General features: G+C 39.1%; 1 long non-coding RNA gene and 1 pseudogene across 1 annotated transcript; both read right to left on the reverse strand.

Moving 5' to 3' along the window:
* Window positions 1-47,053: 47,053 nt before the first annotated feature.
* On the reverse strand, window positions 47,054-121,262 carry LOC116466321 (uncharacterized). The gene is made up of 5 exons (XR_004247496.1): window positions 121,095-121,262; window positions 113,120-113,279; window positions 82,511-82,556; window positions 65,429-65,468; window positions 47,054-48,096 (listed from the first exon to the last, which is right to left on the reverse strand). It is a non-coding gene; the product is annotated as an uncharacterized LOC116466321 (long non-coding RNA).
* Window positions 121,263-133,369: 12,107 nt separating this feature from the next.
* On the reverse strand, window positions 133,370-134,556 carry LOC116467422 (RNA ligase 1-like; annotated as a pseudogene).
* Between the last annotated feature and the right edge of the window lie 3,292 nt (window positions 134,557-137,848).

Here is a 137,848-nt window from a genome sequence, read left to right on the forward strand (position 1 = left end):
GTGATCATCTCTTTTCCAAAACTACCCATTGCACTTTGGCAGATACTTATGTTTTTCTCAAACAGGAGAATGCCCAGAAGCACAGCCATGAATCTAAATGCATAGGACTTTTAGCAGAAATCTTAGGGGGGAACTTTACAAGTGCCTGAAATAATGACCAGAGCAATTTTTAAAATGTGTTCAAATAATAGTTGTGAACACAGTCAAATTGTTCCACCTAAGATGCAAAGGAAAGGTAATTACCTGTAAAACACATAAAATATATATTGTTTACTCATCATTAACTCTGAACACCTTTATGCTAACGGATAGAATAAGACATGCTCTCAACAATAAGGTGACATAAACAGCCAGAGTAAGTTGGGGGCACACAAAGACCTCCCAGATGAGTGAATGACATCGCAGTAACCTTGCAGAATCCCTGTTACCAGCCGCAGACTTCAATCACCTGTGGAAGCAATAAATTATGCGAGAAAACCCAAATAGGCACTGCAGATTGCTTTACAAACATGATCTTATCTTTACACACCCTCTAGCAAGGTGACAGAAAACCACCTTGTAAGTGAAGAAATAAGAGCATCAAGGAAGAAGACAAACGACAAGACCCAATAGAACAAAGCCCCAGTTCTCTGAAGCCCAAAAATATTTTGCCATTATTGATACTTCTCCAAAGTTTCTATCATGTGGGGTTCCTTTAAGTTCTTCATTTTTAATGTTAAGAAAGCATTTCTGGAAAAGTTTTAAATTATTGAACTACAGTCTTGCTTTTACCTTCTATTCATTTTTCCTCCTCCACATTGTTAGGGAAGCACAGAAGTTAACTAATGTTTATGAGTTCCTGCACTGTGCCAGGCAACTTATATGAATTATAAATAGAAACACGTGTTCTCAATAAATCTTTTAGTACTTTTCCTCTTTTATAATCCACTGTTCCCTCCTGGAAGCAGAAATTATCAAAGGAACTGTTGTATAACTGTAAGCAGAGTAAAAGGGCAGTACCAGTCACTCCTGATCCTGATAGTTTTCTTTTTAATGTGGTGGCTTTACTCAATTCTGAAAAGAATTTTGAGAATAAAAGAGTCTGTGATTTGTATCACGGACTTCTACTCAGCTCATGGTAACTTCAGTAATGGAGAAAGAACTAGTCTGCCAACAGCACAATGTCAATGGAGTAATTATAGATGATGGATGAATAGATGAATAGACAGATAAACATAGATGATAGACAGATATGATAGATGATAGATAGATAATAAATAATTTCCACTTTCAATCCTCTTTTTTCCTATCTAAACATTTCTATCTAAATGTTAATGTAGGAAACATTAAAGTGAGGCAAAGGTTTTCTCTTTCAAAGGTACCAATGGAAGGTTAAACTTGAAATTAAAATACATTTCTCTAGCAGAGTGAAGAAATTAGAACACTTTTCCAAGTGTCCAGTGTAAGCTCAAGTGAGAACTGGACTTAATTCCCAATTTCTGATCCATAGCTAAAATGTTTCGTATGTATGCCCAAAAACATTTCTTGCTAAATCAGCAAACTACCTTTGATTTTAGTAGCTGGTATGAGAGAAAATATACAAAAATGTTTATGAGCACAAATGCTTGAATTAACTGCCTGGGGTTCAACTCTTGACTCTACCACTAGGTAGCTATGTGATTTAACACAATATTTAACCTTTTACGCCTCAAACTCTTTATCTATAAAATGTGGGTAATGGGAGTATCTACCTCATGAGTTGTTGTAAGGATAAATAAATTTTAAAAGAAAGAACCTTCAAACACTTCCTGGTACATTTTATGCACTCAGTAGATGTTAGCTAATATGAGTATCACCAAATTTCAAGACGTTAAAACTGTAGTAGGATATTAGTCTATGTTTTGTTTTTCTCTCTGATGCAACTGAAAGCTATTATATTTTTCTTTCCTTTCTCAAGAAAAGACCCAAGATTTGGGTCCTAGGGTGGAAGTATGAGAGAAATTAGAATCAACAACCTCTGTTTTCCAAATATTTTCATTAAGGAACATGGCTAAATTTCATTAAGAAAGGTGGGGGAAGGGGGGCAAAAAGATGAAAGATGAGAATGTGGCCTGGAAGAAATGAGAGGGTGAGCATCCCGCAGACTGTATAGGGTTGAATTTTCAGCAAGTGAAGGAGACCCATGTCTCAGCCGCACACAGCACCCCAGATGGACGATGGAGAGGAGTATCTGATGTTGGCCTCTAAGAACCTAGGCCTTGAGAGCAGCATCAGGGGCCTCTGTGGACTAATGAGTAGGACCACTCAGAGATATCTGAGATGGCCCAGTACAACAACTCTACCAGAAAAATAATAGAAGACAAGTCTGTGCAAAGTATTGTGCAGCAGAATAAACTGTGGTAATGATCAAGACATGCTGGGCTATGGATCAGATCACTTACTCATCACAACTTGCCCCAACTCAAGTCTTATAGAACCATATGGAGGAGCCCCAAATAAAAACTAATATTGTTTTCCTTACTGCCCTGTTAATTGAAGACTAGACCTACAATTAATTTGTTTTAAAACGGTGAAACTTTATCTCAGGCAATGCAGGGCACAAGTATAGGTTCTGAAATTATTTTGATCTCAGTTTAAATACTAGCTATGTCTGTGACCATGAGTAAATGACTACTTCACTAAACTTTAGTTACCACATTTGTAAAATTATAGCATATTTATCTGGAAGACTGTGTGTAAAAATTAGTAAAGTTAGTAAATCATTAATTAATAGACACATTATGTAGTATATAGTAGGTTCTCAGTAAAGGGAAACTATGATTATTATAATATAAATGTGCTCCTTTATGCAGAAAAATAATGATCAATGAAAGATGACCCTCATATAAAAGAGAGCCTGTAGCAGGTCCTGTGACATGCAGCTCAGATCCCCTTCAGGACCAAGGCACTCTTGAACTAGGTTGCCTAGAATACAGGTTATATGACACATTCAATAGCAGGAGCATGGAGAGTATATGTAGAACTGGATCTAAAGGGGCTAGAACAAGGAGTGTTGGAACATACAGTTGGGTAAGAGAGAGTTTATCAATATGGGAGTACTATCCTGTGAAGCAGGATTTAACATCCTGCAAGAACACTGGGAGATGGTGGTCTAACATGCCACTCAGATGGCCTGAGATGCACAAGAAAATGATACATCAGATGAATTAGAAATACTAAAAATTCTTCATTCATGAACAGACTCAGTAGGTGAGTACAAGTTGAAAATTGACAGCTGCTACATCTCACTCATAGATGACTTTGGAAAAAAAAAAAAGCAAAAAAGAAAATTTCTCACAATGGGCAGAGCTTCAGCAGGTGTACCCAGCCATTTGCTTTGTGTGGAATGAAAAGTGGCCCATATACATATATATATAGTTTCATGAGCAATGGCAAAGGACTTTACTGGTTAATCAACACACAGAAGGAAAAAACCCCTGGAGGTCTGGTACAGGGAAGTCTGGAAAAGAGGCATGTGGATTGACATAGAGGAATGAACATAATGTGTGAAACTCTTTGTATTGCATGGTAATATGCTTGTGAATCATTCTGTAATCTGACACACAGATGATCCCCTGAAGCATCCTTCATCCTGGCCTGCTCAATGTGAAAAACAGTCCTACTCTCCTCAGACTCACTCACATATTTTGTTGCTTAGGGTACTTCCCTATAAATCTCCTGTATGCAAATCTCTCTGAGTCTGTTTCTCAAAAAACCCAGTCCAAGAAAGGGCCCAACAAAACATGTATAACTTAAAAGGAAAGACAATGAAAATTTTATATGACAGATAATTAACACTTTCATCATAAAATGTATATTTTAAGACCTTGAGCATGAACATTTTAAAGAAGATCAAAGCAAGTGGCTAAAATTATCACCACCACCCACCCCACACCTGCCAACCATACAGACATACACTCACAGACATACCCACACACATATACTACTCATTCCTTGGAACACAAAAGGACAGAACATTGGGCTTTCTTACAAAATCAGATTTAAGACTGAAAAAAAAATCAGAATAGAAAGAATCTAGAATATGTATATCAGCAAATAAATGATTAATTAAATACATTATTTGTATCTATATGATAAAATACTATGTCACAAATGAAAACTAACTTGTTTAGAAAAGTTAAATAACCTGTAATTATAAAGTTTGACATATTAAAAAGTGAATAAAATATAAAACAAATGTGGTACCACCTTACACTCATTAGGATGGCTATTATCAAAAAACAGAAAACAATAAGTGTTAGCAAAGATGTGCAGAAATTAGAATTTTTATGCATTGCTGTTAGAAATGTAAAATGATGCAGCTGCTGCAGAAAATGATGTTCTCTCAAAAATTAAACATAGATTTGTAATATGATCCAGTAATTCTACTTCTGGGTATATATATCATGAAACTGAAAGCAGGGACTCAAACAGATCTTTATGCAGCAATGTTCATAGCAGCATTATTCACAATAGCCAAAGGACAAAAACATCCCAAATTGTACCAGATGAATAAACAAAATATGGCATGGCATATATATATGTATATGTATGTATACACACACACACACACACACACACACACACACACACACACAATATAATCTTACTGTAGAAAAGATAAAAAGTGAAATTTAGGTCAGGCATGGTGGCTTACACCTGTAATCCCAGCACTTTGGGAGGCCAAGGCAGGAGGATTGCTTGAGCCCAGGAGTTCAAGACCAGCCTGGGCAACACAGCGAGACCCTGTCTCTTAAAAAAAGAAAAAAGAAAGTGAAATTTACATACATGCAACAAGGATGAACCTTGAAGACATTAAGTGAAGTGAAATGAGACAGATACAAAGGAAATATTCATGGTTTCACTCGTAAGAGATACCTAGAATAGTCAAATTCATAAAGAACGTAGAAGCAAAGAGGGCATTTTTATTTAATAAGTATAGAATTCCAGTATGGATGATTTAAAAGTTCTGCAGATGAATAGTGGTGATGGTTACTCAACAATGTGAATGTACTTAATGGCCCTAAAACATTAAAAATGGTAAATTTTATATTATTATATATTGCCACAATAGAAAAATTACTAAAAAGAAAACAAAGAGAAACAAAATATGGAACACTAGAATATCACTTAAAATATATACATACCTAGTTACTGAAGTGAGCATCTATTGTCTATGATTGTCCACTACACTATCTTCTCCTTCTGATAAAATCACGTTTTTTTTTCTTTTCAGGACTTACAGTTCTATTCCTTTTGGTGAGACCTTTATCCCCCTTCTCTTGCCAATCTAAGATGAAGGTATTCAAACTTTTCCTCTTGGAAATGTGAATTCAGAGTGAAGTCACAAATACTGAATATTCCATCAAGGATTCTAAACACTGACTCATATTGTATGTGTATTAACAAGAAAAAGCCTGGAAGAACTTTAATAGGTAAGATTAAAAAACTTTGGTAGGAGGGATTAAGAATTTTTTTTTTTTCAATGTGGGACATATACACCATAGAATACTACACAGCCATAAAAAAGTATAAAGTCATGTCCTTTGCAGCAACATGAATACAGCTGGAGACCATTATCCTAAGTGAATTAATGCAGAAACAGAAAATCAAATCAAATACTGCAAGTTCTCCTATAAGTAGGAGCTAAAAAATGGGTACATATGGACACAAAGATGAAAACAATAGACATTGGGGACTTCAAAAGAAGAAAGAGAGGGTTGGGGCAAGAGTTGAACAATTACCTATTAGATACTATGTTCACTATTTGAAAGATAGGTTCAATAGGAGCCCAAACCCCAGCATTATGCAACGTATTCATGTAACAAACCTACACATGTACCTCCTGAATCTAAAATTTAAAAAGTTTTTAATAGAATTATTTAAATGTAATACCTCAAACTATAAAAATTCTTGAAAACAATCTAGGAAATACTCTTCTCAACATCAGCCTTGGCAAGGAATTTCTGGCTAAGTCACGAAAAGCAATTGCAACAAAAATAAAAATAGAGAAGTGAGACTTAAACTAAAAAGCTGCTGCACAGCAAAAGAAATTCTCAACAGAGCAAACAGACAACCTACAGAATTGGAGAAGATAGTCACAAACTACGTATCTAACAAAGACATAAAATTTTGGGGCATATAGAACTATAGGGAACTTTAGCAAATCAACAAGCAAAAAACAACCCCATTAAAAAAAAAACGCAAAGGACAAAAAAAAGACATATAAGTGGCCAATGAACATGTGAAAAAAATGTTCAGCACCGCTAATCATCAGAGAAATGCTAGTCAAAACCACAATGACATACAATTTCCACACCAGTCAGAATTGCTTTTATCAAAAAGTCAGAAAACAGCAGATGTTGGCAAGGATGCAGAGAAAAGGGAATGCTTATAAACTGTTGGTAGGAATGTAAATTAGTCCAGCCACTGTGGAAAGTAGTCTGGATACTTCTCAAAGAACTTAAAACAGGCCGGGCGAGGTGGCTCACACCTGTAATCCCAACACTTTGGGAGGCCGAGGCAGGTGGATGATTTGAGGTCAGGAGTTCAAGACCAGCCTGGCCAACATGGTGAAATGCCCTCTCTACTAAAAATACAAAAAAACTAACTAGGCATGGTAGTGCATGCCTGTGATCTCAGCTACTCAGGAGGCTGAGGCAGGAGAATCACTTGACCCAGGAGGCAGAGACGCAGTAAGCCGAGATCGCACCACTGCACTCCAGCCTGGGCAACAGAGTGAGACTCTGTTTCAAAAAAAAAAAAAAGAACTTAAAAGAGTGCTACCATTCAACCCAGCAATCCAGTACTGGGTATATACCCAAGGGAATATAAATCATTCTGCCAAAAGACACATGCACTTGTACATTCATTGCAGTGTTACTCACAATAGCAAAGATATGGAATCAACCTGGCCCTCAATGGTGAATTTGATAAAGAAAATGTGCTACATATACACCATGGAATACCACACAGCCATAAAAAAAGAATGAAATCATGTCCTTTGCAACAATATGAATGGAGCTGGAGGTCATAATCCTAAACAAATTAGTGCAGGAACAGAAAATCATATACTGCATGTTCTCACTTATAAGTGAGAGCTAAGCATTGAGCACATATGGACATATATGTGGCAAAAATAGACAGTGTGGACTACTAGAAGGCAGGTTTAAAAAATACCTATCAGATACTATGCTCACTAACAAGGTGAAAGGATTTGTACTCCAAACCTGAGCACCACACAACATTCCCATGTAATAAATATGCACATGTACCCCTGTATGTAAAATAAAAGTTGAAAAAATTTTAAGTAAATCACTATTATCTTTCTTTCATCCTTTTTGTATTTTCCAAACTTCTATAATAAAAAGTATGGTCTGAATCATGTATGTGTGTATATACACATATACATATATACATACAAACATAGATACACATAGACATATACATACACACATACATACATAATACAAAAATATTATAAAATATAAACTGGTTTTCAGGAAATAGACTCATTGGATTTAATCTCGTCTATAATTTCTGTGTTTTTTACAGTTAAAATTTTCTTTCTATAATCAAAAATATAGTCATAAAATATATTTTGAGATAATTAATTCAGGAATTTATTTCCTAAGAAGAAAATATTGGGCACAAAGATTCCTAATATTTTATATCCAAGTAGAACAGAAATGGATTTTAAGAACAAAATCTATTAATTGACTGGGTGGAGTGAGGCCCTCCTTACAGCACACACACATCATCCCATTCCAATTTTATTGTCAGTTTAATCATTAAGAAAATCTTTAGAGAAGTCCCAGGGAGTTGATATTGACATTTCAAGAGGTCTCTTCAGGAAAGAAACACTTTTAATTTATTCGATAAAAGTTTTCATTGTTTGATATAAAAGTTTTCATTGATTTCAAAATGATAAAAGCATTGACAAAAGTTTTCTTTTTTTATTGTTATTACTATACTTTAAGTTCTAGGGTACATGTGCACAACATGCAGGTTTGTTACATATGTACACTTGTGCCATGTTGGTGTGCTGCACCCATTAACTTGTAATTTACAATATGTATATCTCTTAACACTATCCCTCCCCCCTCCCCCCACCCCATGACAGGCCCCGCCGATGTGTGATGTTCCCCGCCCTGTGTCCAAGTGTTCTCATTGTTCAATTCCCACCTATGAGAGAGAATATGAAGTGTTTGGTTTTTTGTCCTTGTGACAGTTTGTTCAGAATGATGGTTTCCAGCTTCCACCCATCTCCCTACAAAGGACGTGAACTCATCCTTTTTTATGGCTGCATAGTATTCCATGGTGTATATGTGCCAAATTTTCTTAATCCAGTCTATCATTGATGGACATTTGGGTTGGTTCCAAGTCTTTGCTATTGTGAAGAATGCTGCAGTAAACATATGTGTGCATGTGTCTTTAGCATAGCATGATTTATAATCCTCTGGGTACATACCCAGTAATTGGATTGCCAGGTCAAATGGTATTTCTAGTTCTAGATCCTTGAGGAATCGCCACACTTTCTTCCACAATGGTTGAACTAGTTTACAGTTCCATCAACAGTGTAAAAGTTTTCCTATTTCTCCACATCCTCTCCAGCACCTGTTGTTTCCTGACTTTTTAATGATCACCATTCTAACTGGTGTGAGATGGTATCTCATTGTGGTTTTGATTTACATTTATCTGATGATCACTGATGATAAGCATTTTTTCATGTGTCTGTTGGCTGCATAAATGTCTTCTTTTGAAAAGCGTATGTTCATATCCTTCACCCACTTTTTGATGGGGTTGATTTTTTCTTGTAAATTTGTTTAAGTTCTTTGTAGATTCTGGATATTAGCCCTTTGTCAGATGAGTAGATTGCAAAAATTTTCTCCCATTCTATAGGTTGCCTGTTCATTCTGATAGTAGTTTCTTTTGCTGTGCAGAAGCTCTTTAGTTTAATTAGATCCCATTTGTCAATTTTGGCTTTTGTTGCCATTGCTTTTGGTGTTTTAGACATGAAGTCCTTGCCCATGCCTATGACCTGAATGGTATTGCCTAGGTTTTCTTCTTGGGTTTTTATGGTTTTAGGTCTGACATTTAAGTATTTAATCCATCTTAAATTAATTTTTGTATAAGGTGTAAGGAAGGGATCCAGTTTCAGCTTTCTACATAGGGCTAGCCAGTTTTCCCAGCACCATTTATTAAATAGGGAATCCTTTCCCCATTTCTTGTTTTTGTCAGGTTTGTCAAAGATCAGATGGTTGTAGATGTGTGGTATTATTTCTGAGGGCTCTGTTCTGTTCCATTGGTCTATATCTCTGTTTTGGTACCAGTACCATGCTGTTTTGGCTACTGTAGCCTTGTAGTGTAGTTTGAAGTCAGGTAGCATGATGCCTCCAGCTTTGTTCTTTTGGCTTAGGATTGACTTGGCAATGCGGGCTCTTTTTTGCTTCCATATGAACTTTAAAGTAGTGTTTTCCAATTCTGTGAAGAAAGTCATTGGTAGCTTGATGGGGATGGCATTGAATCTGTAAATTACCTTGGGCAATATGGTCATTTTCACAATATTGATTCTTCCTATCCATGAGCATGGAATGTTCTTCCATTTGTTTGTGTCCTCTTTTATTTCCTTGACCAGTGGTTTGTAGTTCTCCTTGAGGAGGTCCTTCACATCCTTTGTAAGTTAGATTCCTAGGTATTTTATTCTCTTCGAAGCAATTGTGAATGGGAGTTCACTCATGATTTGGCTCTCTGTTTGTCTGTTATTGGTGTATAGGAATGCTTGTGATCTTTGCACACTGATTTTGTATCCTGAGACTTTGCTGAATTTGCTTTTCAGCTTAAGAGATTTGAAGCTGAGATGACGAGGTTTTCTAAATATGCAATCATGTCATCTGCAAACAGGGACAATTTGACTTCCTCTTTTCCTAACTGAATACCCTTTATTTCCTTCTCCTGCCTCATTGCCCTGGCCAGAACTTCCAACACTATGTTGAATAGAAGTGGCAAGAGAGGGCATACCAGTCTTGTGCCAGTTTTCAAAGGGAATGCTTCCAGTTTTTGCCCATTCAATATGATATTGGCTGTCGGTTTGTCATAAATAGCTCTTATTATTTTGAGATATGTCCCATCAATACCTAATTTATTGAGAGTTTTTAGCATGAAGGGCTGTTGAATTTTGTCAGAGGCCTTTTCTGTATCTATTGAGATAATCATATGGTTTTTCTCTTTGGTTCTGTTTATGTAATGAATTACCTTTATGGATTTGTGTAGGTTGAACCAGCCTTGCATCCCAGGGATGAAGCCAACTTTGAAGCTTTTGATGTGCTATTGGATTCGGTTTGCCAGTATTTTCTTGAGGAGTTTTGCATCGATGTTCATCAGGGATATTGGCCTAAAATGCTCTTTTTTTGTTGTGTCTCTGCCAGGCTTTGGTATCAGGATGATGCTGGCCTCATAAAATGAGTTCGGGAGGATTCTCTCTTTTCTATTGATGGGAATAGGTTCAGAAGGAATGGTACCAGCTCCTCCTTGTGCCTCTGGTAGAATTCAGCTGTGAAATCGTCTGGTCCTGGACTTTTTTTGGTTGGTAGGCTATTAATTATTGCCTTGATTTCAGAGCCTGTTATTGGTCTATTGAGAAATTCACCTTCTTCCTGGTTTAGTCTTGGGAGGGTGTATGTGTCCAGGAATTTATCCATTTCTTCTAGATTTTCTAGTTTATTTGCGTAGAGGTGTTTATAGTATTCTCTGATGGTAGTTTGTATCTCTGTGGGATAGGTGGTGATATCCCCTTTATCATTTTTTATTGTGTCTATTTGATTCTTCTCTTTTCTTCTTTATTAGTCTTGCTAGCAGTCTATCAATTTTGTTGATCTTTTCAAAAAACCAGCTCCTGGATTCATTGATTTTTTGAAGAGTTTTTTGTGTCTCTATCTCCTTCAGTTCTGCTCTGATCTTAGTTATTTCTTGCCTTCTAGCTCTTGAATTTGTTTGCTCTTCTTTCTCTAGTTCTTTTAATTGTGATGTTAGGATGTCAATTTTAGATCTTCCCTGCTTTCTCTTGTGGGCATTTAGTGCTATAAATTTCCCTCTACACACTGCTTTAAATGTGTCCCAGAGATTCTGGTATGTTCTGTCTTTCTTCTCATTGGTTTCAAAGAAGATCTTTATTTCTGCCTTCATTTTGTTATGTACCCAGCAGCCATTCAGGAGCAAGTTGTTCAGTTTCCATGTAGTTGAGCAGTTTTCAGTGAGTTTCTTAATCGTGAGTTCTAGTTTGATTGTACTGTGGTCTGAGAGACAGTTTCTTATAATTTCTGTTCTTTTATATTTGCTGAGGAGTGCTTTACTTCCAACTATGTGGTCAATTTGGAATAAGTGTGATGTGGTGCTGAGAAGAATGTACGTTCTGTTGATTTGGGGTGGAGAGTTCTGTATACATCTATTAGGTCTGCTTGGTGCAGAGCTGAGTTCAATTCCTGGATATCCTTGTTAACCTTCTGTCTCGTGGATCTGTCTAATGTTGACAGTGGGGTGTTAAAGTCTCTCATGATATTTGTGTGGGAGTCTAAGTCTCTTTGTAGGTCTCTAAGGACTTGCTTTATGAATCTGGGTGCTCCTGTATTGGGTGCATATATATTTAGGATAGTTAGCTCTTCTTGTTGAATTGATCCCTTTACCATTATGTAATGGCCTTCTTTGGTTCTTCTGATCTTTGTTGGTTTTAATGTCTGTTTTATCAGAGACTAGGATTGCAACCCCTGCCTTTTTTTTTTGTTTTCCATTTGCTTGGTAGATCTTCTTCTATCCCTTTATTTTGAGCCCATGTGTGTCTCTGCACATGAGATCGGTCTCCTAAATACAGCACACTGATGGGTCTTGACTCCTTATCCAATTTGTCAGTCTATCTCTTTTAATTGCCGCATTTAGCCTGTTTACATTTAATGTTAATATTGTTTTGTGTGAATTTGATCTTGTCATTATGATATTAGCTGGTTATTTTGCTCGTTAGTTGATGCAGTTTCTTCCTAGCATTGATGGTCTTTACAATTTGGCATGTTTTTGCAGGGGCTGGTACCGTTTGTTCCTTTCCATGTTTACTGCTTCCTTCAGGAGTTCTTGTAAGGCAGGCCTGGTAGTGACAAAATCTCTCAGCATTTGCTTGTCTGTAAAGGATTTTATTTCTCCTTCACTTATGAAACTTAGTTTGGCTGGATATGAAATTCTAGGTTGAAAATCCTTTTCTTTAAGAATGTTGAATATCAGCCCCCACTCTCTTCTGGCTTGTAGAGTTTCTGCCAAGAGATCCACTGTTAGTCTGATTGCCTTCCCTTTGTGGGTAACCCGACCTTTCTCTCTGGCTGCCCTTAACGTTTTTTCCTTCATTTCAACTTTGGTGAATCTGACAATTATGTGTCTTGGAGTTGCTCTTCTCGAGGAGTATCTCTGTGGTGTTCTCTGTATTTCCTGAACTTGAATGTTGGCCTGCCTTGCTAGGTTGGGGAAGTTCTCCTGGATAATATCCTGCAGAGTGTTTTCCAACTTGGTTCCATTCTCCCCGTCACTTTCACGTACACCAATCAGACGTAGATTTGGTCTTTTCACATAGTCCTGTATTTCTTGGAGGCTTTGTTCATTTCTTGTTACTCTTTTTTCTCTAAACTTCTCTTCTTGCTTCATTTCATTCATTTGATCTTCAATCACAGATATCCTTTCTTTCACTTGATCAAATCCCCTACTGAAGCTTGTGTATGCATCACATAGTTCTCTGCCATGGTTTTCAGCTCCATCAGGTCATTTAAGGTCTTCTCTATGCTGGTTATTCTAGTTAGCCATTTGTCTAATCTTTTTTCAAGGTTTTTAGCTTCTTTGCAATGGGTTCAAACATCCTCCTTTAGCTCGAAGAAGTTTGTTATTACTGATCGTCTGAAGCCTTCTTCTCTCAACTCGTCAAAGTCATTATCCATCCAGCTTTGTTCCGTTGCTGGCGAGGAGCTGCGTTCCTTTGGAGGAAAAGAGGCACTCTGATTTTTAGAATTTTCAGCTTTTCTGCTCTGGTTTCTCCCCATCTTTGTGGTTTTATCTACTTTTGGTCTTTGATGATGGTGACATACAGATGTGGTTTTGGTGTGGACGCCCTTTCTGTTAGTCTTCCTTCTAACAGTCAGGACCCTCAGCTGCAGGTCTGTTGGAGTTTGCTGGAGGTCCATTCCAGACCCTGTTTTCCTGGGTATCACCAGCGGAGGCTGCAGAACCGCAAATACTGCAGAATGGCAAATGTAGCTGCCTGATCGTTCCTCTGGAAACTTCGTCTCGGGGGGCACCCGGCCGTATGAGATGTCAGTTGGCCCCTACTGGGAGATGCCTCCCAGTTAGGCTACTCGGGGACAGGGACCCACTTGAGGAAGCACTCTGTCTGTTCTCAGATCTCAAACTCCATCCTGGGAGATCTGCTTCTCTCTTCAAAGCTGTCAGACAGGGATGTTTAAGTCTGCAGAAGTTTCTGCTGCCTTTTGTTCAGCTATGCCCTGCCCCCAGAGGTGGAGTCTACAGAGGCAGGCAGGCCTCCTTGAGCTGAGGTGGGATCCACCCAGTTCAAGCTTCCCGGCAGCTTTGTTTACCTACTCAACTCTCAGCAATGGCAGCCTTACTGCCTCCTTGCGGTTTGATCTCAGACTGCTGTGCTAGCAATGAGCGAGGCTCTGTGGGTATGGGACCCTCCAAGCCAGGCGCAGAATATAATCTCCTGGTGTGCCGTTTGCTAAGACCATTGGAAAAGTGCAGTATTAGGGTGGGAGTGACCCGATTTTCCAGGTCCCGTCTGTCAGGGCTTCTCTTGGCTAAGAAAGCGAATTCCCCGATCCCTTGCACTTCCCGGGTGAGGCGATGCCTCACCCTGCTTCGGCTCACAGTCCGTGGGCTGCACCCACTGTCCGACAAGCCCCCGCAAGATGAACCCGGTACCTCAGCTGGAAATGCAGAAATCACCCATCTTCTGCATCGCTCACACTGGGAGCTGTAGACTGGAGCTGTTCCTATTCGGCCATCTTGGAACCTCCGAAAAAGGTTTTCATTGTTTGCTTTTCAAAGTGCTTTCTTTCACATTGTTTTATTATCACAACTCAGTGATGTAAGTAATATAAGCATTTGTATCCCTATTGTATAAATGAAGAAACTAGGGCTGAGATTAAGAAACTTGCTCAGGGTGATTGCTTCACAGGCTTAGCCTACAACCTAGGTATCAATTCTTTGTTAAGAAAAATATATGTATTCACCCTCCCCTTCCTTTCTTCTTTCCTTTCTTCAACAACCACATGTTAAGCATCGACCAGTGTCAGATTCTGAATGCTGAAACACAAAGCTTTTATTGTGATTTCTAAGACAGAAGAGCTTCTCTTAAGGGGCACACAGACCTATAATTTAGTATGAGAAAAGGGAGAGTGAAGAGAAAACAGCACCATGACTTGATTAAGGGCTCTAATGAAGATAATCACAGAATGCTGTGAGAGCAATCAACTCTGCTATTACTCTGCTCCCAATTAGGGTCTCTGAGCTATTAGCAGTAGGCCTGACATGGAGTATTTGTACAAAAATGTATTCTTCAACAAAACAAATATTTTTGGGCACCTACACTATAATTTAAGGCCTCTGTCTTCTAAAAAAGCTTCCATGAATAATCCCTAAAAAGACAAAGCCTATAAAAACATCAATTAGGAACAAAATATACATTAGAATTTAAAAATGGAAAATATTTATTGTAGAGACAATGTAATATTTTAAAAATATAGCTGAGGTCAAATGAGCTGAATGCTAGCCCCAATTCCATTACTTAAAACTGGATGACTGGGTGCAGTGGCTCACACCTGTAATCTCAGCACTTTGGGAGGCCAAGGTGGGCGGATCACAAGGTCAGGAGATCGAGACCATCCTGGCTAACATAGGGAAACCCCGTCTCTACTAAAAAATACATAGTGGCAGGCACTTGTAGTCCCAGCTACTCGGGAGGCTGAGGCAGGAGAATGGCGTGAACCCAGGAGGCAGAGGTTGCAGTGAGCCGAGGTTGCAGAAAACAAACCCCCCCCCCCTACCCGGGGGGAAGGGGGGAAGACCAATACTCAAAAAAAAAAAAAAAAAAAAAAAAAAGCGGGATAACTGCGGACCAATTATTTAATTTCCCACGCCTCAATTTCCTCGCCTATAAAATGAGGATTAGAAAAATATACTAAGAGTCTTCATTACTATTTTCTTTTTTTTTTTTGAGATGGAGTCTCTCTCTGTCGCCCAGGCTGGAGTGCAGTGGCGCAATCTCGGCTCACTGCAAGCTCCGCCTCCCGTGTTCACGCCATTCTCCTGCCTCAGCCTCTCCGAGTAGCTGGGACTACAGGCGCCCGCCACCACGCCCGGCTAATTTTTTGTATTTTTAGTAGAGACGGGGTTTCACCGTGGTCTCGATCTCCTGACCTCGTGATCCGCCCGCCTCGGCCTCCCAAAGTGCTGGGATTACAACAAGCGTGAGCCACCACACCCGGCTTCATTACTATTTTCTTAGATTCTATCTGCATCGTTTTGGCTTACTGCTCTAATAGAATTAGGTAAGGTACCTCAGATTTTTGTAATATCTCAGATTATCTTTCATCTGTAGCTGTCAGCTTTACTACTGGAGAGATCAACAAAATGTACCTAGAGAAGATAAAAAAAGTTTTCTCATGAATAATACTAGGACATCTTCAGCAAGTATGAGATGAATAATTTCAGATAATGAGAACAATCAAAACTTCTCAGTTTTGTAACCATTCTTGTTTTACTTAAGTACAGATAAGAAAAGATAAAATAATATTAAGTATCTCATTTACTATTGTGATGATTAACTTTATTTATCAACTTGGCTAAGCTATAAGTACACAGTTCTTCAAACACCAGTCTAAATGTTGCTGTGAAGGTATTTGTTTAATAGAATATTCCGTTTATTTATTTATTTATTTGAGACAAGGTCTCACTCTGTCACCCTGGCTGGAGTGCAGTGGTGTGATTTGGTCACTGCAGCCTCAGCTTCCTGGGATTAAGCAATCCTCCCACCTCAGCTTCTTGAGTAGCTTAAACTACAGGCACATCTCATGATGCTCGGCAAAATCAGTTAATTTTTTGTAGTGACAAGGTCTTGCTATGCTGTCCAAGCTGCTCTCGAACTCCTGGGCTTAAGTGATCCATCTGCCTTAAGAAAAAAAGATTAATCTCCATAATGTACATGGGCCTCATCCAATCAGTTGGAAACCTTATGAGCAAAAACTGAGGTTCCCTGACATAAAAGGAATTCCCCACAAAACTACCACATGAAAACCCTGCCTGAATTTCCAGCCGGCAAGCCTGCCCTGCAAATTTCAGAGTCATCAGCCCCCTACCTTAACGTTATCATAAATACTTCGGTTTTGGTTGTTCACAAAATATGATTCCTTATTTGGAATATTTGGGGGGGATATTCTAGGGGGGAAAGACATACCAAATAAGCATGCTGTGCTCAGTCATTCCAACTTAAATTCATGATGCTTCTTGAACATACTGTTTCTGGTCGCTTGAACCCAGGAGGCAGAGGTTGCAGTGAGCCGAGACTGCACCACTGCACTCCAGCCTGGGCAACAGAGCAAGACTCTGTCTCAAAAAAAAAAAAAAATACTGTTTCTGGATCTCTGTATACATAGCATTCTTAGACTGGACTTTCGTAAGAAAATTTAAGAAAAATTTTAGAGTTGTTGAGTTCATTTGATAGAAACAGACTTTAATCCAAATAATAATAGAAATAATAATGGTGATGGTGATAGTAATGGTGGCAGTAGTAATGGTAGTAGTAGTTACTGTAATATTGATTTACACAACTGAAAGGAGTACAAGTAGACCTGGCTTCAAACATGAATGACCTCCCACAATGTCATCAGGACTCCTTCACCATCCTTGACTTTGATTTCTCCAGTGTAGAACTTATTCTTAGAAAGGTCTCTAATGTGGTATCCCAGGCAATTCCAGCGTTGTCTTATCCTATATCTAACACTCCCAGTGAAAAAAGAGAGCTTCTAATTTTCAATAATTCCAGCCAAACCAAACTCCCAGAAATCTCTCTAACTGATTTGGTCTTGTCATGCATTCATCTCTAAATAAGTCACTAGTGATGGGATAAAACATGCTGATCGGGCAGGACTGTCATTTTCTACATTGGAATGAAGGAAGGAAAGGAGTATCACTGCAGACTAGACACAGGATGAGAGGTAGGAAAGAGAAAAAACGCCCACAGAATGCTGTAACAAGAAGATTAGAACCATTTTTTTAAGGATAAGAGCTAAAAATAGAAAGTAATATCGTTTCTAGTGAGTATACTTGAGCCTGGACATCTGGATCACAGAGCCTTCTAAATTGCCCATAAAATTCCTGCTCTCTAGAGTACTCATCATGCATACTCTTGAAATGTCACCAGAACCTGTGAATATAAGATTTTATACCCAGGATTACACTGCATTAGGTGACAAAAGAGATTTTTATAGATATAATGAAATCCCCTAGTCAGGTGACTTTAAGTTAATCAAAGGGGAGATGACTCGGATGGGACTGACCTAATTAGATGAGCCCTTTGAAAGATACTGGAAGCATCAGTGAGCTCTTCTGCTGTCCTGGAAGAAAATAAATAGCCACATTATGAATTGCCTTTGGATGGGGCCATGTGATTAGGACATGAGGATGGCCCCAAACAGCTAAGAGCAACTCCCAGTCAGTCAGCAAGAAAATTAGGACCTCAGTCTTATTACAACCACAAGAAACTGAATTCTGTTCATAACCTAAATGAGCTTGTAAGAGCACCCCCAAGCTACATATGAGAACATAGTACTGGCTGACATCTTACTTCCAGCCTTATGAGACCTGGAGCAGAGAATTCAGTGATGCCACACTGGGATTTGTGATCTACAGAAACCAGGAGATAACTCGGTGGGTTTTAACTTTGTGGTCATTTGTTACACAGCAATAGAAAATGAACACAAAATCACTTCTTAAATTCCTCTGAGAGAGAGGCAGAGCAAGATGGAGGAGTAGAAGGCTCCAGTGATTTTCCCCCCGACAAGGACAACAAATTAACAACTATCTAAGGCCAGGCACGGTGGCTTATGCCTGTAATCCCAGCACTTTGGGAGGCTGAGGTGGGTGGATCACCTGAGGTCAGGAGTTCGAGACCAGCCTGGCCAATATGGTGAAACCCTGTCTCTACTAAAAATACAAAAAGTTAACTGGGCACCGTGGGGCGCTGAGACAGGGAATGACTTGAATCTGGGAGGTAGAGGTTGCAGTGAGTCAACATTGTGCCCCCACACTCCAGCCTGGGCATAGAACAAAACTCCATCTAAAAAAAAAAAAAAAAAACTTTGGCAAGGTGCAGTGGCTCACACCTGTAATCCCAGCACTTTGGGAGGCCGAGGCAGGAGGATCACGTGGTCAGGAGATTGAGACCATGCTGGCTAACATGGTGAAACCCCATCTCTACTAAAAATACAAAAAATTTAGCCGGGCATGGTGGTGGGTGCCTGTAGTCCCAGCTACTTGGGAGGCTGAGGCAGGAGAATGGCTTGAACCCGGGAGGCGGAGCTTGCAGTGAGCTGAGATGGTGCCACCGTGCACCAGCCTGGGCAACAGAGCAAGACTCCATCTTAAAAAAAAAAAAAAAAAAAACAACTTTATAAGAATCAAAAAATAGGTGAGCCTTCACAGTACCTGGTTTTAACTTCATATTCCTCAAAGGGGTACCAAAGAGATATAAAACACAGCCCTGAATTCCTCATGCCACCCCTTCCTCACCTCTGGCAGCTGCAGTGTGGTGTGTCATCACCCCTCCCCTAACCCCAGGCTGCACAGCTTACAGCTCCAAACTAGACCCCTTCCTTCCACTTGAGGAGAGGAGGAGGAAGGGCAGGGAGGACTTTGTCTTGCATCTCAGATACCAGCTCAGCCACAGCAGGATAAAGCACTGGTCAGTCGTGAGGCCCACTTCCAGGCCCTCTCTCCCAGATAATATTTCTAGACATACCCTGGGCCAGAAGAGAATCCTCTGCCTTGAAGAAAAGGACCTAGTCCTGGCAGCATTCATTGCCTGCTAACTGAAGAGCCCTTGGGCCATAAATGATCAGCAGTGATACCCAGGTACTATGTCAAGGGCCTTGGGTAAACCTCTGAGACTTACAGGCTTCAGGTGAGACTCAGCACATTACTAACTGTGGTGGCTATGGGATGAAACTCCTTTGCTTGAGAAAAGCAGAAGGAAAAGCAAATGGGACTTTTTCTTGCACCTTAGGTACCAGCTCAGACATAGGGTGGTGGAGCACCAAGCGGACTCTTAGGGTCCCTGATTCCAAGACTTGAATCTCGGATGGCATTTCTGGACTTTCCCTGGGCCAGAGGGAAGAGCACTGCCCTGAAGGGTGAGTCCCAGGCCAGGGAGCATACACCACAAGCTGACTTAAGAGCCCTTGGGCCTTCAGTAAACATCACAGGTAGTCTGGCAGTACACCCTGTGGCCTGTGGTGGCGGTGGCTATGGGGTGAGGCTCCTCTGCCTTTCGAAAGGGGAAGGAAGAGTGGGAAGTACTGTGTCCTGTGGTTTGAGTATCAGCTCAGCCACAGTACAGTGGAACACTGGGTAGACATCTAAGACTTTTGGCTCTAGTCCCTGACGCCTGGACAGTACCTCTGGACCCACCAGGGGACTGGGGGAACTTGCCATCCTGAAGGGAAAGACAGAGGCCTGGCTGCCTTTGCCACCGCTGGTTGTAGAGCCCCAAGGCCTTGAGAGAATATAGGCAAGTATCCAGCAGTGGTTACAGCAGGACTTGGGCAAGACCCAATGCTGTGATGGCTTCAGGTCTGACCCAGCACAGTCATAGTGGTGGTGGCCACAGGGATACTCATGTCACTCATCCCCAGCTCTAGCTGGCTCAGAACATAGAGAGGGAGAGACTGGGAGGAAGTAAGGGAAGAGAATAAGAATTTCTGCCTGGTAATCCAAAGAATTCTCCCAGATCTTGTGCAAGACCATCAAGGAGGTAATGCAAGAACGACAGCATTACTAGGCTTGGGGTGCCCCCTAAAGCATATACAGCACAGATCACAACACCTACATCCTTTCAAATATCCAGAGAGCCTTTCCAAGAAGGACAGCTACAAATAAGCCCAGACAGTGAAAACTACAGTAAATACCTAACTCTCCAATGCCCAGACACCAAAGAACACCTACTAGCACCAACACCGACCAGGAAAACATAACTTCACCAAATGAACTAAAGAAGGCATCAGGGATCACTCCTGGAGAAACAGAGATATATGACCTTTCAGACAGAAAATTCAAAATAGCTGTACTGAGGAAACGCAAAGAAATTCAAGATAACAAAGAGAAAAAATTCAGAATTCTATCAGATATATTAAGCAAAGAGATTGAAATAATTAAAAAGAATCAAGCAGAAATTCTAGAGCTGAAAAATGCAGTTGACATACTGCAGAATGCAGAAGAAAGAATTAGTGAGCTTGAAGACAGGCTATTTAAAAATACACAGAGGAGACAAAAGAAAAATAATAAAATAACAATAAACCATGCCTACAGGGTTTGGAAAGTAACCTCAAAAGCACAAATTCAAGAATTATTGACCTTAAAGAGGAGGTAGAGCAAGAGATAGGAGTAGAAAGTCTATTCAAAGGGATAACAATAAATTTTGAGGGGGGTTCGATTTCATGAAAGAAGACAAAATATACAAAGGTACACATAGTGTGTATTAATAATAATGATTTTAGTGTTAGAAACACAGAGGTTTGAGTATTTTTAGTTTTTTACACTGACAAATATGACACATAATTTTGAGATTTGAAATGGATTCCTCCTTAAATCCCTGCTATATACCCTGAAGCTGAGTTTTAGGCATATCCTTTGGCAAAATAATCCCACTCTTCATTTCACTTGCTGAGCTAAAGAGAGAAAAACAATGTTAGTTGTTTACATTATAAGTAGTTTTCTTCATCACAAAGACAATCTCTATTTCTTAAAATCTATCAAGTCCTTTTAAAGCTCTGCCTGCTGTGCTCTGAGTCAATAGATGTCTCCTGAATTTTTTTTTGTTTTGTTTTGTTTTGAGACGGAGTCTCCCTCTGTTGCCCAGGCTGGAGTGCAATGGTGAAATCCAGCTCATTGCCATCTCTGCCTCCTGGGTTCAAGCAACTCTCCTGCCTCAGCCTCCCAAGTAGCTGAGATTACAGGCAATGGCCACCACGCCCAGCTAATTTTTGTATTTTTAGTAGAGACAGGGTTTCGCCATGTTGGTCAGGCTGGTCTCAAACTCCTGAACTCAGGTGATCCACCCGCCTGGGCCTCCCAAAGTGCTGGGATTACAAGTGTGAGCTACCACGCCCGGCCCCGAATCTTTAATGCCCCAAAGAAATGCAGAAAATGCTAAAAATGTTTCAAAGAGAGGTCTTTTACTGATGAATTAATGTACAGGGATTCTTCAAAACACACCCCCCACCCCCACAAAAAAATGCAGTATGGAAAAACCAAGAGCCAAAACATGTGGCTTTTGTCATCCCTGAATCCTCCACTACCTAGTCATGTGACCTTGGGGAAAATCACACACAGCTATCTGAGTCTCAATCTTCTCTTCTCTATAAAAGATTAAATAAACCCTAACGAATCAGTGAAAGGATTCTATGATAATGATGTACGTTAAAGTGTGCTATAGAGTCCAAAGTGCTAACCAAAATTAAAACATAGAAAAACATATTTGTTAAGAGAAATTTTCTGCTTTTTCCTCCACAAAACAATATATTTCATACACCAGCAAGCTCAAAATAAAAACCTTTTAGGGATGATGAGGCATTGTACACAAATGATCCTTGGCTTGCATTATAAAGTGTGTTCTATCGGAATGTTGATATTGGAAAACAAATTACATTGATCAGCCTCTTATAACCTAATCTCATAAATTATAGTGCTTGCATACTTTGTAAAATTTATGTATACAAACACATTTAAATTGTTTAGCAATTTAACACAATTATTCAGTTAATTATTATAGACCTAAGACTCTTGAATTACTAGTGCAATTAAGGTTATTTATATAAGAATAAATCTTGGTACAGGACGATTTTTTTTCCTTCATTTTTTAAATGTTTTTGACCAGAACATAATAAGAATACAAAATTATTTATTCCTCAGCAAGGTATAAATAGTGGGGACAGTGAGTCTGGGATGATTTCAGGCAAAGTGGTGATTCAAACTTCTCACTGCTCTTTGGATACAAAAATGTAGTGAGAAGAACGCAGCTACCTTTCTTCATTGCTCTATCCTCTGGATAATATTTCTGAGGATGATTTGTTGCTATTTTTTCATTGTATTTTTCTGGAAAGTCTTTTTGCAGCATTTGTTTAAAATGATCCCCAAGTTACATCATACACACTATTTTGTTACTCAGGAAAAAAAAAAGAGGGATTCCTCTATAAATCCATCCTAGGGACTTCAGGGATAGCTCTGAAAATTGTGGTTGTTTGACTCCCTTATACTGCCATTCAAAAATCCAGGAAAATACTTCCTCAAAGCCTTTCTTTGATCCTTTCTTTGTTTTTCCATTTTCTGGAGGAAAAGCCATTCCTCCACTACTAGGGACTCCACCTCATTAACTGTGAGTCCCTCCTTGATATTTTTGTTCAATAATGCAAAATTCCCAATTTCCCAAGAAACAACTACAAGGGCTGAAACAAAAATTTTATTGCAATATCTGCCTTGCTCTTTTTAATAAAAGTCCTTACAACTAGAAAATTCTTTAAACTAGAACTATTTTATCAATTTAGAACATAGTGCATCCAGCTCTCCAAAAACAGATACTAAAGTAAGAAGTAAATCTAGCCAGTAATGCCTTCTCCCCCAAAAACAGACTTGAGGAAAATACAGCACAGAGATTTAAACTATAGAATTACCAAGGTTTAACCCATGGAGTCTCTGCAGTATTCTGAAAGTCTTGGTGGTGCCATATGGCTGTCCTGATTAATAAGAAGATGCAGAAAACCAATGTGTCAAATTTAGGGCTATTTAACATTATTTAAGTTAGCTACTGAAAATGTGCTATATCTTCCCAAAAGAGATTTGCAGTGGAGAAACTGTAGGGGTCAGGACTCAAAGGCAGATCTTCTGCATTTTATTAAAATTGAATTACTAGTTCATTAGTGGATCCTTGGGCAAATCATTTCAGCAGGAAAAAAAAGAACAATAGACAATGCTAAAAGAATAAATCTCCGGCCAGGCGCAGCAGCTCAAGCCTGTAATCCCAGCACTTTGGGAGGCTGAGGCGGGCGGATCACGAGGTCAGGAGATCGAGACCACGGTGAAACCCCGTCTCTACTAAAAATACAAAAAAATTAGCCAGGTGTGGTGGCAGGCACCTGTAGTCCCAGCTACTCAGGAGGCTGAGGCAGGAGAATGGCATGAACCCGGGAGGCGGAACTTGCAGTGAGCCGAGATTGCGCCACTGCACTCCAGCCTGGGCGACAGAGTGAGACTCCGTCTCAAAAAAAAAAAAAAAGAATACATCTCCTCCGTTCCAAGATGGCCAAATAGGAACAGCTCCAGTCTGCAGCTCCCAGCGTGATAGATAAGGGTGATTTCTGCATTTCCAACTGAGGTACCTGGTTCATCTCATTAGGACTGGTCGGAAAGTGGGTGCAGCCCACAGAGGGCGAGCCGAAGCAAGGCAGGGCATCGTCTCACCCGGGAAGTGCAAGGGGTTCGGAGGATTTCCTTTTCCTACCTAAGGGAAGCCGTGACAGACTGCACCAGGAAAATCGGGACAATGCCACCTAAACACTGCACTTTTCCAAAGGTCTTAGCATACCACACACCAGGAGATTATATCCCACACCTGGCTCAGTAGGTCCCACGCCCACAGTGCCTTGATCTTTGCTAGTCCCAGATGGAACTGTGAGGTGGCAAGCCTGGCTGTGGGAGGGGCGTCCACCATTGCCGAGGCTTGAGTAGGTAAACAAAGCCACCAGGAAGCTTGAACTGGGTGAAGCCCACCGCAGCTCAGCTAGGCCCACCTGCCTCTGTAGACTCCACCTCTGGGGGTGGGCATAGCTGAAAAAAAGGCAGCAGAAACTTCTAAAACTTAAACGTCCCTGTCTGACAGCTCTGAAAAGAGCAGTGGTTCTCCCAGCATGGTGTTTGAGCTCTGAGAACGGGCAGACTGCCTCCTCAAGTGGGTCCCTGACCCCCATGTAGCCTAAATGGAAGTAGTAGTAACTCCCAGTAGGGGCGACCGACACCTCATACAGCCAGGTGCCCCTCTGAGACAAAGCTTCCAGAGGAAGGATCAGGCAGCAATATTTGCTGTTCTGCAGCCTCTGCTGGTGATACCCAGGCAAACAGGGTCTGGAGTGAACCTCCAGCAAACTCCAACACACCTGCAGCTGAGGGACCTGACTCTTAGAAGGAAAACTAACAAACATAAAGGAATAGCATCAACATCAACAAAAAGGACATCCACACCAAAACCCCATCTGTAGGTCACCAATATCAAAGACCAAAGGTAGATAAAACCACAAAGATGGGGAGAAACCAGAGCAGAAAAGCTGAAAATTTTAAAAACCAGAGCACCTCTTCTCCTCCAAAAGATCACAGCTCCTCGCCAGAAATGGAAAAAAGCAGGATGGAGAATGACTTTGACGAGTTGACAGGAGCAGGTTTAAGAAAGTCGGTAATAACAAACTTCTCTGAGCTAAAGGAGGATGTTCGAACCCGTCGCAAGGAAGCTAAAAACCTTGAAAAAAGATTAGACGAATGGCTACCTAGAATAAATAGTGTAGAGAAGACCTTAAATGATCTGATGTAGCTGAAAACCATGGCACAAAAACTACATGACACATGCACAACCTTCAGTAGCCGATTTGATCAAGTGGAGGAAAGGGTATCAGTGATTGAAGATCAAATGAATGAAATGAAGCGAGAAGTTGAAAAAAAAAGAGTAAAAAGAAACAAACAAAGCCTCCAAGAAATATGGGATTATGTGAAAAGACCAAATCTATGTCTGATTGGTGTACCTGAAAGTGATGGGGAGAATGGAACCAAGCTGGAAAACACTCCTCAGGATATTATCCAGGAGAATGTCCCCAACCTAGCAAGGCAGGCCAACATTCAAATTCAGGAAATACAGACAACATCACAAAGACACTCCTTGAGAAGAGAAACCCCAAGACATGTAACTGTAACATTCACCAAACTTGAAACAAAGGAAAAACTGCTAACGGCAGCCAGAGAGAAAAGTCTGGCTACCTACAAAGGGAAGCCCATCAGACTAACAGTGGATCTCTCAGCAGAAACTCTACAAGTCTGAAGAGAGTGGGGGCCAATATTCAACTTTTTTTTTTTTTACTTTAACTTCTAGGGTACATGAGCACAACGTGCAGGTTTGTTACATATGTATACTTGTGCCATGTTGGTGTGCTGCACCCATTAACTTGTCATTTACATTAGGTATATCTCTTAACACTATCCCTCCACCCTCCCCCCACCCCACAATAGGCCCCGACGTGTGACGTTCCCCGCTAGGTGTCCAAGTGTTCTCATTGTCCAATTCCCACCTATGAGAGAGAATATGAGGTGTTTGGTTTTCTGTCCTTGTGACAGTTTGTTCAGAATGATGGTTTCCAGCTTCATCCATCTCCCTACAAAGGACATGAACTCATCCTTTTTTATGGCTGCATAGTATTCCATGGTGTATATGTGCCACATTTTCTTAATCCAGTCTATCATTGATGGACATTTGGGTTGGTTCCAAGTCTTTGCTATTGTGAAGAATGCTGCAGTAAACATATGTGTGCATGTATCTTTATAATAGCATGATTTATAATCCTTTGGGTATATACCCAGTAATGGGATGGCTGGGTCAAATGGTATTTCTAGTTCTAGATCCTTGAGGAATCGCCACACTGTCTTCCACATGGTTGAATTAGTTTACAGTCCCACCAACAGTGTAAAAGTGTTCCTATTTCTCCACATCCTCTCCAGCACCCGTTGTTTCTTTTTAATGATCGCCATTCTAACTGGTGTGAGATGGTATCTCATTGTGGTTTTGATTTGCATTTCTCTGATGGTCAGTGATGATGAGCATTTTTTCATGTGTCTGTTGGCTGCATAAATGTCTTCTATTGAGAAGTCTCTATTCATATCCATCACTCATTTTTGATGGGATTGTTTTTTTCTTGTAAACTTGTTTGAGTTCTTTGTAGATTCTGGATATCAGCCCTTTGTCAGATGAGTAGATTGCAAAAATTTTCTCCCATTCTGTAGGTTGCCTGTTCACTCTGATGGTAGTTTCTTTGACTGTGCAGAAGCTCTTTAGTTTAATTAGATCCCATTTGTCAATTTTGGCTTCTGTTGCCATTACTTTTGGTGTTTTAGATATTAAGTCCTTGCCCATGCCTATGTCCTGAATGGTATTGCCTAGGTTTCCTTCTAGGGTTTTTATGGTTTTAGGTCTAACATTTAAGTCTTTAATCCATCTTGAATTAATTTTTGTATGAGGTATAAGGAAGGGATCCAGTTTCAGCTTTCTACATATGGCTAGCCAGTTTTCCCAGCACCATTTATTAAATAGGGAATCCTTTCCCCATATCTTGTTTTTGTCAGGTTTGTCAAAGATCAGATGGTTGTAGATGTGTGGTATTATTTCTGAGGGCTCTGTTCTGTTCCATTGGTCTATATCTCTGTTTTGGTACCAGTACCATGTTGTTTTGGTTACTGTAGCCTTGTAGTATAGTTTGAAGTTGGGTAGCGTGATGCCTCCAGCTTTGTTCTTTTGGCTTAGGATTGACTTAGCAATGCAGGCTCTTTTTTGGTTCCATATGAACTTTAAAGTAGTTTTTTCCAATTCTGTGAAGAAAGTCATTGGTAGCTTGATGGGGATGGCATTGAATCTATAAATTACCTTGGGCAATATGGCCATTTTCACAATATTGATTCTTCCTATCCATGAGCATGGAATGTTCTTCCATTTGTTTGTGTCCTCTTTTATTTCATTGATCAGTGGTTTGTAGTTCTCCTTGAAGAGGTCCTTCACATCCCTTGTAAGTTAGATTCCTAGGTATTTTATTCTCTTTGAAGCAATTGTGAATGGCAGTTCACTCATGATTTGGCTCCCTGTTACTGATGTATAAGAATGCTTCTGATTTTTGTACATTGATTTTGTATCCTGAGACTTTGCTGAAGTTGCTAATCAGCTTAAGGAGATTTTGGGCTGAGACGATGGGGTTTTCTAAATATACAGTCATGTCATCTGCAAACAGGGACAATTTGACTTCCTCTTTTCCTGACTGAATACCCTTTATTTCTTTCTCCTGCCTGATTGCCATGGCCAGCACTTCCAACACTATGTTGAATAGGAGTGGTGAGAGACGGCATCCCTGTCTTGTGCCAGTTTTCAAAGGGAATGCTTCCAGTTTTTGCCCATTCAGTATGATATTGGCTGTGGGTTTGTCATAAATAGCTCTTATTATTTTGAGATACGTTCGATCAATACCTAATTTATTGAGAGTTTTTAGCATGAAGGGCTGTTGAATTTTGTCAAAGACCTTTTCTGCATCTATTGAGATAACCATGTGTTTTTGTCTTTGGTTCTGTTTATATCCTTGATTACGTTTATTGATTTGCATATGTTGAACCAGCCTTGCATCCCAGGGATGAAGCCAACTTGATCTTGGTGGATAAGCTTTTTGATGTGCTGCTGGATGTGGTTTGCCCGTATTTTGTTGAGGATTTTTGCATCGATGTTCATCAGGAATATGGGTCTAAAATTCTCTTTTTTGGTTGTGTCTCTGCCAGGCTTTGGTATCAGGATGATGCTGGCATCATAAAATGAGTTAGGAAGGATTCCCTCTTTTTCTATTGATGGGAATAGTTTCAGAATGGTACCAGCTCTTCCTTGTACCTCTGGTAGAATTTGGCTGTGAATCCACCTGGTCCTGGACTTTTTTTGGTTGGTAGGCTATTAATTATTGCCTCCATTTCAGAGCCTGTTATTGGTCCATTCAGGAATTCAACTTCTTCCTGGTTTAGTCTTGGGAGTGTGTATGTGTTCAGGAATTTATCCATTTCATCTAGATTATCTAGTTTATTTGTGTAGAGGTGTTTATAGTATTCTCTGATGGTAGTTTGTATTTCTGTGGTATCAGTGGTGATATCCCCTTTATCATTTTTTATTGGGTCTATTTGATTCTTCTCTCTTTTCTTCTTTATTAGTCTTGCTAGCGGTCTCTCAATTTTGTTGATCTTTTCAAAAAACCATCTCCTGGATTCATTGAACTAGAAATACCATTTGACCCAGCCATCCCATTACTGGGTATATACCCAAAGGATTATAAATCATGCTACTATAAAGACACATGCACATGTATCTTTACTGCAGCATTATACACAATAGCAAAGACTTGGAACCAACCCAAATGTCCATCAATGATAGACTGGATTAAGAAAATGTGGCATATATACACCATGGAATACTATGCAGCCATAAAAAAGAATGAGTTCATGTCCTTTGTAGGGACATGGATGAAGCTGGAAACCATCATTCTCAGCAAACTATCGCAAGGACAGAAAACCAAACACCTCATGTTCTCACTCATAGGTGGGAATTGAACAATGTGAACACTCGGACACAGGGCGGGGAACATCACACATTGGGGCCTGTCGTGGGGTGGGGCTTGGGGGAGGGGTAGGATTAGGAGAAACACCTAATGTAAACGACAAGTTAATGGATGCAGCAAGCCAACACGGCACGTGTATACATATGTGACAAACCTGCATGTTGTGCACATGTACCCTAGAACTTAAATTATTATAATAATAAAAAAAATTCTAGTAAGAAAAAAAATAAATCTCCTAATAAAAAAGGGCAAGGTAAGTATAAAATAATAATGTTATGATAATTATCACATTGCTCTTTTTTTGTATCCAGGTCACTCTACGTTTCTATTAATTCATCATTTTCAATTGTGTACATTAAACAAGATGCAATGAGCAAATACTCAATGCTATGCATCACTTAGAGATTGCTCCTTTCTGCCCTAGTCCATAAACAATATTCTCTTGACTCTGGGGCAGAGAAGACCCATTGGAATGATGTTCCAGAAACGAAAGTAGGAACTAAGGGACCAGCTTTAACAGTACTCCTTCTGGGAACTCCAGTAAAGATCGGAGAGGACCTTGCAGACTCCACAGCCTAATGAGGTCTCCAATCACTCACCCTGACAGAGATCTGCTATGTTATTCACTCATCAACTTGCTGGATGTATCACAAGTATTAAGTACTTTTAAGAAATATGCAACAGTATTTAGCCTATTACAGATACAGGTGATGCCTAATAAACATTTCTTGACTTCCAAAAGCTTACAAGCATTAAAAAAGATAAGATACTGGAATTAGCTAAGTAAAAGTAAAAAGTAGGATATTGAGGCAGTGGTATTATGCAGTATTGCATGATAGAGCATAGGCTTACACTGATATCAATATTTGTTATAAAACTATAGTAATTAAAATAGTGTATTATTTACACAAGACTAGCCAAATAGATCAGTGGTGCCGAATAGAGAACTATATCACAAATAATCAAATCAAATTAATAAAAACAGCAAGAACATGCCACTTTCACCAAACAGATTAAGTGCTTGACAATGCCAACTGTTGGCAAGAACGGTGAGAAAAGGAAACCCTTACACACAGGAAGTAGAACAAATTATAATAGCCTCTAGGAGAGCAAGTTGGCAGTATTTGGAAAAACTGAAAATACTCAAACCATATGACCCAACAATTCAACTTCTCAGTATTTATCCTGTAGAAACTTTCACACAGCTCCGCACACTGAAACTCTGCACAAAGAGACATAAAAATATGCTCAATTCATCACTCTTATAACCACAAGGCATTAAGAAAATGTCACGTTTGATCAAAGAATGGTGTTAAGACAAAGAGGACCACGGATTTATAATTTTAGATAAAACTTGGTTATTTACTAAATATCTCATTGCAGGAAGGAAAGAGGGAAATATTTACTGTCCAGAGACTGAGCAAACACTATATACCTCAGTTCCTTAATATATCAAAATCACAGACTTCCTTCAGTATATGAGCACTTCCTGAAAAAGCCCTCCAAGAATTTACTTCAGTTTTCCGGGGAATTGAAGCCTTCTGACATTCACGTAGACCTCATGATACTCAGTAGGGAGGGGAGAGTAGGCTTCATTATATGTCAGCAATCTTCAAATGGCTGTCAGAAAGATATAGTGGTAAGATGTGTTTAAAAAGGGATTGGAGTGCATTTTCAGTAAAACATAAGTACTTATCATTTTGATAAAATTTCTCTAATAACTAAGTTAATAATGATTTAATAAAGAAGATTTCTCAGTAGTGGACAAATAAAATATGATATATATTCAAAGTAGTTCCATGAATGAAATTGATGTATATGTATCAGCAGGGAGGTATATCTACAAAATGGATCTAAGTAAAATAAATGGCAGCAAAAAGATATGTGTAGTATAATACATACATTGTTTAAAAAATAAGGAGTTTAAGGTTTTAGGCTCCATATAAATGTAGTAAAATGGACTAATAGGATATACACTAAATTCATCATAAAGGTTGTTTGAGGAGAGAAGAAGGAATTGCCTTTTGTTTACTAAAGAACAGCTGAATTATCTGCTGAGACATAGTAGTAGAGGATATTTGCTGGATGGCGTAAGCAATCAGGCATTTAATGAGGGGTATCTATCTTTATGGAAACAAAAACAAAGATTAATGCTTGGAGCAGACTATAAACCCAGTTTTTTAGTCCAGAAGACAGTGAGCTGAGATTTCTAGACACTGAGCTCTCAGTGTTTTTAGATGGTGGAGTGAGGACAGCAGGGGCCACCCGATGGAGTTCCCAGTTTACAGTCTGAATGTTTGTGATAATGGCATAGACATCACTATCACAGTTTAGCTGTTTTGTGGAGCAGAGTTTGGAAGATGTGGGAGTTCCTGTGACATTTCTGAGTGGCCCATGGAGTCCAGCTCCTGGAACAAAGGTTGCTTATACATGGTTTGCTGTAGTGATGAGTTCTTTGAAGTTTATATCACTTTGCCTGGCTTCGGTGCGGAGGGCTTTTTCAGATCCTGGGGAAAGGGTAGATAGAAGGCAGACTGAGTCCTTATATAATGATCTGGGCAAATCAAGTTTTAGTTCTCGGTGATGCCAAATCAGGAGGGAGGGAGAAAAATTGGAAACGTCAATTTGGAGAGTTATAACTAGATTTTGAAGGAAACTAGAAAATTGAGAATTTGGTTAGGCCTGAAAAAAAATGTGTAAAATGGCTGGATCAGTTGAATTTACAGGTACATAATAAAACCTTAAAGGCAATAAGTAGAAGTAGAATCTGATAACCATAAGGGCAGGTTATATTATTTCATTGAAACATATTTTTTCTCTATAGTTAACCTTTTTGATTAAAGATAAAGTAATATTGTTATTGCTTATAAAATATTTTTCTCATAAAATTTGGCCTGATTATTTAAGTAAGTTCAACAAGAATAGTAACTGACCATATAGGCCTTTTTAGATATGCTTTATGAAACTTTTTATTTTAAAAAATCTCAGGCTGGACATTTAAAATCCTCTTGAGGCTATGAAGCCAAGCCAGTAATTTATCATTAGTCTTCATCTGTAGTATCTATAGATTTGAGTGAATCTCAGTCTTGAGTGGATATCCTAAGGTTCTTGGGCCTGCCAGGAGGTGAAACTTCTTACTCACCTGTAAGGCTAGGAAACCTGTAAGACAGGTACCAGCCTATTTTTTTTTTTTTTTTTTTTTTTTTTTTTTTTTTTTTTTTTAGAGTGCTTTGTAAGCACCAACTTAATAAAGTTAACCATAGTTCCTTAAAACTGTGTGATGATGATATGGACAGGACACAGGGAAATGCTGGGTAGAAGAGGGCATGATCCCTGGCAAGGGCTCCACCCTCAATCCTGGATCCACCACCCAACGTGAGAACTTGTTCTGTTTTCCTGTGCAAATGTTGCCTTTTGGCCAGCCCCACTGCCTATCCTGTGCCCATAAGAGCCCCAAACCCAGACTCAGAGCATACATACACACAGAAGAGAGAAATATCTGGACATCGGGAGGAGAAGAAGCAGCTGGATGTTAGAGACTATGGTCAGAGAGGAGTTTGGCTGGGGATGACGGGACCCCAGGGGAAGATTATCTTCCCACTCCACCCCCTTTCAAGCTCCCCTTCCCTCTGGAGCCACTTCCACTGCTCAATAAAGCCCTCCACATTCACCACCCTTCAATTCATTCATGTGACCTGATTCTCCCTGAATGCTGGGCAAGAACTCAGGTACTAAGAGGGTAGCGTGTAAAACCTGTCAATCTGACCCTCCACTTAGCCGTCAATGGATGGCAAATACTAAAAGAGCACTGATTGTAACACACACCCTCTGGGGCTCCACGGGTCACAGACAACCCGTCCTGGACAGCACAGCTAAAAGAGCATTGTCACATGCTTGGACGCTGCTTCAGGACCCGCACAAAGGCTGCTCTCCCCAGAGAGGAGCAACCAGCCAGTCCCAGCGTTCATTTGCTCTGGTTCCTGCACCCGTCTGCCTGCATGCTCCCCCTCCTGCAAGGGGTCTGAGAGCTGTGGGAAAACTCTCTCTTTCTCTCTCTCTCTCTCTCTCTCTCTCTGCCACATGAGGATATAACAAGAAAATGATCATCTACAAACCAGGAAGAGTGCCCTAACCAGATACTGAGTCTGCCAGCACCTTTGTCTTGGTCTTCCCAGCATCCAAACTGTGAGAAATAAACGTCTATACAGTGTAAAACATCCAGTGTATGGTAAAATTTTTTTTTTTGAGACAATCTTGTTCTGTCACCCAGGCTGGAGCGCAGTGGCACAACCTCTGCCTCCTGTGTTCAAGCAATTCTCCTGCCTCAGCCTTCTGAGTAGCTGGGACTACAGGCATGCACCACCAGGCCTGGCTACTTTTTTTTATTTTTAATAGAGACGGGGTTTCTCCACATTGGCCAGGCTGGGCTCAACCTCAAGTGATCCACCCGCCTTGACCCCTCAAACTGCTGGGATTACGGGCATGAGCCGCCACACCCGGCCAAGTCTATGGTAATTTGTTATAGCAGCCCAAACTGACTAAAACAGCAATTTTATGAGTTCATCAGATTTTTATTGGAGTTTTGGAAATCTTGATCACTGGTATGATCTCAAAATTACTTAGGCAAAGCCATCAGAACTCTATCTCAAAATACCTAACATAGTCCTTTTCCATGGGTTTCTGAAACAGTTTTCTTTAAAGTGTTCTGTAGCTGTAAGAGCTCTTAGGAAAGCATAAGAGTAAAATAACTATCTGTGGATGACAAGACTTAAGATGGCTATAGTTAAAGATCTAATGAAAGTTCATTATAAAAAATACAATTGATGAGGAAATTTGGTTGCTTTATTACATGACATTTTAAATAATAACTGAACTTTTAACCAATAACATTATATGAGGACGTATCTTAAATAGGAAGACCATTGATGATTTATAGGAACTTTATATTCCTTCTGAAATAATCTCTCTTCTTTGACAATGCTTCCCATGGATTTAGTGAAAAAAATAATAAATCTAACTAGCCTACATCTCTCTTTTAACAAGGTAAGAAAACAAATCCTTTGATGTTTTCTGGGGCTCTCTGGGAAACCTCAAGTTCACTTCAAGGTCAAGAAAAGTTGTCCAAAATGTCAAAAGGTTTGAATATTCAATTAAATAAGATCATATGTAATTGTGAAAAAATACTTAGTTATCTATTTAACAATAATGGTCATAAAATACCTCAAATATAAATATAGGAGATAACATGTTTTCAATTAAAAAATTGAAGACATGATAAAAACAACACAGTGCAGAAAACTATTTTGAAAAGACACAGAATCTTTGTTTTCCAAGATAAACAGAAACCTTTTATCATTTCTTTTTTTTTTTTTTTTTTTTTTTAAGGTGGGGTTTCACCATGTTGCCCACACTGGTCTAGAACTCCTGGGCTCAAGTGATCCACCCACCTTGGCCTCCCAAAGTGCTAGGATTAACAGGCATGAGCCTCTATCTCTTATTAAGAACAGATTGATGAGCCAAGAAACTTTATCATTTTAACAGAGAGAAAATCAAACTCTAGTCTTGTGTCAATATGTTATTTTCCTAATTTGAAAAAAAAGCCTGGGCACAGTGGTTCACCCTTGTAATCCCAGCACTTTGGGAAGCCAAGGAGGGCGGAACACCTGAGGTCAGAAGTTCAAGACCAGCCTGGCCAACATGGTGAAATCCTGTCTCTACTAAGAATACAAAAAAATTATGTAAGCATGGTGGCACACACCTGTAGTCTCAGTTACTTAGGAGGCTGAGGCAGGAGAATCACTTGAACCTGGAAGGGGGAGGCGTGCAGTGAGCTGAAATCGCACCACTGCACTCCAGCCTTGGGTGACAGAGGGAGACGCCGTCTCAATAAAAACAAACAAACCAAAGAATCTGGCCAGGCACAATGGCTCACGCTGGTGATCTCAGCAACTTGGGAGGCCAAAGCAGGAGTATCACTTGGGAGCCAGGAGTTCAAGGCTGCAAGAAGCTATGAAGCTATGATCACACCACTGCACTCCAGCCTAGGTGACAGAGAGAGACCCTACCTTTGAGAAAAAAAAAAAAAAAAGTCTTATAAATAAAGCCATTTAATCTTAGCCAGTTTTGCCCTCACAAAATTAAATTCCCTTTCTGCAAACTTTCTACAACTTTGTAGATTCATTCGGGTTCTGTCCTATGCTTTCTCTTTTTCTTATTTACTTTAAGACAAAATTATTCTGCTTTTTTCCTTAACAAAAGCACATTCTACATTCCTGGCATACTTTTCATATAAAAACACATTGTACTTTACTCCCATACCTTACATACAACGTTGTTTTTCTTCAATATTATTGTTTCTAGAAGTTTTATTTTTATTGGTTACAAATTTTAACTATTTTCACTAATGGTCAAAATATTTTCTAGAACTATTTGGTTTATTGTCAAGTCTTTCTTAAACTTTTTTTTTTTAGTTTAACAAATAGTTTTATTCTAATATGAAAGGCATCCAGGTTATCTAGACCTCCATACAACCAGAAGCTAAAATTCCAGATTTCATAAAGTTAAATAAATTTAAATAATATTGAATATAATCATTTACTTACTAGCATTTTTTATTTTTTAATTTGTTTTTTTAATTGACATATAATAATTATACATATATGGAGTATGTAGTGATGTTATGATACATACAAAGTATAGTGATCAGATCAGGGTAATCAGCATATACATCATCTCAAACATTTATCATTTATTTGTGTTAGGAATGTTCAATGTCCTCCTTTAGCTATTTGAAACTACCTAACATATTACTGCCAACTATAGTCATCCTACAGTGCTATAGAGCACTAGAACTTATTTCTCATATTTAGCTGTAAGTTTGTATCCTTTAACCAATCTTCCCCTGTTCTTCCCTTCCCTCTTTACTTCCCAGCCTCCAATATGCTGTTATAATTGTTACTTCTATGAGATCGTTTTTTAGCTTCTACATATGAATAAGAACATCCATCTTGCCACAAATGACAGGATTTTATTCTTTTTCATAGCCGATAGTAGTTCATTAACTATATATATTGCATTTTCTTTATGTATTCATCTGTTGTTGGATACCTAGGTTGATTCCATATCTTGGCTATTGTAAATGATGCTACAATAAACATGAGAGTGCAGGATTTCCTTTCCTTTGGATAAATGCCCAGAAGTGAGATTGCTGTAGTTCTATTTAATAGATTCTTGAGGAGCCTCCACACTGCTCTCCATAGTGGCTATACTAGTGTACATTCCCACCAACAGTGCATAAAAGTTTCCTTTCTTCCACATCCTTGCCAGCATTTGTTATTTTTTGTATTTTTGATGATAGCCACCCAAACTGGGATGAGATGATAGCTTATTGTGATTTTGACTCACATTTCCCTGAAGATTAATGTTGAGTATTTTTCATATTTTTTTGGCCATTCATATATCTTCTTTTGAGAAATGTCTGTTCAGATCATTTGCCCTTCTTTTAATAGAATTGTGTTTGTGTATGTGTGTGTGTGTGTGTGTGTGTGTGTTGTTTGTTTTTGCTTTGTTTTGTTTTTTACTGTTGAGAAGTTTTTGTTCTTATATATTCCGGACGCTAATCCCTGTTGGCTAAATAGTTTGCAAATTTTTTTTCTCATTCAACAAGTTGTCTTTCCACTCTGTTGGTTGTTTCACTTGCTCTGAAGCAGCTTTTCAGTTTGCTATAATCCCATTTGTTTATTTTTGCTTTTCCAGCCTGTGCTTTTGAGGTCTTATTCACAGTATCTTTTCCCAGGCCAGTGTCCTGAAGCATTTCCCCTGTTTTCTACTAGTAGTTTTATAGTTTTTGGTCTTACATTTAGGATTTTGATTCATTTTGAGTTTTCTTTAGGGTGAGAGGTGGGAGTCTAGTTTCCTTCTTCTGCATATGTATATTCAGTTTTCCAAGCAACATTTATTGAAGAAACTGTCTTTTCCCCAATGAGTGTTCTTGGTGCTTTTATCAAAATCAGTTGTAACTTGATCACCTCCGTAAAGAAAAAAAAAAAAGGAGGAGGGATTACTGTGGATGGGAGGCAGGACTAGATTGCAGCTCCAACTTGGACAGACAGAGCAGTGTACGGAGGTTTGCATCGTGAATTTTTGCTTCAGAATGACTGTAGGAATAAATCTGAAAACCAGAGAGGACCCTGAAGGAAGCAGATTGCCCCTGCAGGACCCAGGAGACACCCCAAATAATGTGCTGGTATCCACAGATGAGAGATCCAAAGATGGTTCACATCACAGGACTCTGGGCAGACAACCCCCGGTACCAGCCTGGAGCTGAGTACACTTGCTGGGTGGCTAGATTCAGAAGATAGATAACAGTCACTACAGCTCGGCTCACAGGAAGCCACATCCATAGAAAAATGGGGATCGTACTAAATCAAGAGAACACCCCTAAGACAAAAGAATCTGAACAACAGCCTTCAGCCCTAGAACTTCCCTCTGACAAAGCCTACCAAATGAGAAGGAACCAGAAAACCAACTCTGGTAATATAACAAAACAAGGTTCTTTAACATCTCCAAAAAATCATACTAGCTCACCAGCAATTAACCCAAACCAAGAAGAAATCCCTGATTTACCTGAAAAAGAAATCAGGAGGTTAGGTATTAAGCTAATCAGGGAGGCACCAGAGAAAGGCGAAGCTCTACACAAGGAAATCCAAAAAACGATACAAGAAGTGAAGGGAGTAATATTCAAGAAAATAGATAGCATAAATAAAAAACAATCAAAACTTCAGGAAACAACAGACACAATTATAGAAATGCAAAATGCTCTGGAAAGTCTCAGCAATAGCACTGAAGAAGTAGAAGAAAGAAATTCAGATCTAAAAGACAAGGTCTTCAAATTAACCCAATCCAACAAAGACAAAGAAAAAAGAATAAGAAAATACAAGCAAAGCCTCCAAGCAGTCTGGGATTATGTTAAACAATCAAACCTAAGAATAATCGGTGTTCCTGAGGAAGAATAGAAATCTATAAGTTTGGAAAACATATTTGGGGGAATAACTGAAGAAAATTCCCCAGCCTTGCTAGAGACCTAGACATCCAAATTCAAGAAGTCAAAGAACACCTGGGAAATTCATTGCCAAAAGAACATCGCCTAGGCACATTGTCTTCAGGTTATCTAAGTTAAGATGAAGGAAAGAATCTTAAAAACTGTGAAACAAAAGTACCAGGTAACTTATAAAGGAAAAACCTATCAGATTAACAGCAGATTTCTTAGCAGAAACCCTACAAGCTAGAAGGGATTGGGGCCCTATCTTCAGCCTCCTCAAACAAAGCAATTATCAGCCAATAATTTTGTATCCAGTGAAATTAAACTTCATATATAAAGGAAAGATACAGTCTTTTTCAGACAAACAAAGGATGAGGGAATTCACCACTACCAAGCCACCACAACAAGAACTGCGAAAAGGAGCTCTAAATCTTGAAACAAATCCTGGAAATACATCAAAACAGAACCTCTTTAAAGCATAAATTTCACAGAACCTATAAAGCAAAAATACAATTTAAAAAACAAAAACGAAAAATGAAAAAACAAGGTATGCAGGCAACAAATAATACAGTGAATGGAATGGAACCTTACATCTCAATACTAACATTGAATGTAAATGGCCTAAATGCTCCACTTAAAAGATAAAAAATGGCAGAATGGATGAGAATTTACCAACTAACTCTCTGACGCCTTCAAGAGACTTACCTAACACATAAGGACTCATACAAACTTAAAGTAAAGGGGTGGAAAAAGACATTTCAGGTAAATGCACAACAAAAGCAAGCAGGAGTAACTATTCTTCCATCAGAAAAAAAAACAAACTTTAAAGCAACAGCAGTTAAAAAGGACAAAAAAAGGGCATTATATACGGATAAAAGGCCTTGTCCAACAGGAAAATATCACAATCCTAAACATTTATTCACCTAACACTGGAGCTCCCAAATTTATTAAACAATTACTAATAGACCAAAGAAATGAGATAGACAGCAACACAATAATAGTGGGAAACTTTAATACTCCACTCACAGCACCAGACAGGTCATCAAGACAGGAAGTCAACAAAGAAACAGTGGATGTAAACTATACCCTGGAACAAACAGGCTTAATAGCAATATACAGAACATTCCATCCATCAACTGCAGAATATACATTCTATTCAACAGCACATGGAACTTTCTCCAAGATAGACCATATGATAGACCACCAAACAAGCCTCAATAAATTCAAAAAAAATTGAAATTATAACAAAGCACTCTCTCAGACCACAGTGGAATAAAACTAAAAATCAACTCCAAAAGAAACCTTTAAAACAATGCAAAACATGGAAATTAAATAACTGCTCCTGAATGATCATTGGGTCTAAAATGAAATCAAGATGAAAATTTAAAAATTCTTTGAATGAAATGACAATTGTAACACAACCTACCATAACCTCTGGGAAACAGCAAAGGTGCTGCTAAGAGGAAAGTTCATAGCCCTAAACGCTTACGTCAAAAAGTCCAAAAGAGCACAAACAGACAATCTGCGTTCACACCTTAAGGAACTAGAGAAACAAAACAAAACCAAACCCAAACTCAGCAGAAGAAAGGCAATAACCAAGATCAGAGCAGACTGAATGAAATTGAAACAAAAAAAATACAAAAGATAAATGAAACAAAAAGTTGGATCTTTGAAAGAACCATTGCTAATGATAGACCATTAGCAAAATTAACCAAGAAAAGAAGACAGAAAATCCAAACAAGCTCAATTAGAAACAAAACGGGAGATATTACAACTAACATCACAAAAATAAAAAAGATTATTCAAGGCTACTATGAACACCATTATTCACATGAACTAGAAAACCTAGAATAGATGGATAAATTATGAGAAAGATACAACCCTCTTAGCTGAAACCAGGAAAAATTAGACACCCTGAACAGACCAATAACAAGCAGTGAGATTGATATGGTAAATTTAAAATTACCAACAAAAAAAAGTCCAGGACCAGATGGATTCACAGCAGAATTCTACCAGACATTCAAAGAATTGGTACCAATCCTTTTGACACTATTCCACAAGATAAAGGGGGAACCCTCCCTAAATCATTCTATGAAGCCAGTATCACCATAATACCAAAATCAGAAAAGGACGTAACAAAAAAAGAAAAGTACAGACTGATATCCTTGATGAACATAGATACAAAAATCCTTAACAAAATACTAGCTAACTGAGCCCAACAACATATCAAAAAAAAAAAAAAATCCACAACGATCAAGTGGGTCTCATACCGGGAATGCAAGGATGATTTAACATACGCAAGTCAATAAATGTGATACACCACATAAACAGAATTTAAAACAAAAATAAGATAATCACCTCAATAGATCCAGAAAAAGCATTCAAAAAAAATCCAGCATACTTTTATAACTCTCAGCAAAATTTGCATACAAGGGACATACCTCAATATAATAAAGCCATCTATGACAAAGACACAGCCAACATAAAACTGAACAAGGAAAAGTTAAAAGCATTCCACCTGAGAACTGGAACAAGACAAAGATGCCCATTCTCACCACTTCTATTCAACATAGTACTGGAAGTCCTAGCCAGAGCAATCAGACAAGAGAAAGAAATAAAGGGCATCCAAATCAGTAAAGAGGAACTCAAACTGTTGCTGTTTGTTGACAGTATAATCGTTTATCTTGAAAACCCTAAAGACTCTTCCAGAAAGCTTCTAGAACTGATCAAAGAATTCAGCAAAATTTCCAGATACAAAATTAATGTACACACACCAGTAGCTCTTCTACACACCAACAGTGACCAAGCTGAGAATCAAATCAAGAACAATCCCTTTTACAATAGCTGCAAAAAAAAAAACATCAAAATATACCTAACCAAGGAGTTGAGAGACCTCTACAAAAAAAAACTTCAAAACACTGCTGAAAGAAATCATTGATGACACAAGCAAATGGAAACACATCCCATGCTCATGGATGGGTAGAATCAATATTATGAAAATGACCATACTGCCAAAAGCAACCTACAAATTCAATGCAATTGCCATCAAAATACCACCATCATTCTTCACAGAATTAGAAAAAACAATTGTCAAATTCGTATGAAACCAAAAAGAGCTCACATAGCCAAAGAAAGACTAAGCAAAAAGAACAAATCTGGAGGCATCACATTACCTTATTTGAAACTATACTATAAGGCCATAGTCACCAAAACAGCATGGTACTGTATAAAAATAGGCACATACCAATGGAACAGAATGGAGAACCCAGAAATAAACCCAAATACTTACAGCCAACTGATCTTCGACAAAGCAAACAAAAACATAAAGTGGGGAAAGGACACTATATTCAATAAATGGTGCTGGGATAATTGGCTAGCCACACGTAGGAGAATAAAACTGGATCCTCATCTATCAATTCATGCAAAAATCAACTCAAGATGGATTAAGGACTTAAATCTAAGATATGAAACTATAAAAATTCTAGAAGATAACATTGGTAAAACCCTTCTAGACACTGGCTTAGGCAAGGATTTCATGACCAAGAACCCAAAGGCAAATGCAATAGAAACAAAGATAAATAGCTGGGACCAAATTAGACTAAAGAGCTTTTGTATGGCAAAAGGAACAGTCAGGAGAGTAAACAGACAACCCACAGAGTGGGAGAAAATCTTCACAATCTATACATCTGACAAAGGACTAATATCCAGAAACTATAGTGAACTCAAATCAGTAAGAAAAAAAAATATCCCATCAAAAAGTGGGCTAAGGACTTGAATAGGCAATTCTCAAAAGAAGATATACAAATGGCCAACAAACATATGAAAAAATGCTCAACATCGTTAATGATCAGGGAAATGCAAATCAAAACCACAATGTGATATCACCTTATTCCTGCAAGAATGGTCATAATCAAAAAATCAAAAAACAGTAGATGCTGGCATGGATGTGGTGAACAGGGAACACTTCTACACTGATGATGGGAGTGTAAACCAGTAGAGCCTCTATGGAAAACAGTGTGGAGATTCCTTAAAGAACTAAAAGTAGAACTACCATTTGATCCAGCAACCCCACTACTGGGTATCTACCCAGAGAAAAAGACATCATTATTCAAAAAAGATACTTGCACACACGTTTATAGCAGCACAATTCACAATTGCAAAATCGTGGAACCAACCCAAATGCCCACCAATCAATGAGTGGATAAAGTAACTAAGTCCTTGATTAAATAATGATTTTATGATTTACACCTGTAATTCCTATTATCCTCATTAATTGTCCCTTAATCCTTTACTTGCAGAAAATGTGAGGTTTTTGAAATAAATTTATAATAAAATGCCGCCTATATTATCCAAATGTTTGTTTTTATTTTTTAAATATGCCATATTTGCCTAGAATTGAGTCACATATATTTCTGAAAAAGGCAAGTATTTTCAACAAAGTTTTGGTGTAGTTTTTTTAGAAAAATGTTGGATATGCACTTCAAAATAATCTCTATTCAATGTAGGAAAAAAATAAAATAATTTTCTCTTTCAAATGTAATACTTTAGATGTTTATAAGTTATCGATTAAAAGGGGCATTAGAGTTATAATGTACATATCCAAACTCATCATGAAAACTGCTTTTTAAATTTTTTACAAATTCAAACACATCAAATTTTAATGGATTTTGCTTCAATCTATAAATACTAAGCTACATGTCAATACATGTTTAAAGTTTGATGTTTTTAAATATCTACTTCCATTTAAAAGTGACATACATAAAAGCTTTGGCTTCTGTATGAGAACATGGTACTACAAGTTGCTAGAGTCATCTAAGAATCATAACGTGTCGGCCAGAAGAATCTCAGAGAACTATGTCTGAGTCCTAATGCTGTTAAGTCAGACCTATTTTGGAACAACTTAATTCCAGATTTCTTGTAATGTGATGTAATGCCTATCTTTTGTATTTACTTTGGGTTTGTTTTTTTTTTTTCAGGATATTTTGAGGTCTGGCAGTGCAATACCTCCAGTTTTGTTCTTTTCGCTCAGGATTGCTTTGCTATTTGAGGTCTTTTGTGTTTCCTTAGAAATGTTAGAATATTTTTTCTATTTTTGTGAAGAATGTCACTGGTATTTTGATAGGGGTTTCATTGAGTCTGTAGATTCTTTTGGGTGGCATTGTCATTTTAATAATACTAATTCTTCAATTCATGAGCATGGAATGTCTTTGCATTTGTTTGTATCCTCTTTAATTTCTTTCATCAGTGTTTTATAGTGTTCCTTGTAGAGGTTTTTCACCACCTTGGTTAAATTTATTCTTAGGTGGTTTTATTTTTTGTAGCTGTTTTAAGTGGGATTGCCTTCTTGATTTTCAACTAGTTCATTGTTCATAAATAGAAACCCTACTGATGTTATTACTTTTTAATTGACAGGTATTTGTATGTATTCACAGGATAAACAGTGTTGCTTTGATACATATAGTGTGTAGTGATCAGATCAATGTAATTAACATTCATTATCTCAAATATTTAACATTACTTTGTGTTGGGATACTTCACTGTTAATTTTGGTATTTTGTCACTTGCAACGAATATCATTCTCAAATGATATAATAACCTTGTAATGTTTTCTTGGAATGCAATACTTGCTCTACCGATTCAAAAATTGGTTAAAAGAAAAAAATATTGGGGAGGAAGTGGTTAATAAAACTCACAAAATATTGGGGAGGAAGTAGGTAATAAAACTCAATATACATTCTTTAAAAAAAAATTCTTAGCAAATACAGGCATAGACTGGACACAGTGGCTAATGCCTGTAATCCCAGCACTTTGAGAGGCTGAGGCGAGCAGATCACTTGAGGCCAGGAGTTCGAGACCAGCCTGGCCAATAAGGTGAAACCCCGTCTCTACTAAAAATACAAAAATTTGCTGGGCCTGATGGCACATGCCTGTAATCCCAGCTACTCTGGAGACTGAGGCACATGAATGGCTTGAACCCAGGAGGCAGAGGTCGCAGTAAGCCAAGATTACGCCACTGCACTTCAGCCTGGGCAACAGAGAGAAATTCTGTCTCAAAAAACAAACAATAACAAAAAAAAAAAGGCATACTTTGTTTTACTGTACTTCACTTTATATTTTACAGATAATTGTGTTTTTTACCAATTGAAGGTTTGTGGTAACCCCATGTCCAACAAGTCTAACAATGCCATGTTTTTTAACAGCATGTGCTCATTTCGTATCTCTCACATTTTGGTAATTCCAACAATATTTTAAACTGTTTCATTATTATATTCATTATGACTATCTGTGATCAGTAATCGTTGATGTTACTATTATAATTGTTTTGGGGTGCCATGAACCAGGCCCATATGAGATGGTGAACTTAATTAATAAGTGTTGATTATGTTCTGACTGCTCCACTGACCAACCATTCCCCCGTCTCTCTCCCTTTCCTCAGGCTTCTGTATTCCCTGAGAGGCAATAACATATTATAATTAGGCTAATTAATAATCCTACAATTGTTTCTGAGTGTCAAAATGAAAGGAAAAGTTGTACACGTCTCTAAGTCAAAAGAGAAATGATTAAGCTTACTGAGGAAGGCATGTTGAAAGCTGAGATACACTACAAGCTAGGCCCCTTGTGTCAAACAGTGATCCAAGTAATAAATGCAAAGGAAAACTTAAAGAAAATTAAAAGTGCTGCTCCAGTGAACACACAAATGATAAGAAAGTGAAACAGCCTTATTGCTGATATGGAGAAAGTTTTAGTGGTCTAGATAGAAGATCAAACCAACCACAGCATTCCCTTAAGCCACAGCCTAATCCACAGCAGGGCTCTAAATTTCTTCAATTCTATGAAAGCTGAGAGAAGCGAGGAAGCTACCAGAGAAAAGTTTGAAGCTAGCAGAAGTTAGTTCATGAGGTTTAAGAAAAGAAGCCATCTATATATACCACAAAAGTGCAAGGTGAAGTGGCAAATGCTGATGTAGAATCTGCAGCAAGTTATCTAGAAAATCTTCCTAAAATAATTGCTGAAACTGGCTACACTAAACAACAGATTTTCTATGTAGATAAAACAGCCTTCCATTGGAAGAAACACCATTTAGGACTTTCATGGCTAGAATGAAGCAGTCAATTCCCACTTTCAAAACTTTAAAGGACAGGCTGATTCTCTTGTTAGAGGTTAATGAAGCTGGTGACTTCAAGTTGAAACCAATGTTCATTTACCATTCTAAAAATCCTAAAGCCATTGGCCAGTCACGGTGGCTCATGCCTGTAATCCCAGCACTTTGGGAGGCAGAGGCGGGAGGATCACAGGGTCAGGAGATTGAGACCATCCTGGCTAACATGGTGAAACCCCATCTCTACTAAAAATAGAAAAAAATTAGCCAGGCGTGGTGGTGGGCACCTGTAGTCCCAGCTACTCAGGAGGCTGAGGCAGGAGAATGGCGTGAACCCGAGAGGTGGAGTTCACAGTGAATCACAGTGAGCCAAGATCACGCCACTGCACTCCAGCCTGGGTGACAGAGCAAGACTCCGTCTCAAAAAAAAAGAAAAAAAAAATCCTAAAGCCATTAAGAATTATGCTAAATGTACTCTACCTGTGTTCTATGAATGGAATAACAAAACCTAGATGACACCATATCTGTTTACATCATGGTTTACTGAATATTTTAAGCCCATTGTTGAGACCTACTGCTCATTAAAAAAGATTACTTTTAAAATATTAAGGTTAATTGACAATGCACCTAGCCACTAAAGAGCTCTGATAGTGATGTACAAGAAGATTAATGTTTTTATGCCTGCTAACACCACATCTATTCTTTAGCCCATGGATCAAGGGGTAATTTTTACTTTCCAGTTTTATTATTTAAGAAATATATTTCTTAATGCTACAGCTGCCATAAATAGTGATTCCTCCAATGGATCTGTGCAAAATAAACTGAAAACTTTTTAGAAAGGATTCATAATTCTAGATGCCACTAAAAACATTCATGATTCATGGAAGAGGTCAAAATATCAACATTAACAGGAGTTTGGAAGTTGATTCCAACCCTCATGAATGACTTTGAGAGGTTCAAGACTTCAATAGAGGAAATAACTACACATTGGGTAGCAATAGCAAAAGAAATAGAATTGGAAGTGGACCCTAAAGATGTAACTGAATTGCTGCAATATCATGATAAAGCTCGAACAGATGAAGACTTGCTGCTAAGAAAGTGGCTTCTTGAGACAGAATCAATTCCTGGCAAAAATTCAGTGAACATTGTTAAAATTACAACAAAATATTTAGAATATTACATAAACTTAGTTGATAAAGTAATGGCAGGGTTTGAGAGGATTGACTCTAATTTTGAAAAAAGTTCAACTGCATGTAAAATAGTATTCAACAGCATCTCAAATCTTTCATGAAAGGAAGAATAAATAGATGCAGAAAACTTTATTTTCTATTTTAAGATACTACCACAGCCACCACAACCTTTGGCAATCACCATCCTGATGAGTCAACAGCCATCAACATCAAGGTAAGAGCCTCCACTAGGAAAAAGATTACAACCTGCTGAAGGCTCAGATGATCAGTAGCATTTTTTAGCAATAAAGTTTTTTATATGGTATGTATATATTTTTAAACATATGTATATTGCACACTTAATAGATTACAGTGTAGTGTAAACTTAACTTTTATATGTACTAAGTACTGGGAAACAAAAAAAATAGTGTGACTTGCTTTATTGAAATTTATCTTTATTTGGTGGTCATGAACTGAGCCTGCAATATCTCCAAGATATGCTTGTATGAATAAAAAGAAACTTCTTTAAAGGTATCTTCTAGAAGAATTATATTTAATGAAAGATTAGAACCATTCTTGAGTTGAACAACATAGAAATATCCACTTTCACTGGTACTCACATCATTATATTACAGATGCTAGCCACTACAGTTACACACATGTGCACCCACTCTTACACAATAACTGAGGTATAAATACTAGAAATAAATAGACCAGATTCTAATTATTTTCAGATGATTTGACAAAATCAAATACTCAAAAAATCTGGAATAACTGCTATGAGACTGCACAACCACAGGTCCTGCTAACTTAAATACTACATGTTTGACACATATTTTCTTTTTCACTCCACAAATGTATATTGTGTACCATGTGTTAGTTATTATGCTAAATTTTGGAGATTCAAGTGAAGCAACATAGCACAGTCTTTGACATTTATGAAATTGTGTCTACTGTGAGAGACAAACATTAATCGAATGTTTACACTGACATAAATCACAGTGTGATAAATCTTTTTTTTTTTTTTGAAAATTTGACTCTGGGCAAGAATCTCGGTCTGTCTTCCAGGCTGGAGTGTGGTGGCACGATCTCAGCTCACTGCAACCTCTGCTGCCCGGGGTTCAAGCAATTCTCCTGCTTCAGCCTCCCAAGTAGCTGGGATTACAGGCACCTGCCACTGCCCCTGGCTAGTTTTTGTAGTTTTAGTAGAGACAGGGTTTCAACATCTTGGCCAGGCTGGTCTTGAACTCCTGACCTCGTGCTCCACCTGCCTCAGCCTCCCAAAGTGCTGGGATTACAGCCATGAGCCACCACACCGAGCCAATAAATCCTCTTAATGGAATAAATAGCAACCTATGGGGGAATCCAATTTAATCTGAGGAACTGAAAAAAAAAAAAAAACTTTTTAAGACATTTAAAGAATGATGAGAAATTAATTATATGAGACAGAGAAAGGAGGGGAAAATGTTTCCAAAAGAAAAATAACACATGCAGCAGCACTCAGAGTGGGCATACGCCATTACAGAAACTGAAAGATTGTTAGTGTTGTTGAGAGACATTTCTCCATAAGAGGTATTATGGATGACTTGAATCAACTCTTTTACTGGACTATCTTTCCAAAATATTTATATAGCAAACAACCTTGGAAGATACATAGTTTCTCCCTGTGGGGCAAAGTGCAGATCTGTTTCCCCATGCAGAACAATAAAGATAACATCTTCCTCCAGGGCAAAGTTTGGACAAGTTTGCTAGCAGCCTACTTTTTAGAAAAGATCCTAAGCTGAAACACAGATTCACTGTGTGCACAGCATCCACCTGAGTCTTCCGCACATCATTCTCATGGGACTTGAGGGTCAAGAGAACCATGTGAACATTAATCTCCCTCTTGTACCATGCACAGTAATATTCTTTGTCTCTGACCCAGGGGTTTTGTGTCTTCTGGCAACATCTTTGAAACTGTGGCAGCTACATTGTTAGCTTTCAAGTAGCATAAAATCTTTTCCCCTCTGGAGTTTGTGACAAGTAGGAACACAGCAAAGACAGCTTGGGAGAGAATTTCAAAATATGAATCTGGAAAAGAAAGCAGTATTTTATGAGACATGGTCAGAAGTAATACTGCAAATATTGAACAACCATTCTAACACAGGCACTAACCCATGTGAATGAACTCAAAAGACAATTGGACGAGCCATTAACAAGCCAATATGGTTTTAGAGCTTCATACCAGCAGAATATCACATATAGCCTGGGATATTTTATCTTAAGAAAACTACAAAATCATCATAAAACGTTTAGCTAGGGGGTGGTACTAGCAGATCTGGGTTTTCTTAGACGATTATTCTGATGACGACTAAATGTAATTCGTGAACACGGATAACATGTCTGAACCAGAGGAAAAAATCATTGTACGATGATATTATTGGGGAAATCTGAAAATGTGATCAAAATTTATAGATTATATAATAGTTTTATATTGGTAATTTTTTTATGCTGACCACTGTACTTTAGCCATGTAAAAAAATTACTTATTTTAAATAAATACTCACTGAAGTATTTCAATATAAAGAAGTATCATGTTTCCAATTTACTCTCAAACAGTTCAAAATATATAACTATACAGAGAGAAAAAAAGGAAAGAAGGAAGGGAAAAGGGAAGGAAAAAAGAGAGAAAGGAAACAAGAGAGAGTGATAAGTGGTAAAATGTTAACATTTGGGAAATCTATATAAAGAGTATATGGAATTTATTTTTGAAACTTATGTAAATCTAAAATTATTTCAAAAAAACTTAAAAAGTACTATGTTGGCAATATGGAAAATGGTTTAAAGGAGGTCATATATAAAGTGAGCAAAACATATTTTTAATTAATAAATTTATCTAATTTTTATATACAAATAAAGCACATTATCACTTGATCTAGTTGACTTCCACCTTACCACTATAAAATGCAATGCAGTTATCTAATTTTAATTAGTCTTTTATTATTCAGACATTCTATAATATAAATTAATATAATTATTCTATAAAAATTTTTAGCAATTTTCCAGCTTTATATCTAAAAGTTGTAAAGGTTTTTCTTGCACCTCTTCTCAATTTTCACTGAAGAGTATTGTCCTAAATTTTATATTTCTGAAAATTTTTTCCACTGTGCTATTTTAATTTTCTTGGTCTTCTCTCTACAAAGCTATGGTTCTTTTATTTCTCATTCATGACCCAACCCAATTTCCACACTTCGTGACTGTCTCATCTACTTCTCCATTGCTCTGTGCAGCTCTGAAATTAACCGACTTTATATGTTGTTAGCTTGCCCAGCATAGTCCCATCTGCAGACTTAATGAACAATCTCTCCATTCCATCACTAGAGAAGATGCTAATTAATTATTAAATTATAAGGTAGGGTATGAAAAATCAATTTATCTCCCTCTCTGTTTCTCTCTCTCACACACACACACACACACACACACACACACACACACACAGAGGCAAAAATACAGGTACAGACAAGCTAATTTTAAATTCTGGAAAGGTTAGATGACAGGAGAATCTCAGTAAAAAGCCTGACTAATTTTTGAATGCTTTTGTGTTATGCTATTTGTCATTAGTCCACTGACCAATATAAAAGGTTTTAGGATCTCCTGCCTCTATAGGAGACTCTCATACTTAATCAACAACAACAAAAAAATGCCATCTTTCATCTATTTGCAGCTAGATTGTACCATGTTGAAAACCGGGTGAGTTGTGTAAGGTCAGAGACAGAGAGTGTTCTGCTGGATTTTTTTGTATCTAGGTGGAGGTTGCAGATATACTGGAGGGGCCTGGGTTGTCCGCTCACCTTCAATATAACCCAGGATACTTAAGCCTGGGTGAACTTCTTAGAAAAAAGAACTGAACTCTCAGCTTCATTTTGTTTTTCTCCTATGAAAATAGTATTATCTAAAGGACATGTAGTTAAAAGGAACCAAAAATGAGGCTCTGTAGTCCACAAGTCTAAGGTTCCTGTTTCTTCCCCAGTCCCTGAGAATCATTTATATATTGACAGGATGCACTCACTCTTGAGTAACAAGTCAACCCTGAGGATACTAGGAAAATCAAAGCAGACAGAATTAGACAGAAGCCAAATGTATCTTTAGAAAGGCATTTAAAGTGATCAGATAATAGTACCATCTGCAGTTTCAATCACAAAATCAATTCATGTTTGATTTGATGACATTATGGCAGCAGTTATCAGTGTTATCAGCAAAACAAATCCTACACTCTGAGGAACAGAGGCAGGAAATGACACATCACCAAGCTCAGCACAACAAGAAGTACAATTAAAATTAATGTAATATTTGGGTCACTCCATGTATTGTATAGAGATAGAGGGATAAATTGGGTGACCTTTCACTCTATCCTTCCGCCCTACCATTTCTGTTTCTGTGGAACAGGTGGCTTCTCAGAAACACATCTGACTTGATGCATTAAAATTTGACCTCTAGCTAACATCAATCTCTCTGGTGTCAGGCCCACGTCTAAAGGTAATACTGAAGAAAAGTTAATACAGGAGAGGCTCAGGTGTCCACTGTTATATAAGTGGCTACTTCTAATAGACTATTAGATTATCTGTGGATGAAAAAAATGTCACCATCTGACAGCCTTTGGGCATTTAGTAAAATAATAAATAACTAGCAAGAAAAAAAGTCTTTTTCATGCCAAGAGGAGAACAGCTGGATGTCTCTGATCTACCTGTGTTCGTTGGATATTTTAGCCAATTTCTTGTACCTAACCAGAGAGAATAGGGAACTTTTGAAGCAGAAAGCCTCCTGATATAATCCTTTTCTAAAAAAAAATAGTGGTCCAGAAATGTAAAAATTATTTTATATATCATCTTACTTTTGGATCTTGTTATTAACAGTGATAGGGTATGAGTACTTCCCTAAGCTGCTGAGTTTTCCCATCCCGATGCTGTCCCATGGACACCTGTTAGCCACAGGTAGAAAAATCATTGTCTAGAATTGTTTCTCTTGCTCCACTCTAAATTAACTGCATTAACCACTGACTCTCTGGCTTTCTAGTCTTTTCTGCTTGAACCAAAGAGGAAATTGAGTTCCAGATACCAGCAACCTAGCTTTCATAAGGGCTATCATCTCTTCTTTGAATTTGTATCAAGCACTGATAGGGAAAGTCACAGGCACTCACCATTCCTAACCTATCTTTTCAGTGTGTCAGTGGCGAGGCACATGTGTGCAGAAAATCCTGCTAGTGCCCAGTAAACAGGGATTTCCTATTTATACATTCATTAAACAATTATAGGCTGGGCGCAGTGGCTCCCACCTGTAATCCCAGCACTTCGGGAGGCTGAGGTGAGTGGATCACTTGAGGTCAGGAGTTTGAGACCAGCCTGGCCAATATACTGAAACCCCATCTCTACTAAAAACACAAACATTAGCTGAGCATGGTGGCACATGCCTGTAGTCCCAGCTACTTGGGAGGCCTAGGCAGGGGAATCTCTTGAACCCAGGAGGCAGAGGCTGCAGTGAGCTGAGATCACACCACTGGACTCCAGCCTGGGCGACAGAGCAAGTCTCTGTCAAAAGAAAAAAATTACAAACCAATTTTTATGTTGCAGAACATTGATCTCTGTTCTCAAGAAAATTATCATTCATCAAAGGAGTTCTCTAATTCTTCCTCTGTTTAAATCCTCTTTCATTTTGACTTTTGTTTTTTTTCTCCATTTGTTGCTGAAGTGTTTCAAATTTCCAGTCTTACAAACTTAGTGCCTCTAAGCTGAGCAGTCCAGCCAACAGGCTACTCTTTATTAGTGTCAACCATGTCCTCAGAGACTCTCCTCCCAACCTCTCTTCAGCACCCACCTTTCCACTTTGGGCAGATTGTCCACTAACCTGGACGAGGTATTGTAACTCAGAGGCAGATGTGAATCTAGAATGCATGACACCTTGATGGGTGCAGATTGAGAATATATAGAAAGTCAATTAGAGAAATCATGCCAAGGACAGTGCAAATCACATTCCAACTATATTTCATTTAGTTTCCACAACAATGCTATGAAGTAGATAAAGACCATTAGTCTTAAGATGAAGAAAACTGAAGCTTAGAGAAAGTAACTTCCCCCAACTCACATAGTTAAGAGATAAATCAGATTTCCAGATCTAAACTATACCTTCTTCCTACCTCACTAAATTGTTAGCTTGCTCCATAGGATTGGGAATATTTCCCTTTGATAGTTAGGTCATAAATCTAAACCTGTTTTCTGGAAGATTTTTCTGAGTAACTGAGAATCACTAACTATAGCATTTAATCTCAATTCCAGAGCAAGTCACTCCTCCCTAATGTGCAAGAGTCAAACACTCATCAACTTGATCCTTCTCATTAGACTGTAAGTCCCTTGAGAACAAAGCTGATATATATTTAAACTGAAACAACTTTCACGGCCTTCAAACGAGCACAGTCCAGGATAGATGAGTCAATGAATATCAAGAATGTCAGCTTCTCAAGCAGACTACTCTGTACATGTGCTCCCGTTAGGCATAGAGACTATGTTTTCATGTTGGTTTCCACTATGATTTAGATAAATATGTCTTCATTTTTAATTGCTCTATAATTGGCAGTGAATTCCTAATTCTTTAATTTTCTCTGCCTTGGTTTCTTTATAAAATAGTTAATTATGTGCAAAATAAGCAGATGTACTTTTACAGCTTGCTTCTAGAAGTAACCCTTTGACAGATCTTTTCAGTAAGCTAAAGATCACTCATGAAAAACTCCCCCAACTTCTTTTTGCATATAAATTTTTATTTTTTTTTTTTTATAGACTAGGGTGCTCCTACAGTCTAGATAAACTAAGTTCTCAGAAAGAATCACTTATCTTGTGAGCACAGAACTCGGTAGAAAATGAAAAAAGTGCAAAGCTTGAATTTCCATAAAGTCTAAGAACAAACACTCTGGAAAATTAAATTCTGTTTACCAGGCATTTCTACTCAAATGGCAGGTTGTAGTGCTAGAAAAGTTACATCAAAAAATTATATCTACTTGATACAGTTGGTTTAGAAAGCAAGTTCAATATGAAGGGAAAATGCTATGACACATTGACAACAACAAAGGATATGTCTTATGTGCCAGAGAAGTATGAGAAAAAATATTATTATCATGGAAGGTAATAACCAAAAAACTACTTTTCTTCATTTAAAGCTGTCAAAATGGATGGAATGGGAAGAGATTTTGGAGTTTAATCTCCTTTTTTCCTCCCTAAATGAAACACCAAACCAGTTAAAGTAAAAGCCTAATTTACTGGAGTATGTTTTAGTCTTATGCAACTTTCAGAAAATTGAAACAGCACTTTTCACCCCAGTTTCCTGCAGTGTACATCATTGAGCTGTTTCTCTCTCTTTTGCTGTGCTGCAGCAAAAGTATTTAATGTATTGACATTTGCATTTTGATTATAAGTCTGACAGACAGCTTTATACTGAGAGGTCAACTGGTTTTTGTTGTTGTTGTTTCTAGCTTCCAATATTATTAAACTTTGGGCTGGGTGTACTGGCTCACACCTGTAATCCCAACACTTTGGGAGGCCGAGGCGGGTGGGTCACTTGAGGTCAGGAGTTTGAGACCAGCCTGGCCAATATGGTGAAACCCCATCGCTACTAAAAATGCAAAAATTAGCCAGGCATGCTGGTGCATGGCTGTAATCCCAGCTACTCGGGAAGCTGAGGCAGAAGAATCACTTGAACCAAGGAGGCGGAGGTTGCATTGAGCTGAGATCACACCACTGCACTCCAGCCTGGGCAACAGAGTGAGACTCCGTCTCAAAAAAAACTCTGTGCCTGTCAGTGTGCTTCAAAAAAACACATTTTGTCAGTTTTGTTAGTACACCACTTAATGTTACACAGAATAGATCTAAAGGATGGATACTCCTCTGACTTCGTATTTGAAAATACATAATTTTAAGAAAAGAATATGTCTAACAATATTCTGATCATCTTTGGCAAAGGAAAAAAAAATCCAGGAATTTGATTTTTTTTAATGTTCTAGTTTGTCCCTGGTCTTTACAGAACCATTTCACCAGACATTTGCTTCCACCACCAAAGAAAACAAATGGAAATAAATGTATATCAAATCTCATGGCTTCATCTTAGCTTCCCATCTGGAAATCCTTCTGAATTCTACCTCTAATCAGCCACTTCATCCCAAACTCAAATTTTACTACTTTAAAGTTTGTTTTATAATAAAATACTCTAAAATATCAGCCTTAGACATTTTCTGTGAAATCATTTGTTAATAGCGATATTTTTTTCAGAAAACATAATAATTATAGTAAATAGAACAGAGTGAAGATATATATGTGTACATACAGCCACATACACACAGACATATGCAGATACACATATACACAAAAAGCTTGAAACTCTCACCCCTGCCAAGCTTAACCCTTCAGGTACCCCAAAACAGAAAAAAAAAAGTTGGACATAAACAAAATGGAACATCGTAGGTAAGTAATTAGGCAATGGGTGAGTGGCCATTCTCAATCTTGCATTCAATGGCTAATTATGTATATTACTTCATTGCTACAACTTGGGTTATACACTTGTAAACTATGGCTGATTACTTTATTGAAAGCTATATTTATAAAGAAAGTTGAGATCCTAGGATGAAATAGGTTGACATAAGCTACCAAATGTTATTAGGGGACTTCCTCATTACCAGAATCCATTTCCAAATACTCTACCATCCCCAAGGATTCATGTTCTGTTTCTCCATAGTATTATTAAACTAGGGGGCTCATCAGTTTACAACAGTAGCTATGGATGAGACTCTTAAACTTGATGGTGTATTCTGGCTTCATTTATTTTTATTTTTTACTCTATATACTACATTCAACGATTTTCTTTTCTCCAATTTCAAATCATTATCTGTGGATCAAGATTACATGTCTTGACTTTTTTCATCAAGGGCTATTTCTTCTCCAAAATATGTGCTGTCAGTTGCAACAAAAACAAAAATTGAGTGGGACCTAATTAAACTAAAGAGCTGCACAGCAAAAGAAACCACCAACAGAGCAGACAACCCACAGAATGGGAGAAGATATTTTCAATCTATGCATCTGACAAAGGCCTAATAGCCAGAATCTATACGGAACTTAAGCAATTCAACAAAACAAACAACCCTATTAAAAAATGGGTAAAAGACATGAACAGACAATTCTCAAAAGAAGACGTACAAGCAGCCAACAAACATAATGAAAAAATGCTCTACATCACTAATCATCAGAGAAATGCTAATCAAAACTACAATGAGATACCATCTCACACCAGTCAGAAAGGCTATCATTAAAAAATCAAAAAACAACATATGCTGGCGAGGCTATAGTGAAAAGCGAACACTTACACACTGTTGGTGGGAATACAAACTAGTTCAGCCACCACTCCAGAAAGCAGTTTGGAGATCTCTCAAAGAACTTAAAACAGAGCTACATTTTGACCTAACAATCCCATTACTAGTTATATATGCAAAAGAAAATAAATTGTTCTACCAAAAAGACATGCACTCATATGTTCATTGCAATGCTATTCACAACAGCAAAGATATGGAATCAACCTAGGTGGCCTCTCAATGATATATTGGATAAAGAAAATGTGCTATAAAAAAAAAAGAAAAAAGAAAATGTGCTGCATATCAACAAGGCACATGTATACATATGTAACAAACCTGCACACTGTGCACATGTACCCTAGAACTTAAAGTATAATAGTAAAAACAAAAAGAAAGAAAGAAAATTAAGGGAGCAGAATGATACAATGTCAGCAGACAATAATAAATGATGTCAATAGAAAAAAAAGAAATTCAAAGACCGACATACACAAATACATGTAAAACTGGACAAATCTGAATAAACTCTGTAAATTAAAAAAAAAGAAAATGTTCTACATATACACCACGGAATACTACACAGCCATAAAAAAAGAACAAAATCATGTCCTTTGGAGCAACATGGATTAACTTGGAGGCCACAATCCTAAGCTAGTTAACACAGGAATAGAAAACCAAACGTCACATGTTCTCACTTGTAAGTAGGAGCTAAACAGTGAGCGTACATAAACATAAGCACGGGAATAGACACTGTGGACTACTAGAGGGAAGAAGTAGGAAGGGGATGTGTGTTGAAAATCTACCTACTGGGTACTATGCTCACTACCTGGGCGTGATATACCCCATGTAACAAGCCTTCACATGTACCCACTATCTAAAATAAAAGTTGAATTTTTAAAATAAAATAAAATAAAAACAGCAAAACACACACACACACAACTGCTAAGATTGTTTTTTACTTGCATTTGATTTGCTAATGAAGCAAACTAGACAGGCAAAAGGAGATAAACTTATTAATTCAAGGTTGTTTGGAGATTTTCTTTTTCTGATAAAATTTAGCCAGTTCCTATTAAAATGTAAATAATTCAAAATTAACTCTAAAATAATTTGAAACTGTAAAAAGAAAAAAGGGAAAGTAAAAGAAACTGAAGAGACTGTTTTTTAAAAAATCAAACTGCCATGGAAACTTCTTTACCCAAAATTTTGGTCCATAGCCTTCATTAGGTTACCTATCAGGGCAAATAACATTTAGCCATATGAATACTTCCCAATTTTGTCAGAAACATAATTTGGACCCAACTGTATTTTATAAACTAGTGAGTTTGTGTGATTACCTCATGAATTAGATTCTAAAATGAAAGCTATAAGGTCTGTATTTTGGTGTATGTGTATATATATATGTGTGTATATGTATACATATATGCTGGATGTATTTATGCATATGTACATGTATTACATTGTATGTTGTGTCTATATGGTAAAACCTGATATATAGTCAACCAGAAATTCCTCAAAGATAAATGAGTACTGATATAAAATAAGAAATTTATAGTAATAAATCTAAATACCTTTTAATTTACAAGTAAATCATTAATACATAAGGCGGTTTGAAAACTGTTGGTAAAATAAAAATACGTCTTCAAAAAAAAGAAAAAAATGTGGCACATATACACCATAGAATACTATTCAGCCCATTCAAGTGATCAGAATGCTTTTTGTAAAAGAACAAAGAGAATAAGAAGTTTCATTAGCAGTAGTAAAGGTAAAAATACCTAATTCAGTCTAGAAACATGCCCATGGAAACATCAGTATTAAGCAATTCTTTCCACACGTTAAAAATGGAGTTAACTTACAGAAATCACAGAGTAAGTACTTATTTGTACCAAAGGCAGTAAAAGATATTGCTTTTACCAATCATTACATGACATTTACAGAAAAACGTGGGTTCCACGATCTTTAGAACTCAATTCTCATAGCCTGATTCTCCAGAACTCAGCCTTAGACCGGACACTAAATTTTAAGCAAAAGAAAGGCCAAAGATGAATCCAAACAAGGAAGAGAAGCAAGAGGCAGGTGACTGGTGCACAGGAATGGGCTCTGGAAGGAACAGGGATCAGGTAACAATGATTTTTTTTTTAATGGGTTCATTTCAGCCATCATCTCCTCACTAACAGGTATAGCTCAACTTGTAAGATTCCCAGTCTACAAAGCACAAAATAGAAATATAGTTGGCAGGATAACTTGGTTGCTGGATAATCTGTTCTTACATGTGGTTTACAAAAGAGATGCATTAAATAGCAAGATAAATACTAACCAATTTTCAAACTGCTGCTATTTCATGTAGCATAGATTTCAATGTCACTCTGTATATTGAAGTGTAAGACTAATTAATAAACTACAGTGGGATCCATTTGAAAATATTTATTTTCTCTCAATAAATACTCCATTAGAATTACTCCATCATATCAGAAATTCCTCCAAATTATAATTAAGGCATATTAGTTATGCATGAATTAATATTGGCATAATAAATGCCAAATAAATTAATAACTATTGACCACTAATTATATGAAGAGACAGCAGAAAAATTGAAAAAGATTAAAATACAATTTGGGAAGAGGCAGTTCCCACCTTGTTTATTCAACCATGCAGAGCTGGGCTGTTGTTTTTATTCCTATTTTTGAATTCCCATAAATTTGTATCACCCAAATATTCAACAGCTCATCATCATTTAGTAGTCTTTTGTTTCTTCTCTACTGGATTTTTCGTTATCCTTTTGAGACATAGCTGAAGTTATGAAGACATAACCCTTAAAAAAAATTTTTAAATATTACATTTCTAAGACTACAAATAACTTCCCCAGCAATGATTATTTACTACTGTATTTGTCACAAACGGCATTAAAAACAAAAACAAAATCTACATAGGAAGGCTGTCTTAATAGAACAGTCCTGGGGGGTGAGTAGAGACTATACAATAAACATTTGAATATCAAATAAAGTATCATGACAAACAGTATATACATTTTATGCTTTGGAAGTCAATTAATTTTGCACTTAAGATTCCCAACATGAGCTTCAAAGGCTATTTGCTCTTGGCTGGATACAATCTCCACACATACAAAGTCCCATGCAACACCCTAAAATATGTTTGTCCAAGGAATGGCTTATATTTAATTTCACTTTACCCTTTAAGCATGCACATTTCAAAATAAATCATTTTATTGGAAAAAACTTACCAATTGTAAGAATATGAATTTGTTTAAGCACCCACACTGGGTATGACTTTATACTAAAAATTAGCATAAATCAACAGATCCAATGTTTTTAAGCTCCAATCTCCTCAATCCCCAATTGCATTTGTAATAAAGCTGCTACCATCCTTTTAAAGTTGCAATTATTGCTATAAGATATATACTTATTGATTAGTCTTGATAATTAAGGAGCAATTAACCACCTACAGGACACTTACAAAGTTGATCTTGTTCACAAAGAGTTTTTAAAGTGGTTTTAGCAATGGGCTGCACAAAACAAGACAGGTGTACAAATATGTGCAACAAAAATAGGGTCACTATCAGGAATATATAAAACTTCACTAGCCTTATCCAAAGTAACCTAGTATCTTTTAGCATTATTAGCAAAATATTAGTTCATTTTAAATACCTACACATATATTTTATGGTAAATACGAATGTTCATTTTTTTCTTCTCAGGTGCAATGTTCATGAATCTAGTGACAGAATTTTGAAAGAGCCACACACAGTTTTCCATGGATAACTGCAAATTTTGGAATATAAAGCATACCTTTTAAGAGAGGAGGAAAGGAATATTAGATTGGAATGAGACATTAGAGGGGTTTCTGGGTGCTTATTAATTTTTTATTGATAGTTGGTTATAAATGTATTACTTTGTGGTAACTTATTGAGCTACATGCATATGATCTGTGTACTTTTCTCTATTATAACTGATACCTGCTTCACGGATATGTAGTGTGGTGGTTATTACAATTTACATAAATGCAGTTTTCCATTCACATTGCTTTTTTCTTTTTACCTTGTCAGAGATAGGACAAGGTTGGATTTTAATTGAGTCTATATTTGTTCCCTTGTGCACTTGTCCTCTTCAACTGCCAGGCAGTCTAGCTCTGGCAATAGGTTCTGGACAGTGAGGAGTTTTGTAGCAGGAGGATTTGGGGGATAGGAGACATTTTTATATTTCATCAAAAGTTCATCCTTGGGACAAACTCAGTGGGGATGTTCAGTTTGTAAATTTTTGCTCTTTGTATAAATTAACAAATGGTGACACATAATTAATGTTACATGCTGGTAGATAACTTAAAAATTAACTGTTAAAATATAAGTATATAGCTTCTCCAAATTACACATAATTCTAAAAAAAAAAGTTAGCTCCCTGCCACTTTCAGTGTCATATTAATAAACTAACAGGCAGAATTTTCATGTGATCATGGATACCTGCATGTTATTATATTAGTGCAAACTCATGCCAGCAACAGGGAAGTTTGGTGAAATGTACCTTCCCTTTTGAACAAACAGAAGATGCCTTCTGCGGGTTCTGAGGAATTGTAGCACACTCTCCAGCATGCACACACACACACACACACACACACACCCCTTTCTGAATGACTTGGAAAGCAAAACGTATTTTTCCTTCCTCCTTCAATAAGCCCTACTCATGGCTGAAAAGCTGTGAATCTCTAGAGCCCCCTTTTCACTTGGGACCTCATGCAGCAAGGGCCAATATGAAGGTGCACCACCATTTGATTTAAGCCAGCTGGACCCTTAGGTTACACTGCATGACTTCAGACACTACTCAGCTACTTATTGGCTATGCAATCTTGAATATGTCCCTTAATCTCCGTGGATCTCAGTTTCTTCCTCCTCCTCTCTACGGAAGGAGATAATTTTAACTACCTAATAAATATGTTATTACAATTAAATAAACGTATACATGTAAAATGCTTGGCACTAGCATTGGTAATTATTCTCTTTTCTGTGTAGGCATATGTATATGTTAATCTACATATATATACTATTGCTAAAATGTGTCAATAATGTATATTTATTTATACATATCTATATATCTATACATACTTATACATTTATAAATATAATAAATACGTATTTATACATTTATAAATATAATATATAAATACGTATTTATACATTTATAAATATAATATATAAATACGTATTTATACATTTATAAATATAATATATAAATACGTATTTATACATTTATAAATATATAAATACATATAGATACGTGTGTGTGTGTATATATATATAGCATATCAGTGGTCAGCAAATCTTTCTGTAAAGAGCTAGATAGTAAACATTAGCACTTTGGGAGCCTGAGGTGTTACATAAATGCTAACACTTACAGTGTAAATAGGCAGTGTCTCAGTTTTACAAATGGAAAACATTTGTTTGCCTAATAGCTACCCAGACTATGTAAGAATTGATGCATGAGGCAATTCTGTTTTCTATTTATACAGTATTCTGCAGCTCTAAAATGATTGTCTTATTCCTTAGACACAAATTTACTTACTCTTCTCTCTCACTCCATTATTCCATTTCACATATGAAGAAATTGCAGCTGAGAGTGGTAAAGTGATTTGTCCAAGATTCCTCAGTTAGTGAAAAGAAAAGGTGGGACTTCAAGTTTACTGCCAACTTTTAAAGGTAATGGCAATAGTCAAATGCAATGAATGAGGCCGGGCGCAGTGGTTCATGCCTTTAATCCTAGCACTTTGGGAGCCTGAGGTGGGCTTGAGCTCAGGAGTTCAAGACCAGCCTGGGCAACATGGTGAAACCATGTCTCTACAAAAAATACAAAATATTAGCCAGGCGTGGTGGCACCTGCCTGTAGTCCCAGCTACTTGGAGTGCTGAGTTGGGAGGATCACCTGAGCCCAGGAGGTGGAGGTTGCAAGTGAGCCAAGATCGTGCCACTGCACTCCAGCCTGGGTCAAAAAAAAAAATTAATGAGAATTTTTCATTTAATATCAAAACTACAAGGTTCACTGCCTAGCTTAATTTCACACATCTAATGTTATAGAAAGTTTTTTGTTGTTGTTGAGATGGAGTCATGCTCTGTTACCCAGGCTAGAGTGCAGTGGCGCCATCTCGGCTCACTGCAACCTCTGCCTCCTGGGTTCAAGCTATTCTCCTGCCTCAGCTTCCTGAGTAGTTGGGATTACAGGTGCCCACTACCATGACCAGCTAATTTTTGTATTTTTTTTAGGTAGAGATGGGGGTTTCACAATGTTGGCCAGGCAGGTCTTGAACTCCTGACCTCAGATGATCCGCCCGCCTCATCCTCCCTAAGTGCTGGGATTATAGGCGTGAGCCACCATGCCCGGCCTAATGTTATAGAAAGTTTTAAAATAAATGTGCAAACATACAGGAAAAAAATCACACTCCTTCAAATTTTAATAATTCTTTGGAAGTCACAGCACCAACCTGAAAGACTAAATCTAAAAGGGAAATATCCCCAAGTCCTTTTTAATGTTCCTACTGTATTTATTTCCTCTTTTTTGTTCAAGCAGCTAATCTCCTCATGATTGATTCCTTGTTTAGAAGTAACTCAGTCTCTTAGCCTGACTTTAGACACTGGCCCCTATTCCCTGGTCTGAGTGTCTGTCTTTAGTCTTTATTGTCTCCTCTGAGGACCTCCCTCCCCTTCTACTGCTTGTGGCAGCATAATGACCCCAGGCCCACTTAAACTCAGGTCTCTGCTCTTTGTAGCTAACCAGCCCTTGGCTAAGCCATATTTCCCAACAGTTAGCATGCTGCCCCTTAAGGCAGTGTCTCTGGAAAATACCAACAGAGAAAGAAACATCACCATGTTAAAGAAGTTGGAATATTGACTTTGTTTAGTCTTTCTCTGTCTAGTGATCCAGTCACTTATTACCATGATATTCATTGTACTATTGTTAATTCAAATATATGCAAAATCATTTAATTAAAATTGTTAAAGCCCATAGGATATAATGAATGAATTAATGCATTATTATTTAGTAGAAAATAAATATTTCCATAAGAATTTCAAGATGTTTAGCTACTAATTGTACTACTGCATGAAGAAACACACAAAATTATATAGTCTTGAACTTTAAAATAACTAATATGTACAATTATATTTAACAGTATTTGTAAAATTTTTATGTTTCACATACATTAAAGAATAAATTCAACTTTGTTTGTATTTTTCCCCTGAAATAGTTTTCTTTTTGTCAGACGTTCAACGATTACGGCACCACAGTCGTCATTTTTGGCTTTGTAAACTGGACTTTTCTATATATATTCCAACTCTACTTTAACCGTAAGCTATACTAAAGAACAACTTATCCTGCTGTATGTAATATTCTGTTTCTGTTAAATACCAGTTGGTACCCAGGCCTCTAAATGCCTACCTCGAAGTGACTTACAATTTTCTAAAAATCACACCTGCTAAAATAATCAAGAGACCAAAATAAAATAAACATATTTGCCACTCTGTCGATATTATCGAATCCTTAATATAGGCCCTGAAAAATCTTTAGTAAATATGCTTTACTTAGTTAGATACTAAGTTTAGAGGAACAAAATGCACCCCTCCCCCATCTCCTCTTGTTAATAGAGGGCTTTTGGTTTTGGTTTTGTTTCTTTTCTTTGTTTACTCATTTATTTGCATTTTTTATATAGTAACTTTAAATATCTTAGTTTTGGTATACATTATTTCCTTACTTCCTCAAATTTTAATTCACAATTATCCTTTTTGTATTATTTCAATTGTAAACAAACTCTTACTCCCTATTTTGATTTCTTTCAAAGTGAAATAAGTCATTGTCTAAGTCTATTTAGGGTTGTTATAAAGAAATACCTGAGACCGAATAATCTGAAAGAAAACAGGTTTATTTGGGTCATGATTTTCATGGCTGGGAAAGTTCAAGATTGAGCATCTGCATCTGGTAAGGGCCACAGGCTGCTTCCACTCATGGCAGAAAGTGAAGAGGAGCCCATGTGTGCAGAGACTGCATGGTGAAAGAGGAAGCAAGAGAGAGGAAGGAGGTGCCACACTTTTTAACAATCAGCTCTTGGGGAAACTAATAGAATGACAGCATGCTCATTACCACTACTACAGCATCAAGCCATTCATAAAGGATCTGCTCCCATGACCCAAACACCCCCATTAGGCATCAATTCTAACATTGGAGATCAAATTTCAGCATGAGATTTGGAGGGGACAAAGATCCAACTACAGCAGTAATGGCATCTAATATTTAATTTGAAAGCATCTCAAACTATATTGAATAATATTTGATTGGTTTTTCACTCTCCTTCCAGAGAGAAACATATACTGCTTGAACCAACTCACAGAAAAATCAAGCCCTGAAAACATATACTAGTTATCTAAGCATTTATTCCATATTTTATTAATTTATTTTTCAATAAATATCTCGAATAATTACTGCATGCAAGGCACTGTGCTAAACATTGATTATGCCATGGTGGATAAAAGAAACATGACACCCTCCTCTCAGAGTTTATAAACCAGCGAGAAAGACAAAGAACAATCAAGGTAACTAATAAATAAATACAGATTTTCAAATTGCAAAAATATTCATAGCGGAAATTGTCAGGGTGCAGGGACAGAAAAGAATGGTAGGCCTTACACAGGTGGGGTATTGGAAGATTACACTGATGAGGTATAAATTTGATTGAAACTGGGAAGATGAGAAGAGGTTACTTCTTGAAAATAGGACGTAAAAGATCTTCAGAAAAAGAAAGATGCCTATATAAATAGATGTTTCCAATGTGGAAGATAGCTGGGCATATCTGTAACATTAAAAGTGTCCAAATTGGCTCAAATTGTGATTTGAGAAAAAAAAATCACACACACACATAAATTAGATAGATAATGCGAAAGGAAGTATGTTTAGGTGCTAACATTTGATGGATCTGCATGAAAAGTGTACGGGGATTCTATGTCCTTTTATTAAGTCTGAATTTTTTTCAAAAAGTTTTTTTAATGTTTTCTACCGGGCGCAGTGGCTCACTCCTGTAATCCCAACACTTTGAGAGAACAAGGCGGACAGATCACTTGAGACCAGAAGTTTAATACCAGCCTCGTCAACATGGCAAAAACCTACCTCTACTAAAAATGCAAAAATTAGCCAGGCATGGTGGCACACAGCTACGCTGGAGGCTGAAGCAAGAGAATCACTTGAACCCAGGAGGCGGAAGTTGCAATGAGCCGAAGTTGCACCACTGCACTTCAGCCTGGGTGAGGAAGGGAGACCCTGTTTCATAAAGAAAAACAAAAAAAGTTTTACAAAAAGGATTATGAAAGCAATGAACCAATTCCCCTTATAAATATAGACACAAAATTTATCACCAAAATACTAGCAAGCTATATTCAGCAAAATATAAAAGAATCACGACCAAGGTGGATTTATCCCGGGAATAAGCCTGGTGGTTTAGGCTACAAAAATCAATCAATGTAGTATACCATATTAGTAGAAAAACAGAAAATAAAAAACATTATTTTCTCAATAGACATAGAAAAAGCAGTTCAGCTGGGTGCAGTGGCTCATGCCTATAATCACAGCACTTTGGGAGGCCAAAGTCAGTACGTAGCTTGAGCCCAGGAGTTCGAGACCAGCCTAGGCAACCATGGCAAGACCCTGACTGTACAAAAATATATAAAAATTAACCAGACGTAGTGGCATGTGCCTAAAGTTCCAACTTTATTCAGGTGTTGACATTGTGGTGAGTCATGATGAAGCCACTGCATTCCAACCTAGGTGACAGAACAAGACCCTGTCTCCAGAAAAAAAAAGAAAAGAAAAAAGAAAACACAGTTGAAAAAATCCAACATATTTTCATGATAAAAACACATTTAAAAAATTAGAAATAAAAAGGAATATTCGCAGTCTGATTAGGGGTATCTATGGAAAACCACAGCTAATATCATGCTTAATGAAGAAAAACTGAGTGCCATTTCTCTAAGAACAGGAACAAGATAAGGATGTCTGCACTTACTACTTTAATCCACATTGTTCTTGAGGTTTTAGGAAAGCAACTGTGCAAGAAAAAAGATTGAAAAAGAAGATATGAAACTATCTTTATTTGCAAGCTATCTGTATTTGTATATAGAAAACTCTAAGGAATGAGATTTTAAAGCTTGTAGAACTAATAAATGAGTTCAAAAACTTACCAGGATACAAGGTCAATATACAAAAATCAATTGCATTTCTTCTACAAGTAATGGATAATCTGAAAATGAAATTTTAAAATGATCCCATTTATATTAGCAGCACATAAAATACCTAGGAAAATTTTAACAAAAAAAAATCACAAGCCTTGTACACTGAGCACTACAAATACTGTTGAAAGAAACTGAACAAGAACTAAATAAACAGACATTCCATATTCATGAAGCACAAAACTTAAATTGTTAAGATAGCAATACTCCCCAAATTAATCTACAAATTCAACAAAATATCTATCAAAATCCAACTGTTTTTTAATTCAAAAATTGACAAGCCATCACTAAAATTTATATGGGAATGCAAGGGATCAAGAATAGCCAAAAGAATATTGAAAAATAACAAAGTTAGAAGACACACTTCCTGATTTCCAAACCTACTATTAGGTTGATGCAAAAGTAATTGCGGGTTTTACAATTGAAAATAATGGCAAAAACCGCAATTGCTTTTGCACAATATAAAGCTACAGTAATCAAGACAGTGCAATACTGACAAAGAAATAGACATAAAAATCAATGGAATAGAATTAGGAGTCCATACATAAACTCTCACATTTATTGTCAATTGATTTCTGACAAGTATATAAAAACAATTCAGTGGGAAAATTAGAGTATTTTCAAAAGTGGTGTTCAGACAACTGGATATCCACATGAAAAAGAATGAGTCTGGACATCTCTGCCTCATGATATACACAAATATTAATGCAAAATAGCTAATAGATCTAAATGTAAGAGGTAAAATTATAAAACACCTAAAGGAAAACATAGGAGTAAATCTTTGAGACATTGGAGTAGGCAATGGCTGATTTCCTAGATAAAACACCAAAAGCACATGAAACAAAAAAAAATAGATAAATTAAGCTTCATTAAGATGTAGAACTTTTGTGCATACAAAACTGAAAAGAGGAACTCCTGGCCAGTGACAGCGGCTCATGCCTATAATCCCAACACTTTGGGAGGCTGAGGCAGGAGGATCACTTGAGCTCAGGAGTTTGAGACCAGCCTGGGCAACATAGTGAGCTCTTGTCTCTATTTTTTTTTAATAAAAAAATGTAAAAAGAGAAGAAAAGAAGTCCTAGTCAGAGCAATGAGGCAAGATAAAGAAATAAAAAGCATCCAGGCTGGGCGCGGTGGCTCATGCCTGTAATTCCAGCACTTTGGGAGGCCAAGGCAGGTGGATCACCTGAGGTCTGGAGTTCGAGACCAGCTGGTCAACACGGTGAAACCCCATCTCTACTAAAAGTACAAAAATTAGCCGGGCGTGGTGGTGTGTGCCTATAATCCCAGCTACTTGGGAGGCTGAGGCAGGAGAATCTCTTGAACCTGGTGGGTGGAGATTGCAGTAAGCCCAGATCATGCCATTGCATTCTAGCCTGGGCAACAAGAATGAAATTCCATTAAAAATAAAAGCATCCAAATAGGAACAGAGGAAGTCAAAGGATATGATACTATACTTAGAAAACCTGATGGTCTCTGCCCACAGGCTTCTAGATCTTATAACCAACTACAGTAAAATTTTAATATACAAAATCAATGTACAAAAATCAGTAGCATTTCTGTATGCCAATCAATAACATCCAAGCTGAGAGACAAATCAAGAATGCAATCCCTGGCTGGGCATGGTGGCTCATGCCTGTAATCTCAGCACTTTGGGAGGCCAAGGCAGGTGGATTACCTGAGGTCAGGAGTTCGAGACCAGCCTGGCCAACATGGCGAACCCCATCTCTAATAAAAATACCAAAAAATTAGCTGGGCTTCGTGGTCCGCCTGTAATCCCAGCTGCTTGGGAGGCTGAGGCAAGAGAATCACTTGAACCCAGGAGTCAGAGGTTGCAGTGAGCCAAGATTGCACCACTGCACTCCAGCCTGGGTGACAGAGTGGGACTCCGTCTCAAAAAACAAAAAAAGAATGCAATCCCACTCACCGTAGCCACAAAAGAATAAAACATCTAGCAATACAGCTAACCAGAGAGGTGAAAGATCTCTAAAATGAAAATTACAAAACACTGCTTAAAAAAATCAGAGATTACACAAACAAATGGAAAAACAGTACATACTCATGGATAGGAGAATCAATATTGTTAAAATGGCCATACTGCCAAAGCTATTTACAGATTTAATGCTATTCTTATCAAACTACCAATGACGTGTTCACAGAATTTGGGTAAAAAAAATTCTAACATTCATTTGCAACCAAAAAAGAGCCTGAATAGCCAAAGCAATTCTAAGAAAAAAGAATAAACCCAGAGGCATCACACTACCCAACTTCAAACTATACTACAAGGCTACAGTAACTAAAACAGCATGGGACTGGTACAAAAATAGACACATAGACCACTGGAACAGGCTAGAAAATCCAGAAATAAGGCCACACACCTAAAACTATCTGATCTTGGATAAAGCCAACAAAAGCAATTGGGAAAGGACTCCCTATTTAATAAATGCTGCTGGGATAACTGGCTAAGAATATGCAGAAGACTGAAACTGGACCCCTACCTTTCACCATATACAAAAATCAACTCAAAATGGATTGAAGACTTAAATGTAAAACCTAAAACTATAAAGATCCTAGGAGAAAAGGGAATGCTTATATACTGCTGGTGGGAATGTAAATTAGTTCAGCCACTATGGAAAGCAGTCTGGGGATTTTTTAAAGAACTTAAAATAGAAGTACCATTTGACCCAGCAATTCCATTATTGGGTATATACCCAATGGAATATAAATTGTTCTACCATAAAGACACATGCATGCATATGTTCACTGCATTACCCACAATAGCAAAGACATGGAATCCACCTAGATGCCCATCAACAGCAGACTAGATAAAGAAAATGTGGTATATATACACCATGGAATACTACATAGCTATAAAAATGAGATCATGGTGTTCTCAGCAACATAGATGGAGATGGAGGCTGTAATCTTAAGTGAATAATTGCAGGAATAGAAACCAAAATACCACATATTCTCATTTATGAGTAGGAGGTAAACATTGAGTACACATGGGCACAAAGAAGGGAATAATAGCCACCGGGGCCTATTTGAAGGTGGAGTGTGGGAGGAGGCAGAAGACTAAAAAACCAATTATCGGGTATTATGCTGATTACTTGAGTGACAAAATTATCTGTACACTAAACCCCCATGACACACAATTTACCCATGTAACAGACCTGCACATATACCCCCTTGAACTTAAAATAAAAGTTGGGACAGAAAAAAAATTGAAAAGACAACCCATAGAATCAAAGAATATACTTCTAAATCATATATCTGATAAAGCAATCATCTAGAATATATAAAAATGCAACTCAACAATAGGAAAATAAATAACCCAATTTAAAAAATGAGCAAAGGGATTAAATAAACATTTCTCCAAAGAAGATACATAAATGGCCAATAAACACACAAAAAGATGCTCAATATCATTAGTCATTAGATAAATGCAAATCAAAACAACAGTGGGATTACATTTCAATCTCACTAGGATGACTATTTAAAAAAAAAGAGAGAGAGAAATAATAACAAGTGTTGTAGAGAATGTAGAAAATGGGAACCCTCATACATTGCTGTTGAGATTGTAAAACAGCGAAGCCACTTTGGAAAACAATTTGGCAATTTTTCAAAATGTTAAACATAAACAAAATGTTAAACCATATGACCAGCAAATCCACTCCTATGACAAATGAAAACTCCCAAGAGAAATGAAAGCACTTGTCCACACAGAGACTTATGCATGAACAATCACAGCATTATTTGTAATAGCCAAAATGCAGAAACGACCTGAGAATCCATTAGCAGGTGAATAGGCAAACAAAATGTCATATGTCCATATAGTGGAATATTATTTGGCCATAAAAAATGAAGTATTGTTACATTCTACATGGATAAACCTTGAAAATATATTCTAAGAAAAAGAAGTCAGACACAAAAATACTACATATGATATGGACTTGTGTATGTAAAATGTCCAGAATAGGCAAATCCATACAGACGAAAAGTAAATTAGTCCTCGTCAGGAGCTATGGCTAGGTCCAGGGCTGGAGGCAAAGGGTTTAAAGGTAAGGGTGAGAAACGGAAAATAGGTTTGTAAAGGGTATACAGTTTATCTTCAGAGTGTTGGAGAAACCCCATCTCTACTAAAAATACAAAATTAGCTGGGCATGGTGGTACATGCCTGTAATCCCAGCTACTCAGGAGGCTGAGGCAGGAGAATCGCTTTAACCTGGGAGGCAGAGGTTGTAGTGAGCCAAGATCACGCCATTTTACTCCAGCCTGGGCAACAAGAGCGAAATTCCATCTCAAAAAAAAAAAAAAATCTAAAATTAAATTGGAAATGGTAGCACAACTCTGTGAATATACTAAATTGAATTGTACACTTAAAATGGATGAATTTTATGCTATATAAAACATACATCAATAAAGCTGTGAAAAGAAAAAGAATAGCCGGGCGCGGTGGCTCACGCTTGTAATCCCAGCACTTTGGGAGGCCGAGGCGGGCGGATCACGAGGTCAGGAGATCGAGACCACAGTGAAACCCCGTCTCTACTAAAAATACAAAAAATTAGCCGGGCGTGGTGGCAGGCGCCTGTAGTCCCAGCTACTCGGAGAGGCTGAGGCAGGAGAATGGCGTGAACCCGGGAGGCAGAGCTTGCAGTGAGCCGAGATTGCGCCATTGCACTCCAGCCTGGGCGATAGAGCGAGACTCTGTCTCAAAAAAAAAAAAAAAGAAAAAGAAAAAGAATAGAAGCTATGCCATAAATTGATCTTTTCATATATAAGTTAGAAACTTATCTGTAATTAGGAGTTTCTCCAACCATTTTCATGAGATATTTTAGTATTAGGTATGACTTATGTACAAAAATAGGTAAGGTAGAATTTCTTCTAAATGTTTCATATTTTCTGTTAGGTACACCTTCTGAATTTTCTTGTTAACATGACACCATTCTTTTTGTTAAGAACTGCAGGCTTTGCAGACACCACCACCACTGGGAGCCCCATACTACCAGCCATGGTCAACCTCACCATGTTTTTCGACATCGCCGTTGATGGCGAGCCCTTGGGTCACGTCTCCTTTGGAATCTTGTCTGCAAGATTCCAAAGACAGCAGAAAACTTGTGCACTGGAGAGAAAGGATTTGGTTATAAGGGTTCCTTCTTTCACAGAATTATTCCAGGGTTTATGTGTCAGTGTGGCAAGTTCACATGCCATAATGGCACTGGTGGCAAATCCATCTGTGGGGAGAAATTTGATGATGAGAACTTCATCCTAAAGCATACAGGTCCTGGCATCTTGTCCATGGAAACTGGTGGACCCAACACCAATGGTTCTCAGTTTTTCATCTGTGCTGCCAAGACAGTGGCTAGATGGCAAATAAGTGGGCTTCAGCAAGGTAAAAGAAGGCAAGAATATTGTGGAAGCCATAGAGCACTTTGGGTCCAGAAATGGCAAAACCAGCAAGGAGATCACTATTGCAGACTGTGGACAACTCTAATAAGTTTGACTTGTGTTTCATCTTAACCACCAGCCCATTCTTTCTGTGGCTCAAGCAAGCATCCCTCCACCCCATTTGCTCAAAGTATCCTAGAATCTTTGTGCTCTCGCTTCAGTTCCCTTTGTGTTCCCTGTTTTCCTTGTTCCCTTCCATACCTAGCTGGATTGCAGAGTTAAGTTTATGATTATGAAATAAAAACTAAATAACAAAAAAATTTAAAAATAAAAAATAAAATAAAGAGCTGCAAGCAGCTGTGAGTTAACACAGCTGCCTCACACTATTTAAAAAAAAAAAAGAAAAAAAGACAATAAACATATTAAACCAATGGTGGTTCACTCCTGTAATCTAGCACTTTGGGAGGCCAAGGCAAGCCAATCACCGAGCCCAGAAGTTCCAGATCAGCCTGGGCAATATGGAGAAACCCCATCTCTACAAAAAATACAAAAAAAAATAGGCAGGTGTATTAGTCCATTTGCATACTGCTATCAGGAAATACCCAAGAGTGGATAATTTACAAAGAGGTTTAATACACCCGCAGTTCGACATGGCTGGGAAGGCCTCATGATCATGGTGGAAGACAAAGGAGTAGGAAAGGCACATCTTACATGGCAGCAGGCAAAAGAGTGTGTGCAGGAGAACTGCCCTTCACAAAACTATCAGATATCATGAGACTTATTCACTATTATAAGAATAGAATGGAAAAACCTGCCCTCATGATTCAGTTACCTCTCACCAGGTCCCTCCCACAACATGTGGGGATTATGAGAGCTACAATTCAAAATGAGATTTGGGTGGGGACACAACCAAACCACCACATTCTACCCCTGGCCCTTCCCATTTCAGCATTAACTCAAAAGTCCACAATCTAAAGTCTCATCTGAGACAAGGCAAATGTCTTCAACCTATGAGCCTGAAAAAGCAAAAGCAAGTTAGTTACTTCCTAGATAACAGTGGGGGTACAAACATTGGGTAAATACAACCATTCCAAATGGGAGAAATTGGCAAAAACAAAGGAGCTATAGGCCCCACACAAGTCTGAAATCCAGAGGAGCAGTCAAATCTTAAAGCTCCAAAATGATCCAAAAGCTCCAAAATGATCTCCTTTGACTCCATGTTTCACATCCAGGTCACGCTGATGCAAGAGATAGGTTTCCACGGTCTTGGGCAGCTCCACCCCTGTAGCTTTGCAGGGCACAGTCCCCCTCATGGCTGCTTTCATGGGCTGGCATTGAGTGTTTGCAGATTTTCCGGGTGCATAGTGCAAGCTGTGGGTGGATCTATCATTTTGGGGTCTGGAGAACAGTGACCCTCTTCTCACAGCTCCACTAGGCAGTGCCCCATTGGGGACTCTGTTTGGGGGCTCCCCCCTCACACTTCCCTTCTGCACTGTCTTAGCAGAGGTCCTCGATGTTCATACTGCCCCTGCAGCAAATTTCTGCCTCAAGATCCAGGCATTTCCATACACCCTCTGAAATCTAGGTGGAGGTTCCCAAACCTCAATTCTTGTCTTCTGCCCACCCACAGGACCAGTACCATGTGGAAGCTGTCAAGGCTTGGGGCTTGCACCCTCCAAAGCCACAGCCTGAGCTGTACCTTGGCCCCTTTTAGCCACAGCTAAAGCAGCTGGGACACAGGGCACCAAGTCCTGAGGCTGCATGTAGCAGGGGGGCCTCAGACCCAGCCCAGGAAACCCTTTTTTCCTCCTAGGCCTCTGGGCCTGTAATGGGAGGGACTGCCACAAAGGTCTCTGATATGTCCTGCAGACATTTTCCCCATTGTCTTGGTGATTAGCGTTTGGCTCCTCATTACTTATGCAAATTTCTGCTACCAGCTTGAACTTCTCCCCAGAAAATAGGTTTTTCTTTTCTACTGCATTGTCAGGCTGCAAATTTTTCAAACTTTTATGTTCTGCTTCCTCTTGAACACTTTGCTGCTTAGACTTTCTTCCACCAGATATGCCAAATCATCTCTCTCAAGTTCAAAGTTCCACAGATCTCTAGGGCAAGGGCAAAATGACACCAGTTTCTTTGCATAGCAAGAGTGACCTTTACTCCAGTTCCCAACAAGTTCTTCATCTTCATCTGAGACCACTCAGCCTGGACTTTATTGTTCATATCACTATCAGCATTTTAGTCAAAGCCACTCAACAAGTCTCTAGGAAGTTCCATACTTTCCCACATCTTCCTGTCTTCTGAGTCCTCCAAGACTCTAGAAAGTTCCAAACTTTTGCATATTTTCCTATCTTCTACTGAGCCCTCCAAATTGCTCCAACCTCTGCCTGTTACCCAGTTCCAAAGTCATTTCCACATTGTTGTGTATCTTTACAGCAGCATCCCACTCGACCAGTACCAATTTACTGTATTGGTCCATTTTCATACTATGAAAGAATACCCAAGACTGGGTAATTTATAAAGAAAAAGAAGTTTAATGGACTCACAGTTCCACATGGCTGGGAAGACCTCACAATCATAGTGTTAGGCCAAAAGGGAAGAAAGGCACATCTTACACAGCGGCAGGCAAGAGAGCATGTGCAGGGGAACTGCCCTTTATAAAATCATCAGATCTCATGAGACTTATTCACTATCGTGAGAATAGCATGGGTAAACCCACTCGCATGATTCAATTGCCTCCAACAGGGTCCCTCCCACGACACTGGAGGATTGTGGGAACTACAATTCAAGATGAAATTTGGGTGGGGACACAGCCAAACCATATCACCGAGTGTGGTGGTATGCACCTATAGTGCCAACTACTCAGGAGACTGAAGCGGGAGGATCACCTGAGTCTGGGGAGGTCAAGGCCACAGTAAGCCATGATCATGCCACTGCACTCCAGCCTGTGTTACAGAACGAGACCCTGTCTCAAAACAAAAATCAAAAACAGTAGCTGAGAAAAATATATGGCTTTTTTTGCATAAAAGAGATGTCCAGATGTAGACACTCCAGAATGTGAATGGCAGCTCTGTGACATCAATCATTAGACCATATTTATTTCATCTTTGTATTTTGCCACTTGAGAAAAGGCTTTCATCCTCAAGTTACATCCTAATTCAGTAGGATTACTGAAACTCCTGGAAATATTTGTTGAACTTTAGATTGGAAAAAAGGGGGAGCGGAGGAGAAATGCAAACAGAATGTTTCCAGCCAAGGTAGCTTGACTTAAAGAGCTCTTGGAAACATCTTCCACTTATATTTCATTGGCTAAGTCTAGTTATCAATAGCTATAAAATTTGGTGTCTTAGCTGTACACTTTGCCTCACTGTTTAAAATCAGGGCTCTATTGCAATGGAACAAGAAGTGAATGGATTTAATAAGCGAACCAGCACTCTGCCCCAGCATCTGAAATCCATCCCTCACTGACATCTAAACCCATAAACTTTGGAGAATTAATTCTTTAAAAGTCAGATAATGAGAAAGATGCCATAGTCTTGAAGAAAATAAAATAGGTTACTTCAGGACAAGAATCTCTTGTTTCCAAGGTATTCAAATCATTTATCAAAAAGTCTCAATATGAATTATGTCCAGCTTTACTACTGAATTTATATTCTTTCTTTTCTACATAGAAGTCTCCAGATTGGCCATTTATTCATTCGGCCATTTAGCCAAAAATTTGGTTTTTGATTTTTTTTAAATTTGGATTGAGGGGTACATGTGCAAATTTGTTACACGGATATATTGCATAATGATGAGGTTTGGGCTTCCAGTATACCCCTCACCCAAATAGTGCACATTGTAATAAGTAACCTTTTAACCCTCACCCCCACTCTCAACCTCTTCCTTTTTTGGAGTCCCCAGTATCTATTATTTCCATCTTTGTTTCCTTGTGTGCCCATTGTTTAGCTCCCACTTAAAAGTGAGAACATGCGGTGTTTGATCTTCTGTTTCCATATAAATTCACTTAGGATAATGGCCTCTAGCTCCATCCATGTTGCTGCAAAGGACATGATTTCATTCTTTTTTACAACTACATAGTATTCCATGGTGTGTATATATATATATATTACATTTCCTTATCCAATCATATGTTGATAGACCCTTAGGTTGATTCCATGACTTTGCTGTTGTGAATAGCACCACAGTAAACATAAAAGTGCAGGAGTCTTTTTATATAATAACTTCTTTTTTTGGGTAGATATCCAGAGGCATTGCTAGGTAAAATGGCAGTTCTATATTTAGTTCTTTGAGAAATTGCCATCCTGTTTTTCACAGATGTTGTACTAATTTACATTCTCATTAACAGTGTATGAAGTTTCACTTTTTTCTGCATCCATGCCAACATCTGTTGTTTTTGACTTTTTAATAGTAGCCATTCTGACTGATGTGAGATGATACCTCATTGTGGTTTTAATTTGCATTTCTCTGATGATTAATGTCGAGTATTTTTTCATGTTTGTTGGATGTTTGTATGTTTTCTTTTGAGAAATGCCTATTCTCATTCTTTGTTCTTTTTTAAGGGGATTATTGGTTTTGTTGTTTCTTCTTGTTGTTGTTGTTGTTGTTAACCGAGTTCCTTGTAGACTCTGCATATTAGTCCTTTGTCAGAGGCATAATTTGCAAATATTCTCCCCAATTCTGTAGGTTTTCTGTTTACTCTATTGATTATTTATTTTGCTGTGCAGAAGCTTTTTAAATTCCGTTTCTCTTTGTTTTTGTTGCATTTGTTTTGGGGATCTTAGTCATAAATTCTTTGCACAGGCCAATGTCTAGGAGTTTTTCCTCAGTTTTCTTCTAGAATTTTTATAGTTTCAGATCTTACATTTAGGCCTTTAATCCATCTTGAATAATTTTTGTATATGGTGAGAGATAGGGGTCCAGTTTTATTCTTCTGCCAATCTTCCCAGCACCATTTATTGAATAAGGTGTCCTTTTGTAATTGTTTTTGTTGACATTGTGAAAAATCAGCTGACTGTAGATATGTGGCTTTATTTCCAGGTTCTCTGTACTGTTTCATTGATCTATGTGTCTATTTTTGAATAACACCATGCTGTTTTAGTAACTACAGCCTTGTAGTATAATCTGAAGTCAGGTAATGTGATGCTCTGGCTTTATTCTTTTTGCTTAGTACTGCTTTTGCTATTCTGGCCCTTTTTTGGTTTCATATAAACTTTAGAATAATTTTTTCTAATTCTATGAAGAATGATACTAGTAACTTTATTTTTTTTATTATACTTTAAGTTTTAGGGTACATGTGCACAATGTGCAGGTTTGTTACATATGTATACATGTGCCATGTTGGTGTACTGCACCCATTAACTCGTCATTTAATATTAGGTATATCTCCTAATGCTATCCCTCCCTCCTCCCCCCACACCACAACAGGCCCCAGTGTGTGATGTTCCCCTTCCTGTGTCCATGTGTTCTCATTGTTCAATTCCCATCTATGAGTGAGAACATGCAGTGTCTGGTTTTTTGTCCTTGCGATAGTTTGCTGAGAATGATGGTTTCCAGCTTCATCCATGTCCCTACAAAGGACATGAACTCATTCTTTTTTATGGCTGCATAGTATTCCATGGTGTATATGTGCCACATTTTCTTAATCCAGTCTATCATTGTTGGACATTTCGGTTGGTTCCAAGTCTTTGCTATTGTGAATAGTGCCGCAATAAACATACATGTGCATGTGTCTTTATAGCAGCATGATTTATAATCCTTTGGGTACATACCCAGTAATGGGATGGCTGGGTCAAGTGGTATTTCTAGTTCTAGATCCCTGAGGAATCGCCACACTGACTTCCACAATGGTTGAGCTAGTTTACAGTCCCACCAACAGTGTAAAAGTGTTCCTGTTTCTCCACATCCTCTCCAGCACCTGTTGTTTCCTGACTTTTTAATGTTTGCCATTCTAACTGGTGTGACATGATAATCTCATTGTGGTTTTTATTTGCATTTCCCTGATGGCCAGTGATGATGAGCATTTTTTCATGTGTTTTTTGGCTGCATAAATGTCTTCTTTTGAGAAGTGTCTCTTCACATCCTTTGCCCACTTTTTGATGGGGTTGTTTGCTTTTTTCTTGTAAATTTGTTTGAGTTCATTGTAGATTCTGGATATTAGCCCTTTGTCAGATGAGTAGGTTGCGAAAATTTTCTCCCATTCTGTAGGTTGCCTGTTCACTCTGATGGTGGTTTCTTTTGCTGTGCAGAAGCTCTTTAGTTTAATTAGATCCCATTTGTCAATTTTGGACATTAGTAACTTTATAAGGATTGCATTGAATCTGTAGATTGCACTGGGCACTATTGTCACTTTAATGATATTGATGCTTCCAATTCATAAGCATAGGATTTTTTCCTGTTTGTTTGTGTCATCTATGAATTCTTTCATCAGTGTTTTGTAGTTTTCCTTGTAGAGATCTTTCACCTCCTTTGTTTAACGTATTCCTAGGTATTTAATTCAGCCAACAGTTATTGAATGCTTATTTTATACCAGTCACTAATGAGAAGTACAGAGTTTACATTCCAGTGGGAAATACAACAAGTAAACAAATTCTTTATTTAACCACATAAAGCTGCCATATCAGTGGATTTTTTTCAGTTGATTATTGATTTCATTTTTTTGAGTTTTATGTAGCAAAAAATGATAAATTTAATGGAAAAAAAACTAAAGCAGAAGAGAGAGCTAACTATTGATAGGAGATAGGGGATGAAGATTTTAAACAGAGCAATCAGGTAGGGCTTCACTGAGTAGGGAATGGATGAGGACAAGAGAAGTATGGAAGACATCCAACCAGGTATTTGAAGAAAAAGAACCAGAGATAGAGGAGTGAACGTGTGCAAGAAGAAGGAGCAAGCAGTCTAGGATAAGCAGGGAGGTAAGTGTGGCCAAAGGACAGTAATCAGATGGGGAGAGAAGCAGATGAGGTCAGAAAAGTAACAAGAGTCAGATAAAACAGGGCCTCGTAGATCATTATAATGACTTTGCCTTTTACTCAGTGTGAGGTAGGAGGTCATTAGAGACTCTTGAGCAAAGCAGTGAAAGAATATGACTTTTGTAAAGATCACTGACAGCTGTGTTGAAACTAGACTGTAATGGATAGAGAGAATGTGTTAACAGGCTTTTCAATTGCAGTGAGAAATGATGGTGCTCAGACCAGGATGGTTATAGCAAAGGTGGCAAAACGTTTCTAGAATATTGGAAAGGTACATAGTGCAGAGTTGCTCAGTGGAAAAGATATGAAGTGAGGAAGAGCCAAGGATAACCCAAATGTATTTGGGCTAAGCAACTGCAAGAATGATGTTGTCGCTAGAGTGTGAAGAGATGGATGTGAAGACTGGGGAGAAAGATTAAGAGTTCTATTATGGCCATGTTAAGTTTGAGGTTTGCATTAGACAGACAAGTGGTGAAGCAAAAGGGAATATTAGGTATAGAATTAGGACGTCAGAACCCAGGAACTGTTTCCAGTATATCTATAAACCTATGGGGAGAACTAGAATTAAAAGGTATGTGTATGTGTTTTAAGAGAAGAGAAATAACAGCACCTTTTATGCTGATGGGAAAAATCTAGTAGAGATAATTTTTCAGGAAAATTGTCCTTTTATTGTGTGAATTATTATTAACAATATCTTGTAGCTTCGGTTTCCACATTGGTGAAATGAGAAATTCAGAATATGATGTCTAGGATCTAATGGTCTATGTTGTATTACTCAAAGGAAGTATTCTTCATTACTCCAGTGGCCTGTATATGAATCATTTCATTTGGAAATGGAATTTTGTATTAGACTGTAGTGGGTGGTAGAATATCTGGGCAGAACTTTAATCCCCATTTTTTTAGTATATAGCACTTCAGCTTTCCCTTCACTATCTTTATTGTATTCCCTATTTCTTCCTCAGAATCAACCCCAAAGGACAACGTTATGTTTCTCTTATGATTTAACTATGTTGTATTAAATCACCTGTGAAAGCCACTAGGCATTACCTGGAGCTTAAACATCTTTGATTGTATAGAGAGTCTCAGTGCAGTTCTATTGGTGATAAAGAGAGATGACCAATTCCCTCAGTTCCATCTCAGCATTTTTGTATGCAGAGTTTTAACTTCTTCTACCTAGTAATTTCCTATTTTCTTGAAATTCGTATCATTCTTTTCTCAAATCCCAGAGCAGCTCATTATTATCACCATTGAAAAACAGTTTGATAATAACGGTATTGGTTCATACACATGAATATATAAAAACACATGAGTTTTTAATGTGTATGAGAGAGAAAGGCAGAACACTGGTCACCACTGGCAGTAACTGAGACCCCAAACACTCTTTCTAAGGTAGAACTTTAGGGAAAGAATTGAGAAATTATCTAACCTTTTTTGTGAAGTTTATTTTGGATAACCAAAGGGATATAACTAAAGAATGAAACTTCTCTACAAAATGTTTATAGCTTAAAAAAACAGCTGGTGAAAAAAATAAATGAAAGCTCCATGGTGAACTTATATATGAGGGAAACAGCGTCACCCTGTGAATTTCAATGATTAATCTTTGCATCATTAAAGCAGGGCAACCAAAAATATACGCTTCATGACATGAAACATATGCAGCATCCAAGACCACTTGTGATGTGTCATCCAAGACCATTTATGAAGTGTCACTTATGAATAGTCTGTTTTCACACTGCTATAAAGAACTGCCTGAGACTGGGTAATTTATAAAGAAAAGAGGTTTCATTGACTCACAGTTCTGCATGGCTAAGGAGGCCTCAGGAAACTTACAATTATGGTAGAAGGTAAAGGGGAAGCAAGGCACGTCTTAGATGGCAGCAGGAGAGAGAAAGAGAAGGGGGAGGTACTACACGTTTAAATGATTAGATCTCGTGAAAATTCACTCACTATCACAAGACCAGCAAAAGGGAAATCTGCCCCCATGATCCAGTCACCTCCCACCAGGCCCCTCCCCTAACATGTGGGGATTACAATTCAACATAAGATTTGGGTGGGGACACAGAGCCAAACCAAAAATGACAGACCTAAATCTACTCAAATCTTTAGTTCTAATGAGTTCCATGTCAAAATAAATTTTTAAAAGATTAAAGATTTAGGCCAGGCACAGTGGCTCACGCCTGTAATCCCAACATTTTGGGAGGTCCAGGTGGGCAGATCACTTGAGCCCAAGAGTTCAAGACCAGCCTGGGTAAAATAGCAAAATCCTGTCTCTACAAAAAAATACAAAAATTAGCCAGGCATGGCGGTGGCATCCACCTGTATTCCCAGCCACTCAGGAGGCTGAGGTGGGAGGATTTCTTGAGCCCAGGCGGTCAAGGCTGCAGTGAGCTGTGAAGCCATGATCATGCCACTGCACTCCAACCTGGGCAACAGAGTGAGACCCTGTCTCAAAAGAAAATAAATAAATAAAATAAAGACTTAATAGCCAAATACAAATGGTAGAACTCATTTAGATATTCATTTGAATACATCAATCAGTTAAAAAATTGGTTGAGACAATGTGCTAAATTTGAATATAGGTTGGCTATTGAATGTTTCAAGGAAATTTCATTAAATTTGGCAAATGTGATAATGACGTTATGGTTATATTTTCAAAAATTCATGTAACTCTAGAAATACATTCTGAGTTATGTTAGGGAAATTACATAATGTCTGAGATTTGCTTTAAATATTTTAGCAAAAAAGAAGACGAGGAGGAGAAGAAGAAAGGAGGATAGAAGAAGGAAGGGGGCAAATTCTTGATAATTATAAAATCTAGGCAATTGAGATACAGGGGTTCAGTATAGTATTTCCTCTACTTTTGTGGCATGTTTGAAGGTTTTTTTTTTTAACAATAGGCATTCTATACCCCATCTCCTCTTTCAATCCCATCTCTTCTCCCAGAAAACCCTTCCTATCCTTTGCCTTTTCCACATACCTAAGAAGCCAGAACAACCCCCTATTCCCTACTCTTGGATATTCTGTGCTTCTACGTGATATTCCTGCTACCAGTATTCCCTACAACCACCACAAAAACTCCTAGAGACCCTTCAAAGCCCAGCTCTCCTATTAACCTTCCTACTCCCCAAACACGCCTAGCTGAGTTCTACCTCAGGGTGATTTGTGTTTGCTTACTGTCTGTCTCCCCCCAACGAGAATGTCAGCTCCATGAGAGTGTGACTGCTTTGTTCACATGGCAGCATATTCACAGTCCCAAAACGGTGCCAGGAGCACAGTAAGAACACAATAAATATGTGTTGAATGAATGAATGAATGAATGCCACTCTTCAGTGAAGTTATTCTTTACCCTTTTAACGGAATTTGGCACTTCATTTGTACTCTTCTGGCCCTTTTCCTTTGTTCATATCTTGTTATTTTAAATTTAATCGTTAATATATTTCTAGCTGACTAATATGAGTTTCTTGAGGAAGGGATGGTGTTTTACTCACCGTGATGACTCTGACAGTGCCAAGCAGATAGCAGAGGATCAGCAATTACATACTGAATAAACGAAGAAAAATTTTAGAGCTTCACAATTCTTTTTTGCTCCATCCGTGGTATTATTTCCCACACCACAATTTAAGGGGAGATAGATGTGAGATTTTGAGTTCCAGAAATGCTAAACTAAACTGATCATCTTCTAGCATCTTAGAAAAGAAACTCTGACTTTACCAACATGTTTGTTTCTATTGGGTGCATGCATACTATTGTCCTGTGTTATAATATTTATAAAACAAGAGATTAGGAAATGTGTGCGTGTGTGTGTGTCTGTCTTGTCTGTAAATTTAAAAAAAGAGAAAGCTATAAAATATTTTTGCCTAATCTTTGAAGTTGAAGATGTGTAAACTTCATAAGCCAATATTTTTATCCTTAGATATGCACCCCTAGAAGAATTATAGTACACATGTACCAGGGGCTATGCATAGATACATTCACAATAGCATGGTTTGTAATAGCTAAACCTTGGGAAAATGCAAATTTCATCAACAGAAGAATGGATAAATCAACAGGTGTATATTCAGGTAATATTAATAAAATGATCTGTATCAGTGAAATTGAATGAAATTCGTCCATACACAGCAACATAGACCAATGCTTTTCAACGGAGGGAATCTGCCACCCCCACACAAACTCAAACACCCAGGTGACATTTGGCAATATCTGGACAAACTTGTCATTGCCACAGCTAGGGTCAAGTCACTGGCATCTAATGGCTAGAGACTAGTTATGCACCTAACATCCTATGATGCACAGGACAGCCTCTTACAACAAAGAATCATCCAGTCCAAAATTTCAGTAGTGTGGAGGTTGAGAAACCCTAACCTAGGTAAATCAAAAAGGCATACTACTGAGCAAAAAAAGCAAGTCACAGAAAAATCATATATAATTGACACATATATTATATCATTTACATAAAGTTTTGGTAAACAAGAAAAATTTTAAATATATTATTTTAAAACTCACATTTATGTGATGAAATTATGAAGAAAAGCAAGGGAATAATAAACATCTGACAGAGAATAAAAAGGATGGAATTAGGGAAGGACACCAAGGAACATCAAAGATACTGGCATAGGGGTGGATGTTTTATTATTCTTATTTAAGAATATAAGCATACGCATAGGGGTGGATGTTTTATTATTCTTAAAGTTTATTATGTCATATATGTGTTATTTTGTATGACTGATTTTTACATAGGTTTTTTAGAAGAGGAATATATCAAGAACAGGGCTTTAGATAAACAGGAAATAATTAAAGGCAAGGAACATTTCCAAGATCAACTTGTGCAGGCTGTGTCCACTTTGAGATAAATGTATTTACCTTGCAAGTAGAATGATTGTATTCATATTTCTAAATATTTTTCCTCAATATTTCTGCTTGTGGCAAAGTAAATTACATTAATTTTTTTCACTATATTGGTAAGTCCCCAGAAGGTTTCTGGTAACACCACAATTTTCTCTTACCAAAAGAAAAATAATAAGCTGAACATAGCTCTAATCAATGCAGAGAAAATCTGTAGATAAAAGAATAAGTCAAATAGTTGATACAATCAGCAAAATATAATCTCTCAGAATCTCTGCAGGACAAACAACCAGTTGCTTCCACAAATAATTTGCAAGGAAATAAATAAATAAATAAATAAATAAATAAAGGGAGGGGAAAAAGGAAGATGAAGAAGCGGGGAATCTACTAATTAAAAGACATGTAAGAGTTAGATCAACTAAGGGAGGGCAACCTTATTTGTTCAAAAAAATTTTTTTAAAGAAGGAGATAAGAAAGAGATTTTAAATATTTACTAGATAAATTATTTCTTTAAGGAGTTATTTTTATTAGTAATTGATGTGGTTTGGCTGTGTCCCCACCCAAATCTCATCTTAAATTCCCATGTGTTGTGGGAGGGACCTGGTGGGAGGTGGTTAAATCCACGGAAGAACTCTGCCTCAGAGTCAGGTCTTTCACAAGCTGTTCTTGTGACAGTGAGTGGGTCTCACGAGATCTGATGGTTTAAAAACGGGAGTCTCCCTGCACAAGCTCTCTTCTCTTGTCTGCTGCCATGTGAGATGTGACTTTTGCCTTCCAAAATGACTGTGAGGCCTCCCCAGTCACGTGGAACTGTGAGTCCACTAAATCTCTTTCTTTTTTAAATTGCCCAGTCTCACGTATGTCTTTACCAGCAGCATGAAAACAGACTAATACAGTGATAACAGTGTTTTGTGAGAAGGATAACTTTTTTTTTTTTTTTTTTTTTTTTTGAGACAGAGTCTTGCTCTGTCGCCCAGGCTGGAGTGCAGTGGCGCGATCTCAGCTCACTGCAAGCTCCGGCTCCCGGGCTCACGCCATTCTCCTGCCTCAGCCTCTCTGAGTAGCTGGGACTACAGGCGCCCGCCACCACGCCCGGCTAATTTTTTGTATTTTTAGTAGAGACGGGGTTTCACCATGGTCTCGATCTCCTGACCTCGTGATCCGCCTGCCTCGGCCTCCCTAAGTGCTGGGATTACAAGCGTGAGCCACCGCGCCCGGCCTAACCGTGTACTTTCAAGTAGCCTGCTTTCAAGCTCACTAATTCTTTCTTCTGTTTGATCCATTCTGCTATTAAGAGACTCTGATGCATCCTCCAGTAAGTCAATTGCATTTTTCCACTCCAGAATTTCTGTTTATTTTTATTACTGTAATTTCTTTGTTAAATCTATCTAATAGGATTCTGAATTTTTTCTCTGTGTTATCTTGAATTTCTTAGTTTCCTCAAAAGTTATTTTGAATTCTCAGTCTTAAAAGTCACATATCTCTGTCTCTCCAGGGCTGGCTCCTGGTGCCTTATTTAGTTCGTTTGGTGAGGTCATGTTTTCCTAGACAATCTTGATGTCTGTGGATGTTTGTCAGTGTCTAGACGTCGAAAAGTTAGGTATTGCAGTCTTCACGGTCTGGGCTTGTTTGTACCGTTCTTTCTCGGGAAGGTTTTTCATCTATTCAAAGGGACTTTGCTTTTGTAATCTAAGTTTCTAGTTACTGTAGCTGTATCTGCATTAGGGGGCACTGCAAGCCCAGGAATGCTGTGGTTCTTACAGATTTGTAGAGGTACTGCCTAGGTGGTATTGGATAAGAGCCAGAAGAATTCTCTGAGGCCAGGCTCAGTAGCTCACACCTGCAATTCCAGCACTTTGGGAGGCTGAGCAGGTGGATTGCTTGAGCCCAGGAGTTCAAGACCAGCCTGAGCAACATAGTAAAACCTCATCTCCACAAAACAATACAAAAATTAGCCAGGCATGGTAGTGTGTACCCTTAAGTCCTATCTACTTGGAAGGTTGAGGCAGAAAGATAACTTGAGCCCAGGAGATGGAGGTTGCAATGAGCTGAGATCATGCCATTATACTCCAGCCTGGGAGATAGAATGAGACTCTGTCTCAAACAAATAAAAAAATAATTATTTTAAAAGAGAATTCTGTGGGTTACCAAGCAGAGACCTTGTTCTCTTCCCTTATTTCTCTCAAACTGATGGAGTCCCTCTCTCTGTGCTGAGCTGCCTGAGGCTGGGGAAGCACTGACACAAGCATCCCTGGGGCCACCACCACTGGGACTATGCTGGATCTGACCTGAAGCCAGCACGGTACTAGGTCTTCCTAAGGCCCACTGTAACCACTAACTGGCTACTGCCTATGTTTGCTCAAGGCCCTAGGGCTCTACAACCAGCAGATGGCAAAACCAGCCAGTCTGTGTTCTTCTCTTCAGAGTGGTAAGTTCCCCTGGGCCCTGGCAGGTCCAGAGTTGCAGTCCAGGATCAAGGGCCTTGTGTTGTAAACCTTAAAAATCTACCTGGTACTCTATTCTGCTGTAGCTAAGTTGGCACCAAAACCACAAGACAAAGTCCTTTTCCCTCCCCACTCCTGCTTCTCCAACCAGGGAAGTCTGTCTCCATATCCACCACCCCCAAGGCCCATGGAGAGTATTGCTGATGTTCATTTAAGGCCCAAGGGCTCTTCAGTCAGCTTGTGTGAAATGCTACCAGGCCTGGGACTCACTCTTCAGGGCAGTGGGCTGCCCTCTGGCCCAAGGTAGGTCTAAAAATGCCATCCAAGAGCCAAGACCTGGAATCGGGGACCCCAAGGGCCCACTTGGTGTTCTTCCCCATTGTGACTGAGCTGGTACCTAAACTGCAAGACAAAGTCCCCTTTATTCTTCCCTCTACTTTTCTCAAGCAGAAGTTTTTCCTTATAGCCACTACAGTTGTGAATATGCTGGGTCACACCTGAAGCCAGCACATCTCAGAGTCTCACCCAAGGCTCACACTATGCACTATCACCCAAGGCTCACACTATGCACTACCTGGTTACTGCTGATTATTCAGGACTCAAGAGCTCTTTAGTCAGCAGGTGATGAATTCTGCCACAACTGGGTCCTTCCCTTTAAGGCAGCGGGTTTCCTTCTAGCACAAGCTGTGTCTAGAAATGTCATCAGGGACTACACACTTGGTACAGTGTACACTGCTCGGTGATAAGTGTACTAAAATCTCAGAAATTATCACTAAAAACCTTATTCATGTAATCAAATGCGACCTGCTCCCTAAAAATCTATTGAAGTAAAAAATAAATTTTTGGCCAGGCACAGTGGCTCATGCCTGTAATTCCAGCACTTTGGGAGGCAGAGGCAGGCAGATCACGAGGTCAGGAGTTCGAGACCAGCCCAGCCAATATGGTGAAACCCCGTCTCTACTAAAAATACAAAAATTAGCCAGGCATGGTGGCACATGCCTGTAATCTGAGCTATTCAGGAGGCTGAGGCAGGAGAATCGCTTGAACCTGGGAGGCGGAGGTTGCAGTGAGCTGAGATCATGCCACCACACTCCAGCCTGGGCAACAGAGCGAGATGCCATCTCAAAATAAATAAATAAATAAATAAATTTTTAAAAAAGAACTTTTTCTTTAACAAAAACCACCTATTTCATTTTGCTTGCTGCTGATGGGGCAGGGTATGAAGTTTTCAGAACCTTGGGCCCATAATTATAGATACATTCCTTCCACTAATAACTGAACATTTGTCTGTAAATGCAATTTTGAATGCTGAATCATAATTAAAGCTCTATGGTGGCTGGGCTCAGTGGCTCACATCTGTAATCCCAGCACTTTGGGAGGCCGAAGCAGGTGGATAACTTGAGGTCAGGAGTTTAAGACCAGCCTGACCAACATGGTGAAACCCCATCTCTACTAAAAGTTCAAAAAAATTGTATTTTTTGTGGTGGTGGGCACCTGTAATCCCAGTTACTTGGGAAGCTGAGACAGGAGAATCACTTGAACCTGGGAGGCAGAGGTTGCAGTGAGCCGAGATCGTGCCACTGCACTCCAGCCTGGGGGACAGTGACAGAGCCAGAGAGCCAGACTCTGTCCAAAAAAAAAAAGGCTCAATGGTATATTCAAAAAGAAAAAAAGGAAGGAAAGAGGAAAGAAAAAGGAAAGAAATAAGGAAAGGGAAAGAAAAGAAATAAAAGAAATGAAAAGAGAAGAAAAGAGAAAAGAAAAGTTATCTGGGAGCTAGGGCCTGAAATGGGGAACCTCACAACTCTGCTTGATGCCCTGTCCTACTGTGGCCGAACTGGTTTCCATGTTGCAAGACAAAGTCCTCTTTACTTTTCCCTCCCCTCTCCTCAAGTGCAAGGAAGGGGTCTCTTTTGGAGCTGTGAGCTGTGCTGCCTGGGGTTGAGGGGAGGGGTGATGCAAGTACTCCCTTATCCACTCTAGCTTGTGACTCACAAGCTGGGTGTCCCCCAAGTCCACTGGCTCCAAACCCAGCTCAGCACTGGAGTTTGCCTAGGAATTAGAGTCTTGCCTGGAACTGCAACCTAGACTACCTTTCAGGTTTATTTGGGACCCCAGAGCCTCTTAGCCCACAATGGCAAAGCTTGCTGAAACTTAAGTTCTGACTATTGGAATGGGCGATTCCCCTCTGGCTAGTGCTAGTCTAAATGCTTCCTCTGTGGGTTTTGGCTGAGTTCTGCCTGGTGTTGGCAGCCCCGAGTTCCAATGCAAAGTCCCACAATTGCTGCAGTCTCCCTCCGCCAAGCACACCCCACGTGACACCCATCTTTGTGCCACATTGCCACTGCAAGAGATGAGGAAAGGGTTGTGCAGGCAATTCAAGACTGTCTTTCCTACCCTCTTCAGTGCCTTTCAGTGATATGACGTTAAAACCAGGTATTGTGATCATTAACCTGATTGTTGGTTCTTAACAAGGTGTTTTTTTGTGGAGATAGTTGTTAAATTTGGTGTTTTTTGTCAGGAGGGTAATTAGTGGAGGCTTCTATGCAGCCATCTTGCTCCACCCTCCTTGGTCAATAGTATTTTTTTTATAAATAATTATCTTTATAATTAAATTTTTGTCTGAGATTTGTTTTAAAATAATTTAGTCATGAGTTGGTAAGTACTGAAACTGAAGAATAGATATATAAGAGTCACCTTGTGTAGCTTATATGTGGGTTTGTATATGGTTAAAATTTTAGAAATGAAAATGTTTTAATAAATTACCTACTTGTCTAAAAGTATCTTTGACATTTCCCCAACCAAAGATAATGAAAGAATTAGAAAAGTTGACCTAGAGGGAAAAACTAAAAGAATTAGTATGAGCTTTGCCCAGATACAAGTGAAAGTCAATCTGATCAAGTATCTGGAATGGTTATATAACAAACAAACTGTGTTTTCTTTCTCATTCCCCAAGTAACTGAAGACAAGAAAACTTTTCTTCATTGTAGAAACTTACATGACAGAACAGGTAATAGGATTGATTATAACTTCTAATAGAAGATTGAATCAATTATAATCAAATAAAGCATAACTTCTAATATAGGGTAAACATCATATCATTTAAGGCTTTCAAAGTAACCTACATATAACCTAGTTTATATGTTCAGAACAATGTCTGAAAACCCAGCTTATGGCTGTGGAATCAGAAGGGGAACATTATGAAGTAGGAGAAGGTTATCTATTGAAATTTAGCCTTATCTATAAAGTTTTATTTTTATTTTTCACTTTTTATATGGGCGAGGTGTGAGGGGAATGCATTTTTGTTACTGTGAATAAGAAGAAATCTTTTTTGAAGTAACCCGTGTCTTCTGAGCAATGCTTTATAGACAAAGCATAGAGAAATTCCCATGTTTAGCTACTTTCATTAGTGCCTAGCAGGGGAATGGCAAAGCACCTAAATCATGTGTGCACCCTGACAATGATGATTGATAATGAATTACTGCCTTTCACCCAGAGGAATCAATGCTGGGTCTTTCTAGAGGAATTAGATCAATTTTGTGAGCCTGATAATAAAGTTTCTTGGGCTTTAAAGTGTTCTGTGAATCATAAACCTTTCAAAGAAAACACATAGATCCCCCCATCCTAAGGAGTATGTACTGAATGAACATTAGTTTTTCTACACAATATCCCATTTTCTCTTCTTCTGGTAAAAGCAGATCAATTTTCATCAGGCAAACCACCTGTTCTTCACAGTTAAGTTCATGGGGCTTAAGTAAGGATAAACTTGCTCCCCTCCTCAATTAAGGCCGCCAAATAAGAGTCGGAGATTGCAGATTGTCTACAGAAGGAGCATGAAAATATAAACTCTGACAAAGAGAGTCATCCCTGAAACTTTTGAGAATGAGGCACTGATAGAATTTTAGGTCATGTTTTCTAGTGACCATTTTTTTTCACTTTATAGGAAGATCTTGCCTGAAAAGGAGACCAACACAAAAGAACACATAGGAGAGAGAGGGAGCCCTAGTGACATCACATGGGGCTCTGAACTCGATGTGCTGTTTTCTTGTTTAACTTAAAGTCAATGTGGCTAGGCACAATAATGGTCCCCGAAGGTACCCACTTCTGCATCCCCAGAACCTATGAATGTTACCTTACACGGTAAAAGGAACTGTGCAGTTATGATTAAACTAAGCATCTTGGCAGGGAGGGATTATCCTGGATTATCCAGGCGGCCCAGTGTAATCACAAGGATTCTTAAAAGGCAGAGGAAAGAGGTCGAAGGCAGAGATAAGAAGTGACAACAGAAATAGAGGTCAGAGTGATGCAGGGAAAGGGGCAGGAGTCAAGGGATACGGGCAGCCAATAAAAGATAGAAAAGACAAGGAAACAAATTCTCCCCCAGAGCCTCAAAAAGGAACATGGCCCTGCTGACTTTAGCCTGCCCAGCTTGATTTTTGGACTTTTGACTCCAGAATTGTAACAGAAAAAAACTGTGTGGCATTGAGCAACTCAGTTCATAATATTTTCTTACAATAGCAGTAGGAAAGGAAGCAGTTATCATTCTGGCACTTATAACTGCTTATGATTATTGTTCCTAATGATTATTGTGCCCATGAACAATTCAAAACCAGTTATGAACAAGAAGCTCAACCTCCTAAATGGATCTCCACACTTACTAAAAAATGCAAAGCTTCAGGAGTGAAGTTATTGAAAACATGAATCCAATCTCAGATTTGATTCTAAAGTGGAGCCAAAATTAACTTTAAATGGTGTAATTACTTTGAGTATATTTTAACACCAGAGAGCAATGGCTTATCCAAACAAAATAAAGGTGTTCTTATTGGAATAAATATAGATTTTCTGTAAGTCTAGTTTAATGTCTACATTGATAATTACCACAAAGCTGAAAAGTACAGAAGAAAATTCCTATAGGGACTTTCCCCAAAATGTTAAGTTGATTAAAAGAATGTGATAAGAATATGATGTGAATCAAGCAGGACATACACTTTGCAACCAATGACATCAAGGTTGACTTTTAGTTTTCTTTTATGTTGACCTGCTCTTCAAAGAAAAGTGAGCCAAAATTTTAGAGTAGAAGGAGATAAATATTGAGAATTTGGAAATAGCCTTAAAATGTAAGAAATGCAAATGAAGGGAAAAGTCAGCTGTGGATTCACAGCTTGATGGGAAGATAAAGGAAATTAAAGAAAAAAGAACTGGAATTATAAACTTCAGAACCCTGACCATCTATCTGTTTCCTTCCTCATCTCCTCCCTCAAACTTAATGGGGAAAATAAGAAAAAAGACTGTCTCAGCCTGTTCAGCCTACTATAACAAAATACCTTAGACTGGGTAATTTGTAAACAATAGAAATTTATTTTTCATAGTTCTGAAGGCTGGGAAGTCCAAGATCAAGGTGCCAAAGATTTGATGTCAGGTGAGAGCCTATTCCTCACAGACTGCACCTCTTGCTGTGTCCATACATGGCAGAAAGGGCAAGGAAATTCCCTATTAACTCTTTTATAAGGGTACCAGTCCTATTCATGAGAGCTGAGGCTTTACTACTTCATCGCTTCCCAAAAGGACCCACCTCTTAATACTATCACACTGGATATTAGGTTCCAACATAGGAATTTTTGAAGGACTCCAACATTCACACCATAGCAAAGACCAAAAGGGGAAGAAAGAAGGAAATGGGATGATGAAAGGGGCAGCTCTATGATAATTTTCAGCCACTCCAGTTTGGACACCTGAAGCATTTAATTGGTTGAAGGAAAAAAGGCAACAAAACAAAAATGACTGTAGAAGAACGATTTTAAAAATCATTAAATTCCTCACAAAATTAGAAACAATCTAAAAGGAAAATCCAGAAAGATTTTATGTGGTGTTTGGTTTTGTTTTATAATGCTCACTAGACGCTAGCTCAGGTGCTGGGGACACAGGCTAGTGGAGGATTGTGGAAGGGAATAGGATAATTCCTCCTGCAAGGAGGTTACATTCAAGTAGAGTTATATAGAACTAAAGAAGAAATGTTATTCCTTTTTTTCTCTCCCCCTGCTCTACCATTCATCTTTTCCCCACTCCTACATACCTAATTTAAATTGAGGAGCCCCAGCTACCAAGAGGCTGAGGCAAGAAGATCATTTGAGCCCAGACGTTCAAGGCTGTAGTGATCTATAATGACACCACTGCGCTCCAGCCTGGGTGACAAAGCAGGACCTCATCTCTAAAAAAAAATAAAATAAACTGAGAGCCCTTTTATAGTAGTCAAGGTCACCTGGCCAATATGGTGAAATTCTGTCTCTACTAAAAATGCAAAAATTAGCTGGGTGTGGTGGGGCATGCCTGTAGTCCCAGCTACTCAGGAGGCTGAGGCAGGAGAATTGCTTGAACCTGGGAGGCAGAGGTTGCAGTGAGCCGAGATCACGCCACTGTATTCCAGACTGGCGACAGAGGGAGATTCCGTCTCAAAAAAAAAAAAAAAAAAAGTAGTAAAGGTCAATGCCTAATAGAAACAGAGTTTGTAGACAGCGACAATTCTCAATCAATCAACAATTTTTTAGTTATTTCTAGATAAATACACTAAAACCTTACCATAGTTGTTCTTAAATAATTTTTACATAATTGTGTATTTCAGTGGAATCAGTCTTATTCACTGCTGCATATCCAGCACCAAGACAGTGCCTGACACATAGTAGATGCTCAATAAACGTGTTAAAATCAAGGAGAAATACAAAGAAACCATGGGCTATTAATTCTTGTCATGGAGAAAAGACATAGAAAAAGAAAGAGCTGAAAAAACACATGATACTAATCAAATATGTGATACAGCTCAGATCAGTGATATAGTTTACTCTGGTGTAAGACGGGAGAAAATTCTGTGGTTTTACATTTGAAATACAAGTATTTAGCAGCTACTCCTCTACAATGCATGTGAAACTAGCAATTTTTTTCACTTGGGCTTAGAAGAGGAGTATTTACTGTAGTATGTCAATGACTAGAACTGCACTGTCCAATATAGTAGCCACTTGCCATATGTGGTTCTTTTCATTGAAATTAAATTAAAAATTATGTAACTCATTTGCATTAGCCACATTTCAAGTGCTCAACAGCCACATGAGTCTAGTGGCTATATATTATTAGTGCAGATGTAGAACATGACCATCATCATGGAAAATCCTATTTTATGGTTCTGTTCCATACCATGATGCATTATAACATAGAAGCAGCCAGAATTTTACAAGTTAGAGAAATAAGACACAAGCTCACACACACACAAAGTTATATAAAGTGCTCCATATTAACCCAGTATCTAGAGTGACCAATCAGTATTTTCTCTGATTTCACTGTCTCCCAAATATTTTCATTTATTTAATATAGATAATTATGCGTATTTAAAGTCTAGCAACCATTGAGAAACCCCAACACCATCTGACATCATCAGCCACTTCTTTTTATTTAGTCCTTCAAAGCCTTAGATTATCTCTTCAAGTTATGTCTGCTAACTCCTGGCATTTGTGGACTTCTGCATTCCTCCGATGGGCACTGGTTGAAAGTCTTGCCTCTAGTTGACAATTCCCCTTTAGAACTGACTATGTACTAGACCTCAGCAACACATCTGCCAAGCCATAATTAGCCAGATAAATATGCATCTTATTTCTAAAGGTCCATAGAAGCATGTGTATCCAAACTGACAAGTCTCTGGTATTAAATTATTCCCTAGACTTTGCACTTCAGGAGGATATCTAATAGACAAAGATTGATTCACCAATTAAATAAAATCTGTATGTTCTAAATCAAAAACAAGCTCATTGAGGTTTATTTAGCTAGAAATCCCTTGCTAAATTATTGTTTAAAATAAGACATAAACAGGGAAAACACCATTGCATGATGAGTAATTAGAAAAATGAATGACTTTTTGGCCAAATTAGAGGTTGAAGTGAAAATTCCTGAGGATGAAAAATAAAGCAAATGTATGTGTGTTACTAATATTATATGTGTCCCTAGGTGTGCTACAACATCTAAGACTTGATGGCTATATTTGTTGAATACAAAAAAAATTATTAGATATGAATAAATTTGGAAATACTTGCAAACATTCTTTGTCTTACTTAACTCATTCCTACTAAATTAGAGATTTCCCTCTTCTAGATAGGAGTAATATAAAACCAAGAAGATAAACTTGGAAAAGAATATGACCTTTGGTGAAAATAGCACTAATTATTTACCAACTGCCCAAGTGAAAAAGAGTAAAAGAGAAAGAGTAATAATGGGACTACCCAAATGCAAGAGTTCTATTGCTCCTTCAAAAACACAAATATTGCCGGGCATGATGGCTCACACCTGTAATCCCAACACTTTAGGAAGCCAAGATGGGCAGACTGCTTGAGCTGGGGAGTCTGAGCCCAGCCTGGGCAACATGCTGAAACCCCATCTCTACAAAAAAATACAAAAATTAGCCAAGCATGGTGGTGCACAGCTGTAGTCCCAGCTACTCAAGAGACTGGGATGGGAGGACCAACAGAGACCAGAAGGTAAAGGCTGCAGTGAGCTTTGATGGCACCTCTGCACTCCAGCCTGGGCAACAGAGTAAGACCCTGTCTCAAAAAAACAAAACAAACAAATAAAAAACATTAAATGACTTTCATAGGGATTAGCAAATCCTGGTCTGCTTAGCAACATCCTGAAAATCTGAAACCCTCGCTTTGCAGAGGGAGCCCAAAGTGACCACTCTTAAGAAGGCACATGAGATCATATTTTCAAACAGGCAATGTAATGAATGAGCTCATAAAAGTTTTTCATGCCCTACTAATTTTGATGATAGAAGTCACATTTGATTAGCCTGCTTAAACATCCATTGTCAAGAGCAACTTAGGTAGATAGAAATGCCCTCTCTTACTGCCAAACTGCCCCTTAGACTTATTTAGAAACTTATCCATGTTTAAGGTTTTTCTCTCAGGTTTTGAATTATCTGTTTTATAAAGGCATTCCCAAAAATGCTTTATATACTTGAAGAGAGCTCCAATATATAGTTATTGGAGGGAAAAAAAGACAATTTTAGCATTTATTTTCCAAAAATTTGACTTTGCATTTCTATGGAGAGGAGGAAGCCAGAATTTTCCTTCAAAGATTTGCTGTTAAAATAAGGAACATGCCACTTTCCAGCAATTGACCTGGCTAGATGGCTAAGGAAAAAAAATAGCGATCTCTCCACCCAATATTTGAGGCTAAATTACATAAATATTACCGACATACAATAAAACAATTGTTTTTATGCTCAACCACTAAAACAACTTAAAATTATAATAGCTACCATTCTTTGAGCGATTTGTTTGTGGCAGGCACTGGCTTCAGCACATTACAAATATAATTAACAACTCTATTAAATAGGTATTATTAGTCCAATATTCAGATGAAAATATTGAGACTCAGATTGCTTAAAAGATATGTCAGGTTTAAACAGTTATGAACCAGCAGAGATCAGATTTATACCACAGTCAAATCCTGACTCTAAAGTTTGAGTGTTTCCGTAGTGCTTCCCAAATTGTCAACATTATGAATTTATACAATTTTCTCATTTAAAAGAAAAACAAATTTTTATTTCCATTCTCCTTACTTTTAAAATGGTATTGGTACTATCTTCTTCAACTGGTACTGTCTTCAACATTGTTGTTGTAAGATAAAATTAAAGTAGAGGGTGCAGGCCAGGCGCGGTGGCTCACGCTTGTAATCCCAGCACTTTGGGAGGCCAAGGCGGGCGGATCACGAGGTCAGGAGATCGAGACCACGGTGAAACCCCGTCTCTACTAAAAATACAAAAAAAATTAGCCGGGCGTGGTGGCGGGCGCCTGTAGTCCCAGCTACTCAGAGAGGCTGAGGCAGGAGAATGGCGTGAACCCGGGAGGCGGAGCTTGCAGTGAGCCGAGATCGCGCCACTGCACTCCAGCCTGGGCGACAGAGCGAGACTCCGTCTCAAAAAAAATAAATAAATAAATAAATAAATAATAAAGTAGAGGGTGCAGTGGCTCAAGCCTGTGAACCCAGCACTTTGGAAGGCTGAGGTGAGAGGGTCACTTGAGGCCAGGAATTCGAGACCAGCCTGAGCAACATAGCAAGACACCATTTCTAAAAAAAAAAAAAAAAAAAAAAAAATTTAATTAGCCAGGCATGGTGCACGCGCCTGTAGCGAGCTTCCTGGGAGGCTACGGCAAGAGGATTGCTTGAGCCCACGCGTATAAAGCTGCAATAAGTTAGGATCACAACACTGCACTCCAGCCTGGACAACAGAGTGAGAGTTTATCTCTAAAAAAACAAAGAAAGAAAGATGATCTTCTCATCTCAATTCCCCTGTAGAAACTGGTCATGTTAGTCACCTTCAGAAGGCAATCAGTGTGATTGTAGAAAAGGAAAGGAAGGGAGAATTTTCACTACATGCCCCTTTTACTTTTTTAGCCATGTAACTACATTAACTGATCAAAGAAATAAATAAAATTTAATTTTTAAAGATAACTTTCTAGATTCTACAAATAAGTGAGATCATACAGTACCCATTTTTCTGTGACTGTCTTATTTCATTTAACATAATTTCCTCCAGCTGCATCCATGTTGTTACAAAGGGCAGGATTTCCTTGTTTCAGAGCTGAATGATACTCCATTGTATCTATACAGCACATTTTCTATAAATAAGAATATTTCTATAAATATTCATCTGTTCATAGACACTTAGGTTGTTTCCGTATCTGGGCTATCGTGAATAATGCTGCAATGAAAACCCAGATAGTTTTTTTTTGTTTGTTTGTTTGTTTTTTTTGAGACAGTGTTTCACTCTCTCGCCTAAGTTGGAACGCAGTGGTGTGATCTTGGCTCACTGCAGCCTCAACCTCCTGGGCTCAAGTGATTCTCCTACCTCAGCCTCCAGAGTAACTGGGATTACAGGCACGTGCCTCCATGTCAGGCTAACATTTTGTATTTTTAGTAAAGACAGAGTTTCGCTATGTTGCCTAGGCTGGTCTCAAACTCCTGCACTCAAGCAATCCACACCCTTCGGCCTCTCAGAGTGCTGGGTTTACAGGCATGAGCCACCGCGCCCAGTCAGATATCTCTTTGAAACACTGATTTCATTTCCCAAAAAGTCGAACTTATAGGAGCAGAGACTAGAACGGTGGCTGCCAAGGGCTTGGGGGTGGAGGAGCTAAAGAGATATTGGTCAATGGGTACAAATTTTCAGTTATAAAGTGAATAAGTTCTGAGGATCTAATGTACAAGAAAGTGACCATAGTTAATAATACTGTGTTGTTTACTTAAAATTTGATAAAAGAACAGTTTTTCAGTGTCTTCGCCATACAAACACACACACACACAGCACTTACACAGAAAATAGTAACTATGGATGATGATAAATGTGTTAATTTGGTTGTAGCAATTATTTCACAACAAATACATACATCGAATCATCATGTTGCAAATATTGAATATATACATTTTTATTTGCAGTTATATTTCAATAAAACTAGAAAAAAATCAAGAGTAACCTGTGTAGTAATAATGGATTTCAGTTTTATGTATCAATCTAAATTCATGTTTAGCTTAATATATATACAGATATGTACAGATACCTATGTATGCATGGGCTAGTATATGCACATATACTTTTTGCTCTGCAGCTGAGAAGGCCTAAAGAAGTAGCAACAAAAACTCATTAGGTCCCAGAATTTGTTTTTTTTGTTGTTGTTGTTTTTTTTCTTTGAGACAGAGTCTTGCTCTGTTGCTCAGGCAGGAGTCCAATGGCACAATCCTGACTCACGCAACCTCCGTCTCCCGGGTTCAGGTGATTCTCCCGCCTCAGCCTCCCAAGTAGCTAGGATTACAGGCAAGTGCCAACCATTTCCAACAAAAGGAATAAGGATACTTGAAGAAATGGCTGGCTTAAGCCTGGGGGAGGAAATATACAAGATGAGCCTGGAGCATCTTGTGTCAAAAAGTAAGGAAGAGCTGAAGATAAAAACAAAAAGCCACATTGCTATAGAGACTGTGAGACACAGCAGGGGGTCCCTTTTGGGGATCCTGTAAATCTCAAGCACGAACATAAAGGAAAATCCTGAAATTCCTTCAAGCGAAATTCCAGGCATCTAGTTAGCCCCAGAAGTTAATTTAAGTAACTTGTTAAGCAAGAAGCAAATCGTAGCCTAAAACAATAGCCAAGGAAATTACAGTTCCAGAGATGTTTGCTTTCCCTATAGAAACTAAGAATAACAACATATGTCACTGAGTTGTCTTTCATGAGCTTGTACTCCCAACTTAGGACCCCCACAAATGGATCCATTGGCACGTATACCCCCAATAAAGAGGACGTGAAGACTAAACTTTATTCACCCTTTATTCTGTTTCTTTCTGAAGGGCTTGGAGAAAAAAAGTCCCCCTAGCCAGGCCAGTTGACATTTTTCCACGGACCCCAAATTTTTAAACAAAGCTTCTCTTCTTAACCAATAGCAAATCAGAAGCTCTTGAATCTACCTACAACCTGGAAACCCCTACTGCAAGATATCCTGCCCTTTTAAGCTCAAACCAACATGTAACCACCATATTGATTTATTATTTTGCCTGTAACTTCTGCTTTTCTTAAATTTACCCTTGCCTTAAAAAACTCATTGGAGAGTCTAGAATTGGGCATTTAGCTGTCTGATCTTCCTTGTGTAGTACTATGCAATAAACATCTTCCTTTCTAGCACTGCAAAAACCTCAGTGTAGGCATCTGTTTTTACTGTGCCAGGCAAGCAGACCCCAGTTCAGTTCTATAACAACAGGAGCCACTGAAAAAGCTCTCAGTAGCCAAAAATGGAAGGAGTTAAGCAAAAAAATAAGTAGTATTGGATTATAACTCAAAGTATAAAATAAATATCCTAGTCCCTGCAAACATAAATAAGGAGATTTTGGTGAACATCAGCAACCATAAACTGTGTTTATAATACGTATCCCTGATATGACGAGATGAAAATGGCACTTTACCTCTGTGGTCTTCCTCCCAATAACTCACAAACCTGTCTTATCATGAGGAAAACATCAGTCAAATTCAAATAGTAGGGGCTAGAGAGGATCATGGTGGATGGGAGGCAGGACTGGATTGCAGCTCCCACTCGGACGGACAAAGCAGCATGTGGAGGCTCACATCATGAACTTTTGCTCTAGAACTACTGCAGGAATAAATCAGGAAAGCTGAGAGAACCCACAGACCCACTGAAGGAGGCAAATTGCTCCTGCAGGACCCTGGAGACACCGCAAATACTGTGAGTGCCCAAATCGTGAAAATGGGAAAGGGGGATTGTCTGCCCTCGAACATACACCCTCACTGGGGAATCTCAAGGTCTAGTACATGGGAGAAGATTCTAACCTCACCTGGAGCTGAGTCAATTTAGAGAGCAGAGCAAAACACAGTGGTAGAAGCAGCAGCAGGAAAAGCCCTGTGGGCTCTCTGGGTCTCCTAAGAAACCATTTCTGCCTTGCCTCACAGGGGTCCCTGGAGCAGGCTGCCTGGGGGTACTTGGAAAAGGCCACAGGGAGAAGGAAACCTCCAGCTGAACTTTGTAACAATTTCAACCAAATGAGAAGTCTCCCGGCCGGAACTCAGGGGAGGGCATGAATCTGGTGTGCAGATTCCACAGGCGGAAAGTACAAAAGCTCTACTTGCTTTTGCAGCTGGGAGACTGGTAGCCTGGGGCAAGTTCTCAGCCCTGCTTGCCCACTGCCTGGAAACAAACTCAGTGCCATTGTGGGGGTACGGGGGAACAGTGGAAGTGAGACCAGCCTTTTGGGTTGCAAGGGAACAGGGTGAGGCCTGTGACTGCTAGCTTTCCCCCACTTCCATGACAACCTGCATGACACAGCAGAGCCAGCCATAAGCCTCTTGGGAACATAACTGCATTGACCTGGGGACCACACCCTCATCCCACACAGCAGCCAGAGCAAGACCCGCTCAAGGAGAGTCTGAGCTCAGACACACCTAGCCCTGCCCCCACCTGATGGTCCTCCCCTACCCACCTTAGTAGCTGAAGACAAAGGGCATATACTCTTGGGAGTTCTAGGGCCCTGCCCACCACCTGATCCTCCCCACACTACCACAGCTAATGCTCTGTTGAATGCACCACCTCCTGACAGTAGGCCCATCAGCACAAAAACAGTGAATTAAACAGCCAAAACTAAGGACCCTCACAGAGTCCATTTCACCCCCCTGTCACTTCCGCCAGAGCAGGTGCTGGTATTCACAGCTGAGAGACCCATAGATGGTTCACATCACAGGACTCTGTACAGGCAACCCCCAGTACCAGCCCAGAGCCTGGGAGACCTGCTGGGTGGCTAGATCCAGAAGAGAGATGACAATCACTGTAGCTTGGCTCCCAGGAAGCCACATCCCTAGGAAAAGAGGGAGAGTACTACATCAAGGGAACACCCGTGGGACAAAAGAATCTGAACAGCCTTCAGCCATCTGACAGAGCCTACCAAAATGAGAAGAAACCAGAAAAACGACTCTGATAATATGACAAAACAAGGTTCATTAACGCCTAAAAAAAAAAATCACACTAGCTCACCAACAATGGATCCAAAGCAAGAAGAAAATCCCTGATTTACCCAAAAAAAAATTCAGGAGGGCAATTATTAAGCTAATCAAGGAGACACCAGTGAAAGGCAAAGCCCAATGTAAGGATACTTTTTTAAATGATACAAGAAATGAGAGGGGAGATCTTCAAGGAAATAGATAGCATAAGTAAAAAACAATCAAAGCTTCAGGAAACAATGGACACACTTATAGAAATGCAAAATGCCTGGAAAGTCTCAGCAGTAGAATCAAACAAGCAGAAGAAAGAACTTCAGAGCTTGAAGACAAGGTTTTCAAATTAATCTAATCCAACAAAGACAAAGAAAAAAAGAAAATATGGACAAAGCCTCCAAGAAGTCTGGGATTATGTTAAATAACCAAACCTAAGAATAATTAGGGTTCCTGAGAAAGAAGAGAAATCTAAAAGTTTGGAAAATATATTTGGGGGAATAATCAAGGAGAACTTTCTGAGCCTTGCTAGAGACCTAGACATCCAAATACAAGAGGCAAAAAGAACACCTCAGAAATTCATCTCAAAAAAATCATCACCTAGGCACATTGTCATCACGTTATCTAAAGTTAAGATGAAGGAAAGAATCTTAAAAACTGTGAGTCAATAGCACCAGGTAACCTATAAAGGAAAACCTATCAGATTAACAGCAGATTTCTCAGTAGAAACCCTGCAAGCTACAAAGGATTGGGGCCCTATCTTCAGCCTCCTCAGACAAAACAATTATCAGTCAAGAATTTTGTATCCAGCTAAACAAAGCTTAATAAATGAAGGAAAGACACAGTCTTTTTCAGACAAACAAATTCTAAGAGAATTCACCGCTACCAAGCCAACACTACAACAACTACTAAAAGAAGCTCTAAATCTTGAAATGAATCCTGAAACATATTGAAACAGAACCTCTTTAAAGCATAAGCCTCCCAGGACCTATAAAACAAAAATACAATTTAAAAAAAAAAAGGTATAGAGGCAACAAATAGCACAATGAATGGAATAGTACCTCATATCTTAATACTAACATTGAATGTAAATGGCCTAAATGCTACACTTAAAAGATACAGAATTGCAGAATGGATAAGAATTCACTAACCATCTGCTGTCTTCAAGAGACTAATCTAACACATAAGGACTCACATAAACTTAAGGTAAAAGGGTGGAAAAAGACATTCCATGCAAATGGACATCAAAAGCAAGCAAGATTCACTTTTTATATCAGACAGAACAAACTTTAAAGAAACAGCAGTTAAAAAAAGACAAAGAGGGGCATTATATAATGATCAAAGGCCTTGTCCAACAGGAAAATATCACTGTCCTAAACATATATGCACCTAACACTGGAGCTCCCAAATTTATAAAACAATTACTACTAGACCTAAGAAATGAGATAGACAGCAACACAATAATAGTGGGAGACTTCAATACCTCACTGACAGCACTAGACAGGTCATCAAGACAGAAAGTCAACAAAGAAATAATGGATTTAAACTATACCCTAGAACAAATGGACTTAACAGAACATTCTAGCCAACAACCACAGAATATACATTCTATTCAGCAGCTCATGGAACTTTCTCCAAGATAGACCATATGATAGGCCACAAAACAAGCCTTAATAAATTTAAGAAAACTGAAATTATATCAAGCACTCTCTCACACCCCAGGAAACTAAAACTGGAAATCAACGCCAAAAGAAACCTTCAAAACCATGCAAATACATGGAAATTAAATAACCTGCTTTTGAATGATCATTGGGTCAACAATGAAATCAAGATGGAAATTTAAGGCCAGGCGCAGAGGCTCACGCCTGTAATCTCAGCACTTTGGGAGACTGAGGTGGGCAGATCACAAGGTCAGGAGATCGAGACCATCCTGGCTAACACGGTGAAACCCCGTCTCTACTAAAAATACAGAAAAATTAGCCAGGCGTAGTGGCGGGCACCTGCAGTCCCAGCTACTTGGGAGGCTGAGCCAGGAGAATGGCGTGAACCTGGAAGGCGGAGCTTGCAGTGAGCCAAGATTGCGCCACTGCACTCCAGCCTGGGCGACAGAGTGAGACTCCGTCTCAAGAAGAAAAAAAAAAAAAAAAAAAAAGATGGAAATTTAAAAATTCTTTTTTTTTTGAGATGGAGTCTCACTCTGTTGCCCAAGCTGGAGTGCACTGGCATGATCTTGGCTCACTGCAACCTCCGCCTCCCAAGTTCAAGCAATTCTCCCTGCCTCAGCCTCCCAGGTAGCTGGGATTATGGGCGCCCACCACTATGCCTGGCTAATTTTTGTAGTTTTAGTAGAGACAGGGTTTTGTCATGTTGGCCAGGCTGATCTTGAACTCCTGACCTCAGGTGATCTACCTGTCTTGGCCTACCAAAGTGCTGAGATTACAGGCATGAGCCACTGCACCCAGTGGGAAATTTAAAAATTCTTTGAACTGAATGATAATAGTCACATAACCTATCAAAACCTCTGGGATACCACAAAGGCGATACTAAGAGGAAAGTTCGTAACTCTAAATGCCTACATCAAAAATTCTGAAAGACCACGGACAGACAATCTAAAGTCACACCTCAAGGAACCAGAGAAACAAGAACCAAACCCAACCTCAGCAGAAGAAAGGAAATAACCAAGATCAGAGCAGAACTAAATGAAATTGAAACAAACAAAAAAAAAAAATACAAAAGATAAATGAAACAAAAAGCTGGTTCTTTGAAAAGATAAAATTGATAGACCATTAGCAAGATTAACCAAGAAGAGAGAAAATCCAAATAAGCTCAATTAGAAATGAAATGGGAGATATTACAGCTGAGAACACATAAATAAAAAAGATTATTCAAGACTACTATGAACACTTTTATGTACATAAACAACAAAACCTAAAGGAGATGGGTAAATTCCTGGAAAGATACAACCCTCCTAGCTTAAATCAGGAAGAATTAGATACAGACCAATTATGAACAGACCAATAACAAGCAGCAAAATTGAAATGGTAATTTAAAAATTACCAAGAAAAAAAGACCAGGACCAGATAAATTCACAGCTGAATTCTACCAGACATCCAAAGAAGAATTGGTACCAATCCTTTTGACACTATTCCACAAATTAGAGAAAGAAGGACCCCTTCCTAAATCATTCTATGAAGCCAGTATCACCCTAATACCAAAACCAGGAAGGGACATAACTAAAAAAGAAAACTACAGACCAATATCCCTGATGAACATAGATGCTAAAATCCTTAATAAAATACTAGCTAACCAAATCCAATATTATACCATGATCAAGTGGGTTTCATACCAGGGATGCAGGATTAACATATGCAAATCAATAAATGTCATACACCACATAAACAGAATTAAAAACAAAAAAATCACATGACCATCTCAACAGATGCAGAAAAAGCATTCGACAAAATCCAGCTTCCCTTTATGATTAAAACTCTCAGCAAAATAGACATACAAGGGGCATACCTCAATATAATAAAAGCCCTTTATGACAAACCCACAGCCAACATAATACTGAATGGGGAAATGTTGAAAGCATTCCCTCTGAGAACTGGAACAAGACAAGGATGCCCACTCTCACCACTCCTCTTCAACACAGTACTGGAAGTCCTAGCCAGAGCAATCAGACAAGGTAAAGAAATAAAGAGCATCCAAATCGGTAAAGAGGAAGTCAAACTGTCACTGTTTGCTGCTTATATGATTGTACATCTAGAAAACCCTAAAGATTCTTCAAAGAAGCTCCTAGAACTGTTAAAAGAATTCAGCAAGGTATCTGAATACAAAATTAATGTACACAAATCAGTAGCTCTGCTATACACCAACAGCAACCAAGCTGAGAATCAAATCAAGAACTCAACCCCTTTCACAATAGCTGTAAAAATAAAATAAAATAAAATGAAATAAAATACTCAGGAACATACCTAACCAAGGAGGTAAAAGACATCTACAAGGAAAACTACAAAACACTGTTGAAAGAAATCATAGACAACACGAACAAATGGAAACACAGCCCATGCTCATGGATGGGTAGAATCAATATTATGAAAATGACCGTACTGCCAAAAGCAATCTACATATTCAATGCAATTTCCATCAAAATACCACCATCGTTCTTCACAGAACTAGCAAAAAACAATCCTAAAATACATTTGGAACAAAAAACAAGCCTGCATAGCCAAAGTAAGACTAAGCAAAAAGAACAAATCTGGAGGCATCACATTACCTGATTTCAAACTACACTATAAAGACATAGTCACCAAAACATCATGGTACTGGTATAAAAATAGGCACATAGACCAATGGAACAGAATAGAGAACCCAGAAATAAAGCCAAATACTTACAGCCAACTGATTTTCGACAAAGTAAACAAAAACATAAAATGGGGAAATAACACCGTATTCAACAAATGGTGCTGGGATAACTGGCAAGCCACATGTAGGAGAATGAAACTGGATCCTCGTCTCTCACCTTATACAAAAACTAACTCAAGATGGATCAAGGACTTAAATCTAAAACCTCAAACTATAAAAATTACAGAAGATAGCATCAGAAAAACCCCTCCAGACATTGGCTTAGGCAAGGATTTCATAACCAAGAACACAAAAGCAAATGCAATAAATCAAAGATAAATTGCTGAGACTTAATTAAACTAAAGAGCTTTTGCACAGCAAAAGGAACAGTCAGCAGAGTAAACACACAACCCACAGAGTGGGAGAAAATCTTCACAATCTATACATCTGACAAAGGACTAATATCCAGAATCTACAACAAACTCAAACAAATTAGCAAGAAAAAATTCAAACAATCCCATCAAAAAGTGGGCCAAGGACACAGACAATTCTCAAAAGAAGATATACAAATGGCCAAGAAACATATGAAAAAATGCTCAACATCATTAGTTATCAGGGAAATGCAAATCAAAACCACAATGCAATACCACCTTACTCCTGCAAGAACAGCCATAATCAAAAAAATCAAAAATAGTAGATGTTGGCGTGGATGTGGTGAACAGGGAAAACCTCTACACTGCTAATGGTAATGTAAGCTAGTACAACCACTATGGAAAACAGTGTGGAGATTCCTTAAAGAACTAAAAGTAGAACTATCATTTGATCCAGCAACCCCATTACTGGGTACCTACCCAGAGGAAAAGAAGTCATTATACAAAAACGATACTTGCACACGCATGTTTATAACAGCACATTTTGCAATTGCAAAAATGCAGAACCAACCCAAATACCCATCAAACAACGAGTGGATAAAGAAATTGTGGTAAGTGTGTGTGTGTATGTGTGTGTGTGTGTGTATATATATGTATATATATGTATATATGTATATATATACGTATATATGTATATATGTATATATATACGTATATATGTATATATGTACGTGTATATATGTATATATATGTACGTGTATATATGTATATATGTATATATATGTACGTGTATATATATATGTATATATATGTATGTGTATATATATAAAATTGTGGTATATATGGTGTATATATATAGAAATAATTGTGAGAGATATATATATCTCTCACAATGTATATATGATGGAATATTACTCAGCCATAAAAAAGAATGAGTTAATGACATTTGTAGCAACCTGGATGAGACTGGAGACTATTATTCTAAGTGAAGTAACTCAGGAATGGAAAACCAAACATCGTATCTTCTCATTCATAAGTGGGAGCTAAGCTACGAGGATGCAAAGTTGTAAGAATTACATAATGGACTTTGGGGACTCTGGGGGAAGGGGTAGGAAGGGGGGTGAGGGATAAAGACTACAAATAGGGTACAGTGTATACTGCTTGGGTGATGGGTACACCAAAATTTCACAAATCACCACTAAAGAACTTACTCATGTAACCAAACACCACCTGTTCCCCATAACCTATGGAAATTTAAAAAATCAGTTAGCTATAAATATGTGGATTAATCTCTGCATTCTCCATTTTATTCCATTGGTCTGTATGTCAAATAGCAGGACATCCTGTAAAACATGTGACTAGTACTTCACAAAACTGTAAAGGTCATCAGAACCATAGGAAAGTCTGGAAAACTGTCACAGCCAGGAGAAGCCTAAAGAGATACAACAACTAAAAGTGATGCAGTATCCTGGATGGGATTCTAAAGTAGAAAAGGAGCATTAGGGGCTGGGTGTGGTGGCTCACGCCTGTAACCCCAGTACTTTGGGAACCCAAGGTGGGTGGATCGCTTGAGCCCAGGAGTTCAAGACTGGCCTGTGCAATATGGCAAAACCCTGTCCCTACTAAAAATTTAAAAATTAGCTAGGTGTGGTGGTGTGTGCCTATGGTCCCAGCTACTCAGGAGGATGAGGTGGGAAGATCACTTGAACCTGGGAGGTCGAGGCTGCAGTGAGCCATCATCAAGCCACTGCACTCCAGCCTGGGTGACAGAGCAAGACCCGTCTCAAAAAAATAAAAGAAAGAGAAGAAAAGAAGAAAAAAAATAGGTAAAAACTAAGGAAATACAAAGAACTATGGACTTTAGCTAATAATAACGTGTCAATGTTGGTTCATTAATTATGACATGTATCATACAAATGTAAGACAATAAGAGGGAAAATTGGATGTGGGGTATATAGAAACTCTGTACTACTTTCTTAATTGTTCTGAAATTCTAAAACTGCTATGAAAAGTAAAATCTGAGTCAGGCACAGTGGCTCACACCTGTAATCCCTGCACTTTGGGAGGCCAAGGAGGGTGGATCACTAGAGGCCAGGAGTTTGAGACCAGCCTAGCCAACATGGTAAAACCGCATCTCTACTAAAAATACAAAAATTAGCCAGGTGTGGTGGCGGGCACCTGTAATCCCAGCTACTCAGGAGGCTGAGGCAGGAGAATCACTTGAACCCGGGAGGCTACAGATGCAGTGAGCCGAGATTGCACCACTGCACTCTAGCCTGGGTGACAAAGTGAGACTCTGTCTTAAAAAATAAAAATAAATAAATAAATAAATAAATAAATAAATATATATATATATAGTATTTGAAAATGAGAAATAGATGAAACAATGGTTTTCAGATACGTGAAAATGGCACAGGGATGTGATTCTTGAAAGAAAGCAAACAATGTGAGCCCTAAAATTGCTTCACTGCCTAGAAAGAGCTTACAGGGTGCAGCTCAGGAAGGAAGCCCCTAAAGGGAATCCACAAGGGTTCCCTGAGGTGAGGAAACAAAGTTTAGAGCTTGGGGACACCAAGACAGCTAGAATTTACAGACCAGATTACCAGAGAAGAGAGAGCTGATAGAGCAAACACTCCAGAGATCTATAGAGGATTGCCCTTGATTCTTCAGCTGCCCACTGATTAGCACATGTGTTTGAGGAAACGTCCCAGGGCCAGGGAGAGAACATCAGAAAGAATCAAGTGAAACAATCACCAGAGCTCACACAGGTCAGGAGTTCATATTGCCACTAGCCAGTGTGGGAAGGCCTGTTAACACACAGTGCATCAAGTAGAATTTTTGGAAGGTGTTGCCTCAGTATCAGAGCCGAATTAGCCCTAGGACCCACCTAACAAATTTAAAAGCAAACCTTAAAAAAATGAAATTGTTTCCAGATAACTGCCTGCCAGAAAAAAAAAGACCAAAACTATTTAAAGGAATGCAAACAACCCCAGCAAACAACATAAAATTCAAAATATCTGGCATCCAATAAAATTTAAAAGGCATGCAAAAAAGCAAGAAAATGTGATTTATAATAAAGATAAAATTAATGATTGGAAATAGACACAGAAATGACACAGATAATAAAATTAATAGTTATTAAAACAGCTACTGTAAACATACTCCATATAAAAGAATGTAAATGGTAAGCATGGTAAAGAGTATGGTAAATGGTAAGCATGCTAAAATACTTAAAAGGCACAAACTGATTTCAAGAGATAATAAATGCAGTCTCTGGAAAAAAAGGTGCCAGATTAAATTAATACCAGACACTGCAGAAGAAAAAGTAATTGAACTTGAAGAAAGCAATAGAAAAAAAAGACCCACAGATCAAAGGAGCTCAATGAACACCAAACAAAAAATATATATTTTATATAACATATATATACTGAAATAAGTAAAAATGCTCACCATCACTAATGAAAATGATCGACATCACTAGTCATCAGAGAAATACAAATCAATACAAATCAAAACCACACCAGATACCATCTCATACCAGTCAGAATGGCTATTACTAAAATATCAAAAAATAACAGATGCTGGTGAGGCTACAGTGAAAAAGAGAAAGCTTATGCACTGTTGGTGGGAATATAAACTAGTTCAGCCACTGTGGAAAGCAGTTTGTAGATTTCTCAAAGAACTTAGAACTGTACCAGCCAACCCAGCAATCCCATTACTAGGTATATATCCAAAAGAAAATAACTCATTCTACCAAAAAGACACATGCACTTGTATGTTAATTGCAGTACTATTCACAATAGTGAAGACATGGAATCGGCCTAGGTTCCCATCAATGATGGATTGGAATAAGAAAATGTGGTATACATACACCATGGAATACTACACAGCCATAAAAAAGAATAAAATAATTTCCCTTGCAGCAACATGGATGCATCTGGAGCTTACACTAAGTGAATTAACACAGAAACACAAAAGCCAAATACAGCATGTTATCACTTGTAAGTGGGTGCTAAACGATGGGTACTCATGGACATAAAGATGGTAACAATACACACTAGGGACTATTGGAGGGGAGGGTTGAAACTTTAATTATTGGGTACTACGCTCAGTACTTGGATGATGGAATCAATCATACATACCTCAAACCTCAGCATCATGCCATATACCCAGGTAACAAACCTACACATGTACCCTCTGAACATAAAATAATAGTTGAAATTTTTAAAAATTTATATATGAAGAAAATTACAAGGCATATTCACTTTAAGCCAATGTATATTAGTTATCTATCATAGCATATCATTTTATCCAAAACTTAGTAACTAAAAACAACAAACATTTATGATTCCACATAGTTTCTGAGGGTCAGGAAGCCAGGAGAGGCTTAGCTGGGTGGTTTTGGCTCAGGGTTTCTCATAGGGTTTCAGGCAAACTGTTGGCCTGGGATGTAGTCATCTGTGATTGGAGGATCTACTTCCAAGCTGACTTCATGAAAATCAAAAACCTTTGCTCTTCCAATAACACAATAAGAAACCCCGTCTCTACTAAAAATACAAAATTAGCCAGGTGTAGTGGTGCATGCCTGTAATCCCAGCTACTCGGGAGGCTGAGGCAGGAGAATTGCTTGAACCCGGGAGGCGGAGGTTGTAGTGAGCTGAGATCATGCCATTGCACTCCAGCCTGGGCAACAAGAGTGAACTTCTGCCTCAAAAAAAAAAAAAAAGAAAGAAAAAAGAGAAAATGAAAAGGCAGGAGTGGAGAAAATATTTGCAAAACATACAATCTGATAAATTACTTACTCCTAGAATATATGAAAAATTCTTACAACTCAGGCCAGGCGCAGTGGCTCATGCCTGTAATCCCAGCACTTTGGGAGGCCGAGGCGGGCAGATCACAAGGTCAGGAGATCAAGACCATCCTGGCTAACACGGTGAAACCCCGTCTCTACTAAAAATACAAAAAATTAACCAGGCATGGTGGCGGGCGCCTGTAGTCCCAGCTACTCAGGCGGCTGAGGCAGGAGAATGGCGAGAACCCGGGAGGCAGAGCTTGCAGTGAGCTGAGATCGCACCACTGCACTCCAGTCTGGGCGACAGAGCGAGACTCCGTCTCAAAAAAAAAAAAAAAAAAAAAAAAATTCTTACAACTCAAGAAGAAGACAAATGACCCAGTAAAAATGGGCAGAAGATTTGAACAGACACTTCACTGAAGAAGATACAAGAATGGTAAATAAGTACATTTAAAAATGTTTAATATCAGTAGTTATTGGGAAAATGAAAATCAAAACCATAAAGTAGTACCAGTATACCCATTGTGTAATGGATAAAATTAAAGAGAATGACCATACCAAGTATTGGTGCAGACATCAAACAATGAACGTGTTCATATATTGCTGAGGAGACTGTAAAGTGATACAAACACTTTGATAACTTAGCAGTTTCACAGAAGTTCAACATAGATCTACTGTATAATCCAGCCATTCCAACTCCAGATATTTTACCAAGAAAATCAAAGAATATATCCATACAAAGACACAGACATAGACTTGTACAGAGACTTCTTACTTGCTCATAGCAATTTCATTAGTAAGAGTCACAAACTAGAAAAAAATAAATACCCAAGAATAAGTGAATGGGTGAACACACTTTGGTAAATCAATACAATGGAATACTACTCACCAATAAAAATAAGAAACCACTGATAGATTCAACAACATGGATTAATCTCAAAATAATTACACCACGTGAAAGAAGCCAGAACCCTCACTCCAAAAATGCATACTGTAGAATTCCATTTACATGAAATTCTAGAAAAAATGGAAATTAATCTACAGTGTCAGAAATCAAATTAGTGCTTTCCTGAGGATGGAGAGAGGGGAAGGGAGATTGGATTACTAAGAAGGACAAGGAAACTTTTAGGGATTAATGAAAATGTTTATTTCATTGATTAGTGTAATGGTTTATTCACTTTATAGGTACACAAAATTCTTCAAACTGTTCACTTTATGTATATGCCATTTCTTGTATGTCAAATATACATCAATAAAGCTGTAATAAGTAATAGTTAAGGATAATAATACAGCATAACTGATTCAATAAAATAAGAATCCATGAGCCCATACTGATATTCAAAAAGAAGATCTATCTTACAGTACAACGCCAACTAATAAATGTACAAGAAATGATCAAATCAGAAAATAACAAGACCGGGCATGGTGGCTCACGCCTGTAATTCCAGTATTTTGGGTCGCTGAGACGAGCAGATCATTTAAGGCCAGAAGTTTGCGACAAGCCTGGCCAACATAGTGAAACCCCATCTCTACTAAAAGTATAAAAATTAGCCAGGCACAGTGACAGGTGCCTGTAATCCCAGCTATTCAGGAGGCTGAGGCAGGAGAATCACTTAAACCCAGGAGGCGGAGGTTGCAGTGAGCTGAGATTGTGCCACTGCACTCCACCCTCGGCAACACAGTGAGACTCCATCTCAAAAAAGGAAAAAAAGAATTAGAAAATAACATTCAGCAACCACTGCTGTAATAAATTATTCAGACAAGAATTATCCATAGATGTTAAGCTCATTAAAATTTTGATGAAAAAAATAGATACATATGTATAAAATTTAACAGTAAAGCTCAATAAAATATCTGTTATTAATGAACTCTACAGTGGAGAAATATAAACATCATCTTAACAGTGTGAAAAAAGTTACTATCATTATTAATGAGGAAAATTGGTATTTTGTGCTTCCTAATATGAGGCATTGAGAGGAAAATCGTATTGGTTCTATAGCATTCTTACCAAAAATCCATACTCTGAATCTAGACATGAAGAAACATCAGACAAACCCAAATTGAGGGAAATACTATAAAATAACTGACCTATCCTTTTCAAAAATGGCAAGATCATGAAAAATGAGGAAAAAACTAAGGATTGAAGGAAACTAAAGAGACATGACACCAGCCTGGCCAACATGGTGAGACCCTATCTCTACTAAAAATACAAAAATTAGCCAGGGGTGATGGCATAATGGCACATGCCTGTAATCCCAGCTACTCGGGAGGCTGAGGCAGGAGAATCACTTGAACCCAGGAGGCGAAGGTTGCAGTAAGCCAAGATCATGCCACCGCACTCCAGCCTGGGCAACAGAGCAAGACCCTGTCTCAAAAAAAAAAAAGAGAGAGAGAGAGAGACATGACAACTAAATACAATGCATGATCCTGAATTGAATCTTGAAACAGAAAGGAAAGGAGGAAGAGGAAAAGTTCTGTTGATGATGCTGTTGCTCTTTTTTTTTTTTTTTTTTTTGAGACGGAGTCTTGCTCTGTCGCCCAGGCTAGAGTGCAGTGGCGCGATCTCGGCTCACTGCAAGCTTTGCCTCCCAGGTTCATGCCATTCTCCTGCCTCAGCCTCCCGAGCAGCTGGGACTACAGGCACCCTGCTCTTCTTTTCAATAAGTGACATTATTGAACAACTGTTGAAATTTTTATTATACTTTAAGTTCTGGGATACATGTGCAGAACGTGCAGGTTTGTTACATAGGTATAGAGGTGCCATGGTGGTTTGCTACACCCATCAACCTCTCATCTACATTAGGTATTTCTGCTAATGCTATCCCTACAATTGTTGAAATTTAACTGGAATTTGTGGATTAAAGTATTGTAGCAATGTTAATACCCTGATTTTGATGAGAGTATTCAGGTTATATGGAAAAGTATCCTTGTTTTTGGAAATACACACTGAAGTATTTAGGGGTAATTTGTCAACATGTCTGCAATTTAATCTCAAATGTATCAGGAATAAAATAATGGTACGTGAAAGAAAAACAGACAAATGTAAATGATTAATAATCAGGAAATCTGGGTGAAGGGTATAAGGTGGTTCTTTGTATTATTTGTGTTTTTCTTGAAAATCTATAAATTTGAAATTATTTCATGGTAAAAAAGGAATTTGAGGCTGGGCGCAGCGATTACAGGCATGAGCCTGTAATCCCAGCACTTTGGGAGGCCATGGCAGGCAGATCACCTGAGGTCAGGAGTTCGAGACCAGCCTGGCCAACATGGTGAAACCCTGTCTCTACTAAAAATACAAAAAGTAGCCTGGCGTGGTGGCGTGCACCAGTAATCCCAGCTACTCAGGAGGCTGAGGCACAAGAATCACTTGAACCCGGGAGGTGGAGGTTGCAGTGAGTCTAGATAATGCCACTGCACTCCAGGCTGGACAACAGAGTGAGACTCTGTCTCAAAAAAACAAAAACAGAAAATAAATAAATAAATAAAAATATGAAGATTCTTAAGCCAAAAAAAGAAAAAGAAATTTGAGGAGAAAATAAATGTTTTTTAAAAAAATTATTTCAAATTAGATTTTACAAACTAAAACATTATTGGTGAATGTGGTTAAAGGGTATCTAAGAGTTCCTTTCATTATTCTTGCATCTGCATCTTTTCTGTAGGTTGAAATTATTCCCCCCCGCCCTCCAGAAAAAAAGTAGGTAATGGAAGTCCTGGGAAGATGAAGAGAGGCTTCTCTGGCCTTGAGAAAGAGCCAGTATATTTATTCATACATTCAACATCTATGTATTAAATGCCTACCTTGTGCCAAGCATTATCCTCATTTCTGGGGATGTGGACTTGAATGGGTAGGGTGCAGTGGTGCAGACCGGTAGTCCCAGCTGCTTGGCAGGCTGAGGTGGGAGAATTGCTCCAGCCCAGAAGTTCAAGTCCAGCCTGGGCAACATAATGAGGCCCGTCCCTAAGTAAAGAATAATAATAAAATAAATAGACTTGAGTGGAACAAGTATAACCTGGAGCTTATTAGTTACGGGGTCCAAGGTGGCCAGCCACCCATAGACCCTTTCTTAAGGAAACTAAGCAAAACGAAGGGGGTATCAGCAAGAGCAGTCTCTAGATAGCAACATTATTATTGTTTAAAGCCCTTAAATACATCCAGTCGTCTTCTGAAAGTTCTTGTTCAGCTTTTCACCTGGAAGAGATTCATCATTATCAAATTCTATATCACTTGAATTCAAATGTCCAATAGTGTCACTTACAGGAAGAGTAATAACAGCATCAACAAACATATTCCCTGCTATGGACTGAATGTTTGTATCCCCCCAAAATTTCTATGTTGAAATTCTAACCCCCAGCATGATGGTATTTGGAGATGAGGCCTCTGAGGGTAATTATGGTTGAGGGTGGGGCCCTCCTGATGGGATTAGTGGCTTTATAAGGAGAGGAAGACGCCAGGCACAGCGGCTCATGCCTGTAATCCCAGGACTTTAGGAGGCCAAGGCGGGTGGGTCACTTGAGGTCAGGAGTTTGAGACCAGCCTGACCAACATGATGAAACCCCATCTCTACTAAAAATGCAAAAATTAGCCAGGCGTGATGGTGCGTGCCTGTAGTCCCAGCTACTCCGGATGCTGAGGCAGGAGAATCACTCGAACCAGGGAGGTGAAGGTTGCAGTGACCCAAGGATCGCGCCACTGTGCTCCAGCCTGGATGACGGAGTGAGACTCCACCTCAAAAAAAAAAGAAAAAACGGAAAGAGAAAGGAGAAAGAACAATCTCTCTCCCACTCCACGTGCAACTGTGGAGTAAAGGGCATGTGAAGACACAATGCACAATGAGAAGGCAGTTATCTGCATGCCAGGAGGAGCATCCTCACCAAAACCCAGCCATGCAGGCACCACAACCTCCAGAACTGTAAGAAAATACATTTCTGAGGCCGGGCGCGGTGGCTCCCACCTGTAATTCCAGCACTTTAGGAAGCCGAGGCAGGTGGATCACCTGAGGTCAAGAATTCGAGACCAGCCTGACCAATATGGTGAAACCCTGTCTCTACTGAAAATAGAAAAATTAGCCGTGCATCATGGCGTGTGCCCGTAGTCCCAGCTACTCGGGAGGCTGAGATAGGAGAATTGCTTGAACCCAGGAGGTTGGAGGTTGCAGTCAGCCGTGATGGCGTCACTGCACTTCAGCCTGGGCAACAGAGCGAGACTCCATCTCAAAAAAAAAAAAAATTAAATTAAATACACATCTGTTGTTTAAGCCACCCAGTATGTGGTATTTTGTTATGAGAGTTCAAGCTAAGACATTCCCTTTCCCTCATTTCCTTTCTTCTTCAAGTTCTAATTCAGGATCAAGTGTCATATTTATTTTTCATGTTTGTTGCAATAATGTCTCTCTGCCGTCATTATGAACACATAAATAGAGAGGAAGTGCCTATGACAGATGTTTTATTAAAAAGTTGTGTTTTTTCTTTCAACTACAAAATAATAATAATAATAAAGGGTAATTTTTTAAAAGCACTTAGTAGCTAGTATGTTAAGGGTTTTAGAAGGTTTGTCTCACTAAATCCTCCCAACAAATATGAGGTGGGTTCTACTATTATACCCACACCCCTCATTTGTTAATGACTTAAAGAAGTGAAGTCTCTTTCTCAAAGTCATGGCAGTATTTAAGTGGTAGAGCTGAGAAGAATTCTCCAGAATATAGCTTCTTAAATGTACATACAAATCACCAAGGGATCTTGTTAAAATGCAGAAACTGATCCTGTATGTCTGGAGGAGGACTAAGACTCTGCATTTCTAATAAGCTCCCAGCCGACGCAGAGACTGTCGTCCACTAAATACCCTTTGAATAACAAGGCTGTAGACGTACATGACAGCTAAGTGTGCCCTGCACTAAGCCCTCGCTAGGTATTTCCTGAATTATTTAACAATGCGGAGATAAGGAAAGAGAAAGAAAGATTTTTAAAACCTGTTGTTGACCTTATTGAGGTTAGCAAGTCATGATTATTGTAACTTTTCTTTACATGGATGTTGTAAAATCAAATATCTTGTGGGAGAGTTGGAAGATTTCCAGGCAGAAGATACTGCACAATTACAGAAGACAGTGCAATACTAGAAAGCTGAGAACAGACCATTACCATGCAGTGAACACTTTACTTCTATGTGTGTCTACTTAGTGGCAGCACAATTTCAGCAAGACTGTATTCCTTGTCCATACTTCTTTCCATTGACCCAGTTAGTGAGAATGCTGTGAGTTAATACTAAATGTGTCACCCTCTAAATATCATATGAGGTTACTGGTGCTGCAAAAATCCTGTCAGGAAGAGAAGAGTCACTGGAAGCAAAGCTGAAGGCAAATGCTAGCTAATGTTCCTACTAAGAGTCTGTGGGTAGAACTACCCATCAAAGCAAGTTACTAGTAGCACAACTGCACATTAGTGTTTCTGACTATAAAGGACAAGTACAGGCTGGCGTGTAGCAGCCTCCAGAAGAGATAAATTTTGAGACAGACCTTAAACACTCCTGTCAATCATTATTTAAAAAAAAAAAAACACCTTTACCAATTGACATGCCATAAGCTGCACATCACATATTCAAAGTGTACAATTTTATAAGTTTTGACAGATGTATGTATATTCATGAAACCATCATCACAATCCAGACAATGAACAAGTCCAACCATCTCCTGAAAAGTTTCTCATAACCTTTTGTAATCCCTACCCACTCCCATCTCCAGGCAACTACTAATCTACTTTCTATCACTGTAGGTGAATTCACATTTTATGTGTTCTCCTTTTGCCCGGTTTCTTTCACTTAGCATAATTATTTTGAGACTCATCCACATTGTTGTGTGTATCAATAGTTTGCCCCTTTTATTGCTGAGTAGTATTTCATTGTACAGATATACCACAGTTTACCATTCACCTGTTCGTGGTATATGGATTATTTCCCATTTTTTTGGCTATTACAAATAAAGCTGTTTTGATGGCATTGTCATTTTTACCTGTAGAAACTCACTTTAGGTCTTTACAAAAAAAAATATTTTTGAGCATATGAAATAGAGTTCTAATAACTGGCTTTAATGTCCTTTACTTTTTTTTTTTTTTTTTTTTAACAGAGTTTCACTCTTGTCACCAGGCTGGAGTGCAATGGTGTGATCTCTGCTTACTGCAACCTCCGCCTCCCAGGTTCAAGTGATCCTCCTGCCTCAGCCTCCCGAGTAGCTGGGATTACAGGCACCCACCACCATGCCTGGTACTAATTTTTGTATTTTTAGTAGAGACAGGGTTTCACCATGTTGGCCAGGCTGCTCTCAAACTCCTGACTTCAGGTGATCCACCTACCTCGGCCTCCCAAAGTGCTGAGATTATAGGCATGAGCCACCGTGCCCGGCCTCTGTATCACTTCTTGATCCAATTCAGTTGATTGATTTTCTCTTCATTATGCATCAGTTTTTGTTTTTTGGGGGGTTTTTTTGCCTTTTTTCATGCCTAGTAAAATTGTAAATTTCACCTTGATGAGTTCTGCATCTTTTCTGTATCTCAATAAATATTCTTGAGCTTTGTTCTCAGATATAGTTAAGTTACTCGGAAATGGTTGGATCCTCTTTTGGTCTGGCTTTTAAGACTTATTAGGAATGGGCCGGATGTGGTGGCTCATGCCTGTAATTCCAGCACTTTGGGAGGACAAGGTGGGCAGATCACTTGAGGTCAAGAGTTTGAGACCAGACTGGCCAACATGGTGAAACCCCATCTCTACTAAAAATACAAAAATTAGACAGGCGTGGTGGTGCATGCCTCTAATCCCAGCTACTGGAGAGGCTGAGGCTCAAGAATCACTTGCACCCAGGAGGTGGAGGCTGCAATGAGCTGAGATCCCACAACTTCACACAAGCCTGGGGAACAGAGTAAGACTCCAAAAAAAAAAGAGACTGGACGCAGTGGCTCACACCTGTAATCCCAGCACTTTGGGAGGCCAAGGCAGGCGGATCACAAGGTCAGGAGATCGAGACTATCCTGGCTAACACGGTGAAACCCCGTCTCTACTAAAAATACAAAAAATTAGCCAGGTATGGTGGTGGGCGCCTGTAGTACCAGCTACTCGGGAGGTTGAGGCAGGAGAATGGTGTGAACCCGGGAGGTGGAGCTTGCAGTGAGCCGAGATTGTGCCACTGCACTCCAGCCTGGGTGATAGAGCAAGACTCCATCTCAAAAAAAAAAAAAAATTAGGAATGACCAGAGCCATGATTAGTATTGAGTTAACTATTCCGCACTACTGAGTCAAGGCCCTTCTCAGTAGTGTCCCCAGCATCCTATGAATCGTGAGCTTCTCCAGTCTAGCTAGTAAGAGAGCAGTTTCTCTGGCCTTGTGCGAGCGTTATATGCTCTTCTCTCTAATCCTCTCAGTGGTTTTTCCCCAGCTTTGAGTCATTTCCTCTCATGGATGTGCTAACCAGCTTTCTCCTGAATACTAAGGGGCACCCTCTACAGATCTCCAGAGTTGTCTCTGGGGCAGCTCCTTCGCTTCTGGCACCCTGTCCTGAGAATGCTAGCTGCCTCCATTTCCCCACTCTCAACTCTGTCTCCTCAACATACAGAGTCTACCAGACCCTGCCTGGATTCCCCATCTCTTTGTCACAACCTGGGATCTCTCTCGGTTCAGAAGGCTGTGTAATCACAGGGCTCATTTGTTTCCCATTTTCCAAGATTACTGCCCTTCGTTGCTTGATGTCTTAAAAACTGGTTTTATATATTTTTGTCTATTATTTCGTTTTTTTTCTTTGTTTTTTCAGAGAAGACCATAAACTCCAGTACTTCTTATTCCATCTTGGTAGTAAGATATTTGCATCTTAAATTTGTGCTGTGGTATAGGCTTTTGAGCTCTGAGATATAAGCACCAGACCAACTCCCTCTTTTTCTCAAAGGTCTGAGTGTTAGATCTGCAGGGCCCTTATTGTAAGCCTTTAATGGTTGGTAATTTCAAATTCTTCCCTTTGTTTCTCCACCTTTATGGGTGTGTCATGGGCTGAGTTGTGTTCCCTCAAAATTCATATGCTGAAGTTCTAACCCCCAGTACCTCACAAGGTAACTGTATTTGGAGATTGGGTCTTTAAGAAGTAAGTTAAAATAATGTCATTAGAATGGGCCTTAATTCAATATGACTGGTGTCCTTATAAAAAGAGGATGTCCTTAACCCAACCTGTTGTCCCAATGCATCACATCAGTCTATTTCTCACACACACACACAGTGCTATTTTCCTCATCTCTATTACTTAAACAGAGGATACATTCAGTATCTGATTGTGGAAGCAAATCAAAGCATCTGAGTAGAAATCTTAAACACTTGGCCGGGCGCGGTGGCTCACGCCTGTAATCCCAGCACTTTGGGAGGCTGAGACAAGCGGATCACGAGGTCAGGAGATCGAGACCACGGTGAAACCCCGTCTCTACTAAAAATACAAAAAATTAGCCGGGTGCAGTGGCGGGGGCCTGTAGTCCCAGCTACTCGGGAGGCTGAGGCAGGAGAATGGCGTGAACCCGAGAGGCGGAGCTTGCAGTGAGCCAAGATACCGCCACTGCACTCCAGCCTGGGCGAAAGAGCGAGACTCCTTCTCAAAAAAAAAAAAAAAAAAAAGAAAAAAGAAATCTTAAACACTTTAGAATAGTAAACTCTACATTTTTCCTTGTTGTCTGTTTTGGAGGGGCCTATGGCCATGTGGGGTTATTATATTGAAACAAGGGAATACATTTACACTAGTGTAGCAAAACGAAGAGAACTGAGAAGGATCAGAAAATGATGACAAAACTGGTAGTCCTAGACTCTAGGTTATGGCTAACTCAAGATTTTACTCCCCAATATATGAAATACACAAAAGCTGATTATTATATTGACTCTAAATATTATCACTTTCTAGGTCGCTTATAACCTCGAAATCAGAACCTAGAATCTAACATGCAGAAAACAGTAGTAATGATCATGTTACTATTAAAATTGTAAATATGACAAATAACAGAAAAAAGTGATCTTTTTGAATCCCAGAAATGCCTAACCCTGAGACCATCCAAAGCTATCTAAAAGTGACCCAGAGTGAGATATGTGTCAGGAAATTGGAACTGTACAGTCTTTTTTTCTTCATTTATGTATATTATATAAATATACATATTGCATATATTAATTATAATATATTATTTATATTATATATTATTTATTTAATATTTAATATGCATGTTTAATATATATTATATATTAATTTTGTTTTGAGACAGGGTCTCACTCTGTCACCCAGGCTGCAGTGCAGTGCCTTGATCACGGCTCATAGAAGCTTCAACTTCCTGGGCTCAAGTGATCCTCCCAGCTCGGCCTCCTGAGTAGCTGTGATCACAGGCACATGCCACCAAGCCCAGCTAATTTTTTTTTTTTTTTTTTTTTTTTGTAGAGATGGGGTCTCCCTATGTTGTCCAAATTGGTCTCAAACTCCTTGACTCAAGCAATTCTCCCCTCTTGGCCTTCCAAAGTGCTGGGAGTACGTTAGCCATTGCACCCTGCCTGTTTAAAATTTAGTATGAACTCTTAGCACTGTCCTCTTGGTTAAATAGAGGCATGGATTTACGAAAAGCCATTGATATAAAAAAAAGTAATCTTTTAATTCAAAATATTTAATCATTAACAAATAGCTGTACTTCCTTAAAAGATGAGTCCTCAGCCTGGGCAACACAGTTAAACCCCATCTCTACCAAAAATATAAAAATTAGGCTGGGCGCAGTGGTTCACGCCTGTAATCCTAGCACTTTGGGAGGCTGAGGTGGGCAAATCGTTTGAGGTCAGGAGTTCAAGACCAGCCTGGCCAACATGATGAAACCCTGTCTCCACGAAAAGAAAAGAAAAGAAAAGAAAAAAGCCGGCATGGTGGCGCACATCTGTAGTCCCAACTACTTGGGAGGCTGAGGTGGCAGAATCGCTCACAACCGGCAGGCAGAGGTTGCAGTGAGTCAAGATCCCGCCATTGCACTTCAGCCTGTGCGACAGAATGAGACTCCGTCTCAAAAAATAAATAAATAAAATAAAAGAATACAAGAGCACCCAGATTCATAAAGCAAGGTCTTTGAGACCTACAAAGAGACTTAGACTCCCACACAGTAATAGTGGGAGACTTTAACACCCCACTGTCAATGTTAGATCAACGAGACAGAAAATTAACAAAGATATTCAGGACTCGAACTCAGCTCTGGACCAAGCAAACTTAATAGACATCAACAGAACTCTCCACCCCAAATCAACAGAATATACATTTTTCTCAGCACCACATAGAACTTATTCTAAAATTGACCACATAGGCCGGCCGCGGTGGCTCACGCCTGTAATCCCAGCACTTTGAGAGGCCGAGGCGGGCGGATCACGAGGTCATCCTGGCTAACATGGTGAAACCCCATCTCTACTAAAAATACAAAAAATTAGCCGGGCATGGTGGGAGGCGCCTGTAATGCCAGCTACTCGGAGGCTGAGGCAGGAGAATGGCGTGAACCCGGGAGGTGGAGCTTGCAGGGAGCCGAAATGGCGGCACTGCACTCCAGCCCGGGAGGGAGAGAGCGAGACTCCGTCTCAAAAAATAAATAAATAAATAAATAAATAAATAAATAAATAAATAAATAAATAAATAAAACTGACCACATAATTGGAAGTAAAACACTCCTCAGCAAATGCAAAAGAAGGGAAATCATAACAAAGTTTCTCAGACCACAGTACAATCAAATTAGAACTGAGGATTAAGAAACTCACTCAAGGTGTTCGCAGCCGCCGCAGCGCGACCATGCCGCCATCACTCTCCAACGCCAGCACCGCCTCTGGCTCGCAGAGCTCTAGCTGCAGGGTAAGAGAGGTAAGTAAGGAAGTCTCTATACCATGGCTGGTATAAAGCGGACTGCCTGCAAATGGACCGGTAAAGCAGCTTATAAGAATGCGCCCTCTACTGGAGGGGTGAAGAAACCTCATCGTTACAGGCCTGGTACTGTGGCAATCCGTGAAATCAGACGTTATCAGAAGTCCACTGAACTTCTGATTCGCAAACTTCGCTTTCAGTGTCTGGTGCAAGAAATTGCTCAGGACTTGAAAACAGACGCTTCCAGAGTGCAGCTATCGGTGCTTTGCAGGAGGCAAGTGAGGCCTATCTGGTTGGCCTTTTTGAAGACAGCAACCTGTGTGCTATCCATGCCAAACGTGTAACGATTATGCCAAAAGACATCCACCTAGCACGCCGCATACATGGGAAAACGTGCTTAAGAATCCACTATAATGGGAAACATTTCACTCTCAAAAAGAAAAAAATTCTCTTCTTCCTGTTATTGGTGGTTCTGGAAGGTTAGATATTTTTTTCCATTGGGTCAAAAGATACCGAAGTATATGATTGCAAGTGGAAAAATAGCGGATAGAAATCAGGTAATGGCAGTTTTCCGATTTTCATTTGTGTGTAAATTTTTAATATAAATGTGGAGATGTAAAGCATTAATGCAAGTCAAAATGTTTCAGTGAACAGGTTTCAGCAGTTCAACTTTATAATAATTATAAATAAACCCATTAAATTTTTCTAGACAATGCCAGCATTAGCATTTTTTTAAAAAACAAGTAAATTTCTTATTGACAGCAACCAAATGGTGTTTGTAGCATTTTTATCATACAGTAGATTCCATCCATTCACTGTGTTTTTCTAACTGAGTTGTCCTACATGCAAGTACATGTTTGTTTGTTTTTTGTTTGTTTGTTTGTTTCTTGGAGATGGAGTCTTACTCTGTCGCCCAGTGGCAAGATCTTGGCTCACTGTAACCTCCACCTCCCAGGTTCAAGCGATTCTCCTGCCTCAGCCTCCCGAGTAGCTGGGACTAAATAAAGGCTTGTGCCACCATGCTGGCTAATTTTTTGTATTTTTAGTATAGATGGGGTTTCACCATGTTAGCCAGGATGGCCTCCATCTCCTGACCACATGATCCACCCACCTCAGCCTCCCAGAGTGCTGGGATTACAGGCCTGAGTCACTGCACCCAGGCAAGTACATGTTTTTAATGTTGTCTGTCTGCTGTGCTGTTCCTGTAAGTATGCTATTAAAATATACTAAACTATAAAAAAAAGAAACTTACTCAAAACCACAAAACTACATGGAAACTGAACAACCTTCTCCTGAATGACTACTGGGTAAATAACAAAATTAAGGCAGAAATAAATAAGTTCTTTGAAACCAATGAGAACAAAGACACAACATACCAGAATCTCTGGGACACAGCTAAAGCAGTGTTTAAAGGGAAATTTATAGCACTAAAAGCCCACAGGAGAAAGCAGGAAAGATCTAAAATCAACACCCTAACACCACAATTAAAAGAACTAGAGAAGCAAGAGCAAACAAATTCGAAAGCTAGCAGAAGACAAGAAATAACTAAAATCAGAGCAGAACTGAAGGAGATAGAGACACAAAAAGCCCTTCAAAAAATCAATGAATCCATGGCCGGGTACAGTGGCTCACACCTGTAATCCCAGCACTTTGGGAGGCCAAGGCGGGTGGATCACAAGGTCAGGAGATCAAGACCATCCTAGCTAACACGGTGAAACCCCGTCTCTACTAAAAATACAAAAAAATTAGCCAGGTGTGGTGGTGGGCGCCTGTAGTCCCAGCTACTCAGGAGGCTGAGGCAGGAGAATGGCGTGAACCCGGGAGGCAGAGCTTGCAGTGAGCCGAGATCGTGCCACTGCACTCCAGCCTGGGCGACAGAGCGAGACGCCGTCTCAAAAAAAAAAAAAAAAACCAATGAATCCAGGAGCTGGTTTTTTTGCAAAGATCAACAAAAAAGGTCAACCGCTAGCCAAACTTATAAAGAAGGAAAGAGAGAAGAATCAAATAGAGACAATAAAAAATGATAAAGGGGATATCACCACTGATCCCACAGAAATACAAACTACCATCAGAGACTACTATAAACACCCCTATGCAAATAAATTAGAAAATCTAGAAGAAATGGATAAATTCCTGGACACATACATCCTCCCAAGACTAAACCAGGAAGAAGTCAAATCCCTGAATAGACCAATAACAAGTTCTGAAATTGAAGCAGTAATTAATAGCCTACCAACCAAAAAAAGTCCAGGACTAGATAGATTCATAGCCGAATTCTACCAGAGGTACAAAGAGGAGCTGGTACCATTCCTTCTGAAACTATTCCAAACAACAGAAAAAGAGGGACTGCTCTCTAACTCATTTTATGAGGCCAGCATCATCCTGATACCAAAGCCTGGCAGAAACACAACAAAAAAATAAAACTTGAAGCCAATATCCCTGATGAACATCAATGCCAAAATCCTCAATAAAATACTGGCAAACCAAATCCAGCAGCACATCAAAAAGCTTATCCACCACAATCAAGTCGGCTTCATCCCTGGGATGCAAGACTGGTTCAACATATGCAAATCAATAAACATAATCCATCACATAAACAGAACCAATGACAAAAACCACATGATTATCTCAATAGATGCAGAAAAGGCCTTTGATAAAATTCAACACCCCTTCATGCTAAAAACACTCAATAAACTAGGTATTGATGGAACATATTTCAAAATAATAAGAGCTATTTATGACAGACCCACAGCCAATATCATACTGAATGGGCAAAAGCTGGACTCATTCCCTTTGAAAACCGACACAAGACAAAGATGCCCTCTCTCACCACTCCTATTCAACATAGTGTTGGAAGTTCTGGCCAAGGCAATCAGGCAACAGAAAAAAATAAAGGGTATTCAAATAGAAAGAGACAAAGTCAAATTGTCTCTGTTTGCTGATGACATGATTGTATATTTATAAAACCCCAAAAACTTGTCTCAGCCCAAAATCTCCTTAAGCTGATAAGCAACTTCAGCAAAGTCTCAGGATACAAAATCAACATGCAAAAATCACAAGCATTCCTATACATCAATAACAAACAAACAGAGAGCCAAATCATGAGTGAACTTCCATTTACAATTGCTACAAAGAGAATAAAATACCTAGTAATACAAGTTACAAGGGATGTGAAGGACCTCTTCAAGGAGAACTACAAACCACTACTCAAGGAAATAAGAGAGGACACAAACAAATGGAAAAACTTTCCATGCTCATGGATAGGAAGAACCAATATCATGAAAATGGCCATAATGCCCAAAGCAATTTATAGATTCAATGCTATTCCCATCAAGCTACCATTGGCTTTCCTCACAGAATTGGAAAAGACTACTTTGAACTTCAAAAAGGGGGCCCACATAGCTAAGACAATCCTAAGCAAAAAGAACAAAGCTGGAAGCATCACACTACCTAACTTCAAACTATACTACAAGGCTACAGTAACCAAAACAGCATGGTACTGGTACCAAAGCAGATATATAAACCAATGGAACAGAGCAGAGGCCTCAGAAATAACACCACACATCTACAACCATCTGATCTTTGACAAACCTGACAAAAAAAGCAATGGAGAAAGGACTCCCTATTTAATAAATGGTGTTGGGAAAACTGGCTAGCCATATGCAGAAAACTGAAACTGGACCCCTTCCTTAAACCTTACACAAAAATTAACTCAAGATGGATTAAAAATTTAAACATAAGACCTAAAACCATAAAACCCCTAGAAGAAAACCTAGGCAATACCATTGAAGACATAGGCATGGGCAAAGACTTCATGAGTAAAACACCAAAAGCAATGGCAACAAAAGCAAAAATTGACATATGGGATCTAACTAAACTAAAGAACTTCTGCACAGCAAAAGAAACTATAATCAGAGTGAAGAGGCAACCTACAGAATGGGAGAAAATTTCTGCAATCTATCCCCCTGACAAAGGGCTAATATCCAGAATCTACAAGGAACTTAAACAAGTTTACAAGAAAAAAACAAACAACCCAATCAAAAAGTTGGCAAAGGATATAAACAGACACTCCTCAAAAGAAGACATTATGCAGCCAACAAACGTATGGAAAAAAGGTCATGCCAGGCACGGTGGCTCACACTTGTAATCCCAGCACTTTGGGAGGCCGAAGCTGGCAGATCACAAGGTCAGAAGATCGAGACCATCCTGGCTAACATGGTGAAACCCCGTCTCTACTAAAAACACAAAAAATTAGCTGGGCGTGGTGGCAGGCACCTGTAGTCCCAGCTACTCGGGAGGCTGAGGCAGGAGAATGGCGTGAACCTGGGAGACGGAGCTTGCAGTGAGCCAAGATCACGCCACTGCACTCCAGCCTGGGCGACAGAGCGAGACTTTGTCTCAAAAAAAAAGAAAAAAGCTCTTCATTACTGGTCATTAGAGAAATGCTAATTAAAACCATAATGAGATACCATCTCACGCCAGTTAGAATGGAGATCATTAAAAAGTCAGGAAACAACAGATGCTGGAGAGGATGTAGAGAAATAGGAACACTTTTACACTGTTGGTGGGGGTGTAAATTAGTTAAACTATTGCGGAAGACAGTGCGATGATCCCTCAAGGATCTAGAACCAGAAATACCATTTGACCCAGCAATCCCATTACTGAGTATATACCCAAAGGATTACAAATCATTCTACTATAAAGACACATGCACACGTATGTTTATTGCAGCACTATTTACAACAGCAAAGACTTGGAACCAACCCAAATGTCCATCAATGATAGACTGGATAAAGAAAATGTGGCACATATACACCATACTATGCAGCCATAAAAAAGAATGAGTTCATATCCTTTGCAGGGACATGGATGAAGCTGGAAACCATCATTCTGAGCAAACTAACACAGGAACAGAAAACCAAACACCGCATGTTCTTACTCGTAAGTGAGAGTTGACAATGAGAACACATGGACGCAGGGAGGGGAACATCACACATCGGGGCCTGTCAGGGGGTGGGGGCAACGGAACAGATAGCATTAGGAGAAATATCTAATGTAGATGATGGGTTGATGGATGCTGCAAACCACCATGGCACATGTACACCTATGTAACAAACCTGCACATTCTGCACATGTATCCCAGAACTTAAAGCATAATAAAAATAAAAATAAATAAACCTACGACTTAATAGTAAAATAAGTAACGCTTCCCAGAAAATAAAACACAATGGCTATAAAAAATAGAAAAAATAAAGCCGGCACAGTGGCTCATGCCTATAATCCCAGCACTTTGGGAGGCTGAGGCAGGCAGATCACCTCAGGTCGGAAGTTCGAGACCAGCCTGACCAACATGGAGAAACCCCGTCTCTACTAAAAATACAAAATTAGCCGGGCATGGTGGTGCATGCCTATAATCCCAGTTACTCGGGAGGCTGAGGCAGGAGAATTGCTTGAACCCAGAAGGCAGAGGTTGCAGTGAGCCGAGATAACGCCACTGCACTCCAGGTTGGGCGACAGAGCGAGACTCCATCTCAAAATAAAAAAATATATAAATATATATATATATTTATATTTATATTTTTATATATATACATTTATATATATATATATATAGAGAGAGAGAGAGAGAAAGAAAATAAAAATAAAAATAATAAATAAAAATTGGCCAGGAATGGTGGCTCACACCTGTAATCCCAGCACTTTGGGAGGCCAAGGCAGGCGGATCACCTGAGGTCAGGAGTTGGAGACCAGCCTGGCCAACATGGTGAAACCCCGTCTCTACTAAAAATATAAAAATCAGCCGGGAATGGTGGTGGTTGCCTGTAATCCCAACTACTCAGGAGGCTGAGGCAGAAGAATTGCTTGGATCCAGAAGACAGAGGTTGCAATGAGCTGACAGGGTGCCATTGCACTCCAGCCTAGGTGACAGAGTGAGACTCCATCTCAAAAAAAAAAAAAAAAAAATTACCTGTGTGTAGTGGCTCACACCTTCAGTCCAGCTACTCAAGAGGCTAAGGTAGGAGGATCACCTGAGCCTGGGGAGGTTGAGGCTGCAGTGAGCAGTGATCGTGCCACTGTATTCCAGCCTAGGCAACAGAGCAAGACCCTGTCTCAAAACAACAACAACAACAATTTTTAGAAGATGAGTGCTAGGCTGGGTGTGGTGGCTAACACCTGTAATCCTAACACTTTTGGAGACTGAGGCGGGTGGGTCACTTGAGGCCAGGAGTTTGAGACCAGCCTGGCCAATATGGCAAAATCCCATCTCTACCACAATTAGGAAAATTAGCCAGGTATAGCGGCACATACCTGTAATCCCCACTACTTGACTGAGGCTGAGGCACGAGAATCACTTGAGCCCAAGAGGCAGAGGTTGCAGGGAGCCAAGACTGCACCACTGCACTAGCCTGGGTGACAGAGAGAGACCTTATCTCAAAAAAAAAATGAGTCCCAACTGAAAATGTTTGAATGGCCTAAAGCTAATGATCTTTAACCATCTGGGCAGGAGAGGAAAACAAAATAAATATGTTTGTCTTGGGCTTAAAAATTGAAATGCCCTCTCTCAATGGATCGGGGGAAAAAAGATTAGGTCGCTGTAACTCTTCCCCATTCATTAAAAATCATCAAAAGTAAAAATATGAGGAAGAGAACATTAGACATCTCCTAAAAGTCTCTTAAGGAAACAAGGAAAGCTGACTGAAATAATTTCCTATCAACATTAAATTTATTGTTGCCTTCAAGTTTTCTGAGTCCAGGAGATGACAACCACATAATATTAAACAGCCCTGCTATGAACTGAATTGTGTCCCCTCAAAATCCATGTGTTGAGGCCCTAACCCCCAGTGTGATCCCATTTGGAGATGGTGATTTGGAGATATAATCAGGTTTACATGGGGCAAGGAGTGTAGGTCCTCATGATGGGAGAGATGCCCTTATAAGAAGCAACAGAGATTTTCCCCTTTTTCTCCTTCTCAACCATGTGAGAACATAGAGAGAAAGTGTCCATTTGTAAGTCAGTGAAAGGGCTCTCACCAGGAACCAAATCTGCCAACACCTCGATCTTGGACTTCTTAGCGTCCAGAACTGTGAGAAATAAATGTCTGTTGTTTACACCACTCAGTCTATGACATTTTGTTATAGCAGCCCAAACTCAGACAAGCCCCCTGCTTCTTTCTTACACACACACACACACACACACACACACACACACACACTCTCTCTCTCTCTCTGTCTCTTTCTCTCTCTCATACATACAGGTGCCAAATTTTCCAAGAATTGTTTAGCTGGAGCAGTAGGGTGTATGACACTCTATAAGGTTAGACAGGTTGGTGAAGTTTGTCCTTGGATGATCTGTGGAATAGTACGAATACCATTAGCAACAGCCCAGTAGGAACATAGCAACAAGCTGACATCTAGAAATGATGCTGAGAAAAACAAAAACTCAAAGTACCTATGTAACCGGCTTATATAGGAGCCAACAAAAGCAGCTTCTGGAAGCTATCCTTGCCAAGAGGAGCTACTTTTGCCCTGACATTTGCCTTGGGGACCAGCGGAAAGAAAAAAGAAAAGATACAGATTACAACTCCAAAAAGAAAAATTAAAAGCCAAAACAGGAACTAACTGTAACTCTTTAAGGAAGAAGAAAAATTCATATTATCTTTCTCCACTACCGGGGCCACACTGAGAATTAAAGGAGCCCCCCCAAGAAATTGTATTGGTTAGCATTCTAGGGAAGGGGTGGCTGAGAAGCCAAGCAGGGCCACTAGAAACTATGAGCACAGAGCTTGTGGAGGCCTGAAAGACAGTGCCAGGTCTCTCAGGCACCTATTTCTGCGGTCTCTCAGGCACCTATTTCTGCTCTTCCCTTAACAAAGTAACAAAGACAGAGGGAAGCCCAAATGCTTCACTTATGGAAAAAGAAGAAGGAAAGGATCTAACAATATTCTCTCCCCTTTTTAAAACTTCTGCTAAGAATGTACAGAAACGGGCCAGGCGTGGTGTCTCATGCCTGTAATCCTAGCACTTTGGAAGGCCGAGGCAGGTGGATTGCCTGAGCTCTGGAGTTCGAGACCAGTCTGGGCAACACGGTGAAACCCCATCTCTACTAAAACACGAAAAATTAGCTGGGCTTGGTGGTGTGCACTTGTAGTCCCAGCTACTTGGGAAGCTGAGACAGGAGAATCGCTTGAACCTGGGAGGCAGAGGTTGCAGTGAGCCGAGATTAAGCCACTGCACTCCAGCCTGGGCAACAGAGTGAGACTTCATCTCAAAAAAAAAAACAAAAAGAGAATGTACAGAAACATCAGCTCCAGTTTCTCTAGTTCAGCTATAGTAGGATTGTCTGCTAAAGTAGGTAATGTATTGGGTTCAATAGTGTCCACCCAGTCTGGCACAGTGGCATGTGCCTGCAGTCCCACCTATCAGGAGGCTTAGACAGGAGGATGGCTTGAGCCCAGGAGTTCAAGGCTGCAGTGCACCATGATCGTGCCACTGTAGTCCAGACTGGGCAACATAGTAAGACCCCACCTCTAAAATAATAATGACAATAATAGTGTCCCCCCAAAATTCATGTCCATCATGAATCTCAGAATGTAACCTTGTTTGGAAGTAGGATTTTTGCAGATGTAATTAGTTAAGATGACATCATGCTGGAGTAGGGTGGTCCATAAGCCAGTGACTGCTGTCCTTTTAAGAAGACCCTGTAAAGACACAGAGACACAGAGACGCATGGGGAGAATGCTTTGTGAAGACAATGGCAGAGATAGGAGTGATGCATCTATAAGCCAAGGAACTCCAAGAATTGCCTGCAACCACCAGAAGCTAGAAGAGAGGCATGGAACAGATCCTTTTTCAAAGCCCCCAGGAGGAACCACCCCTGCCAACATCTTGACTTCAGACTTCTAACCTCCAAAACTGTGAGACAATAAATTTCTGTTATTTTAAGCTGCTGAGCTTGTGGTAATTTCTTACGGCAGTCCAAAGAAAGTAATGCAAGCCGGGCAAGGTAGCTCATGCCTGTAATCCCAGCACTTTGGGAGGCCCAGGAGAATGGACCACCTGAGGTCGGGAGTTCGAGACCAGCATGAACAACATGGCAAAACCCCGTCTCTGCTAAAGGGGAGGTTGCGGTAAGCTGAGATCATGCCATTGCACTCGAGCCTAGGCAACAAGAGCGAAACTCAGTCTCAAGAAAAAGTTACATCAACAATCCCATATTTGGCCAGGGCAGCGGCTCACACCTATAATCCCAGCACTTTGACAGGCTAAGGCAGGCAGATCATCTGAGGTCAGGAGTTTGAGATCAGCGTGGCCAATATGGTGAAACCCCATCTCTACTAAAAACATAAAAATAACCAGGTGTGTTGGCAAGCACCTGTAATCCCAGCTACTCAGGAGGCTGAAGCAGGAGAATCGCTTGAACCCGGGAGGTAGAGGTTGTAGTGAGCCAAGATCACGCCACTGCACTCCAGCCTGGGAAACAGAGCAAGACTCTGTCTCAAAAAAAAAAAAAAAAAAAATTTCATATGTACCATAAATTGCAAAGTAAATCTTTGCCAGTGCTTTCTTTCCAGACTCTTCTGGGCCACTGAAATTCTCTTTGCTATGTGCTTTTTAAGCTTCCTGATAAGAGGGTTTTATTTTTTAACAGTCCCTATCCTGACACACACTTAGTTTTCACAGTGAAAAACTAAATCTCTGTTTTGATCAATCCAGCTTCAGTTATTAATACCTTATAACTAAATGATCTGACAAAGACAGCAGGAGAGAAAAATGTTTCAACCCATTTTCTAGGGACACTCAATTGATCCCTGAGTTATTTTGTGTTTAAAATGGCATCGATGAAGTTATCTTTGACCAAGATTTTCCTCCTCTTTTCTCCGGAGAGGTCAAACATAAAATCTGGTCTAGAAAATCAATACGGAGGAGAAACCAGAACCATTAAAATTCACTTAACAAAGTCAAAAGTACACAGGAGTTGTTCATCCAAAATATGTGTGACTCTAGTTTCTGCTCTCCAGGAGTTAATCGGGGCCTGTGCCTCGAATCTAGTGTTACAGCAAAATTCCCTGGGGTCCTTTTAAAAATATGAATTTCTAAGTTTTACTCTTAAAGGTTTTTGTTCAGGAGATTTTTCTGTAGATGCCAGGAATCTGAATTTTGTTTTCAGTGCATGCCATGACATGATATTCATGACACATGGAAAAATTTAAAAAGCAAGTAGGGGGAAAATATGTATATTGTGGGCCAGGCCTGGTGGCTCATGCCTGTAATCCCAGCACTTTGAGAGGCTGAAGTGGGCGGATCACAAGGTCAGGAGATTGAGACCATCCTGGCCAACATGGTGAAACTCTGTCTCTACTAAAAATACAAAAAAACTAGCTTGGTGTGGTGGCTCATGCCTGTAATCCCAGCTATTTGGGAGGCTGAGGCAGGAGAATCACTTGAACCTGGGAGGCGGAGATTGTCATGAGCCGAGATCGGGCCACTGCACTCCAGCCTGGGCGACAGGGCAAGACTCTGCCTCAAAAAAAAAAAAAAAATATACACACACACACACGAATATTTAAAGTAACTTTATTTATAATAGTCCACACCAGAAGTTAATCCAATCTCCATCTATATTTGGGTAGAAAAATGAATATTAGTTACTTTGGATGACAATATTTACTGAAAACATAACCTCGTATTACCTTCCGGGCTGCTGCATATATTCAGATAATTTTAACCGAATTGTGGTTAAAAGGTGTTTTCATATGTAAAAGTTCATGGAGCACTTAAGGTTGGTACACTTTATTGTGTATATTACATGACAATAAAAAATTTAAAAGTGAACCAAAAAATATGATCGTGTGTGTGTGTGTACCCTATTCTGGACTCTTTCGTGTTCCTTAGTAAAACTGGAGCCTGCCAGCTTGTAACGAGAGCAGTGGCAAGAGGATTCTCCCTGACCACATCCAGTTCTTACCTCTAGGTGGAATTAGAGGACCAGCTACAACCCAAACCCTCCCTGGGCACATCCAGAGTCTACATCAAGCTTTCCTTCCTACCTAGCCTCACCCTCCTGCCACTGGTGATCAAGAGAAGAAAAGCAGAAAGAGTGGGAAGCAGTCACTAATTCCAGCACTGGCCCAGGTACAAATGTTTACCCAGAAAACAAAAGCTTTAAAGGATCCCATAGAGTCACTGCTTATATTATGTTATACAATAGAGTAATTTCAACCACCTCTCATCTGTCTCTACTCTAGGCCTGATAATACCCCTCTCAGGGAATGTCTTACCTAAAAGTGTAGAGTGGAGGCAAAAAGTAAGGAAGATGCACCCCTTTAATGCTTCCATTATATGTTCCCTATACTCAATCTATCAAAGGTCACATTCCTTTATTACTGGAACAGGAGGGTTCTACACATAGCACAGTCTTCCCAATACCTGTTTCTGCTTTCTCCCAGTCTTTTGTAATTTTTTTTGAGATGAGGTCTCACTGTGTTGCCCAGTCTGGAGTGCAGTGGCATGATCTCAGCTCACTATAACCTCCACCTTCCAGGCTCAGGCCATTTTCCAGCCTCAGCCTCCCAAGTAGCTGGAACCACAGGCAACGCACCAACATGCCCAGCTAATTTTTGTATTTTTGGTAGAGACGGGTTTTCACCATGTTGCTTAGGCTTGTCTTAAACTCCTGAGCTCAAACAATTCACCACACCCAGCTATCTTTTGTAGTTTTTAACAGACATGTTCTTTTTTCTGTTTCGCAGATTGTCTTCTCTTTTTTTTTTTTTTTTAGTAATAAAACTAATTCTGGCCAGGTGAGGTGGCTCACCCCTGTAATCCCATCACTTTGGGAGGCCAAAGCAGGAAGATCACTTGAGTCCAGGAGTTCAAGACCAGACTAGGCAACACACTGAGACCCTGTCTCTACAAAAAAATTTAAAAATTAAAAACATTAGCCAGGCATGGTGGCATGATCCTATAGTCCCAGCTACTCAAGAGGCTGAGGTGAGAGGATCATTTAAGCCTGGGAAGTCGAGGCTGCAGTGAGCTGTGATTACACCACTACACTCCAGCATGGGTGACCCTGTCTCCAAAAAATAAATAAATAAAACTAATTTTAATTGCACTTGTATTTTATATGTCAAGTATTATATCTTTAAGCCTACTAAATTTCTGATTTAAAAATTTATTAAACAGTATCAAAAGCATAGTCATATTTGTTAAGTTTCATATTGATAATTACTGGTTTTGAATTCATGTAAACATCTGCAATTGGCCAGTGTAAACGAAGACGATAGACGATGGTAATGGACCTTAATTAAACAGCCATCACTGCAATCCCATATTATTCCTTTCACTTTACCTACTCTACAGCTTTCAAACCAGGACAACCGATCATTGTGCTTTGACATAGGCAGGTTTGTTTTTTTTTTGTTTTTCTTTTTTTGAGTCAGTGTCTCGCTCTGTCACCCAGGCTGCAGTGCAGTGGTGCGACTCTGCTCTCTGCAGCCTCTGCCTCCTGGGTTCAAGCGATTCCCCTGGCTCAGTCTCCTGAGTAGATGGGATTACAGGTGCCCGCCACCACGCTCAGCTAATTTTTGTATTTTTAGTAGAGAAAGGGGTTTCACCACATTGGCCAGGCTGGTCTCGAACTCCTGACCTCAGGTGATCCTCCAACCTGAGCCTCCCAAAGTGCTGGGATTACAGGCATGAGCCACCACACTCGGCCCAATGTAGGCAGGTTTCTTATTTGAAATGGTCCATGTAGTATAACATATTGTGGATGCCTCTTCCTTCCTAACCCATGTGGGTTTCCATTGATATTTGTTCCTATAAGCTGCAACGTTTCTTCCAAGAGATCCGATAATGGCACGGCACTAATTTCCAAAAGCCTAGGATCCTCAGGATGATGCTTTAGTACCAGATCAATTGCAAATTCATAATTAACCACAGAGGAACGCCAGTAATGCTATTTGTTATTTTTCTCTACTGGTGCCCAACCAGGAATGTGTCCATGTTTCATCATGGACCAGATTCCTATTTAGTTTTTCTGTTTCCTTTGCTGCTAGCCAGCACTCTGAAGTAGCTTTGAAGTACCCCTCAACATTCCAAGAAAATTCTTTGAAGTTTTCTTTTGGATGTAGAAAATTTTTAAATCTTTTAACAGGTTGTTTGTTAGGTTTTCTATCTAACCAAACCGAAAGGTATCTCTGTAAGTAGCAACGTAACAACATGTTCCGTCCACTTTTTCTGTTGGAATTGCACTGTATGTACCTCCATCTAATGACTTACAGTTTTCGTTGCCAAAACTTTAAATGGCTGATTCTGCCTTTCGGTGGAGGGCTCCTTTTTCACCTCCCTAGAAACACACGGCATTTTCCGCTACACGGAGCCCAGGCGCCTCGTGGTGGGCCCAGCAGACGGTGCTAGAGGAGAGCGCATTTGTGAGCAGCGCCAAGCACAGGCGGGAAGCAAGCCCTGCGCAAATAAGCCCGGGGCTCAGGCCGCTCGCACCACGCACCCAGCGACAGCTGCAGCCCGCGCCCCCAAAACCTTATCTCCGATTTTTTTTTTTTTTCTTTCTAGACTTCCTCCTTCAGGATTATGATGAATGAAGGGAGAAGAATATGGAAATAGAGGCCGGGCGCGGTGGCTTACGCCTGTAATCCCAGCACGTTGGGAGGCCGAGGCGGGTGGATCACTTGAGGCCAGCAGTTTGAAACCAGCCTGGCCAACACGGTGACACCCCGTCTCCACTAAAAACACAAAAATTAGCCAGGTGTGGTGGCTGTGCCTGTAGTCCCAGCTACTCAGGAGGCTGAAGCAGGAGAATCGCTTGAACCTGGGAGGCAGAGGTTACAGTGAGCTAAGATCGCGCCACTGCACTCCAGCCAGGGCGACAGAGTGAGACTTCATCTCAAAAAGAAAAAAAAGAAAAAAAAAAGAATACGGGAATAGTAGAGATACCAGAATAGCTCCTGAAGATTATCAAAATATTGTCCCAGTAACAATTTTAAAGGGGTAAATTGTTGAATAATTACGGTTTATAGCTCTGCCATTCTTAGATAGCATAATTAAATAATTTAGTCATTTGCAAGAAAAATGATGGCAATAAATCCTTGGAAATGAAGACTGGAAATGGGGCTTGGAAACAAGGCCATCCATCCTGCTTTGTTTCCTCATGCAATGGCCAAGTCGTAACTCGGCAAGGAGAGTCTGGAAATAATTTTGATTTTCTAATGGGAATATGGTCTTTAGGTTTTCCAAGACAGTGCATTTATTTATTTATTTATTTTTGAGATGGAGTTTCACTCCTGTTGCCCAGGCTGGAGTGCAATGGTGAGATCTCAGCTCACTGCAACCTCCGCCTCCCGGGTTCAAGCAATTCTCCTGCCTCAGCCTCCAGAGTACCTGGGATTACAGGTGCGCGCCACCACGCCTGGCTAATTTTTTGTATTTTTAGTAGAAACCAGGTTTCACCATGTTAACCAGGCTGGTCTCGAATTCCTGACCACAGGTGATCCACCCGCCTCGACCTCCCAAAGTGCTGGGATTACAGCCATGAGCCACCGCGCCCAGCCGACAGTGCATCTAAGAACAAGCTCTGGAAGTAGAAGTAAGTTGAGTCCAGAGGGGAGGAACATTCATCACCCTCTTCTTTCTTGACAATTGCCTCTTTTCTTTAGCTTGTATGAACACCAAACTTCAGGCATTCTAGTTACTTCTCCATTAACTTCCTCTCTCCTCAGATTTGCTCCCCACAGTCATTTCCTCAAGACCACCACCTAACTTCCACCAGCTATGCGTCCTCAGTTCCAGCTTTGCTTTTTTATGTTAAAAAGAGGATTTTAGGCCGGGCGTGGTGGCACATACCTGTAATCCCAGCACTTTGGGAGATCTAGGCAGGCTGATCACCTGAGATCGGGAGTTCAAGACCAGACTGACTAACGTGGCGAAACCCCGTCTCTACTAAATACAAAAAATTAGTCAGGCGTACTGGTGGGCACCTGTAGTCCCAGCTACTCGGGAGGCTGAGGCAGGAGAATCACTTGAACCCAGGAGGTGGAGGTTGCAGTGAGCCAAGATCGTGCCATTGCAGTCCAGCCTGGCCAACAGGAGCAAAACTCCATCCAAAAAAAAAAAAAAAGCCTTAGTAGAGACATCTTATTTTATTGACTGGGTCTTTCCTGCCAGCACAGTAGACAGACTATGTAGTAAAGATGAACCAAACCGTAACTGTTTACTAGCTGGATAGCTGTGGGGAAGCTATTTAACTTCTCTAAACCTCAGTTAACTCATCTTTTTAAAAATGAAGATAAGATTAAGATTTATATTGATTTAAATTTAGATTTAGATTTAAGATTAGGATTACTAAAAGACTTCATGTCATTGAAACTTTGTAACCACCTGCTGAAATATATATGATTATTAATTCCATTTTACAAGTAAGGAAACAGGTGAGAGGATAAGTGATCTGTCGAAAAGTTACCCAGCTGCCAAGTGGCAGAGCTGAGATTTGAACTGGCATATGGATCTTGAGTATAAACTTTTTATCACTCTGCTCTATTGTCTCACATACTTGTTCACTTAATATTAACTATTACTGCTTGGGAATTTAGGGTAGTGAACAGATTGTAACTAGAATCATATTCTAAAGATGAACCTGGGCCACACACAGTGGCTCAAGCCTGTAATCCCAGCATTTTGGGAGGCCGAGGCAGGCAGATCACTTGAGGCCGGAGTTCGAGGCCAGCCTGGCCAACATGGCGAAATCCTGTTTGTACTAAAAATACAAAAATTAGCCAAGCGTGGTAGGGTGCGCCTGTAATCCCAGCTACTCAGGAGACTGAGGCACAAGAATCGCTTGAACCAGGGAGGCAGAAATTGCAGTGAGCTAGGATCGCCACTGCACACCAGCCTGGGTGACAAAGCAAGACCTTGTCTCAAAAAAAAAAGTAAGGGCTATCCTGTAGCAGGACAAGCCGCAGACAAAACCTCTCAGACACCGAGTAGTAGAAGGGCGGGCTTTATTCAGCTAGGAGCATCAGCAAGCTACTGCCTTAAAATCAGAGCTCCCCAAATGCACAATTTCTGTCCCTTTTAAGGGCTCACAACACTAAAGACTTCACATGAAAGGGTCGTGATTGATTTGAGCAAGCAGGTGGTACATGACAGGGGCTGCATGCACCGGTGGTCAGAAAGAAACACAACAGGGCAGGGAGTTTCACAATGTTCTTCTACACAATGTCTGGAATCTATGAATAACATCGGTTTCTAAGTTATGAGTTGATTTTTAACTACTGGGTTTAGGCCAGGCAGGCCCAGGCCTGGTTTCAGGCCTGGTGCTGGGCTGCCTATCTTTGGTTTTATTTCCTTGTTGTTTTTTCTTAAAACAGGTACTGAGTATAAAACAATATAAAACAATATGAGAGGGTCTCTCTCTTCCCTCAACCCCAAATCCCCTAAAGCTTCCTTGAAAAATAAATAAATAAATAAAAGATGAGCCTGTGCCTGTGTTTACATAGAAAGAAACTAGTGGTTAGCCGTCACTGATAGAAAAGAATTGATTGGTGGCGGGGCACGGTGGCTCACACCTGTAATCCCAGCACTTTGGGAAGCCAAGGCGGGCGGATCACGAGGTCAGGAAATTGAGACCATCCTGGCTAAC

Source organism: Hylobates moloch, unplaced genomic scaffold (genome assembly GCF_009828535.3).
Source record: "Hylobates moloch isolate HMO894 unplaced genomic scaffold, HMol_V3 SCAFFOLD_4, whole genome shotgun sequence".
Classification (NCBI taxonomy): Eukaryota; Metazoa; Chordata; class Mammalia; order Primates; family Hylobatidae; genus Hylobates; species Hylobates moloch.